Genomic DNA, 144,179 nt, shown 5'->3' with positions numbered 1-144,179 from the left:
AGAGGGATACATATCCTCAGAAAATATGCCACAGGTTGAGGTAGAGGAATTGGATTGGTGCAGGTTTGGAGGGCTGAAGGGCCTGTTCCTGTGCTCGAGATTTCTTTTTTATTTATATTTTGAGTCATGTAGCTTTTCTTCAGATTGAATAGGTGCTAACAGTCCTGGTGAAAAGTGCTTGGATTCGAATCGTGAACTCTGCTTTTTTTCCCAGGATGTGTTGAGACATCCTGATTTTCTGCTGCAATTTCTGGCTTTGTTTGAAATGGTTATTGAGCATGGGATCCGTTAAAACAAAAATTAATGAACCTATCCAAGGCAAGCCAGAGGTATAAATTGCATTGGATAAAAGCTCTCTTTTGTGATTTGGAAATTGACAATAAGTAACAGTTTTCAGCGACTAATGCACTCATGCGTTTAACGTCATCTTGCTTGCAATTGCGACTGAAAGGACCACGTGGTATTGAAAAAAAAATGAAACAGACAAGCATAGAATTGCGTCCTGAGCTGAAATGACATTCGAGAGCTCAAATCTGCCTTTAAGACGCTGACCTCCATCGATAATTATCATCGATAACTTAATTAAATATGACACCAGTATGGAATAAATTCTCAAATGCACTAATTAGTGTTGAAATTTTGGTGTTAGATCTCTGAAAATGTACAACTGAAACTGATAACTGTTTGTAAACTCACCTTTGAACATGCAAAAATACACACACACATACACACACACATACACACTCACACACACACACATACACACACGCACACACACATACACACACTCACACACACATATACACACACGCACACACACTCACACACACATACACACACACGCACACACAGAGGCACACACACGCACACACACTCACACACAGACACAGGCGCACACGCACACACACACACACACACTAAACATTATTTGTCCTTGTGAAATCTTCGGACAAAAACACAAACCAGAGAGAACCTTTTTACTCATTTGTATATTCGGTAAAAACAATCACATAGTTCAGACGGTCTGTGGTTTGTTATGCAACAAGTTTGGAGTCGTGGGCACGATGTGGGCAAAGCACGAAAAATGTTGAAAAGGCTGCTGCAACGAGTCCAGTGTGTTCTTACATACTTCCGTCGCTCATATCCACATGCTACCACCACTCTTTCTCCAAATTCACATTTTTACACATGATTCACATCTGTCGCACATTATATTTCGAAACATCCCATGTATTTTACTTTTTACAATTTTCTGCCTCCTTTTCATCGCAATGTTTTCAAAAACAGTTAATTGCTGAAACGTTATAAACTCAAATTTACTGTGAATCTCACTCAAAAACGTCGTCTGTCAGGATTGCAGGCCCTTGCCCTTCTGCTCTGATGTTCGTTGTCTGCACCACAGTCAGTTCTCTCTCGAACGATCTTCGTTTCTTCGAATCTCTCTCGCAGTCTCCTCTCTCTTCTTTTTCAATCTACTGTTAACTGTATCTCGCTCAATGGTATTTCTCTGTCTCTGCTCCCCCAAAACCCAACTCTCTTTCTCTCTGAAAGGACAGATTGAGATCATTTTTAAGAAAAAGAGAAAGAGGCTGCCAGATGGATTCAGGGGAAATGGTACAATGTCAGTTAGACACAGAAGGTAAGAAATAACAGCAAGGGATGTGTGAGAGAAGGTCAATGCAGGGAAACTGAGACGACGTCAAAAACAAACAAGAAAGCAGATTTTAGACAGGAGATGAGAGACCAATTTCACCAAAGAAAGCAAACCGAAATATAAATGAAAGAAAATGTATTATTCCTGCCATCTCTCCAAGAATTTCTCAATCCGTCTCTCACATCAAGTCTGAAACCATGCTCGTGCGCTCTTGCAAGGGTGGTTGGCGAGTGACACACGCACACACACACATATACACACGCACACACACGCACACACACACACACACACACACACACACACACACACACACACACACACACAACTTGGACGGAAACGTGGCTAATGATTGCATCTTTGTCAGGCATTCCTTTGAATACCTGAGGGCTGTATTTCAACGCAGCATTCCCCACCCTCGAATTTCAGATTCTTCATGAAACTCCAAGATTTTTCCATCTGGACCCCACGTCCCTCAGGTATGCATCAAAGCAGAAGTTTTCTTTGAATCATTCTCATTGGCTAGAGAGTACAGTAGTTAAATAGTTTACCCCTGGGGACCCTCGCATTTTCTCATTCCACTCTACTATCTTTTTCTGAGAGAAAACACAATGAGTGCATTTTCAGTCCGACAGTTAGTTTGAAGTTCACTTTTCAAATTTGCGACTCATTTCAACGGGACTGAACCAGGTTGAAGTTTTCACGGTGGAGATTATAGTTCAACGTCGCCAACAGCCATTTTCAGTGCGAGAGGCAGCGGAGGTAAGACGAACCCAGAAGACTGCAGCTAACGTAAGGCACATTTTTAAAATTATTTGCCGGTAGCGAGCAGCGGTGTTTTCTCTTTCACAGAAGGAGCGGGAGCAGCGGAGGAAGGGACGAGGACCAAAGGGGCAGCCGAGAAGGAAAGCATTAACCATATATATCAGCGAGGCGGCTAGTGTCTCCTACCCGCCCTCCTCCTCTAATTTAGTTGTAAGGTAAAGTTCATTGTCACCTTCTTCTATTCATTTTATAGCAACTTGAACGATGTTTTCTATTTCAGTGCTGAATGGGTGTTCAGATAAGTCGGGTATGGATGCTCGTGCAGTTGCTTGCTCCTCCTGCAGAATGTGGCAGGCGGGAGACATGGCACAGATCTCCACTGGCTACATCTGCGGGAAGTGCACCCAACTCCAGTTCCTTGAAAACCGTGTTAGGGAATTGGAACTGGAGGTGGATGAGCTGCGGATCATCCGGGAGGCTGAGGGTGTAATTGAGTTACCGGGAGTTCGTCACTCCTAAGGCTCAGGACAAGGATAGATGGGTTACAGTTAGGGGGAGGAAAGGGGACAGACAGACAGTGCAGAGATCCCCTGTGGACATTCCCCTCAGCAATAAGTATACCGTTTTGGATACTGCTGGGGGGGATGACCTACCAGAGGAAAGCCATAGCAGTCAGTTCTCTGGGACTGAGCCTGACACTGTGGCAAAGAAGGGAAGGGGGCAGAATAGAAAAGTATTCGTGGTAGGGGACTCGATTGTTCGGGTAATCGACAGGAGATTTTGTGGCCAGGATCGGGATTCCCGGAAGGTATGTTGCCTCCCTGGTGCCAGGGTCCGGGACGTCTCCGATCGGGTGTATACAGCTCTAAAAGGGGTGTGCGAACAGCCATAAATCTTGTTACATATTGGCACTAATGATATAGCCAGAAAAAGGATTGAGGATATAAATGTGATTTCAGGGAATGAGCATGGAAGCTGCAAAGCAGGACGAACAGAGTAGTGTTGTCTCATTTACTACCGGTGCCACGAGATAGCGAGGTGAGGAACAGGGAGCGGGCGCAGCCGGACACGTGGCTGTGCAGCTGGTATAAGAGCGAGAGCTTCAGTCATGTAGATAAATGGGATGCCTTCTGGGGAAGTTGGGACCTGTACAAGAAGGACCGGTTGCATCTGAACTGGAAGGGGACCAATGGCCTGGGTGGAAGAATTGCTCGAGTACTTCGAGAAGGTTCAATCTAGTATGGCAGGGGGGTGGGAACCTGAGCTGTATACCAGTGGTGAGAGTTGATGCAGATGAGGCAATAGCAAGTGGTAGACCAGCTAGTGGGAAGGATTTTCCTGGGAAGGAATCAAGGGATCACTTGAAGTGTGTTGGCTTTAACGCAAGGAGTATCAGAAATAAAAGTGATGAACTTTTGCATGGATCAGTAACTGGTGCTCTGATGTTGTGGCCATAATAGAGACAAGGGTTTCTCAAGGGCAGTAATGGTTGCTGGATATTCCAGGGTTTAGAGCATTTAAAAAGAATAGCGAGGGGGAAAGAGGAGGGGCTGTCGCACTACTATTCAGAGAGGGTAGCACAGAGACAGAAGCTTCCATTGTCGAGGAAAATCTGCCTACCGAGTCAGTATGGGTGGAAGTTAGGGACAGCGAGGGAGCAGTCACTACATTAGGGGTTTACAACAGGCCCCCCAATAGCAGCAGGGAGATTATTGAAAGCATGGGTCGGCAGATTTTGGAAAGGTGTGGACGTAGTAGGGTTGTTGTAGTGGGTGACTTTAACTTTCCCAATCTTGATTGAAACGTCCTTCGAGCAGAAGATTTGAATGGAGCTGTTTTTGTAAGGTATGTTCAGGAGGGTTTTGTAATTCAGTACGTTGACAGGCCGACGAGCGGAGAGGTCATTCTGGACTTGGTGCTTGGAAACGAGTCAGGGCAGGTATCGGATGTTGTGGTGGGAGACCACTTTGGCGATCGTGACCAAAACTGCCTCACATTTTTAATTGGGGAAGAGGAAACTGTGATGGGATTAGAGTTCGGAAGCATGGACTGGGAGCCATTGTGCCATGATAAAGGCACCAGAGACATGTGGAGACTGTTTAAGGAACAGTTGTTGCAAGTGATGATTACATATGTCCCTCTGAGACAAGCAAGAAGTGGTAAGATAAAGGAACCTTGGATGAGGATAGCGGTGGAGCTTCTCGTCAAAAGGAAAATGGACGCTTACATAAGGTGGAGGAAGCTAGGGTCAAGCTCAGCTCTACAGGATTACAGGAAGGCGAGGAAGGAGCTCAGAAATGGTCTGAGGAGAGCCAGGAGGGGGCACGAGAAAGACCTGGCAGAACGGAGTAGGGAGAATACAAAGGTATTTGACACTTATGTAAGGAATAAGGGATTGGTCAAAGAAAGAGTAGGGCCGATCAGGGATAGCATAGGGAACTTGTGTGTGGAGTCTGAGGAGGTAGGGGAAGCCCTAAATGAGTTTTTACTTCTGTCCTTACGAAAGAAAATAACTTTGTAGTGAATGAAACCTTTGAAGAGCAGATGTGCATGCTGGAATGGATAGAGATAGAGGAAGCTAAAGTGTTGAACATTTTGTCAAACATTAAGACTGACAAGTCGCCAGGCCCGAACCAGATTTGTCCTTGTCTGCTTTCAGAAACGATAAATGCGATTGCTTCGCCACTTGCGAAGATCCTTGCATCCTCGCTCTCCATTGGAGTCGTACCTGAGGACTGGAGAGAGGCAAATGTAATTCCTCTCTTCAGGAAAGGGAATAGGGAAATCTCCAGCAATTACAGACCAGTAAGTCTCACGTCTGTCGTCTGCAATGTGTTAGAAAAGATTCTGAGTCATAGGATTTATGACCATCTGGAAGACCATGGCTTGATTAAATGCAGTCAACACGGCTTTGTGAGAGGCAGGTCGTGCCTCACAAACCTTATCGAGTTCTTTGAGGATTTGACTAGAATGGTTGATGAGGGTCGAGCTGTGGATATGGTGTATATGCACTTCAACAAGGCATTTGATAAGGTTCCCCATGGTAGGCTCATTCAGAAGGTGATGAGGAATGGGATACAGGGAAACGTAGCTGACTGGATACTGAATTGGCTGGGCAACAGAAGACATCGAGTTGTAGTAGAAGGAAAATATTCTGCCTGGAGGTCAGTGGTGAGTGGTGTTCCACAGGGCTCTGTCCTTTGTCCTGTACTGTTTGTAATTTTTATTAATGACTTGGATGAGGAGATTGAAGGATGGGTCAGCAAGTTTGCAGATGACACAAAGGTTGGAGGTGTCGTTGACAGTATCGAGGGATGCTGTAGGCTGCAGGCGGACATTGATAGGATGCAGAGATGGCTGAGGGGTGGCAGATGGAGTTCAACCTGGATAAATGCGATGTGATGCATTTTGGAAGATCGAATTTGAAAGCTGAGTACAGCATTAAGGATAGGATTCTTGGCAGTGTGGAGAAAATGAGGGATCTTGGTGTGCAGGTACATAGATACCTGAAAGTGACCACCCAAGTGGACAGGGTTGTTAAGAAAGCATATGGGGTTTTATCTTTCATTAACAGAGGGATTGCGTTTTAGAGTCGTGAGATCTTGTTGCAGCTCTATAAAACTTTGGTTAGTCCAGTTCTAGTCGCCCTATTATAGGAAATATGTGGATGCTTTGGAGAGCGTTCAGAGGAGGTTGACCAGGATGCTACCGGGACTGGAGGACTTATCATATGAAGAGAGGCTGACTGAGCATGGACGTTTTTCATTGGAGAAAAGAAGGAGGAGAGGGGACCTAATTCATGTATGCAAGATATTGAGAGGCAGAGATAGAGTTGATAGCCAAAGACTATTTCCCAGGGCAGAAATGGCTAACATGCGGATCATAGATTTAAGCTGGTTGGAGGAAAGTATAGAGGGGATGTCAGAGGCGGATTCTTTACACAGAGAGTTGTGAGAGCATGGAATGCGTTGCCAGCAGCAGTTGTGGAAGCAAGGTCAATGGGGACATTAAGAGACTGCTGGACATGCATGCGAGCACAGAAATTTGAGGGTGCATACATGAGGATCAATGGTCGGCACAACATCGTGGGCTGAAGGGCCTGTTCTGTGCTGTACTGTTCTATGTCCTAAGGTAAGCATTGCAGACATACTGGTGCGTTTTCAAGGGAAAGATATAAAACAGGAGTTCTGGGTCCTGAGTCCTGTGCCTAGCAGCACAATAAACATTCATTCGCAGCTCCTTCCCAATGCAGGGTGGGAAACGTCTCTCTAAAGGATACTCTGCCTTCTCCAAGCCAATTACAGCATTTTATGCATTTCGCATTGTTAGTATTTACATGCAGCATTGATGTCATTGTCATCCACATTTCCTTAATCTACACATTCAATCCTGTGAACACACAATCAATGCTGGACAACAAGACGGGCACCCCTCGGTGCTCCAATGAACGTTTCAGTTATGATTTGTCTTTTGGGTATTGCAAGGGATCTCATTTACTCCAATTCATTAAATATACAATGCATATAGAATTAGCAGCCAGTAGAAGTGGGTGATTCAGATACATTAACAATATTTAAAATTCATTTGGACCATGACATGAACATGAAATATTTATAATAATATGGGCTAAATGCAGGGACAGGGGGTTAGCGTTGACCGACGTTTCATTCGTGATGGTCCAATTTAAACCTGTCAGCAAGAGGTAGGAATTCATGAATGGGTAATCCTCTGTCTTCTCATATATTTGCCAGTAACCTCGATGTTTACTTACTCCTAAGGACTCCTCTGAACACCGTTTTATAAGTTATATTCCGCATTAACTTTAATTCAGTAGATTTCAATGATTGGTAATCACAAATTAGTTAATAATGATTTTTGTTAAGATTAACTCGGACTAAAAGCGACCTTCGGCTGTGGCAAGGTTGATGAACTAGGGAGAGATTCCCATTCACGTGGCCCTGAGAGGGCAAACACCCACAGTCTGTCTGTCTTGAAGCTACAGTTAACGATTTCTGCCGTTTTGTTTGGTTAATTCAGGGGATAAGGGTATCGCTGGTTAGGCCAGCATTTGTTGCCCATCCCTCATAGCCCAAAGGGCAGTTAATAGTCAAATTCCTTGCTGTGGGTCAGAAATCACCTGCAGGCCATACCCGCTAAGGTTGACTGATTCCTGGTCTGAAGGACATCTGTGAACCGGATGCGATTTTCCAACAGCTGACTCAGAATCCGAGATTGTGTGGAACTCAAGTTCGACCATCTGTCATGACAGAACTCAAAACGGGATCCCTGGAACTTAACCAGGGACTTTGCAGTACCAATCCTCCGATAATCTCATTGGAGTATCGCTGCCTCTGGACGTGCTTTATGTTGCTTTTAAACATAATTTTGTTTCTTGGACAAACTTTTCCACCTCTGAGCTAAACGAAGTCTCTTTACTGATTAAGATAATATCTATTGTAGTTACATTTGTGGGGGCAAAGTTCAATCAGTTTCACTGTTTAACCAAGTCATTAAGACAACGTTATTTGGATTCTGATTGTACAGCAATACATGATTTCACTCCAACTTTTATCTTAGAATTTATCTTTGTCATCTTTCCTTTGATATCTTGGTGCACAGATCTATTTGGCAAATTCACAATACTATTCAGCAAATTTACAGGCATAGAAAGATGTCTGCTGATATGTAACACTACAATTGTTTCTGTCGCTACTGTTATAAAGACTGATTTATGACTTTTCTCTACCCCTTCCCAAGCTGCGGTTCTCTATTAGAGTTTATGCGTTGGGAGCAATTGCTCGTTTTGTCCCAGTTTACACAATATATACACATATGTACAGACAATCGTTATTTCCTTCCATTTCGTGTCTTGATGTTGGCTTATAAGTTTGCATTTCTGACGCATAATTCCCTAATAATTTCAGATCATTGCAGAACAAATCTTTCCTTTCGAATTTTACTAAGCAACAAACTGGGCACTGTGGTTAATGCGCAGGTACATGTTTGACTTTTTTAAGAGTATTCTTTATCAAAATGTCTTTGTGTTGAAAGTTCCTGGATGTAGACATTTGATTAAATTCTTCTCAATTAGACAATTTTATGACTCCCACGGGATTTTTCACTATCTTATTCAATGTGTGGAGACAAAAGACTTCCTACGAAAGTGCTATATCGAGCTGCTAATTCGCTTTACGCCACTTTATGTCCATTAAAAAGTACTGTGCATCCATTTCCTATCAGCCTTAAACATAGGCCGCTCCAACAGACAGAGATGCAACGTTTTGCAACATTTGAAAGGTCTGAAGGGATACCTTTGTTAATGGAATTGTAGAGTGCACAGCATCAACCTTAAAGTCTGACAAAACATGAGGCGTAAACCAATTTGCTCTCCTTACTTGATGGATGCATTTGCTGGGTGACCTGTTTTCCAACTTTAACCAAGGAGGTTAGTTTTGTCTACTAAAAACCGAACACACCTTTCTCCCCCTGCCAAAACTGGAAAATAGTCCAGAACTAAGAGTTCAAGCCAGAGACAGAAAACGTTCAAATATTTGCACATATAACAAAAAGTGGGAGAATGGTGGGTACCAAAACAAAGAACTGCCTGTTATGTAATATAAGCCAGGGCAAATGAAGTCTGGGATACGCTTTCGCTTTCGGCAAAAATCTATTTGAAAATTAATTTTGATTTAGACAGTGACAAAAGCTCCTTTTCGTCTGAGATTTTTGTTTACCAGGGACACATGGATAAATAAGAACAATGGAATCCTCTCTCTCTTTTAATATAGTTTGGAACAATCGAAATGGCTTCAATTTACAGAGAAATTAAATGAATTTACAGTTTTCAGTTCACATGCAGAGATCTGTTTCCCAGCAGTCACGGAGCAGCGAATAATATCTCCTTGACGTTTATGTCATATCTCATCGGAGGAAACATTGCCATCTTAGTGTTCGGAACATTTCACACTTGAATAATCTCGCATCACACAGATAGCTTCGCAATTAGCATTTGTCCGCAGCTCAACAGAAAATGCGTTAATTTTCTTTAAATTCTACTGTGAGGTTGCCCACTATCACTGGAATTCATAGTGGGTGTCTGAAAGTAAGATTCGTGTATAATGCGTAGTGTAAGATAACCTTTAGAGCATTGTGCGTCAGTTCATAATCATTCCATTTCCTGTACTCAGGATTCATCCTCCTTTTCGGTATGTAAGAAATCATATTTCCCCGTTCAGTATTCTATCCAATCTATTACAAGAATTATATTACACCATTTTAATTCTGAATACTTCACGTTTAAGAAAAGTGTCCCAAAGCATTTGCTACATTTGGATCACTTTTAGAATATTCCACAGACAAATGCAGGACAACCACGCGCTGCACACACAAAATAAACCCGGATAGCAAAAAGGACAATTAGTACAGGCAGCAACTTTATTTGCTTCGTCGCCATAATCTTACCAGAATTTAAGGGCTGCTTTCTCAGTAGAGAGAGAAGTGACCGGCGGTGATTGAATCTGATGGCCAACAGAGCTCAGGCGAAGTAAGTGGTTGGAGAAGAAACCTTCATGGTAACCACAAATCGATGATGGGAACTGAACACATGCTGATACCCCCACGCTGTTTTGTAACCGACAATCCACCTAACCTATCTGAATCGATGCCCCAGCGTTTTGATTAATATTTAGGTCAAAGTGATGGAGATTTCGATTTAGTCGATGTCGGTTTCCCTCGATCTCATCCAATAAACACACATCACGTACGCCATCTCTGTTTGGGAATGAGACCGCAATGGAAATCTACTTCAAGATTTACTCGAAATGTCATGGATACATACCTGGAGTGCCTGCGCGTCGGTTTCGTCCCCTAACTTAGGAAAGGATGGCCTGGCACTGGAGGGGTGCAGATATGGTTCACTCGTTGATTTTAATTATGGAATTTGGCTTATGTGGACTGGCTGAATAGATAAGGATTAAATTCATTGGAATTCAGAATAGGAATCGGGGGCTCTGATAGAAAAATATGAAATTATGAAGGGAATCAATAAAATAGAAATAGACAAGATCTTTCCACTGGTGGTTAAAACTAGGTTAAGACGGCATAGCCTCAAGATTCGAGGAAGCATGTTTGGAACTGAACTGAGAAGGAACTTCGTAACCCAGAACTATGTTCACCGAAGGAACTCCTTGCCCATGGAAGGAATTTATGCCACTTCAGTAATCACTTTTAAAGCTAAGTTAGATCCTTTATTGAAAAATAACGGAATTAAGGGATAATGTGAAAACGAGGGTAAGTGCAGTTGAGTCCTCGAAAAGATTAACCATTATCTTATTGGGTGGTGGAGCAGACTCTTAGGGCTGGATGGCCGATTACTGCACCTGGTTCTTGTGTCCTTATGTTCCGTACGTCCCAATATTCAGAATTGCAACACTTACAATGAGAAATGGATAAGCAAAGGAAATTGATTAAATGGATTCCTGTATCAAGAATGTAACTGATCGTTTTTTTTTCTCCTCTATTTCGACAATCAGTTTCTCGCAAAGTTGGGGTTATGGAGAGAAGACAAAGTTGTGAAGATAAGAAATGTCAGGTCACCTCATTGAATGGTGGAGCAGAATTGATGGTCTGGTTGGCAAATTCTGCTGCTGTGGCTTTTGCTGTCATGGTGAAAGACAAAGCAGGTTGGAGAAGTTAGAATTCAACAAATAAAGACAATAATAACTGCTAAAAAACAAAATAGTTGTGAGCAAAATACTCCATGTATTTTTTTACATACCACAACAAAGCAAGAAATGCTACGTTTCAAGAAATTGAAATTGAAATTTATTTGCCAGCAATTTTATTTGACTTTTAGACTCTATTTCCCAACTAGCCTCAGTATTATTGGCCAGAAAGAGCTTATCATACTTTTCAGAGCTTTTCTATATTTCCTTTGGGTTATTACATAAATGAACGGGTTCTGTAAACAACTCAAAAACTTCAGCAAAGTCCCCGCTTCCACAGCGATATATCCTGGATCACTGTATTCGCCTCTGTAATAAGTGGTGTTTGATATTCTCGTTGACACAAAGCTCACTGAAGCTGTCAGTCAAACCAATATGAAACAGCCTGAAACAAAGAACAATAAAATGATGGATTTCATGCGGTTCTCAATCTCTGGATCACTGCAATTTTTATTTCTGTTAACTCTGAGGGCTTGGCGGATTCTATTGGCCAGTAGAATAGAGCGTATGGTCAAACAATTAAACAGAAGGATCAGAGAAAAAGGAAACCAGACGACCCAGGTGGTGTGAAACCAGACGAAAGCTATACCTGGTGGTGAGAAGAAAAATTCTTCACTTGACTGACATCCCCACTGCACTCCGTTAATTAGTAGTTGGGTTTTAAATGCAAATAAAGTTGGAATATTCTTGAGAAAACTGACAAAAGTGAACGTTGTTATTACCACGACAGCATTTCTTGGGCTGCAGAACCTTCGTTTAAATTTCTGGTCACAGAGAAATACAAAACGGTCAAATGTGAAGGAAACTGTGAACCAAACAGATAAATCGACGCTGGAAATCATCGTGTATAAAATCATCCTGCACACCTGAGTACGTGACAAGAACGAAAATGGAAAACGAAAACTGAAAATGCGATATAAGGTTACGTCGATGAAAATAACCATTAAATCCGCTGAGGCCATGGCTATCATGTAGACTGACGTACACTTCGTAACACCACAGTTCCGTCGAAGCAGAATTATAAGTGTCATCACATTTGCTGCAAGGAGAAGAGAAGAGATTAGCTACGTTTTAACAACGCATTGCCATTTATTAAGAAGCACTTGCCGTGAATGATTGATTGCATGACCTAAGCATCAGTATGAAAACAAAGCTAAACAAACCTTATTATTGGGATATTGCATGGGAAGTGATACATTTTATATATCTCGTTACTATTTTATAAATACCATAGGTATCTGAAATACCATTATAACCGCAATGTGAACTGCAAAGGATCATACGGAAATCTACTAAAACATTTGTGCAGTAATTTCAATAAAAAATATTTCAACAGGAGTAATAGTATTTGATGGAACATGATGGAATACTATCTTTTCTCACCTGACAAGGGAATTTAGAACGCTTATTCTGAGGAGAACATGACTTTTCTGCATTGTAATAGGGAAAATGAAATAATCAATATTAATTACTAATACATAGTTCACACGACACCATTTTAGAGTCCAACCGGTTTATTTGAAATCACAAGCTTTTACAAGCACTGCTCTTTAGACAGGTGAAGTCACCTGAAAATAACCTGGTGCCGTTTGACCTCTGAGTTTGTCAATCCCAGTCCAACACCAATACCCCCACATCATCACAATTGTCAAGAAACAGACAATTAGAACTTACCAGTTATACCGATAGTTGCAATAATCGGGTAGTAAATCTCTTTTACCAGTATTATCGCAGGTTTTTCCATTTTTTTCTGTGAATTCTGTATGAACAGGAAGGCGCGAACTGGTGGATATCATAGCTAATAGACGACTGGCTTATTTATGCACGAATCAATCCTCCAAGGAGATAATTCGTTTATTCATAATTAGCATTTGTTACACTGTTTTACCGAGTACAGACTGACGGGTTATGTTTACGTACATAACAAACCAGATAGCAAAGGAAAATTCGCATTGATATTCTTATTCTTTTTTTTCTGTAAAACATGTACGTTCATAAAGTTTGGGTTGGTCAGGATGTCCAATTTAAGCAGCCTCGTTTGCTTAAACTTTCTGAACATGACTGAGATACAATGATTCAATTCCTGCAGAGCGGGTGAGGAAATGAATCCTGCCACATGCATGATGAAAATAGTATTGTAGACACGTTGTTAACAGATCATTTTTGGGATGAATACAGCTATTACTCACACACAAATGAAGGGCACTACTGTCCTTACTATTGGAGTACCATTTTCACTTTATTAGAAACATAGCAACACAGACAGTGAATCGAGGAATAGAGCATTCGGCCTTTCGAGCATGCGCCACCACACAACAAGACTCACGAATTTATTCCAATCCTCTTCCCATATGCCCTTGAATATATCTGATGAACTGGCCTGAAAAAGAATCTTGTGTGAGAGAATTCCATCGGTTCACAACTCTGTGAATGAAGAAATTCTTCTTTATCTCAAACCTGTCTAGTTGATGCCTTATTAGGCTCTTACCCCTCGTTCTGCACTTCGCCAACAAGAGGAACATTCTCCCGTCATCTAGCGTGTCTAGCCCCATGAGCATGTCAAATGTTCCTGTGGCCACGGCCCGCCATCCTTTTAAGATCCATTGAATACAAGCTCAATCCAACCAAGCTTTCCTCACCTTCATTCTCTGACAAATCAAAGCCAACTGGAAGAACAACAAATCATCCTCCGCCCTAGGCCTGGCAAACACATGGAAGCAATGTCTATTTCACCAGTTTCCTCATTTCCCCTTCCCTCCACTTCATTCCAGATCGAACCTTCCAAGTCAGCAAAGCCTTTTTCATCTTACCAAGCTGCCCATTCTCCTTCTCAGACATCAAGACCATTCTTACCATCAACGTTTCGAATCACTTCACACCTGCATCCATCTACCGCCATGCCACCAAACGTCCACCCAGCCGCACGCCACGCCTCCATTTATGTCTCAGACACGACCTCCGAAACATTCCTGAAGAAGGGATTATGAAACGTCGACTCTCCCGCTCATCGGATGTTGTTTGCTTTGTTGTACGTATTTCTAGCGGCGCACATTTTGACTTGTTTCACATGTCAGTCTTGCCATCTTCAGAATCAGTCTGGTGAACCATTGGTGGACGCCCTCAATAGCAAGTACGTTTTTCCTCAGACAACGAGATTAAAACTGAACGTTGGCCTCGCCAAGGCCCTTTATAAGTGCAGTAAGACATCCTTACTCTCATACTCACCAGGCTTGCGATAAGGGGAAAGGGAGGACTGAAGATGCTGGAGATCAGAGCTGAAAATGTGTTGCTGAAGAAGGGCTCATGCCCGAAACGTCGATTCTCCTGCTCCTTGGATGCTGCCTGACATGCTGCACTTTTCCAGCAATACATTTTCAGGCTTGCGATAAGGCCAGCATTCCATGAGGTTTCATGAAAGCCTGCTTACCTCCATACTAACCTTCAGCGACCATTCCACCATGATACTCAGGTCTCGTTGCACGTCACCCTTTCCCTAAACAGTTACCATTCTGATAATATTCTGCCTTCCAATATCCAATGTGGATAACCTCACATTTATCAACATTATGGTACATTTGCCAATTATTTTCCCATTCAGCCAGTTTGGCCACGTTACTGTGCAGCCTCTGACCATCATCTTAACAATGCACACATCCAAATATCTTAGTATCTGCTCTGGTGCTTTCCGAAATGTTCTCATCTGATAAAATAAGGTTTTATTGATTTTAATTTGTAATGCATGATCAGGCAATTAGTAATCTTCAAAGAACACATAAAATGATGTTTCCTGTTAATAGTTTCAAATATTAAGTGCAATTTTTGCAATCCGATATCGAATGCATCGCAAACAAACAAAGGGATCAATAAATTAACATGAAGGGAAATGAGCACAATAATCTGAAAATATATTTGCAAAATTCCTTCAGGAGAACAGAATTTAATTAATGGCAACAATAGAATCATTCAGGTAGCATTCAATATATGACTATTTCAGCAACATTCTAACTTTGAAATCATTTCCCAAATTGTGGATTGTTGAGCTTCGATCATAATGTTCTCAGAAGATATTTACTTCTACCTGAACAGAATCGCTATCATTATTGAGAATATGAGTCACGCGTAAAGAATTAATCCTGGGCTATCCGAGATGTGCAAAAACAGACATAATAAAGAGTAAGTATGCATCACTGTGTTAAAACCAGAAACACTGTGTTTGATCAGGAAAACAATATTTTATGGAATTAAAGAATGGGGATATAAACATCCCCTGATGTGTGTAATATTCAAAGTGTTGAAGATAAAATAAATCATGCTGTAACAAATTTTGGATTAATGGAAGATAGCCCCAGTAAGGTGTTATGGGCCAAAAACCCAATCCAACCAGAGTAAGGCTGGGCTGGGAGAACAGACCACTTATCTTCAATTTTACATGTCTTTTTTTAAACTTGAAAGCCTTTTTTCTTAGGCAGTAGCTGTTAGCTATAATCCAACTCGTCATAAAAACTGTCGAAACGCATACCTTTCGCAACCTGTACCTTGCACAACCTCTCTAAAAAAAAAACAAGGACAACATCACCTTGTTAAAGGAGAAGCATGATCCCAAAGGGAAGTGCTGTTCTGTCACTGTAAGTCATCCTACAGTAGGGTTCTAAATTACAGAAAATTTGATCATACACTGTGCATTTGGGACACAGAAGTATTACTCTCAAATGTATGATGCAGGATTGGGAATTTGACAGAAGACACGAAAATTATTAGTCATTTTTATAATAATATAGCATATTGTGAATAAAAAACGAAACAGAAGGAAAAGATCAGTAGGTTTGGGAACATCAATGAAGACAATTCAGAGCTAATGTTTCTGGCCCGCTGACACTTCCTCAGAACCGAGAAAATTGCGCACACAAGCCAAAAGCAAAGAAATGGTCAGCTTGCAGAAATCTCGATGTGCTTTCACTTTAGGGAATCATGAGAAAGTATATTTGGGCATAATTATCTGCATGAGATTAGGTTAAATTCATGGCAGGAAATCGAAAAAGGGAAAGCAGAGCAGGGATTTTCAACAGCCGACATTCGTAAGTCTTTGATAACGTCAGGATAGGACAATAAAGTGATCAAGTATGATACTATCCTATTGACGAAAGCCTTTAGCACACACGTTTTCAAAGTGAATTACGAGCAAACTGATTTACCTTATAACGAGCAAGACCAAAAAGTAAATTATGTTATGAACATTTGGGTGTACTGTACCTTTAAGAGAGTTGAAAGAAGCAATGCCAGCACAAAGCGTTCTGAATAATGTACAATGTAACATGTGATCCAGACATTCGGTTAGACAGGGTAGCTGGTTGGCTGGAGACAAAGAAGCAGATTTGAATTAGTCCAATCAGTTTATGTTATACCCCAAAATACCAAGCTCCAAACAAATTTGAATTTAGTCCTTTGACAATCTTAAAATTTAATGTACCAACGAGTGGCTTTGTGAGGATAAGAGCAGGGAAAATTGAACAGTTGAGAGGATAACTGCCATACCACCAGCAGGTAAAGACAGTATCCAGTGAATAGCTCTCTTAGACGTACCTTTACCCATCATCACCCTGTAAAAGAGAAGCCTCAAGAAGAAGAAAAGAAGGCAGGAGTACACTGCAGAACTGAAGTCTGCTTTGTTTTGAGATAAGAGGGTTTGCTTTGTAAATTTTCCAACAGGTATTTTATCGGAGTAGTTTAGTAGAATAGGAAAATGAAAGATAGCTCATAGGAAGGAGTTGTAAATAGTTGTAGGTGAATTATTATCTGTTATATTTTACGAAATAAAGTTATTGACCTTTCCTTTAAATATTTCTCGACCCCTCGAATTTTCACTGATCACTGCATGGGAAAAATCTTCTCTGGGTTGTGTTTCAAATTAAGGAGGAGAGATTAAATCGTTTCCTAACAATGTGGGGGTTCGTCCGACATTTAAGCTGGTTTAGACAGATCTGTATATATTTTGGGGGTGCAAAAATCCCAGAAGATTTAAACATTCGTAGATTCGTGCACTACATCTTTAAATAATTCAAAGGCGAGAAAATCTGTTTAATTTGGGTGACTTGTGCTTGATTAAATTAGAAGTTATAGAAATGGCTCTTAGAATTGATAAAGCATTTCGCGGATTTGAAGATGATTTTCAAATTTGACAAGAAAATTTAGAAGGAAAGAAAAATGCCAGGCTTTTAAAATTAAAAAATAATTTATAGTTGGTTAAACCAAGGACAAAAGTGAAGCTCAAATTGTTTGGGAGTTTCTCAAACACTTAAGTGCGTCAGAGAAACAGACAGAGCAGTAAATATAGAAAAGCTGAAATTACAATTAAGGAAAATGGAGTTAGAAGATAACCAAAGAGAGAGAGAGGAAAAAGAAATCAAAAGAGAGAGGGAAGAAAGGGTGAAATAACGAGAAAGAGACAGAGAAGAAAAGGAGAGAGAAAGAGGAAGAGAAATGGAGAAGAGAGAAATACGAAGAGACTGAAGGTTCTCAGCTCAGCGAAGAGAGAGAGAAGAAAGGGAGGGACAGAAAGAAAGAAATTGAACTTGACAAGTTGCGTGTTAGTCAACAAAGCTTACTGGATGGAGATTAAAAGAGAAGTTAGCGATATATATATGACAAAACCCTGCCACAATTTGGTGAGAAAGATGCTGAAGTCTTTTTAATTTCACTTGAAGTATTGACAATGCAGATGGAATGGTGCGAGGATTTATTGGAATCACTCATTCAGTATAAACTGGTGGGCAGAGCCAGGGAGGTATTTGCTGCATGCAACACGAGATGTCATGAGATTATGAAGAGCTTAAGCAGGCTATTTCAAGTGCTTATGATTTGTTTTGAGAAGCATAAAGATAGCGGTTTGTAAACACAAAGACACAACATCAGGCCAGACTTACGTTGAGTCCAAAAGAATTAAACACAGTGATTTTGATAAATGAGTACGTGCTTTGAAAATAGATAAGTCGTTTGAGGCACCAAGGGAGAGTATTCTGATGAACGAGCTTAAAAACTCACTTCCAGAGATGGTAAGAATTTACTTGGAGTAACATAAATTTCAGGAAGTGAAAAGGGCAATAGAATTAGCAGCTGAGCACATGCCTGTACATCAGATAAACCTCTACCCAGAAGGATTTCGTCCTGTGAAGGATAAAAGTTGGGAGAAGGTGAGATCCTACAGGACGAAGCCATGAGTAAAGAGCACTTAGAAGATTTTACAACGCTATATAAAACAGAAGCCCAAGAGGATGAAAAGGAGGTGAAAGGCCTCAGCTGTTTTCACTGCAATTAAGTGAGACACAGAAAATGGATTGCTGGTGGTTTCAGAAGGGTACTGGGAACAGGGGTTTTCACTGCCAGAAAGGTGGTCATGTACAGTCACAGTGCTGGTCGTTGAAAAAAGGTGCTATGGGAAATGATGTTGGAAAAGAAGCGAAGCCAGTGGCATTAATGAAGGTAATAAAGGAAAACGCAAAAAGACCTGAGGAGGTGTAGAAGAGTGCAGAGCACAGCCAAGGTAGGAAGTTAGTACCTGATCTCTCCAAAGAATTGAACTCTGGGTAAGATTACTCTGAAAGAACAGGGGGAGGAAGTTTACAAGTAATAATTTTGAGCGACACAGGATCTAACCAGTTGCTGATCATAAGGGATGAGCAAATATGCACCCGTTCTGGTATGTTACCTGGAGGTGTGGTAATTTGTGGGATAGACGGAAAGAAATTTGGTGTTTTGCTGTGTAAGATCAGGTTGGATTGACAACTCAAGACTGGGAAATTTGCAGTGCGAATGATTGAAAGAATACCAGATATAGGAATTCAGTTTGTTCTTCGGAATGATTTGGCAGGGTCCAAACTGGGAGTGATACTCAATGTTCTGGAGAAGCCTAAGGAAGACCAAGAAACTGATGAGTTAAAACGGAAATACTCTTTTATTTTCCCACCTGTGTGGTAAGCAGAGCCCAGTACTATAAGTTAGAGCACGCTGCAAACAGTAAAGAGTAAGACGAAGGAGTTGAGGTTCAGTTAGCGAAGACCCTGTTTGACATAATAGTGTAGGGAAACCTTGAACAGACAGAGGGACAGACAGAAGTGTTTGCTCCTGAAAGACTAAGAGATTTGCAACAGCAAGACAAGACAATTAAAAAAAAACATGTGGGTGTGTACTCTGGAAAGGAGGCAGAGAATATTCCGGAGCATTATTATCTGAAAGACAGAATCCTAAGGTGGAGGTGGAGTCCATGATAGGTTTGTGCAGAGGAGAAATGGGCTGAAGGCCACTAGGTCGTGTCGCTTTTAGCATGCCGACCGGAGATGCATGGTCTGTCTGCAAATAGGAGGTCAAGGAGGAGCACGAAAGATTCTGAATAAGGTCCAAAACATTTTCAATTGGCCTGGAATGCACACGGAAGGGGATTATTTTTGCCGAACGTGTCATGCATGCCAAATAGTCGGGAAGTCACAGGCTATAAAAACAGCAGCAGCCTTGTTGTCAGTTTCCGAATTTGAAGAACCTTTCATGCGGGTTATAATTGATGGTGTTGGTCCATTACCCGGAGCCAAAAGTGGGAATCGACCAGATTTCCGGCAGCAATTCTATTACGGACTAACAATTCCAAAAGAGTAGTAGAGGAGTTAGTAGCTTTCTTCACAGGATATCGGCCACCTAGAGAGATTCAGTTGGACCAAAGACAAAATTTCTGCTCGGTCAATTAAGGACGTTAATAATAGCTTAAGTATACATCACTTCCAATCTAATGCGTTTCATCCTGACTCCCATGGGGCTTGAGAAAGGTTGAAGAACATGTTGACAGCATACTGTCAGGATAACCCAAATGATTGGGATAAAAGTATCCCATTCTTATTCTTTGACATTAGAGGTACCCAAACGAATCTACTCAGTTCACTCCCATTGAGTTAATATTCGGTCATGAAATGAGAGACCATTTTAAATGAACCAAAGTCGGAGACTTCAGATTTCGATTATGTTTCCGAGGTAAGCGAGAGATTAAATGGAGTAGGTGAGTTAGCTGAACAGCACCTAAAGATAGCACAGTATAGAATGAAGCAGATGGTAGATAAGGTCTTTGACATTCGGATGATTTCCTGATAGATACCTTGCTAGTAATGTTATCTGTGATAGGCAATCCCTTCCCAGCCAGATTTAGTTGACAATATCAAAATGAGAAGAAGTTCAATAAGATAAATTATCCATTAAAGATGCCATATCGAAAAACAAAGGTAGCGGGTATGTCATGTGAACATGGTGAAAAAAATAGTTATGCCAGAGAGAAAGAACTGGAAATAAAAAAAACAAGTGTTCAGTACTGCACCACAAAGTTAGGAATCAAGTCCAGATGATATGCCTCAGAATGGATTTTATAAATGAAGAAGAGCTACCTATCTTAGGAGGATAGAATAAATTCAAAAGATTTGTCATTGCAGTATTAGGACATATGTAACTATCAGATGAGGGGATTTATGATTTTGTACACGAAGTAGATGTAGGGAATACTTCTCCATTAAATCAACATCGCTATTAGCTTAATCCTTTCAAAGCCAGAGAGGGCCAGATGGAGGAGGGTGTCATGTTCAACGAGGAGGTCATTGAACCACAGCCACAGCCAGTGGAATGCATCGATCGTCTCAGTTTACAATGATCACGGGATTCACTGATTCTGCGTGGATTATCAGAAGATCAATGCCGCTACAAAATCGGACTCATATCCAATTCCTAGATTGAATGACTGTATCAAGAGTTTCAGGCAATTCAGGTACATCACGAAGGTGGACGCAAAGCGTGGTTACTGGAAGGTACCTCTATCAGAGAGGGCGAATGGAATTTCTGCGTTTATAATTATAATTGAGCTATATCAGTTTACATTGATGCCCTTTGAAAGGAAGTACGCACTTACCACATTAAAAAGACTCATGAACAGAGTTGTGGCTGGGTTAACAAACTGTGCATTCTATTTGGACGATGTATTGATCTTTCATATTACCTTAATTGAGTGTCTGCTTACAGAACATGACGTGGGCAGTTTAAGACCGCAGCTGATAATGTGTTGCTGGAAAGGTGCAGCAGGTCAGGCAGCATCCAAGGAGCAGGAGAATCGATGTTTCAAGCATGATTCCTTCTTCAGGAATGAGTAAACTGTGTCCAGCAAGCTAAGATAAAAGGTAGGGAGGAGGGAACTGGGGGAGGGGCGTTGGAAATGCGATAGGTGGAAGGAGGTCAAGGTGAGTGTGATAGGCCGGAGTGGGGGTGGGGGCGGAGAGGTCAGGAGGAATATTGCAGGGTAGGAAGGCGGTGCTGAGTTTGAGGGATTTGACTGAGACAAGCTGGGGGGAGGGGAAATGAGGAAACTAGAGAAATCTGAGTTCATCCCTTGTGGTTGAAAGGTTCCTAGGTGGAAGATGAGGCGCTCTTCCTCCAACCGTCGTGTTGCTATGGTCGGGCTATGGAGGAGTCCAAGGACCTGCATATCCTTGGTGGAGTGAGAGGGGGTGTTGTTGTGTTGATCCACGGGGTGGTTGGGTTGGTTGGTCCGGGTGTCCCAGAGGTCTTCTCTGAAGACGGCAGTTCATCACCACCCTATCACGAGAAACTATGAATGGGCAACAATTGCCGCCAAGCCAGAGATACGACGTTTCAAATGTGCTACATCTGTCAATTTGATTTCTTTAAGAATATCGTTGCTGTGAATCCAAATAATTGGAAAGTTGCGTGCTATTTTACTCTCTTTCCTATCGGCAAGATGTTGTGAAATTTGAAATGGCACAGAAAAGATTTACAAGGATGTTTCAAACATTGGAGAATTTGAACCGTAGCGAAAGGCTAAATAGGCAGGGGCTGTTTTTCCTGGCACGTTGGTGGCTGAAAGCTGAACCCATAGAAGTTTAAAAAACAAGAAGTGCTTGGATAGGATAAATAGACAAGATTTTTCCCTGGGGTGGGGGAGTTGGGAATGAGAGGGCATTGGTTTCGGGGAGAGAGGAAGTATTCAGAAAAACCTCAGGGCAGCCTTTCCATGCAGAGGTTGTTGTGTGCATGGAATGAGCTGTCAGAGGAAGTGGTAGAAGCGGGTACAATTAGAACATTTAAAATGTATCTGCACGGGTGAATGAATAGGAAAGGTTCAGAGGGCTATGGGCCAAGTGCAGGCAAAATGGGATGTGATTAGGTTCTGATATCTGGTCGGCATGGACAAGGTGACTGAAGGATCTGTTTCTGTGCTGCTTTACACCTCCAAGAATCTTTGACACTTTGACTGGAATATGAAAGAATGCTTAATGTCCAATGGTTGGAGGATATCTTCAACTACTGGTTTTAGTATTTCATGATTTTCTCTCCCAAATTCGTCATGTCGTTTTGGCTGAATAAAAAAAAATTAGGTTTAGGTTTAGGTTTTATTATCACGTGTAGCCAAGCACAATGATAGAGGAGGACAGCGAAATGTGTGCAACTTCTATCGTAGGTAGAAAAGTACCTCAGTGCAAAATCTACCGCAAAACAAGTAGAAAAGTTAAAACGTGCAAAATCCTTGCCCTCTTCCGTGATAAAACTTGTTTTTCCATCGACGCCAATAGAAGCAGGATGCAGATGGAATACGTGGATTGTCTGACTAGAGTGGAGGCTATATACTGGATTTGGTGCTTGGCAATGAACCAACCAGGTGTCAGATCTCTCGGCGGGTGATCATTTCGCTGATAGTGATTGGAATTCCATGACGTTTCCTGTATTCCTGGCGAGCGTTCGGAGCAGGATGTATGGGGGGATTATTTAACTGAGGTTAGCGAATCATAATGCTATTTTAAAGAAACTGGGACGCTAAAAGTGGGAAGAGATGTTCTCTGATCAATGCAGGACAGAAGTATAAAGGTTGTTTAGGAAGCAGGTGCTCATAGTGCTGGGCAGTTTTGGCCCACTTAAGGAAGGACGGGATGGTAGGTTGAAAGAACTCTGGGTGATCAGGCAAGTGGAACATATTGTCAAGAGTGAAGTAGAAGCATATTTTATCTTGAGGAGTCAAGGATTAGACAGAGCCGTGGAGGGTTATAATTTGGACAGAAAGGAACTGAAGAATCGAATGAAGACAGCTGGGGATGGGTGGCATGAAAAAAAGCTTTAACAGGAAGGATTAAGGAAAATGTTAAAGTATTCTACGCTTATGTAAGGAAAAAGAGGATGGCCGGAATGGGGTAGCCATGGGCACACGTATGGGCCCCAGCCATGCCTGTCTCTTTGTTGGCTACGAAGAGCAGTTGATCTTCTGTAATTACACCCACACCACACCACACCTCTTCCTCCGATACATTGGCGTCACCTCATGCTTCAGCAATTCAGCAACTTCACCAACCCATTCCACCCTGACCTCACATTTACCTGGACCATCTCTGACACCTCCCTCCCCTTCCTGGACCTTTCAATCTCCATTAATGACGACCGACCTGACACTGACATTTTTTGCAAACCCACTAACTCCCACAGCGACCTGGATTACACCTCTTCCCACCCTATCTCTTGCAAAAATGCCATCCCGTATTCGCAATTCCTCCACCTCCGCCGGACCTGCTCCCAAGAGGACCAGTTCCACCACAGAACACACCAGATGGCCTCCTTCTTTAGTGACCGCAATTTCCCTTCCCACGTGGTTAAAGATGCCCTCCAACGAATCTTTTCTACATCCCGCACCTCCGCCCTCAGACCCCACTCCTCCAACTGTAACAAGGACAGAACGCCCCTGGTGCTCACCTTCCACCTACCAACCTTCGCATAAACCAAATCATCCGCCGACATTTCCGCCACCACCAAACGGACACCACCACCAGGGATATATTTCCCTCCCCACCCCTTTCCGCCTTCCGTAAAGACCGTTCCCTCCATAACTACCTTGTCAGGTCCACGCCCCAAAACAACCCACCCTCCAATCCTGGCACTTTCCCCTGCCACCGCAGGAACTGTAAAACCTGCGAACACACCTCCTCCCTCAACTCTATGCAAGGTCCTAAAGGAGTCTTCCACATCCATCAAAGTTTTACTTGCACATCCACTAATATCATTTATTGCATCCGTTGCTACCGATGCGGTCTCCTCTACATTGGGGAGACTGGGCGCCTCCTAGCAGAGCACTTTAGGGAACATCTCCAGGATACTCGCATCAATCAACCACACCGCCCCGTGGCCCAACATTTCCACATCCCTTCCTACTCTGCCGAGGACATGGAGGTCCTCGGCCTCCTTCACCGCCGCTCCCTCACAACCAGACACCTGGAGGAAAAACGCCTCATCTTCCGCCTCAGAACACTTCAACCCCAGGGCATCAATGTGGACTTCAACAGTTTCCTCATTTCCCCTTACCCAACTCATCCTAGTTCCAAACTTCCAGCTCAGCACTGTCCCCACGACTTGTCCGGACTTGTCCTATCTTCATATCTCCTTTTCCACCTATCCACTCCACCCTCTCCTCCCTGACCTATCACCTTCATCCCCTCCCCCACTCACCCATTGTACTCTATGCTACTCTATCCCCACCCCCACCCTCCTCTTGCTTATCTCTCCACGCTTCAGGCTCAGAGCCTTTATTCCTGATGAAGGGATTTTGCCCCAAACGTCGATTTCGAAGCTCCTTGGATGCTGCCTGAACTGTTGTGCTCTTCCAGCGCTACTAATCCAGAATCTGGTTTCCAGCATCTGCAGTCATTGTTTTTACCACCGGAATGATGGTATGGCTGATCAAGGATGGTGGAGAAAACTTGTGCCTGTAGTCGGATCAAGTAGGGGTCGTCCAGACTGAATATTTTGATTCAGTGTTGAGTCCTGAGAGTGATCTTGTCTTTTATGAGGATATCGTGACAAGGATGGATATGCCAGAACAGCTTTATGTTAGGATGGATGGTGTAATGAAAATTTTGAAAAAATGTCAGCCCAGTTGACAGAGCGGATATATCCAAAGTTATGCCAGGAAGTGAGGAAAGAAATTGCTGCACCTTTGAACACGACCTTTGCGGCTGCACTACCTACTGATTGAAGGGTAACGAATATTATTCCTTTGTTCAAATAAAGGAATAGGGATAATCCTGGGTAATAACGATCCATCAGTGTTATGTCAGTTTGGGCGAATTATTGGAGAGGATTCTGAGAGACAGGACTAATGATGACTTAGAAAACCATATTCAACACGGACTTGTAAATGACAGCTCATGCCTCTGAAACCGAATTGAATTGTTTGTGGATGTGAAAAAAATGTTCATGAAGGTAGAGCAGTGGAAATGGTGTACAAGGGTTCCAGCAATGCATTTGTAGTCTCATTCAGGAAGTCAGGAGGCATGAGGTATGGGGAAATCTGGCAGTCTGGATAATTAATTGTTTAGCCAATAGAGGACAGCGTGAGCTATCAGTTATAAAATATTTAGTCCGGTGACTGGTGGTCTTCCACAGGGATAGGTTATGGGACCTTTACTCTCTTTAATTTTTATCAATGATTTGGATGAGCAATTGGAAGTTTGGATCAGTAAGATTGCTAATGACACGAAGGTTGGTGGAGTTATGGATAGTGTGTAGGGCTGTTTCTGGTTGCATTGGGACTTGAGAGGATGACGCCTACCACCAGGGCAACAAGGTGGCTCAGGGATTACAACTGGGTTCGATTCCAGTCTCGCTAACTGTCTGTGTGGAGTTTTCACATTCTCCCCGTGTCTGCGTGGGTTTCCGGTGGGTGCTCCGGTTTCCTTCCACAATGAAAAGATTTGCAGTTGAAGTTAATTCGCCGTGCTAACTTCTTCAGTGTTCAAGGATGTGTAACTTGTGAGCATTAGTCAGAGGTTAAATGTAGTGAAATGAGTCTGCGGGTTACTCTTCAGAGGGAAGGTGTCGACTTGTTGGGCCAAATGGTCTGATCTGCACTGTAGGGATTCGATGATTTTGGGATGCAGAACAGATGGAATTCAAACCGGAAGCGTGTGAAGTAATTCATTTGGAAGGACGAATTTGAATGCAGATTATAACATTTAAAACAGGATCCTTGGCAGTGTGGAGGAACCGAGCAATCTCGGAGTCCATGTCCATAGAGTCCTCAAAGATGTCACCCAAGTTGATAGTATAGTTAAGAAGGCTCAAGTAATGTTGGCTTTCATTCACAAACGAATTGAGTTTGTAAGCCACGAGGTTATGCTGCAGTTCTATAGAGGTCTCTTTAGAACACAATTGGAATATCGTTTCCAGTTCTGGTTGTGTCATTATGGGGAATATATGGATCTTTAGAGAGGGTGCAGAGGAGATTTACCAGGACGCTGCCAGGACAGCAGGGCATGTGATGAGAAGAAAGGTTAAGGGAGCGAGGGCTTTTCTCATTGCAGTAAGGAAGGATGTGAGGTGACTTGAAAGAGGAGTGCAAGATGTTGAGAGGCAGAGATAGAATGTATACCCAGATGCATTTTCCCACGGTGGCAATGTCTACCACGTGGGCCATGCTGAATGGTAATTGGAGGAAGAATGAGGGGAGATGTCAGAGGTAGTTTCTTTATACAGAGATTGGTGGATGCGTCAAATTCATTGCCAGAATTGGAAGTAGAGTCAGGTACCTTAAGCACATTCAACTGTCTCTTGGACAGACACACAGACAATAATACAATCAAGGTTCTGCTGGTTAATGTGATGTTTGAATGCGATATGGCAAATAGAACACAGTGGACACAGAAATTTAAAAAAATACCTGTGCCAGTTAAACTAGCTTCTTTTCGAGTCAACATATTTAAGATGTTACAATGTGATACTTCAGTTCAAATTAATCATTCGTAGTCGAAATGGTTTGCCAAAGGAAATTCATGCGTCTTTTACTGACTGGTTAGTAACTTTTTTGTGTGTAAAGGAGAACGATTAGTTTTATTGAAGTTAGTTTTCCAGAAGATATTTTATACTATACCGCTTCGAAGGACACTGCTGAAAAAAAAAGACTCGGGTGTGACACGTACCATATTGACATGGGTATAGATTGGCGGGAAAACAAAATGTAGACAGACTGAAAAGTTAGATCTTTTACAGGTTGGATAATTGGTGGCAAACAGATCAGACCTGACAGTTCAACTTAGATGCATTGAGGAATGATATGATTGCGAATTTACTTCAATAAAATGATATATCAAACAGCATAACCAGCAACTGATAGAAATAGCTAACCAATCTGACAATCAACGGATCACATCTGAGATCTGATCCCCTGATACATCCAGTTGATTATATTGGTGGAGAATTAAATAACTCACCAGAGAAGCGGACTCCACAACTATTTCTGTTCCCAATGATTGAAGAACACAATGAAACAATGCAAAATATATGTCGAAAGCAATCGTTATACTTTCATACCTAGTGACATTGGCAGATGTTTGGCGGCACTGAACAATTCAGAAGCGATGGGAGTTTTCAACATTCCCGCAATAGAACAGAACTATGCTGCAGAAAACTGCTGCTCTTTACAGGGCAGGCATCTATCAAATAATGAGGAATATTGCACGGATACCTCCTGTATAGAAACAAAATCAGAACAAATACATTCTGGTCGGCCACCGCCCCTTAAGCCCTCTCTCAATCATCGGTAAAGTAATGAAAGTTGTCATCAGCAGTGTTATCAAGCGGAATCTGCTCAGACATAAGCTGTGTAAAGATGCCCACCATGCATCCCGCCAGAACCATTGAGCAGCTGACCTAATTTCAGCGTCGCTTCAAACATGCACAAAGCAGCTGAATTCCACAGGTAACGGGAGAGTGATAGAACTTGACACCAACACAGCATTCGGTGGGGTCTGGCATCAAGCTCTTCCAGGGATTAAAAAAACTGTGATGAATGTGCACAGGGGGCAAACCCTCTGCTAGTTAGTGATAAACCGGTCCATAGGAAAATGAATATCACTGTTGGGTGTCAATGCATTTAGCTCCAGGCCATCGCTGCAGAATTTCATCAGGGTAATGCCCAGGATCCAACAATCTTCAGCTCCTTCATCAACTATTTTCCCTCCATCATAATGTCAGAAGTGGTGTGTTCAGCCATGATTGCACAACGTTCAGCGTATTCACAACTTCTGAGATACTGAAGCAGTTGAATTTCAAATGCAACAAGATCTGGTTAATGAGCAGCCTGAGCCTGACAGCTAGCCAATAATATTCGTGCCTCTCAAATGCCAGGCATTTCCATAATTCTATCATGTTATTGCTTTTCATGCCCATCCTGTGTTTTTATTGTCAAGCTGGAAGCGATTCACGTGTTCTTTAATGTCTGATCAAATTGAGTACATGAAGACACAGACATATTTCTGAAAGGAAAATACATTTACTGTGTCCGCTTCATATATATGCGAAATAAGATGTGAATGCATCATCTAACTTAATGTATATATCCAACAAGTGGGTTACAGTAACTTTAACACATTGAGTAATCTAGACAGACGGCTGGCAGACAGAGCTCTGTTTTATTTTCTACAGCACCGGTCCACGAATCCCGTCTTATTAGATAGTGAACAGTCCCATTGGCGGGGCCCGGCCCTTGATATTGATATTATTCTGAATTTGTGGTTATGGGCAGAATTTTCATTTCAGTACTTTTCAGTTTTCGGTGTCTCCATGCTCACTACTTTAAAATGTTTCTGGCAGACCATCAGGATGTTATGCAGTTACCTCACAGCCAAAACAAAATTATTTTGCACCAGATGGATTGTCATGTATTTTCCCACGATGTGTTAATTGTGCATTAATATGTAGAATAACCCTTAACAATTAACCAGTATGTTCTAATTTGAGGGTGTTATTCTTGAGCCGAACGTTCCATCTCTCACAATTCAATACTAATTATTCGTTTGCCCTTGATTAATACACTGACTAAGATAGCATGCCTTCGGCTCGAAAATGAACCTAATATAAAAGCCAAGTAATGGACCATCGAGGCCATCTTTCCGTCCTAGACATAATGATCATATTCGCTCTGGCTCATCTCGTTGATGTATCAGCAGATTATATGAATGGGCGAGTTCCTTCCCATACCTTCAGCATGGGAATGGTCCCTCGCCACCTGACATAACTGTTGTTCGGTGAGTAGAAGACAGGAGACATTCACTAAGCTGAATCTCTTCTGAGACCCCAATAGCTTCTGAGGCCACTAAGAAACCTTGATCTGTGAGAACTGGTCTGACTCATTCTGGCCGCATTAAAAAACACTCCAACGCCTCTACAGTCTTTTGTTCAATTGTTCTTCAGTAACCAGATCTGAGCGTCTACATTACAACGTCTCTTTTTAAATAAAAGCCAGGACAAGAGATCTCCTTAAATTGACAGCACCGTCACACGTTACCCTTGAATAAAAAGGAGGCTTCATTTTTGAAACCCTTAGACCAACTCTGCCAGTACACAAAGTGTACTTTACACAGATTTCAACCTTGCAAACATTCTTTCTGACTGTATATTTCTGCCCCATTACTCTTTCCACTGAACAGCTTCATCTTTCATCACCAGAGATGTGACAACACATCGGTAATTATGCTTTATCTTCCTGGATTTGCATGGCTGCAAAAATATCTCCATCGAAACAGTCTGGAACTTTGGCCCTTAAATTGATCGAGACGTTTTAAGGAGTGATGCTCAGACATATTGCTGATATTATAATTTATTAAATGTTGTCAAGCCAGCACTAAACACAAGATTTCAGGCTGAACTGTGGACTGTTTTTTTTTGCTGAGCACCCAAATTTCTGGACGAAAATCCACTAGGTCTTTTTCGACGTCTTCTTGAAAGAGTACAGCACTGGTACGGACAACACATGCATCCATAGTCACCGAGGGCAACATTCTGTAATTAGTTGTGCTTTACAGTGTGCCCAACTTGAATAAAACATTTAGAGAGTCCTTTGACTCTTGAAATATTCTGAACTTGTTCAATAGGTTAGTCAGTGGAGCAACTGCACTGCTATAATGCAGTCCAAACATGCAATAAAGCCCAGTCAATCATGGAATCATTGTACTTCCCTCTCCGTCGATGGTATCAGAAAAATCCCAACAGTCTTTGTCTTTACATCGCGTGGAGCCATCTATGAATGATCAATGACACGTCACAGGAGTGTGATTCGGACTGTTTCAAACTCATTCTCAGGCAGGTAGATAACTAGGTCTGGAAGAAAGCGATGCTGGAGAACAGAGTTAAATAATGTTGTGCTGGAAAAACACAACTGGACAGACAGCATTAGAAGAGCAGGAGAGTCGATGTTTCGAGCATAAGCTCCTCTGCAGCATCTTTTCGAGAACTGGCCCTTCACCAAGACTGCCTCCTGACGTTGGTCGAACAATTTTGATAGATGCTGCAAATGTTCATTCCAAGCGTGACTAAATATCGCCAGGTCGCCCATGTACACCAGACATTTGGCTAATCCAGAAATGACATTAATAGTTAGACTTTGAAATGCGTTTGGAGATTGTTCATACCGAATAGCATGAGTTTAATTCGGATAGTCCATTCGGTGTTACAAAAGCCAAAATGTTTTTTGCTCTTTGAAATAATGATGCCAGTCATTAACATTTGAGTATGCCAGATTTAGAAATATGAATTGCTTGTCCCACCTTATCAATGCAGTCTTCCAAACGTGAAATCGGATGCAAATCAAAATTTGTAACTGCGATAGTTCACACATAATCGTTGAGTATAACCTGGCTCTGGCATTACTAACATGGGTGACGTCCAGTCGCTGCAAATGACTGCTATTATGTTGTCTTTGAGCATACATGCACTCTCGTTTTGAATCTTTACCAACTTTAGAAGGTTACGTTGATAAGGGTATTACTTAATTGGAGCATTTCCTATATCACGTGACATTCGGTTCTATTTGCCAGAATATTCCCACATTACTAACCATGTTATTGTAATAACTCTTTAAGATCATTTCAGATTTCTTCTGGAAGAGAACTCCATAATTTATTCCAATTATTTTGAGAACTTCCTCATTGCCCAACTTAATTTGTTGCATGTCCAATTCAGAATGCGCTGAACCTGGTTATTCACTCTGTGTTATGTCCAGTAATATATTCCCATTCCCAATCGAAAATACTGTTTGCGCATACCCAAATGATGTCCACTCAACATTTTTGTCTTTCTTGAGTTCTTATAAAATAGCTCACCCCACCCAATCTTCTTTTGATTTGGTCGGTTCCATTAAATATTGTTGTTAAGGATTCACTGATCACTGGAAATTGCGCTCTGTCTTTATCTCCTCTACCAAAATGGATATTTTTGATATATTTCTGTTACCTATTTCATCACGTGCTGTGCTAGTTTAAAATGATGTAAAGTCAAAATAACCCGCTCTGTTTAAACTTTGCGTAGTACTGCTTTTTTGTTGACTGTGTGTGAAATTTCCCAACTACTTCCGTTTATGCATCTTGTGGGACTATTCATTCATGTCCAATAACATGGCCCAGGAAGGTGACTTGGGCTTTAGCAAATTCACTTTTCGTTACGTTTTACCACCAAGCCTGCCTTCCAAAGTTGATCAAACAAGTCCGATAAATGCCATAAATGTTCCTTCCATGATTGACTAAAAACCACCAGGTAATCATATACATCACACAGTTGGGCAACCCAACAATGATCTTATTAGTCAATCTCAAAAACGTGGCTGGAGCGTTTTTCCGACCAAATAGCATAACTTTGATCTGATATTGTCCATTTCACGTTACCAATTCCGAAATTATCTTTTTTGTCTCTGCCAGAGGCCCTTGCCACTAGCTTCTGAACAAGTCTAACTTAGAAATATCTGTTGCATGTCCCACTTCTTCGACACAGTCCTCCAACCGTGGAATTGGACATGCGCCAGCCTTTCTATCAGAGTTGCATTTGTGGTAGTCCACACATAACCATTGGGTACCTTATGGCTTTAGCACCATGACTACGAGTGAATTCCAGTCACTGTAACTCACTTCACTTTTGCAATCTTGGCGGATGCACTGTATTTCCTTCTGGAAATCTGCCAACTTTCGATGATTATTCCAAAAAGAATATTGCTTAATCATAACATCATAGCGATAACACTTTCAGGTCATTTAGATTTTTTTGTGGACACTAACTCAATAATTTATCCCAATTTTTGACAACTTGCTCATTGTTCAATTTTATTTGAGGACTGTTCAATTCAGAATCCTCTGAACATTTTTCTCCTTCTGTGATGTAATCATTAACACCTTCTTCACTTGCTTACCTTCCAGATCAAAATACCTTTTAAGCATATTCACATGACACAGATTTCTTCCTGTCTGGAGTACTTATCAAGTAGTTCATTTCACTCAATTTCTTCTCGATTTGATACGATCCACATAACATTCTTTTTAGAGGATCACCTGAAACTGGAAATAACACCAGTATATTACTGGTGTTACTTCCTGCAGCTTGCTCTTATTCACGTTTTGTAAAATTTCGGCAGTCCTCGTATCCACATCCAGAAAGTTTTTGATGGTGGAATCAAACAGAACTATTCCAAGCTTTGGCTACCCAAACAAACGAAAACCTGAAATTAAGATACGAGCATCTACTACTGTCTGTTAAAAATCCCGTCAATAACCCCTAATCGATCATGGCCGAGGTCAGACCACCCAAAATAATCTTAAACAGGCAGTTCATAACATCGTTTTTCAATGTGTTTCGGTAAGTGTACAGTGAAAAGTACCTGGATGAAGTTAGCGAGGTGGACTAACTGGTTTAAAACAGGCAAAAACATTCAGTCATAATGACACAAGAGGAACAGAATAAAGAACCCCTACGGAACACATTCTGTCCAAACTGTCACAACAGACCCAATAAGCAAATCCCCTTTGAAACACAGTACAAAAACGATCAGATGCTTACAGGTTGAAGTTAGCAGTGCAGAATAGAGACTTTCCATACAACTTATTGTTTAACGCCCAATCAGTTCTGGATTGAACGAAATTGCTCAACTACAGATCTGACCACTCCCCGATCATTGTACCGGTTTCTTCTAAATCCTGCCACTTTGGTCTGAAGTCTCACCTGTGTATATAGATGAAAAAAGCCTCGAAAAATCATTGTAATTTCCGTACCAAACCAATTTGACTGGAGCCCGGACTGAGCTATTACCCGTCTGAAAAAACTCAAGGGCAGAGTAAAGTTGAGACAAGGAACAGCTTCTTTTGAAATAAAAAGGACTATCTTTATCATACGACCTATTATGGCAATCGTAATTCTGAATGCTATATCCCTTGAATCGCAAACCAATAAAGCAAGACATGCTCCCATATCTCTTAGAACTACAATTTCTTTCCCTACCCCTCTTTGCACGTGCAGGTTAACAATACACTCGCAAAGTAATCGGGCACAGGAATCTGGCACATTCTTCTCATCCAACCTCTGGCCAGATTGCCACATTCTGGTGCAGCTTTTCAGCTTCCCCTTTGCTTTACGTCACCATTTCAACAGAATTCACTGTATTAATCTACTTCTCCACATCCGTGTTCACAGTACTTTTCTTAAAGCATTAACTGTGCGAAATTATTACAGTGAACATATCTGAGCCTTTTCTCTTCACTTTCCACCTTTTGGGTTTGCTTTTGTTTACTTTGCAGTAGCGTATTTTTATTATCTTCAATTAGATCTCTTTGTTAACCATAACACATGAGGATTTCTATTTTCCTGACTTTCTATCACTAACACGTCGAAATTGATGTTGAAAAACCAAACATTGAATTCTAATAGAATCATCTAAGTTCGTTATCGGAAAAAAATCCCTTCTGCCCAACAATCCACCCCTATGCTCCGTAGAGTTACTTAAAACCTATATTTAACCCTGATTAAGCACCTCACCTGGTCATCCCTGAACACCATGGGAAATTTAGCATTGCCAATTCACTTGGTACGTACATCTTTGGATTTTGAGAGGAAACTGAGACACCAGGAGGGAATCCACATTGAGACACGGACAATGTTCAATCTCCACACAAACAGTTAGTCCCTGGCACAGTAAGGCAGCAGTGCAAACCACTGAGCTGTTTTGTTTTATGAATCAGCAAATAAACATCAACAATTTCAAATGGGTAATCTTGCAGTATAACTGACTGCTCTTCCAAGTGAGTTCTCACTACTTTGGGAAATGAGTTATTCTTCATTAATAATTGTCTCTCAAACAGCGTCTTATTTTCAATCTTGTCTACCTATCCAAATTACTTTCGATCGTCATTTCACACTTAACGTACATTTAGTCAGGGTGCCCCTTAGGTTCCTGAAACGTTGTCTGTAGGCTTCTGGCACCAGCCCATATGCTGTTCAGACAGCATTTTTCTCTTCATTATACTCCGAAGTATCTTCCCTTATAGTGAGGGAAATACCCCACTCCGTCTAGCTCACATCTTTATGTGGAACAACAATACCCACATGGTTAACGCTCACATCATCTGTTTCTCCACTTTCTCAAATGAAACGAAAACGGCTTCTACATCCTTCTCATTGTATATCTGAAGTGTCTGGTCACGTTTGAATAGATATACACCAAGGCTGTTGGGGACAATCTTAGTTTGCATCACTATCCACCTCACTAAGCACAACTTCTACATTCACCTCCGTCTTTTTAAGAGTCGACCTTGCTCTCTATTTCCCACCTTCTGAAGTTCAAACTCTTTCTCCTTCTGTATTTGTTCTCTGTATTTCTCCCTTGCTCCTGCAAAGACATCGTTCTCTGCTTTTAATCACAATTTAAGCTGTATGATTTCCTTTACTCTTTATTTTGACTCGAATTCAAGCTGTTTCGTTTACAGCTGACCTTGAGCCATTTACAAAAACAACGATGATATTGTCGGCAATATTCAATGCTGTGCAGATGCTAGAACCATCTCCCCTTTCCTCGCAGATACAGACAACCTGGGCTCCAGCGTGTTTGCCAGTTCAAAACGCTTTGCTTTGCTTCCGTGTTTGAAACTCCCCAAAGTAACTTGTTCCCTGGCCAGAAAATTCATAACGAATGAATGCACAATTACAACACAACGCACACACTGTTTAAACCAGTTGAGTTCAACATTGGACATTGAACACTCCAACAAACATCACTCACAGCCTTTGCGTCCAACAATCCTGAAAGTAAGTTCGAGTTCAGGACTTTGATCCCGACTAGCCACCCAGTTTGTGATGGACCAACCAGACCTCTCACCATGTTTTAATGCCATAGTCGAGCTTTTTCTTATTTCAAGGTCAGACTTAAAGTGTCTGTTACTGACGAATGTGGCTGGTCAAAGTAGTCGACGTCAGACAAAACGCAATTTGTTTGAACAATATAATTAAAACTCAAACAGCGAAAATATAACTTAGAATATCTTAACTCTGTTAGGCATGAAACAACATAATATATCCAGTAATTACTTCCAATTACCTGTTCTGTGTAATAACAGTCGATAAACTCTCCCCTTGGCTAACGAGGAAACTTCAGAAACAACTTCTCACATATCATTCTCCAATTCACACGGAACAGACATGAATGCAAAATTCAGTGAGAGTGGATGCCAGGTTACATTCACTGAGGATATTAACTCTTTTGTGACCCCAATAGCTTCTGATTACAATCAGAAACCTTAATCTGTAAGAACTGGACATACTCAGGCTGCATTTAAAAATACCGCATGGATTGCATGTGCCCGAAATGATTTGGAGATGTGGTCGTGGACTGGAGTGTACAAAGTTAAACATCACGCACCATCAGGTAAACAATTACCTGATCAATGAGCAGCGCTACGAATGCTGGTGCTTCCAAATAAACCTGTTGAATTATAACCTGGTGTTGTGTGATTTTTGACTTTATGCTCAAAACGTCGTCTGTCCTGCTCGTCGGATGCTGCTGATCTACTGTGCTTTTCCAGCGTCACACCTGTCGACTTTGCATTTCAAGAAAGCCTCCCAAGCCGTTTCCTCAAGTGGCACCCAGCAACTAGATTGAAACCTTTATCTTCCAATCTCGCTTCCAGTAAATGGACAACATCACCTTATTGAAGAGACAGAATCGTCACAGGTAAACACAACGGGCGTGTGGATTCCTGTTGGAGAGGGTATTGCATCACCCTGTTTAGAGTTATACAAAACGTCTGGACTGAATGGAGGTGGAAAATTTGGAACGGAAAAGCGACAGACTGTCGTCATCCTAAACTAAGGAACATAATGTACAGAATCTCTTATACTCACATATCTCAATACTTGGAAATTTCAAGGTAGTTTTGTTGTAGAAAATCATTTAGTCACTCAGTTGAGAAGTAATTTATTTGAAAGAAACTTTTAAACATATATTTTAAGTGATATCCGCTGACAAACTAGAACAAAGTTAAAACCTTCTTACTTTTCCCTTGGCAGCTTATAAATATTAAACATGTCGCTGGCGAGAGGACTCCACTGTACCTAGGCTTGCATCATTTCCTGTTTTTAACAATTGCAGTCCGAACTACATGTTATGTCTCAGTCTCTTAAAAACAGTGTTAAAACTTTCCAAGTTTCTTGAGAAATGGTTGATGTGCTGGCCTCTTTACATCTGGTCTAAAGGTCGATGGCCAACGTGCAGAATACATTGTCTTTTTGCTCTCTTTTCCATATCTTCGGACAATAAGCTTTATTGGAAATTGTTATTCAGCAATCGGATGAGTGACAGAATGAAAGTAACGGTTTTATGGGGAAAATTCGTCACCCATGAATAGGTGTGTGCGTGTGTGTGTGTGTGGGGGGGGGGAAAATTCGTCACCCATGAATAGGTGTGTGTGTGTGTATGTGTGTGTGTGTGAGTGTGTATGTGAGTGTGTGTGTGAGTGAGTGTGTGCATGTGAGTGTGTGTACGAGTGTGTGTGTGCGTGTGTGTGTGAGCGTGTGTTTGTGTGAGATGTGTGTGTGAGTGTGTGTGTGTATGTGTGTTTGTGTGTGAGTGTGTGTGTGAGTGCGTGTGTGAGTGTATGTGTGTGTGAGTGTGTGTTTGTGTGAGTGTGTGTGTGTGAGAGTGTGTGCGTGTGAGTGTGTTTGTGTGAGTGTGTGTGTATGTGTGTCTGTGAGTGTGTGTGTGTGAGTGTGTGTGTGAGAGTGTGTGTGTGTATGTGTGTGTGTACATGGATGTAAATATGTGTATTTTTCTTTTTACACAATCGTATAAAATGGCATGTCCTGCAAGGACTTAAAACATAGTGTGTCTTCCAAGTGGGCCTTTTTTTATGAAATTCACAAGAATGATATATTCTGGAACGTAATTTACAATTTATGTTACATGTTGCCACGTTTACATTTTAAATGTTTCACCCAATATTTTCAGTGGATATGTTAAGCCAGTCTTTAACTCCTGCCTGAATTTACTTTGTGTCCCAGCATAAATAAACGGGTTCATACAGGAACTTAATAAAAGAAGCATAAATCCAGCCTCTTGGAGAATAAATGTGGAATCACTGACATTGGAACCTGTCAAATAAGTAGCATGCGCAATTTGGACATTCAGGATCGTCACAAAGTAAAGCATATTTAACAGTATGAAATTGCCCGAGATGGCAAACAGTAAAATAATGGACTTCCTCCGTTTCTCTATCTCTGGGTCAATCTGATTCTGTACATTTTTCTCGATGCAGAATCTTCTACGTGCCCTATTTGCTGTCAGAATGTGCCTCACCATCAATACATTAAGTAGTAAAATGAGAATAAATGGGAGAAAAGGAGTTAAAATGGATCGTATCCAGTCATATGCAGTCCAGGCTGGTGATGTATAGTATATTGCTTTTATGACACAGAACCACGGTACCCCATTAATTATGTACTGTGGTTCAAATTGAAAATATTTGAAGATATTTTTCAGAATGGCCAATGCAGAAACGATTCCTGTTACCCGCGCTGTCACGTTTATTGTACAGAACTTCATTTTCAACTTCTGACAGGAGATAGCTACAAAACGATCAAAGGTGAAGGCAACAGTTAACCAGACGGAGCTATCAATTGCGATAAAAATTAAGACAGTACGCACAGCGCACACTGGCGTTACAGACAATTAACTGAATGGGAAGTAGACAGAAGCAATCCTGTTTAATATTACAGCATTGATCATGACGAGGATATCTGTCACCGCCATGGATAGCAGATAATACGTAACACATTCGGAGAGACCACATCTTCTTCGATACAGAACCATTACCACTGCTACATTAGCTGGAATAGAGGGGAGAGGAACATATGGATGGAAGGAAAGAGTCAAATATTTACTGAATCGGCTGTATTTTCTATTATACATCGTGAATTAAATGCTTATAACTGTCAAAGAACATTGAAAGCTTTTTTTTATCCAGTGGAAAAGTATTGCCAGATTGTAGCACAGTAATCAAGGTTAGGTTTATAACGTATCAGTATGAGTACATTGAAAAATATTCAATTGAAACCTAACAGACGCAAGGAATAAAAAACGCGACTGAATCTCCACTCCAACACAGGAAAACTAAATCCACCAGAAAAAATAACACAGCAGTAAGAAAAGAAAATTTCTAAAAAGTACGTTTGTAGATCAATGCTGAAACATCAAGGTTGTGCAGAGAAAAATGTATTCAGCAAGGATTTTAACACGCTTAGGATGCAAGTGTGACATTTCCAGAATTAACTCAAAATGTTCATTCATTTAAAGTTGACTTTCGACATTCATAAAGAACCCCCTATGCTTTGCAAATGACCAAAACTTCTGCTCTTCAGTCACCTGAATAAGCACTGAGGGAAACAAGCATAAAAAGGGAACATTAAGTACTGCGTGTTGATAAACACATGGTCTTGGTGGACCCAAGGAGGTGCAAAAGAAAATGCTCAACGTCAATCTTGTTTTATGAGCTAAACTGAGGTGATTTTTTGGCAACAGCGTTTGACTTTGGGAATGCTGCATAAATAATTATTATTCATAACATTTATTCTGTGAAAAAAGTTGCAAACACTGAAAGCATTTCTTTGCCTGTGCACGACTCCAACCTCTTCAGCTAATATTAGTATCAGATAATCCGTTTCAATCTGCACCAATGCAACTCTCAGGTGATGAGATCATACTAGCAGAATAATCACTTGATCTTTCCATGTTACCTCCCCACTATTACCATAAGTAGATCTTGCTCATTGCTGATGTAGGTCAGTGGTGTTGAATGTGAGCTACATTCTGCAATGGATATTTGTAATTAAACATTATGAATTGCATATTAGAGATTCCACCAGCTCTGATGTTTCACATAATATGAGGAGAATGGTGATGATGTGAAAAGACTTGCCCTGTGGTAGTGACAGAGTAAATCAAACAATCAATTGTCATATACTTAGACACATCAGCAACTGCGAACACTGAAGTGTAACAGTGTCCTGTGAATTGGGAGAAACATTGAACTGTTCAGTCATTTTCAACTGTAGTACACTTCTTGTGTCAATAGCTCAGTGATTGAGACAATTCACTTTGGGAAATCCGTTCATTTATTTTGCTGGAATTATTGGCGAAAGCCAATCGATTTTGAATCAGTTGCTGGCATTATTTCCCACTGTGAAGATCAATCGCACTATAGTCCTAAAAAATACTATCATCACAATTTGACAATTCAACCAGAGCACAATAAAACTTCAGCGAGATTACTCAACAGAATACATATTCACACATATGATATTTCCACACCAAAATAGTTATTTGTTTGACCATAACATAATTCTGTTGATCATGTATAACCAGCAGCTTAACACAACACAATTGGATTTATACCATGGTGATTATGGGCAACAACACTTATCAAGTCATGACCAAGGCCACTAAAGAGCTTGTTGTTGTGGTTCTAAGTTTGTGAGACGATTTGTAGCTAGGGTGCTCGATGTCACTTTACACTGCAGCACGCGAAGAGTAAATGGCAGAATGGATACAACTTAAAAAGTTTAGATTGTTACCTGATGCATAAGTATATTTTAACTTTGAAATACCAATTTATGTTGTTAGACGTGAACAACGGATCTCCTTTGGGGAGAAATTATGTTTGGTGTGCGATATTGTCACATTTATGTTATGTGGATTGAACAGTAATGCAACAAAAATGTTGCACAACACTGTCAAAACAGAACATCACATTGTTCAATGTTCAGACGTAGCAACGATGAATGGAAAATAAAATATCAAATATGATGAAGAAAACATCCAACATGGAGAAGCGTTACCTTTAAATTTAAAATAAAACTGATGGAGCTAAGAACTGAATGAAAGAACTGCTAACGCTCGACAGTGCCTTACCTGGAACCCCAATGGCAGCAATAACCGGGTAATAGATGGCAAACACAAGATCTGTCAATAGTGCATGCATTTCGGACAGACACTCTGAAAGGACTTTGCAATTTATTCAAAATTATACTTTATATATCACATGTCATTCGCCAGGGAGGTAATTAGCGTTTTGACATTATGAAGTAATCAAAGTTAAAGCAAAAAAAAAGGAATTATTGTAGTTGTTGATCATACAGATTTTATGTTTTGCACGATGTGCATTTCTTTCATGAGATCGACAAGTTTCTGAAGTACAATACACAGAAATAACACACGCATCTCGGTTACATTACTTAAGTTGAAGAAGCAGTGAATTGATGTGATTATTCGACTAAACTGGAGCTTTTGACGACGGACTGTCTTGAGAAGGAGGGTGTTGAATATATGGGTGGTCAGGTTTGCTCGTAACCTAGAAAATAAAATTCTGAACTGGGGGAATTGGCTACTCGCATGCCATTTGTTTTAAAAAAAATACTAGGCTCTTCCTCGAGGCCTTGACACCTCTGCCTTCATGATCGCTGTTTAAAAGAAGAACCAAGGACAATATGACATTGTTAGAGTGATAGCATCGTCACTCATTTTGGCGGACAGGTTTCCTAATTCCGCAAGGGACAGTTTCAGCTCGATTGGCCGGGGGAGGGGTTGAATCTGCAACAGCAGGGAGACAAGTACGAGGCCTAAAGGAGGTAAAGCAATCACAGTTAGTAAATTGAAGATACATATCAGGCTGGAACGCGAAAGGGAGCAAGGAATGTTCCATTAAATTGCATCTATTTTAATGAAAGATGTATGCCAGATAAGGCTGATTAACTCAGGGCGTAAATCGTTATGTCGGACTGGGATATAATCGCCGTTACACAAACATGGCTAAGGCAGGGGCAGGACTAGCAGCTTGTGGTGCAAAGGGACAGTAGTTTGAGGTGTTATCGAGGTGGTGGTAGTAGTGAGATGGACATTTCAGTTTTGATTAAGGCGACGATCACGGCAGTAATCGGACATGAAATCACTGAAGGTTCATCCAGTAAGTCTTTGTGGGTAGAGCTAAGCTATAAGCATGATACGCTGACGGTATACGTAAAGATTTATGACCCCTCAAGAGAGGCCTCTTGGTTCGAGATCGGTCAAAGGAATCAATGGAATGCGGTCTGTACAAAAGCACGTGTCATTCGTTTATTGAATTAAGGTACCTTGACGCAATTCTATCCAGCAGCACAGAGATTAAAGCTTCTGTGTTCCATGGTGAAGTTCCGCAATTACATTTGAAAATTACACATTATTTATATGTATTTTATAAGAGATAGTACAGCCTTAATTGCAAGAAAGACTAATCACATATAATAAGGTGACATGAATTGCAGCACATTAAACCAATGATATTTCCTGGGAAAGGGTTCTTATTTACGTCAATCATCATGCCATTATAGCTGTTCAAGATTGGTTTGAATGGTCAATTAATGTGTCAGTATTCATTTTATGAAAACTCTATTGTCCTCTTATCTTTTGTTTTCAGCTTAATTCTGCAAATCAGCAGTACAAGTTCACAGAGTTCAATCACAATTCTTAGCCATTTTGTTATATTCCTTTAAATTTAAAAGCCATTTTGTGATTAATAAAAATTTACGTTTATTTGTTGCTTGTAATAATAACCTAAATTCAAATTTTAAATCCTCATAGGGATTGTACGAGTCGCCACCAAATGTCAAAGGGAATTAGAAAAATGAATATGCAGAGAGTTAGGGAAACTTGCAGGAGCATCTTGGTTTTCATAGTACTGCATTTTATTTTTCGTCACAGAGAATGGGACCAGGAAGCTGTACTCAGAATGTAATTTGTGCAGATAGGTTCTTGGAGCTTTTGACCAGTCGGTTTGGAAATTTCTTTGTTCTGTATCTTATTTGTGTTCGACATAAATCGAGTATTTTGTTGCAGTTGTTATTGCAGTAGTTGTCAGCATGGATACCCACACACCCAGATACTTAAATCCAGGATTTAAAAATCGTCCGAACTTTCAACCGAGAAGATGGCGAATACTTATATACGAATGCAAGCAGTCATGTTTTGAAAATCATTGATAGAAGTCAGGAGCGTTTGTCCTTTCAGAGGGAAAATGTGATTTCCACAAATGACCTGAGGGACATTTGGCCACCGCGGGAGTTGGAGTGCTTTTCTTCCACCTCAAATTCTATTTTGTACTGTCACCTTCACATTCCCTTCACCTAAGTATTGCCCCAACCGAGCTCTGCCTGACACACGTTCCATGGCCACATGGCTCAATAACAGTCGTGAGTGAGTAATTTTAAAAAATACATTACCCAGAGATTAGAACTTCAAGTGAACCGTGCGTGATCCAGTTCACTGGATTTGCAGAAAGGTCGATGTAGTCCCATTTCCGTGTGAAAACACTTATGCAGCTTGTCACTGGAATTTGAAGAACTGGGAGTTACTTCTCAGGGGATTGTTTTCGACTGCAATCCCTGATTCAAACGAAAACTCACCATGTCTGTTTCCGATGTAAAATCTTGATGGGCATGATACATTCCAATAACCAGAATGATTTTCAACTTGAAAATCTAATTCCAGTGTCATGTATTCATTATTTCAATGAACTCGTTCGACTTGCCTGCCCAGTGAATTGAATCCTAAACGCCCATGAAACAGACCGGGTTCCTAACAACTGTGAGAACGAGGACCAGACGTTGACGCTTTGAAATTTTGGCGTTTCGATCAGATATTGAGTCCTCCATTTTCTAATGAAGGGTTGGCCCAGTCCATTCAGATATTTAACAGCACTTATGGGATTTCAGTTCATTTGGATTGAGAGTACGAAGATGACAGGGAACTGTTCCTTGTGTGCACTGATTTCGCTTCGATTCGTGAATGCTATTTGTCAAATTTATTAATACAAGATTGTGAAGTTCGTAGAATTGCCGAAATTCTCTGGAACGTCAATTCACCCCGATTTGCATGCCGCCATATTCGATTATCTGCTTGCATTTGGGAGCATGTGCAGGTCTGAATAACTCTAGGGTGATTAAATGCCTTCCTTTGTGGCCTCCAGAAACCATGCACAGTCAGTAGTAGATTTAATCGAAAACCGTTCGTGATTCAGTCAGAGGGGCAGAGAAGGAGGACAGTAGTTCACTGAATAATACGAAGTGACGGCTCCGATGACACACACACATACATACACAAAAACATAGCAAACACAAACATACACTCACGCACACACATACACACACGCGCATACACTCTCAAACATGCAATAACAAATACTCAGACATACATACATACACAGACACACAGACTTTCAAACAGGCACAAAGAAACAGACACAGGCACACAAACACACACACACACACACACACACACACACACACACACAAAAACACACCAGATTTAAGAAGCATTGTGATTGGAATGACAACCCTCAGAGTCGAGCGTGCCCATGAGGAGAAATGTTTCTGCTCCTTCTGTAACGAGGAAGTAACTTAATTTTCGGCATCATTCGTGACACCGAGTATTTACCTGGAACTATATGCAGGTACCTCTGCGTGAAGACTTTTTTCAAAAGTTAAGATGACTTTTATTGCACATTACCTCTTTTTTAATCTCTATCATTGATTCGGGTGAAACTGTACAAGGCATATGCAGTAAGTTCGCTCATGCTAATAAAAAATGGATGAACGTGGACCGTGAGGAAGTTTATCACAACTTGCAGCAGGACCTTTATCAGCGCGGAAAGTTGGCCGAGAAATGGCAAACAGAGGTTAATACAGATAAAAGTGAGTATTTTGAATGAAGCAACGTTCAGAGTTTCATGGTGAATTGTCGGACATTAAGCAGTGTATTGCAACAGAGGGAACTTGGAGTTCAGACAAAAGTTGATTCGAAGTGAAGTTAGAAGTGTACAGGGCAGTGAAGAAGGCTTTGAGCACACTGGTCTTCATCAGTCAAGATATTGAGTATTGAATTTGGGAAACTATGTTGCAGTTTTACAGGAAGTTGGCTGGGCTACAGTTGGAGTATTCTGTTCCGTTTTGGCCGGTTTGCTGTAGGAAGGATAGCATTAAGCTGGAAAGAATGCAGAATACATTTAGAAAATTGTTGCCCGAACCCAATCGACTGAGTTTTCGTGACGGTTTGGTCAAGCTAGGGCTTTTTTCATGACAGTGTAGGACACTGAGGAGTGATCTTGAAGACCACGAGAAGCTTGGATAGCGGGAATGCATTCAATATTTTTCTCAGGCTTTGCGAATGGAGGAATGCAGGGAACTAGTTTAAAGTTCGAGTGGAAAACGTAAAAAGGGAAACTGAGGAGTCTTTTTAGACAGAGGATTGTACGCATATGAAGTGAGCTGCCAGTGGAACTGGTTGAGGTGGATACGTTAACAACAGGTATACGTCATTTGGACAATTACCGGGATAGGAAGTTGTTGTGTATGGACCAGTTGCAAGGTACTGGGCTCCATGTGGTTGGATGTTTTCATTGGCAAGGGCCAATTTCGATCAAAAGCCCTGTCTCCGTTCTGTAAAACTCTCTGCCTCTCTGACTCTATTGCAGAGACTCCATTGAACAGAGGTGCACAATACAACACAATCATTGTTACATGCATGAATGCGCAAACAGACACAAGATAGACACACACATATAGAAGCATATAGCAACACAGATAAAGACATATGCGTGGAATCATAGCCGTGGATAAGTAGATATTTAAAGAGGCTGATCCACGCACACATAAACACACCCCGATCCACAGACATACACACACACAAACGCACACACACGTCAAACAACACGTTCCCAGAAACATCTACATAAACAAACATACACAGCACAGACACATATACGTAAACAGAGGCATACATATTATCATATAGACTAACATATATGGAGAATCACCAAAACTCACAAGAATATGGTGTATCTGTTTTCAATATGAGGTCTTTAATTTCTGTGTGGGGTCTGTGTGTTCAGTGTGTGGTCCGGGAGTTCTGTGTCAGGGCCGCATATTAAATGTGAGCTCCTATGTTCAGTGTGGGCAACTGAGAGAGAGTCCTTCCAAAACTGTACATATTTCCCTTCATTAGGCCCTGTTCTTCCCGAACCTCTTCACCCAAAATAGATAGAATGCCCATTCCCAGGTGTATCGCGAGACCTGTACCATGAAACGTGTGTGAATTTAGACGCAGGTGATCAAGCAATGCAGTTTTGTTTGTATCCTGAAACCTGGGGGAGTGGCATTGGAGGGGGGTATTGACATATGTCAGTGGTAACGACACCTGAACCTTCTCAGGAATGCCTGAATTGGGATAAGTCTCTCTTAGAGGATTGGAGACTGTCATACTTGCTAACATCTCTCTGAGAACGAGATTGCACTTTAGAGAAGCATGTAAGACACTGGATGCATTCTGTGTGTCCCAGGTTTTGTCCTGGATGAGAAGAAGTATGGGGCAGTTCTAATCAGGTTGACATCTGTTATGGAGACGGCCAGACTCCCTCAGAATATTTTAAGGTGACGCACCAGAGCCGAACATTCTTCCTTAGGCGGGTGGACAGTGGGAATTCCAGGAGTGGTGTAGCTGGTCAAACAGTACGGTTTAATGGAAAGCAAAATTTGTTTGAACACTACGTATGAAACAGGAACAGAATGTAAACAGAATTTTGAATAACTTCACGTAGTTGAAAACCCAAACGCCTGTATTGCAAGTTAGCGAGGGAGCTGTTCCAATTTCTGCAACATCCCAAAACGCATCACTTACCAAAAGGCAAATCCAACCTCAGGTTCATACGTACAGGAGACTGTTCAGAGAGAAAGCTGGTGATAAACATCTGTTGAAACATGGACCATCTTTTTGTTGGAGCTGCTTCTCTGTTACCAGGGGATTTCTAACAACCTGCTGAAAAATGAACAAACCAGAAGATCTCATGAACAGGGAGAACTGGCCAATTCCCTCCTTCTATTGAAAGTAGCCCGCTACAGACATATCAGAAACTATTTCTTCACGATCCCTCTTCAATATAACCAAGGACAACGTAACTTTGTTAAAGGGCCAGAATCGACACACACGGTAGCATCATTGGTGAAAACTGCATAGGGAAAAGGGATTGCTGACGCAGCCCATCAGCCCAATGACCCACCCTCGGCCTGTTTGACAGACACTTTCATAAACCCAATGATCTTTCAGGTTATCTATTCATGCCTTCACCGCTTATCCCCCTCATAGCCTTCTGAGTCGGCCCCATTCTCAGTCCTTCAGTAATTGTGGCCACTTAAACTTCAATTGTGTTATACTGTCTGATTTGTAACCTGCCAACATTTAATGTCCTGAAGCTTACCATGAAGAGAAAATTAAACTATTCCAACTTGACGTTCAATGGTATCTACATTATATTATACACTGACAACCACCCATTCCCCACCCTGCCACCAGCAGCTTACAATTACCAACATCCTGGGTCTTAAAATTGAGCCAGAAACTAACCTGGACCAGCCATATCAAGACAGTGGCTAAAGAGCGACTCAGAGGTGAGAAGTCCTGCAGCGGCTAATTCAGCTCCTTTCTCTCCCCTCCACTCACCTCCAATCCTCGCAACTCGCAAAATCTATCCACCATTGAGAAGGCACAACTGAGTTATGTGAAACCCACTTGCCTGGATTTTTGCAGCTGCAAGTAAACTCAAGAGACTCGATTCAGGGCAAAAAAGTTCAATTGATTGAGACAGCATCCACACATATAATACTCGCTCGACCACCAAATCTCAGTGGCAGTGTGTACCTTCCACAAGATGCACATCAGAAATTCATCAGAACTCCTGATTTAGCACATTTGTACCCCGTGATCATTTCCTACTAGCTGGACAAGGAATGCAGACGCATGGGAACACAGCCTCTCCAAGCCAATCACCACTGTGACTTGGATATATATCGCATTTCTTCACTGTCACAGGTTAAAATTCTGGAAGTCCCTCCCATATGGAATTATGGGTCTACACAGAGCACACAGACTGCTTTGTTTCATGAACGCAGCCCACCACCACCTTCTCAAGGGGAACTATTGAGAGCAAAAATGTTGACTGAAAAATTGGCTCTCATTTTAAGTGAATGAAGAGGAATGCAAGGTAAGTGAAATATTTCGAGAATTCCTTCAATGTCACTGGGTCAAAATTGTCTAACTGCTTCACTGACTTATTGTTAGTCTGCGTGCAGCACACTGACCACTGCAGTTCAAGAAGGAGTTCAGCCACATTCTCTTCTCAAGGGGACCAAATAGGGATGGACAACAAATAGCGGACATACCAAGGTGCACCATGTCTTGTGAATAAAATATAATGAAGGGTGAATGAAGACAATGATGATGTGATTTCAGAGGGTACTGATCTGTGAGATGTCCTTCTTCTCTCCCCCAACATCTGAGATCCTGACGCCATCTTATTGCATCCCTATCGCCGAAGGATTTTCTATCACTCTGTCTAGATCCAAATTCAGACCGCACTGAGAAAATATTATTCCACACAAGCGTTTAGACATAAATGTAAGGAACCAGGATCATCACGACATTAGATTAATGTGCAGTCCTAGAGCTGCCATTTGCTGAACTACATCCGAGGATATCAGTAACAAAATAGATCACACTGAGCTTCTCTCTTTCTATCTGTGCTGGTGATTGTCTTTTCACACTTTATTAATTTCTCTCTCCTCCATCATTAATGTCTCTGTCGCTGTTTCTACCTTGCACGCTGTTATTTTACTCCCTCACCTCTGTCACACAATGTATGATTCACTCTATCTGTAAAGTCTTCATTCAAACACTCTTTCACTCTCATTGCCCAATCTCACTTTCTCCAATCTTTTTCCATATATCTCTCTTTCATTACTTTGTTCCTGCTTTTTCCTCTTGAACCCATTCATCTTCTTTCATTGTCCCTCATTAATCATTCTCTCATGTACACTTCTCTCGTCACTCTCTGCTCTGCGTTACACTTCAATACATTTATCACGTTTCTCTCTGCCAATCGTTATTGTCTATACCTGTATTTCAATAGACAATAGACAATAGGTGCAGAGGCAGGCCATTCTGCCCTTCGAGCCTGCACCACCGTTAATATGATCATGGCTGATCATCCTTAATCTGTATCCCGTTCCTGCCTTATCTTCATACCCCTTGATTCCACTATCCTTGAGAGGTCTTTCCAACTCTTTCTTAAATGAATCCAGAGACTGGCCCTCCACTGCCCTCTTGGGCAGAGCATTCCACACAGCCACCACTCACTGGGTGAAGACGTTTCTCCTCATCTCTGACCTAAATGGTGTACCCGTATTTTTAAGCTGTGTTCTTTGGTTCGGCACTCACCCATCAGCAGAAACGTATTTCCTGCCTCCAGAGTGTCTAATCCTTTAATAATCTTATATGTCTCAATCAGACCCCCTCTCAGTCTTCTAACCTCAATGGTATACAAGCCCAGTCGATCCAGTCTTTCAGCATAAGTTAGTCCCGCAATTCCAGGAATTGAACTCGTGAACCTACGCTGCACAACCTAAATAGCCAGAATGTCTTTCCTCAAATTTGGAGACCAGAACTGCATACAATACTCCAGGTGTGGTCTCATCAGGGCCCTGTACAGCTGCAGAAAAAACATCTTTGCTTCTTTCCTCAATCCCTTTTGTTATTAAGGCCAGCGTGCTATTAGCCTTCTTCTGTACCTGTTGTACCTGCATGCTTACCTTCATTGACTGGTGCACAAGAACACCCAGATCTCTTTGTACTGCCCCTTTACCTAAATTGATTCCATTTGCCTTCCTGTTCTTGCCACCAAAGTGGCTAACCATACATTCATCCACATTAATCTTATCTGCCATTAATCTGACCTCTCACCTAACCTGTCCAGATCATCCTGTAATCTCCTAACATCCTCCTCACATTTCACCCTGCCACCCAGTTTCTTATCAACAGCAAATTTGCTAATGTTATTAGTAATACCATCTTCTATATCATTAATATATATTGTAATAAGCTGCGGTGCCAGCACTGATCCCTGCGGTTTCCCACTGGTCACTGCCTGCCATTCCGAAATGGAGCCATTTATCACTACTCTTTGTTTCCTGACAGCCAACCAAATTTCAATCCAAGTTAGTACTTTGCCCCCAAGACCATGCACCCTAATTTTGCTCACTGACCTCCTATGTGGGACTTTATCAAAAGCTTTCTGAAAGTCCAGGAACACTACATCTACCTGAGCTCCCTCGTCCATCTTCAGAATTACTTCCTCAAATAATTCCAGAAAATTAATCAAGCATAATTTCCCCTTCATAATCCATGCTCGCTCTGACCTATCCTGTTACTACGATCCAGATGTGTCATAATTTCATCCTTTATAATAGACTCCAGCATCTTCCCCATCACTGAGTTCAGACTAACTGGTCTATAATCTCCAGCTTTCTCTCTCCCACCTTTCTTAAAACGTGGTACAACATTAGCCACACTCCAATCCACAGGAACTGATCCTGCTTTCTAACCCGTTTACTTTTCTTCTGCAAAATAATAGTATTCACTATAACACATTAATCTTCTGTCTCTGTGTCCCTCATTACGGATTGCACCTCAATTTCTCTGTAATACCTGTATTTCAAATATTTTGTCTCCTCCACCTCTCCTGTTAATTTTGCAATCTCCGTTATGCTTCTCTCTTGCTCCCTCATCACTCCCTCGACCTTTCTCTAATGCTCTCTCTTTGTCATTTAAGCCTTAAAATTTATCTTGGCTGCACTTCGTGCCACAGTGTCAATCTCCAAACTCGGCAGGATCTAACTCAGTGGCAGGCCTGTCCGGAAATGGTAAACATAGAACATAGAACATAGAACATAGAACAATACAGCACAGAACAGGCCCTTCGGCCCACGATGTTGTGCCGAACTTCTATCCTAGATTAAGCACCCATCCATGTACCTATCCAAATGCCGCTTAAAGGTCGCCAATGAATCTGACTCTACCACTCCCACGGGCAGCGCATTCCATGCCCCCACCACTCTCTGGGTGAAGAACCCACCCCTGACATCTCCCCTATACCTTCCACCCTTCACCTTAAATTTATGTCCCCTTGTAACACTCTGTTGTACCCGGGGAAAAAGTTTCTGACTGTCTACTCTATCTATTCCTCTGATCATCTTATAAACCTCTATCAAGTCACCCCTCATCCTTCGCCGTTCCAACGAGAAAAGGCCGAGAACTCTCAACCTATCCTCGTACGACCTACTCTCCATTCCAGGCAACATCCTGGTAAATCTTCTCTGCACCCTCTCCAAAGCTTCCACATCTTTCCTAAAGTGAGGCGACCAGAACTGCACACAGTACTCCAAATGTGGCCTAACCAAAGTCCTGTACAGCTGCAACATCACCTCACGACTCTTGAATTCAATCCCTCTGCTAATGAACGATAATACTCCATAGGCCTTCTTACAAACTCTATCCACCTGAGTGGCAACCTTCAAAGATCTATGTACATAGACCCCAAGATCCCTCTGTTCCTCCACCTGACCAAGAACCCTACCATTAACCCTGTATTCCGCATTCTTATTTGTTCTTCCAAAATGGACAACTTCACACTTGGCAGGGTTGAACTCCATCTGCCACTCCTCAGCCCAGCTCTGCATCATATCTAAGTCCCTCTGCAGCCGACAACAGCCCTCCTCACTGTCCACAACTCCACCTATCTTTGTATCATCTGCAAATTTACTGACCCACCCTTCGACTCCCTCATCTAAGTCATTAATAAAAATTACAAACAGCAGAGGACCCAGAACTGATCCCTGCGGAACTCCACTTGTAACTGGACTCCATGCTGAATATTTACCATCTACTACCACTCTCTGACTTCGACCGGTTAGCCAGTTTTCTATCCAATTGGCCAAATTTCCCTCTATCCCATGCCTCCTGACTTTCCGCATAAGCCTACCATGGGGAACCTTATCAAATGCCTTACTAAAATCCATGTACACTACATCCACTGCTCTACCCTCATCCACATGCTTGGTCACCTCCTCGAAGAATTCAATAAGACTTGTAAGGCAAGACCTACCCTTCACAAATCCGTGCTGGCTGTCCCTAATCAAGCAGTGCCGTTCCAGATACTCGTAAATCCTATCCCTCAGTACCCTTTCCATTACTTTGCCTACCACAGAAGTAAGACTAACTGGCCTGTAATTCCCGGGGTTATCCCTATTCCCTTTTTTGAACAGGGGCACAACATTCGCTACTCTCCAGTCCCCTGGTACCACCCCCGTTGCCAGTGAAGACGAGAAGATCATTGCCAACGGTACTGCAATTTCCTCTCTTGCTTCCCACATAATCCTAGGATATATCCCGTCAGGCCCGGGGGACTTGTCTATCCTCAAGTTGTTCAAAATGTCCAACACATCTTCCTTCCTAACAGATATCTCTTCTAGCTTATCAGTCCGTTTCACACTCTCCTCTTCAACAATACAGTCCCTCTCGTTCGTAAATACTGAAGAGAAGTATTTGTTCAAGACCTCTCCTATCTCTTCCGACTCAATACACAGTCTCCCACCACTGTCCTTGATCGGACCTACCCTCGTTCTCGTCATTCTCAGGTTTCTCACATACGCATAGAATGCCTTGGGGTTATCCTTGATCCTATCCGCCAGGGATTTTTCATGCCCTCTCTTAGCTCTCCTAATCCCTTTCTTCAGGTCCCTTCTGGCTATCCTGTATCCCTCCACTGCTCTGTCTGAACCTTGTTTCCTCAACCTTATGTAAGCCTCCTTCTTCCTCTTTACTAGACATTCAACCTCCCTCGTCAACCAAGGCTCCCTCACACGACCATTTCTTTCCTGCCTGATCGGTACATACATATCAAGGACACGTTGTATCTGCTCCTTGAAAAAGTCCCACATTTCCACCACATCCTTCCCTGACAGCCTATGCTCCCAACGTATGCTCCTCAAATCCTGTCTTACAGCATCGTAATTTCCCTTCCCCCAATTGTAGAAACTTCCTTGTTGTGCGCACCTATCTCTCTCCATAACCAAGGCTGTCCTCAATCTGTGAAGGGTCGTTCACATCAATTCCTGTTTTATGAAACCACCTGTGGAAACTTACTTAATATTAAACCTCCCATTATCAGTGTTGACCTCTTCAAAATCACGCGTTGTGAGGAGCAGCGGCAGAGCTTATATTATCGCCCAACAAGTTCTGCAGAGTCACAGTGAGATCAATGAAACAAAGGAGTCATTTTCAGCGGGCTAGCAGATTCTCACTAGTTAATAATCTCTCAATTTCTGAGTTCTCGACTTGTTAAAGTGACAGTCCACAGCGAGCAATCAATGTTGCATCACTATCGAAAGTATACCATGGTGGGGTGAGATCAACTACCATGATAAGAAATGTTCAGCTGCCACCCACCCACCGTACTGCGCACATGCCCCCTCAACCCAACCTCCACCCCCATTCCCACCCCACCCTTCGTCAAGCCAGCCATTCCGGATTGACGTAACCCCTGTGGCATTTGAATTCCAGTATCAGTGTCAAGAATTAACTCATGGCTGAGTGTAATACATACATTTGTCGGCATCAGTGGTGCTAAGATGAAGATGGTCAGGAGCGTTACCAGACAGAACGATCACCAACAACCTGTCCAGAGCTTCCCCTTCGATGTTACGGTGAAGAATGCACAAGATTGTCTCTACGTTCTCAGAGGGCTGTGGAAATTCCTTATGTACATCAAGAACCTTAGTTTTTATTTCTCGCTGCACTCTACAATGTGTCCTGTCTGTGTATCACAACTTGGTACTGTAACTGCTGTGCCCAATACCACAAGAAATACTATAGAGTCATGAACATGCCCAGTGTATTAACAGATTTGCCCACAGTCCATTGAATCCAGCTATGCTTCCCGCTGTCTCGGGAAAGCAGCTGACAGAATCAAAGATCCCACACCTCATCAGGATTATATTATCTTTCATCCTCTTCTGATTGTCAGAAGATTTAAATGTTTTAATTCACATATCAACAGATTCAAGAAAATCTTTCCTCACACTGATCACAGCCTTTGAAACAAACCTGCGAAATTCTAATCTTTGTTTTCTGTCTGCTGCGTTTCTGAAGCTGAAACAATGTATTCTGCATTTTGTTCTTTTACGATAATGTACTTGCCGAGATAGCAAGTCTTTTTCATTTTATATCAGCACATGTGACAATACCGCTAAATCTATCGTTAATACGTGCTCAGTGTGTTCCATGATACCCTGAAATTCTAATTGATTTACTGATATCTCCTTTATAATAGATTCTTAGATACTTCCAATGGTAGACGTTATACTTGTCTCCAAATCTTTTTGCATAAGGTTGCTTGCAGTTAGCCAATTTTAAGGACAAACTGATTAGATTAGATTACTTACAGTGTGGAAACAGGCCCTTCCGCTCAACAAGTCCACACCGCCCCGCCAAATCGTAACCCACCCATACCCCAACATCTACATCTACCCCTTACCTAACACTACGGGCAATTTAGCATGGCCAATTCACCTGGTCTGCACATCTTTGGAGTGTGGGAGGAAACCGGAGCACCCGGAGGAAACCCACACAGACACGGGGAGAACGTGCAAACTCCACACAGTCAGTCGCCTGAGGCGGGAATTGAACCCAGGTCTCTGGCGCTGTGAAGCAGCAGTGCTAACCACTGCGCCACCGTGCCGCCCGTTCCAGATAAAGCGCATGAGACCATACGACATAGGAGCACAAATTCAGGCCATCGAGTATTCTCTGGCATTCAATCCTGGCTGGTACATTTCTCAAAAAACAAATCCCTCGCCATCTCATGGTGACCTTAGGTTCCCTTCTTAATGAGGAACCTATCACTCTCAGTCCAAACTGAATGCAGTTACTTCCTCTACATAACCTTCTGTTGCAATGAATTTCATCGATTGCCCACTCTCTTCCTGAAGATCGTTTTTACTTATCTCTGTTCTTAAAGTACGGAAAGAGGCTTGAGGGGCTGAATTGCCTGAATCTGTAGCATTCTAGCAAGAGTATATAGGTTAAACGCAGGAAAGCATGTTCTCGAAGACCAGAGGAGTTGAAAAGAAAGGAGGTCTCAGTCTAAGGCATTCAGGATAGGCAATTTTCGACGGAGGTAGGGGATTTTCCTGACACAGACAGCGCGGAGACTCTGGAAGTATCTGCCAGTTAAAGGAGTCAAGGCGAAAAATATTGAATATTGTTATTCGAATTAATTAGGTATGGCTCCTGGAACGAAATGGATCAAAGGGTATGGTGAGAAAACAGTAACAGGGGAAAGTGTTGAATGATCATCAAAGGTCACATTGAAAGTTATAGCAGGCTCGAATGCTTGAATGATCTATCCCTGCTCATAGTTTCTGTTTTTCACTATGAAACAAATGGTGCTGTGATTCATTCCAGAATAGCTGCATAACTTCGTTTGAAGTCGACAGAATGGCAACCGGCAGTTAATCTGTTCCATGAAGGAGGTAAATATTTGACTTCATGAAAGCATGAAACAATCTGTTGGCAACTCAGGTGAAACGTATAGAAATTTATAAATAAAATCTTTCACAGTATGTGGGCATCGCTGACTGAGTGCATCATTTTATGTTTGCTACCGGAGTAAAGAAAAATATTTTGTTCCCTCTCGTTTGTATATCAGTAATGAGGGAGTGCAAACTTGCACGTTTGTTAACAAGACAGGTAGGAGCGAGACTAAAACTAAAGGGATACACTTCTGAGGCTTTATAAGGCTCTGGTCTGACCAGACCCAATTTTGATCATTGTGAGCAAGCTTGGGCCTATATCTCAGGAAGGATGAGCTGGTCCGCGAGCACGTCTGGAGGAAGCTCACGACAATACTCCCAGGAATGAAAGGCTTAACGTATGAGGAAAGTTTTAGGAATGTGGGTCGCAAGAATCTCGAAGGATGAAGGATGAGCAAATTGAAACATACAGAATACTGAAAGGCCTCGATGGAGTGGATGAGGAAGATGTTCCATTCAGCATGACAGACCAGGATCAGAGGGCACAGGCTTAGGTGAAGATTGCGGTGGTTGACGGACTTCCAGCCCAACTGCTTTTTCTGTGGTGCTGGGCCTTTCAGAACCGATGATATGTGGGGTGTTTCATTTTGAGTTGCTTGAAATTTTTCTCCTCTGCTTTTGGTTGCACTTTAGCCCCACGCTCCTGATCTTTGGGCAGCCTGTGCCAATAGAGAAAGATAGGTCAGAGGAACTCCTCGTGGGTCTGCTACTGGGCCTGTGCAAACTGGTCATAAACAGGTCTAGGCTGCATGAAATGTTGAGGGGGTCGTTATGACCGATTGCCCACCGGTCTTATGTGGTTACATTTGAGTCCGGATGTTCCTGAAGAAGGAGCACATGGTGCCTACCAACATCCTCGAGATTTTTATGGATCGTCGGGTACAGCAGGGAGTGGAGTGTTTTATTTATCCCCTCCTACTCTAATTTGATTTTATCCCTGCTGTCCCCTTCATCTTTTTTGCTCGTGAAACATTGCTCTTTGGCGCGAAGGGCACTTTTGTCACTAGCCCCTGTGGTGCTTCCTTCCTTCCTGCTGGTTTAAAATGAAGAAGGGTTTATACACCTGCTGTTTTTCGTTGTGTCTCGCAACTGCACACGCACAACTTAGGTACTGGGGAAGAACACAAAGAAAAAATAAATTCACACCGATCATTCCTCACTTCATGCACCAGTCACTCCAGCCCAGGAATCAGTTTCCAATCCCTTTGTTGCACTTTCTCACTTAAGGAGGTCAAAACTGGAGTACTATATGAACTAACATTGCTTTATGTTATATTATATCATGCTATATCATAAAATATTGTGTTGTACGATAAGAAGGAATGATTGCCACATTTCGATTTCCTTCATTGAACAGCACAATGGATCATTGGTGAACATTAACGTCTCACAGCACCAGGCTGTGAGGCTCCATTGCACAATTGTACACTGGCTGTGCAGAGTTTGTACTTTGACCTCATCTCTGTTGGGTTTCCTCTGACTTCTCTGATTGTCCCCCAGATTCCAAATATGTCGCAGCTTAGTTAAATTTGACTTGGTGAATCAAGACTAAAAGGTGGAAGATGAGAATTTCATCTGGTTTTCATGCTCTTCATGAGGTCGGAAAGAACTCGATGGTTCAATATCATAATATATATTCACTGTCTGTTACTAGTCATACATTAACGACATAAATCAGGACACTGCTTCAACTTCACAATTCCAGAAAATACAGATCACCTCAAAACATAACCCACGAAGTACATGCATCATTCATATAAACCCATATTTTACTTGATCCAATGCAAATTAAACATGTCTGAGATCTGTTTTTCAGATCTGCTCACAATAGAGAAGTGGGATGTAAAGAGGGTGTTGTGAAATCTTAGCACAGTTTCTATGCCGTCATATGCCAGTCCCTAAAATTGAACACAATATTCTTTCAACAGCCTTGAATATTTTCTGCAAAATGTCGCCTTCCCATTATGTTTACTTTCATTAAGTCCTTTCCACAATCTGTCGTATCGATCTCCTACTTGTGCTGAGCAAGCGAGTGACTGCTCCATTTGTAAAATATCAGATGGATTATTTGATGTTGGGAACAAACAAAACGTGCCAAGCTTTCTCAAGAGGCCAGGCTTAAGTTCTTGAGGGATATAGATTGGAATGGCATTGAGGTAGATGGAGTAGTTTGAACTGAGTAACATTGTTGAAAGAGTTGTTGGCGCATGGAGATCAACTGACGATCATTGTGGAAATCTTCAATGATTCCCCGAATACTCGTGAATACATATATCTGTTACCATGTGACTCCAAACGACAACATTGTGGTAACTACCCACCTACACTGTCTCCACAAGTGTGCCTGACCCACGGCACTGTGGGTACTGCTGACCTGCTATGGACTTATTTGCGAATGCACACCCAGTTTACAATGGACTGCTCGGTCTTTGATTGTGACTCCAGACACAAGCACTGACTGTAACACTGCTGTGCATCTCCATGTGAGTACAAGTTTGCAACCCTATGCATACCATTGACCTACTGTATCTCAGGGTGTGACACAAAGCTATACTTCCAAAAGATCTGTTCTGTCTCTGTATGTGACCTGAGATGCACAGCACCCTGGTTACCACCGATGTGCTCTGTCTCCCTGTCTGCCTCAAGGTAGACTGCATTATGATTACCAATGATGTGGTCTGTCTCTACTTTTGAATCCAGCTTCACAGCACCTTGATTAACACTCCTTAGTCGCTGCACGTGACTGCAATCCACTTCACTGTTGTTATGACTGGTTTGCACTGTGTCTTACGCCAGACCCACAACACCATAGATTCATGTAATCCCTACACTGAGAAAATAGTTTCCTTGCGTTAACAAGTCCAGACCAAGCATCTGAAGAGTAACCCACCAAGATGCATTCCCCTTCCCTATTAATCCACATTTCCATGAATTAATGAGCTTAACCAACATATCCCTGAACACTACGGATATCTTAGCATGGCCAATTCACCTAATCTGCTCATCTTCGGATTGTATGAGGAAACGGGAGCAGCTGCAGGAAACTTAGGCAGAGGCGAGGAGAATGTGCAAACTCACACGGAAATTCGTCCAAGGGTATAATGGAACACTGGTCCTTGGCATTGTGATACGGCAATGAGAGCTACTGAGTCACAGTGATCTTTGGATACCAGAAAACATTGATAAGAATGTAGCCAAGTGTGGTGTTATTAGGCTTTATGGATAGGCTCTGTTGTGCTTTTCTCTGCAACATCAGAGGCTTAGGGGGAACCTCATTGAAGATTATACAATTATGACGGGTATGGACAGAGTGAAAAGTCCATAACATTGCCCCAGGGGCGGTGAGTCCAAAACTAGACGACATGGTTTGAAATGTAAGAGGGAAAAGTTTAAAAGTTTAAAATGGCATCATTTTCCACTCATAGCGTGGTTTGAGCATGGAATGAATTGCTGAAGGAAATGGTAGATATTGCTACAATTGCAACATTTAAAAGGTGTCTGGATGAGTGTGAAAATAGGAAATCTTCAGAGAGATATGGCTGAAAATTTAGCAAATGGACTTAGATTAATTCAGCATGTCTGGTCGGAATAGTTGAGTTGGACCAAAGGTTCTGTTTCTGTGCGGTACATTTTTATGATCTATGAGTCAAGACGCAAGGCACTATGGCTACCACTGATTTCCCCCGTCTCTGCATCTCTTTGCTGAACAGCACAATACTTTTACCTGATCTGCTCTCTCTCTGCATTTGACTTCAGACCAAAAACACTGTGGTTATTACTAATCTGCTCAGACTACGTATGTGAATCCAGATTCACAGCACTCTGTTTCACACTAATCTACTCTACCTCTAGCTGTGACTCCAGAACAGCAGCACTGGAAATATTGTCATCCACACTGTCTCTTCATTCGACTCCAGACCCACAGAACAGTAACTACCACTGAACTGCTCTATGTAACTCCAGGCCAACTGCATTGTGGTTACAACAATCTGCTTTGTCTCTACTTATAACTCCAAACCCACAGCGCTGTAGGCAACACTGATCGTCCGGTCTCTACATGAGACTACAGAAGCACAAAAGTGTATACATTATTAACTTGCTGTCTCTACATGTGACTCCAGACCCATGGGCTTGTGGTTTCCACTGTCCTGCTCCCTCTCTACATCCGCATCCTGACACACAGCACTGTGGTTACCGGTTACCTGCTCTGCACCTTCATTCGAATCAGACCCACAGCAATGTGTTTACTCCAACCTGCGTTTATCTACAAGCGACTACAGACTCACAGTACTGTTATAAATGACCTGCACTGTAACGACAGGCACAAAGCACTGGGTGTTCTATTAATATATTCTGTCTGAATATGTGCCGCATGGCCGACGTAATTTTGCTTTGAAATAACCTACTCTCTAACAGCATGTGACTCGAGGCACAAAACACGGTGATTACCAATGACTTGCTTTGTCTCCACATGTAACTCCAGCGTCAAAGCACCATGGTTGCCATTGATCTGTCCTGTCTCTACATTTGAGAGCAAGCCCAAAGCACAGTGGTTCCCACTGACTTGATATCAATCTACAGCTGACACCAGTCCACAGCACTGCAGTTGCCACTGGTCCACGCTGTTTCTGCACTTAATTCCAGACTTACAACACTGCCCGTAACACAAAGGATTTGTAAGAACGTTGTCAAGGTTTGAGGGATTAATCTTCAGGGAGAGCCTCAGCAAGCTGTTGTTTCTATTCCCTGGAGCCGATGGGTGACCTTATAAATTATTACAAAATTATGAGGGGCATGGATAAGTTGCAAAGTTCATACATTTACCCGACATTAGGGGAGTCCAAAACTGGAGAGCATTTGTTTAAGGGTGAGTGGGAAAATTGTTAAAAGGGGCATGAGGGGCGACTTTTTTCACACAGTAGTGGTGCATGCATGAAATGTCCTGTCAGCGGATGTGATAAACACTGCGACTGTTACAACATTTTAAAAGTGTCTGGATGGGCATATGAGCAGGAAAATTTGAGAAAGATAACGGCCAAATGGTAAATAATGGGGTAAGACCATAAGACATAGGAGCGGAAGAAAGGCCATTTGGCCCATCGAGTCCACTCCAGCATTCAATCATGGCTGATGGGTATTTCAACTCCACTTACCCGCATTCTCCCCGTAGCCCTTAATTCCATGTGACATCAAGAATTTATCAATTTCTGCCTTGAAGACATTTAGCATCCCAGCCTCCACGGCACTCTGTGGCAATAAATTCCACAGGCCCAACACTCTCTGCTGAAGAAATGTCTCCGCATTTCGGTTCTGAATTTACTCCCTCTAATTCTAAGGCAGTGTCCACGGGTCCTAGTCTCCTCGCCTAACAGAAACAATTTCCTAGCGTCCACCCTCGGTCGGGCGAGGTGGCCGAGTGGTTAAGGCGATGGTATGCTAATCCATTGTGCGCTACGCACGTGGGTTCGGATTCCAACCTCAACGTTGTCTTTGTGTTTGGATTGGCAAGGACTGATTAGGCGTATTTAGGCTAAAAGGCCTGTTTCCCTGCTGCACATGTCTGTGATTCTATGAATCTGGACCCGCAGCGTTGTGAATACCAGTCATATAATATGGCTCTATATCTGCATTTCAAACTAAATCATTTAGATATATCAGAATTCGTGGAGGTCCCAAGAAGAACATTTGTGGACAACTGTTAGTCACAGACCTCCAGAAAACAAATACCCTTCTACAGTCATCCTCTTCCTTATGTAGATTACCCAGAAGTGTGTCCACGCGGCCCCCTCACCATGGATCCCATGCATCTTAAGATTCTGAATGAGTCCACCAGGTGGTATCTTTTCAAAACACTTACTAAAATCCATGTAAGCAAAATACTCTGCTCTACCCTTATCGATCATCTATGTGACCTGCTCAAAAAGTCAATTAGGTCAGAAAAACATGACCTGTACTGCACGAACGCATGTTGACTGCCCCTAATTGGGCCATTCTTCTTCAAATGTATGTAAATCCTATTCCAAAGAGTTCGCTACAAAATCTTCTTAAACACCCATGTGAGACTGACTGGCCTATAATTTCCTGTATTACCCCTATTTCCCTTCTTGAATGCAGTTAAAACAATAGCTAATCGCCAGTCGTCTGGGATCTCTTACGTGGTTAGCGATGAATCAAAGCTCTTGTTCCAAGCCCCAACAAACATTTCTCTTCCCTCTCTCAAATAACTGTGGTTGATACATTCAAGCCCTGGCAATTTATTGGTCTTAATGCGTCTCAAGAGATTCAAAATCACATCTTTTTTGCACTCGCTGTGCCCTGGCATATCTGTAAACTCCGCACGAATTTTATTCTCCTCAATATCCTTTTACTGGGTGAATGTGGATTCAAAGTATTCAGCAGTATCTCATCCACAACCTCTGCATCCAAGCACAGGCTCCCCCCATTATCCCTGTGTGGTTCATTTTCTTCCTCATTATGCTCCTTGTTTTAATGTTCGCATGTAATATTTCGGAACTTCCCTTTACTCTGCTTGCCTAGGGGAATTCATGGCTATTTCTTCATCCCCTAAGCCCCTGCTTTAGTACCTTCTTGCCTTCCTTAAATTCTTCATCGGCCTTTTCCAATTTATGCTTCCTAAAACCTAAGTATGCTTCTTTTTTCCCCTTTAACCCAATACAGAATCCCCCTCGTTATCATTGTGTCCCTTTCATTGTTTTCCTTGCTTTCCATTCATCCACTACACTATTGTTGTCAATGTCTCGGCAAGTAACTTCAGACAGAAGCACTGTATTTCCCCTGACCATGTCTGTCTCCCGCTATAACTCCAGACGTACGGCTCTGTGGTTTACCCGACATGCTCTGTCTGTCCTGATGAATAAAGACCTCCAGCACTGTGGTTAGCACTCATCTGTTCTACAACTGCACGTGACTCTTGGCCAACAGCACTGTAGTATTGCCTGATCTGCTTTTCCTCGACATGTGCTTATCAGTGTCCTAACTGGCTGTGCCCGTAACTTCAGTCAAAAACAAAATTGTGTTGAGCACTGGCCTTGTCTCTCTCTACATATGACACCAGAACCTCTGTATTGTAAATGCCACTGACATGCTGTGTCTTTTCATATGACTTCTAAAAATGTATCGTGATTTTTATTTACTTGTGCTATCTCTGTATTAAACTCCAAGGCCACAGTACCTTGGTTTCACGTCTCTGCTCTGCCTCCAAAGGTGACTCTCGATACTCATCAATCTGTTTATTATTGACCTGCTGTGAGTATACATGTCACTGAAATCTCACAGCACTATTATTATAACTGGCGTGCTCTGGCTCTGCATGCGACCTCAGACCCACAGCACGATGATTGCTGTTGATCTGCTATGCCTATACTTGTGATGACAGCATTACTTTTACCAACACTCTGGTTTGGGTCTATTTATGAATCCAGAACCATAGTTCCATTAACTTACTCTGACTATACATGGTGGCTTAATGATAACAGCAATGCGATAAATAAAGACCTGCTCATCACTTCAATCGAATCCATAGGCACAGCGCTGTGCGTATTACTGACCTATCCTGTCCCTATATTTAACTCCAGACTCACAACGTAATTATGATCTTGACCTCGTCTGCTGCTGCACGTGAAGACAGACCCACTTCAACAGCGTTGTCACTGACCTGCGAATGGAATATTGGCCTTTCTTTCAAAAGGAATGCAGCAAATGCGTTCACCAAGACCTCAGGCACCACATTCTATTTTGGACCAATTATGATACCTATGAAACTGATGCACTCTGGTCTTAGAAACGGCACTCATTGGAAAGAGATTTTCATAATCTATTGCTCTCAAAATCTCCCATTCCTCCGCAGCATTCTGGGCTCCAAGGAGAGCAAATCCAGCCTTCCCAGTCACACATCATAGCTGAGAACTTCCATCCCAGGTAAGATCATGCTGCATCTCGTCTATTATGTCTAAGGTGGAAGCAGGACTTTCCAATAGTGTGGAGTGCAGAGCTACACTCAGTATTCTCAATTTGGTTGACGCAATGATTTATAATTTTGCAAGCAGACATTTTTGCTTCCAATGTGTAATGACAAAAAAAGTGAAAACAACACGTATGTCCTCCGTATAACACTGTCTACAGGTCTTCACATCTTCAGAGATCTACTAACTTGCACACAAACTTTCCATCGTTCCTCAATACGTCCTGGGGGCCTAACATACATTGTGCTGCTCCGTACCCTATGAGACTTCAAAAATTCTTCAGCTCACACTTTTTGGGATTAAATTCTATCTGCCGTAGATCTGCGAATTGAACAAATGAGCATTATCAAACTCAAAATTGAGACTATATTCCTCACGATCAACAGCACTACCGAATTCGAGTCATTTGCAAACTTACCAATTGTCGCTTTTACTTTCTCATCCAAATTGTGAATGCATAGTCCATATTCAAGAAATAGACGTTCATTACTTTAGAGGAAGGAGGTGCCATTTTAAGACATTGTGAGTGCTTGGAATTCCCTTTCTCAAAAGGTATGAATGCAAATAGTTTATAATTTTGTTTTTATGCTGATGTCGACATATTGTCGATCATTGACATGTGAAAGTTGCTCAACGAACACGTAAGAAAGCACAGGTGACGACTGAAAAAACATCAGCCACGACCTTTTGGCATAGAAAACTAAAGAACTGGGAATGTTGCAAATCAGAAAGAAAATCAGCAATTGCCAGAAATGTTCAGCAGGTCTGGCAGCATTTGTGGATACAAATCAGATTTAAACTCTCCGGGCGATCAACCGTTCCTCAGAACTGTGGTGCCTTTCCCAGTTCTGAGGAAGGATCATTTCAATCGAAAAGGTGACAGTGATTTCCCCTCACAATTGCTTCTAAATCTGCCGAACTTTGCTAGCTCTTTCAGTTGGTCATGATCTCATTGATTTGAATTCTATTAAACTGGAATTGTTGAGTGGCCTGCTCCTGTTCCTATTTGGTGTGTTCGGGTGACCACACATAATACCCCTGGCAGCCTCCCAGACCGATAAGTCGCGATTGTAGATTGGCAGTTTTAATTTGTTTTCTGCCTACTCAGTGGTTCGTTCACCTCATGATGTCAGCCAAGCTTGGTAGATATTTCCCTTTGTGTTTGATCAATGTGGTTCAGAAGTGATGCAACTGGTGTTCTTCTGTTTGTAGACCAAAATGACGTGTGCATTATGTCTCCTTCCCAGTGCAACTCGCAATTTTCTTTCCAGTCTTTGTGGTCGGAGAGTGATGCATTTGAGATGTACAAGCATCCCTCTGTGTGCAAAAGCACGGTCCCCTTCTCCCAAGTGAAGAGTGGACAATGAGCCTGCAACATTCTATTTGTGTCTGTTGGAGCAGAGAATCATGAACCAAAGAGATCATCTTCATGTCCTTTCAATACCTTGTGCATTTCAAGTTCTATTTGTGTCCCCTTATTGGACTGAGGGGAGCAGCTGTTTTCTGCTCGCTCTGCCCGTGCTCTCCAAAAACATGTTCACATGAAACATGCCTGCCCAATACTGCCTTAGCTCCAAAGAAAAAAAGTTCCGTTTAAATCTAGCCTCTCTCCGAAGCTAAAATTCTCCTTTGAACAGAGAGAATTACAACACAGGAACAGACCCTTCCGCCAGCATGTCTGTGACGATCAGTGCATTAACATCTGCCTTCACATGGTCAAGATCGATTACGTCGCTTACATATGTTTACATGCTCATCTGTCTATCTAATTGCCTGTTAAACTTTGCTATCATATCCAATTTTACCACTTCCCTGGCAGTGTATTCCGGACATCTACCACCCTCTCTGTAAAAACAAACGGTCTCATGCATATTCTTTCAAACATTTTCCCCTGTGCCCGGGAGGAATCGACATTACAAACTTGGTTGTTTTGTATACTTCTTTCAGATCGCCTCTCACCACCTAAACACGAGCAGAAATCATCCGAATTTGTCAAAAGGTTATTGGTGACTCATCATCTCCGATCCAGGCAACATTCTGGTAAAACTCTTTCTGAGGCGCTGCAAAACGTGGCAGCTTTGCTGCTGGAGTGTGACGACAATCAATGCATCTTACCCATTTCCTGACCACTCTCTTTCTCCCTGTCACTTGGACATTGATATGAAATTTTCTGATTTCCACCCATACTGACTCTGTAAACAAACCATCATCGACGATATTCCTTTGTGCAGCTGTGATATTATCGCCGATTAGCAATGCCAATCCTCCGTTTCTTTTCAGCCCCATACAGCCAATTCTTTTTGAAACATCTAAACGCTGGGGCATCCAACAACAATTCCTGCCTCTTTGGTATTCAATTATCCGTAATGGCCACAAAATGACAGTTCCAAGTATTCATCCAGATTTGGAGTTCTGAACGCTCATTCTTGATGCTTCTTGTATTAAAGTAGACACATTGCAACCCATCACACTGACTGCACCTTCGCACAATCTAGAGCCAGTCCCTTCTCACAGATCCTCTGCAATCTGTAGGTAGTGCATCACTGTCTACTGCAAAATTTGCTCCATGGTGCTGTTTTCAACACTCCTGCTTATCTAGATTTAACTCACCCAAAGATCTCTAGCAAAACTCCTGTGTTGCCCCTCCAGTTCAGGTGTAATACATACTTCTTCTAAAGATCAACATCTTTTCCAGAATGTATCCAATACGATACATAAATTACATATTTCTGGTAATCGTGTCTACTCTGGCATTGAATCATGGCTGATAGGTTTATCATTCCCATTCTTCCGCTTTCCCCCCTAACCTTTCATCCCCCCGATAATCAGGAAACCACCTGTCTCTGAATTGAATATACTCAACTACCTGACCTGCAAAAACGTCTGTGGCAATAAATTCCATAGATTCACCAATCTCTGGCTAAATACATTACTCCTTATGTCGGTTTTTAAAGTGCTTCCTTTCACACCCAGGCTTTGCTGTTGGGTCCTATTCTCTCCTATCAGTGGAAACACCGACGCAATTTCCACTCTTATCTGCCCATTCAGTATTTGCATCTACACTGTCGCGAAGGTAAATGCAAATCTTCAAATGACCATCTCTCTGTCACCCGAGTAGGTTGGGGAAAATGATCAGGATATTGACCCAGTGAAGAAGGTGGTGGAATTTGGACAGAGTCTCTGAAAAGCCAAGGCAGTGAGATGGGGGTAATCCTGGGATATTTCAGAGCATGAGTATAGATGTTAATTATTTAAAGAAGTCAAGAACTCATACTTTTGAATTCCTTACTCATAGCAATCAGGGTCGCCCTCGTTGTCTTTTTGTTTGTCTATTAGGCTTGCAACAACTCAGCTCCAGGGAATTCGGACGTACCTTGTCCAGAAACGCTCCTCACAACAGCTGGCCTGTGAGTCAGGCAGATAATTCATAGACAAAACCGATGGAAAATGTGCAGTGGAAGCAGAATACGGAATCAAGAACTTCAAATCGATGTGAAGCGTGTCGACAATCAAACTCTGTGTGTGTCTGTGTGTGTGTGTGTGAGAGAGAGAGATTGAGAGCAATTGAGACTGTCTTTGAGCGGCAGAGATACAAATGTAGAGAGAGTGACCGAGGTGGAGTAGCAAGGACAACGAAATAGAGAGCACGACAGAAAGAGAAGGAAAAGCAGAAAGCTAGACAGAGTGAGGAATGAGAGGGAGAGAATGTGAGATGCACATAAAGTCATACAAGAGATACAAGGGAGACAGAGAGAGTGAGAGGCAGTAAGTGAAAGAGATTGATTCAGCTTATTACACAGAGTAAAACTGAAACGAGAGAAAGTGAGTAGGCCAATGTGAGCAAGGGTGACAAGCGACAGTGAGAGACATGAGAGAAAATTATATATAGAAACAGTCAGAATGAGAGTGACAGAAAAACAAATGAAAAATAGATAGAGTGAAGACCAAAGACAGATTGAGCAACATATTGATGAAAGGAAAATGTATGAGAGAAAGGAGGAAGTGAAGGGCAGAGAGGCAGTGATATAGAAACAGAGTAAGATAGAGCAGAATAGGTTCCCCACTCACTGGCTGAAGACGTTTCTCTTTTTCACTATTCGAAAATGTCCATGTACCCTCAAGCTGTGCTTTAATAACCTATACTCCCGTGCTAATGAACACATCTTCTCGATATCCACTCTGACCAGACCATTCACTATTCTGCTTCTACACCATAGGGATTCTAAATGTAAAGCTTCGAATAGACATACCCCTGTCGCCCAGTGAGATTGGGAAAACGAACAGCAGTTTAACCCAGTGAAGAAGGTGATAAACATTTGACAGATCCTCTGAAATACTGATGCAGTGTGCTGGTGAAATCCCAGGATATATCAGAGAGTGGGTGCGCAATTTACTGATTTCAAGCGGTCATGGATTCAGCCGGTAGTGATCCATCATACCAGGAATGAGGGTGTTCTAATCGTCTTGTTGTGGGTTTGTTCGGTCCAGAACTACTCATCTCCAAGGAGTTAGGACGGACCTGGCCCAGAATCGTTCCTCACAATATTCTGGCGTCTAACAGCATCAACCAAGACAAATCGGCAGACATCTCCCTGTCACTTTAGAGTAAAGAAATTGAAGCAGCGGATTTCATTCACCATGTGAGTGAGGAATGTCTTTCATCGGAAAAACTGCTGGAAAAATACAATGGGAGCATAATCCGGAATCAAAAATAAAAAATAGTTGTGAGGACAGTAGACAAAGAAACCGGAAAAATACCATGAGAGTGTGAGATAGAGACAGAGATGGAAATTGGGAACAAATGAGCGGCAGAGGCAGAGAGGAATGGAGAGAGCGTCAGAGAGGCAGAGGGGGACGGATAGTGAAACAGAGAGCGCTACATACATAGGAAGAGTGACAGAATATTGGAGAGAACAACCAAGGAGCGGGGAAGAGTGACTGGCAGAGAACGTCACAGATACAAGTGAGGCAGTGGGACTGAGAGGCGGCAAATGACAGACAGTATGACATATTGTTACAAGGCAAGTGAGACTGAGACGACACAAATGAGAGTCAATGTATGTAAGGATGACAAGAGTCTGAGAGAGACGAGAGAATGAGATGTAAATAGAAATCATCCGAGATGTATACAAAGTGAGAATGACAGAAATAGTGACAGAGAGACAGAGTGAAACACAAATACAGATTGAACAATATATAAATGAAAATAGAAGGAATGTGAGGATGTGTGAGAAAAATGAGGGATTGCAATGCAGACAGACAAGGACATTGAAACGGAGTAAGACATAAAGGGGCAGCGAGAGAGCGGGTAGGACAATAAAATGACAGGCAGAGTAAGAATGATGAGAAATTCTGAGATAGAGAAACAGAAGTACAGGCAAAAATAAAGGAGACAAAGAGAGCGACAGAGTGAGTGTGCAAGAAAATAGGAAGACAGGAAGTGAGAGTAAGACAGAGTGTGGGAGAGACGACAGTGGTAGAGTGAGAGAGAAGTAGAAAAAAGACTGAGAGTCTGAGAACAAGACAAAAACAAAGTGAGAGGCAGAGAGTCGTTGGGACTCTTTGCCAATAGTGACAGACTGCTTTTTGCTGGTCTCGAACAGTTACCAGTCTGGAGGTCTCCGCTTTTTACTTGCATCTTAATGTTGGGTTTTTGGATATCATTCGTTTGGAACTAGGAATGTAAACGGTGCAACATTACCTCTGTCATCTACTCCCCCGGCTTGGAGGAGCAGACATTAAGAGGAAAAGTATATTCATCCTCATCCTTGGATTCATGGCCATGTCTCTGTACACAACTGTCCCATTGCCATGGTGGCATGTCATCCACACAGGCCAGTCGCCACAACATATGGGCGCGTTGGTGGGGCTTGTCGATTAACTGGCTAGCACAGTGAAAGTATAGTGCCCGCTTTCCCAGGAGATGATATCTGAGCCGGGCTTCACTCCACTCAAGCCTAGTCTTCCCAGTAATCCTCCAGTTCCTATGAGTCCATCATTAGGGGCGGCACGGCGGCACGATGGCACAGTGGTTAGCACTGCTGCCTCACAGCGCCAGAGACCCAGGTTCGATTCCCGCCTCGGGCGACTGACTGTGTGGAGTTTGCACGTTCTCCCCGTGTCTGCGTGGGTTTCCTCCGGGTGCTCCGGTTTCCTCCCACAGCCCAAGGATGGGCAGGTCAGGTGAATTGGCCATGCTAAATTGGCCGTAGTGTTAGGTAAGGGGTAGGTGTAGGGGTATGGGTGGGTTGTGCTTCGGCGGGGCGGTGTGGACTTGTTGGGCCGAAGGGCCTGTTTCCACACTGTACGCAATCTAATCTAATCTAATCTGACAGTGCCTCCATGTGATATTTGCATGCAAAGATTGAAAGTGGGGATAGAAACTGGTTCGTCTGCCAATCAAGCCTGCTCTACCATTTGGTCTGACCATGGTTGATCCTCTTATGATAGAGTCATAGAGTAACACAGAATGGAAACACATCCTTGGGCTGAAAATGAACCATGCCGACCATGGTGCCCACTCAGATAGTACCAATTGCCTGCATTTGGTACATATCATTCCACTCCTTCCCATCCATGTACATATCCCAATGCTTTTCAAAATATTGATGCTGCACCTGCATCGAGTTTTTTTTTCTGGCATCCCATTCCAGATATGCAGCACTTTCTAGGTGAAGAGGTTGCTCACCGGGTCTTTTATAAATCTTTCCCTTCTCACCTGACTCCGATGACCACGATTTTACCCACCCCTCGGTAAAAATACAAAATGGACTCATCTCTGCCACTGTTGAATGAACAATACGATCACCCCTCATTCACCTACTTTCCAAGGAATAAAGTCCGATCTTGGCAATACTTTTTAAAAAACTCTTTCCCACTGGTATTGGCAACATCCTCTTTATAGAACGAGAGAAACCAGCAGGGAGACCAAACACAGAAATTCGTAAACGAGTGTTGGATTTGGGCCAGTCGGCCCATTCAATATGACGTTTGCTGATGATTTTCCCTTACAAAGAAAGACAGAGAGAAAATGACAGAGAGATACGCCCACACAAACATAGAGAGAGAGAATACAAAACACATAAAATAGGAACATGCATAAACCATTCATCCCCTGACACCTGCTCCACCCTTTCACATGACCAGGTCTGGTCCTCTTCTGGAGGGTCAGGCAACCAAATAGATAGACTGACGAACAGAAAGAAATTCACAAAGGCAGAGAGGGAAAGACCAAGAACCATGGATATTCGTGGAAGGAGTCATCCAGTTGACCCATTATATGCTGATAACTGATCCGCTACAATAACGTCATATTATTTGGAGAATGCCATTTCAATATGATGCGAATTTCAAGTCTGGAGGTACAACTTTAAAATGAGACATAGTGCATTCAGAAAATAAACGGAGTCATTTTTTAACACACAGAGTGGTTGGTTTGTGGAATAGACATCTTGAGAACGTAATGGATGTGGATTCCATTACAACACTTAAAAGTCATTTTGTCAAGTCCACGAACAGTATATGTTTGGACGGATAGGGCCTGCAGCATGTGTGTGGGTGGGATTTAGATTGGGAATATGCTTGTTGTTGAGACTTGCAAATGTAACTTCTATTTTTCTCTAATCTATTGCCGAATCTGGAGTGAAAGTTGGATTTGATCTTTGAGCAGCAGCTTATATTTGGAAGGAAGAAGGAAATATATTTGTTTTCAGGAACTGGCCTGGATAGATGTTTGCAGGTTAATTGCTGTTTCTCGAACACTATTCACATTTTGGCATTAGAATGCGTTGCTCAGAGAATAACAGTTGTTTGGACTTGGACTGGTCCATCAAGAATACACTGGAATAGCCATTCGTTCTCAGAGAATCATGAAATATGCAGTTTGAAAGGGTTTAATCTTCAGATTGGGGAGAAGGCTGTGTGCGTGGAAGCTGCTGGACGGGAAGCTGTTTTGAGTTCTGCTCTCTTCAGTCTTATCCTGAGTTGAAGGATTATTGAGATCTTGAGGAAGGAACGGCAATCTGGAAAACATCAGGAAATGTTTGAGATGTCAACTCTTTGAAAATCATTGAATGATTTACTTTTCATGTGAAGTGATTCGGGGATACGGATGCTGATTTAGTTCGCATGGCAGTCACTATGCTGTCACAACAAGGTGAACAACAGAGGAATGCGTAAACATAAGTGAAGAATTGAACAGGGAGACACAGCGCAAAAATCTGGTTGGGAGAAGATGGGGCAGAGAAACGGAGCGGAAACAAGTTAGAAGGAGAAACATGAAGGAATGAAGAGAATACGGAACAGAACAGAAGAAGACGGGGCAGAACAGTGGTTAGTAATTTTGCCACACATTGGCAGGATCCGAGATTGAGTTCAAACTTGGGTGACTGCCTGTATGCAGTTTCCCTCCTGGTCTGTGTGCGCTTCCTCTGGATGCTACAGTGCCCTCCCACAGTCCAAAGATGTACAGGCTGGGTCATTGGACCATGATCACTCGCACAGACTGTCGACTGATGCGGGAACAAGAGGGATTAGCCATGTGAAGTTTCGGCATGTATTTGTTAGGTGTTTGTGAGCATCAGAAGGTCAGTGTGGGCTCCATGGGCTGAATAGAATCCCAATAGGAATGCTTTGAAAGAGCGAAGGAGAAGCAGATAGAAATACCTGGGGAGAAACAGGAGGCAAAGTACAAAATGTGAGAAATAGAGAAGGAGCAAATGAGGAAAGGAAACGGTGAGAAACAGCTAAACAAAAACCGAAGGAAACAATAAGAGAGGGAGAGAAGCAGGTTAAGGAACGGAGATGAGGTGAAACAAATATGGATAAATATCTGAGAAATGAAAATGTACAAAATACAAAGGAAGAAACAGGTGTGGTGAAACAAAGGTGAGATGAAAGGAGAGGCGAACAGATGGGAATTCACAAAGGGAGAATTAAAAGTGGTAAACAGAGACAGAGGGGGGATGTAAGGAACAGAGACTTATGACGATATAAACAGAGCTGGAGACGCAATGCTGCGGCAAACTTAACAAGAAACCTGGAAGAGGGAGTTGGGAAGCAAGAGTCGAGAAAAACAGGAGGTGAAGCAGAGATAAAGAGACAGACAACGTCAGGGACAGCAATGGCGAATCGGTGACATTGTCTGTGTAGATAATACTGGAGTTCCATGATGGCATTGTGCCCCTCCCGGTTTCTGACCTGTCAATTTCTCCTGACAGTGTGCGTGTACACTAATCCCAGTGAAGAACTGAATGATGGGCAAGAAGTGGTTAATGCAGTAAGCTTTCTTCTCATTTTTTAGAAACCAAGGGACAGTTGATGGTTGTATATCGAGAGGCAAGCAGAGACTGAACTATAAAAACGGCAGCTAGCATTAGTCGGAACTCAGATGCGTCTCACAGTTGGGAATATTGCATTTTTTTATCATATATTAAAGCAGCAGATGGCATTGAAGGAACATCTCCTGCTGTGGACAATCACATTTGTATGACAGCCTTCTTATTTGGGCGATCTCATGCGCATAGCAGCCTTATTCTCTGCAGATCCTTTCATCACCCTCACGTTCCAAAGGATGAACTGAGAAAGGAAAGGAAGTCTCAATTAATAAAACGGTCATTAGACTCCGGCATAAAAACAGAATCAGACTGTGCACGGTGCTCCTCGTATGGCCGAACAGGGGTAATTGATTTATAGAACAGTGTACATTATTCCCAGAGTGGTCTACCTTAGAGACATGGAGATTAAAACTATGCACAGGGTTCCAAGTGTGGTATAACTTCGAAGTAGTTGAGGCAGGTACATTAGCAACATTTAAAGTCATCTGACCAACCACATGAATTCGAAATGTTTCAAAGGATCTAAGTCTAGTGACGGCACATGTGGTTAATTTAAGTGGACATTTTGGCCAGCATGGACCAGCTTGAGCCAAAGGGCATATCGTCATGCTGAAGGACTCAATCACTCCTGACGTGAGTGACATAGAGCGAATAAATGCATGAAGTGTTCCACATATAGTCGAAGTGAGGGTTAATGGGTCCCAAAATACAGTCCAGTGTGCCCAGTTAGATCTGACCGAGGGATATAATCAACAGAAGAGTGCACGGTACTCCAGGTATAGAGTTAGAGACGCATTTTATGATCAGAACAATGTGCATAGATTCCAGTTTCACCTTTACCATGACATCTTGCTACTCACCCTCCCCGACACCAAAATGCAACCAAAATCGCCGATGTCAATCGCAATTTTATTCAACGAACAGCGAATTCCACCAGAATAGGTCTTTTATTCACTGATGTTAGTGGAGAATCAGTGCATGGGTACGTCGTGTGTGTGAATGTGTCCATGTAGTTATGAAGATAAATTTGTAAATACGTGTGTGTGTGCGTGTGTGTGTGTGTGTGTGTGTGTGTCTGTGTGTGTGTGTGTGTGCATGTATGATTGTGTGTACATGTTTGTATATGTCTGCATCGTTATGCACGTGTGCGTTTGTGTCTGGGGGTGCGTTTGTGAACCAGCATTTATGAGTGTGTGTGTTATTAATTATGTGCGTGTGTGCATCAATATGTATTTGAGTCTGTATAAGTGTGTGTGAATGAGATTGTGTGAATGTCTATGAGAGTCACTGCCTGTGTGTGCAGCGCATGTGCATATTTGTATGTATAACGTGATTGTGTGTGAAAGTTATTCCTTAGTTTTTGACATTATTAATAAATGGACACACTCGGATATCGTATCCATTAAATTCGTTCTCCAGTCACCACAGTGAAGAGGTTGGCAAAGAATGTGGAAAACACATTCAATTTTTGGGTTTCTGCTGCAGGCTCGGCTGTTCAGTACATATCAGGCATTTTGTGCCTTGTGGCTAGTTTTATCATTAAACAATCCATGACAGCTTCTGAACGTGAGCAGAAAGGGATTCTGCACTATTTATCCATCCTGCACCTTAATCAGATCATGGCCAATTCGAATATAAGCAAGATCAATGTATTTTGCTGCTGTCACCTTCAGTCAATTTGCAAATTGTGACATATCAATCTCAGTTTTGGAACTTTTATAATCATTGTGCGTAATTTTTTTCATTAAATATCCTCAGCTGATATCCTCAAAAAATTTCATCCATTCCACACACATACCACCTCCAATTAATATCCTGTCATAAATCTCTTCCAGGTTGGCAAATCCTCCTCAAATTCCACATCTGCAATCTTATCTAGCATTAAGATTCCACATAGTAGGGTGCTCGTAAAAGTGAGATTGCATGAAATCCAGAAGGATCTGGCAAATTGGATACACAATTGGCTTGATCATATGAAGCAAAGGTAATAGTGGAATTGTACTTGTCGGTCTGGTGTCCTTCGATGAATGGAGTGCACCACGACTCAATGCTTGGGCCAATGGCGTTTGCTAATATACCAATAATGCGAATGAGAATGTACAAGCGATGCTAACTAGGTTTGCAGAAGACTCAAAAATATGTGATATCGTGGACAGCAAGGAAGATTCTCAGAAATTGCAGTAGACCGTTAACCAGCTGAGGAAGTGGGCTAATGAAGAGTAAATAAAGTTTATCACACAGATGTCTTGCATTTTGGAAAGTCAAGGTCAGGAATAGTTTCACCGTGAGTTTTAGGGCCTTACAGAATACAGTGGAACAGGAGGGCTTTGGAGTTCATGTGCATGGTTCTGTGAAATTGGAATCAGACATACACAGAGCAGTGAAGACAGCTTTTGGCATGCTGGCCTTCAGCAGTCAGTGCTTGGAGAATTAAAGTTAGGAAGTTATGTTGCAGTTGTTCAGGCCGTTGGTGAGACTGCACTTGAAGTATTAAGCTCAGCTCCGATTACCTTGCTGTAGAAAGTATGTTTTTGAATTGGATTTGGACAAGAGAAGACATATTCTTTAGAGTGTAGGACACTAAGATAGGATCTCATCGAATTGTATTAGAGAATAAGAAGCGTACACGTTCTGAATACACTCTTGTTTCCCAGGGTTGGGGAATCAAGGTAAAGATGGCATCAGTTGACGTTTCGACTGGAAAGAATAAAAGGGAACATGAGGAGTAACTTTTTTACACAAATGCTGGGACGCATGTGGAATAAGATGTCTATGGAAGTGGTTAGGCCAGGTGCATTAACGCCATTTAAAAGGAATTTGGGTATATGCATGAGCAGAAAATGTTTGGAAGGATATGGGCCAAGTGCTGGGAAAAGGGTTCAGCATGGAGAGACGATTTGGTTGCGAAGGGCCGGTCTGCGCCAACGGCCCTGTCTCTGTGCTGTGGGTGTCTAAGCTTCTATGACGGCATTTAAATGATTTTTTAAATTCTAGCTGCTTTCTTCCTATTTCCAGCTTTTGTTCGGTATGTGATTGTAACCACAGAGATGACGGGTTAATCTTTGAATGAGTGATCGAGCAGTTATGGCGTCAGCGAATCATGGAGATATAGATCACGGAAACTGAACCTTCAGTCCTAATCGGCCATTCCAACGAGACATTCTGAATTAATCTGGTCCTATTTACCAGCACTTTGCTCATATTCCGCTAAACACCACCTATTCATATACTCCTTCTGATGTACTTTAAATATTGCCGTTTACCAGCCTCTAACAGTTACTTAGTTAGGTACATCCTGACACACACCACTTCCTTCGCCAAAACGTTTCCCTGAGGTACCTTTTAAAGGTTCCCCTATCACTCTAATCCTATGCCCACTCGTTCTGAAATTCCCCCCAAACCACGAACAAAGACCCTGTCTATTTACTCAAGCCATGTCTCTCATAATTTTATAAACCAACGGTAATTCATAAATGACCGTCTGACGCTCCAGGGGATAAAGGAACTGTCCCAGCTTATTCAGTCTCTCCCTGAAGGTCAAACCCGTGAAACCGGACAAGATCATCGTATATCTTAACTGAACCCTTTCAAGTTTCACAACATCCTTCCTTCAGTGGCCAGAATTGCACAAAGTATTCCGAAAATAAAAGAAACAATGTTGTGTGCAGCCATGCCATGAGCTCGCAATCAATGTACTGCCAAATAAAGGCAAGCATACCAAATGCCTTCTTCACTTTACTTAGAATACTGTAATCAGTTCTGGTCACCTCATTCTCGAAGGGATTTATAAGCGTTAGAGAGGGCGCAGGTACGATATACCAGGATGTTTCCTGGAGCGGAAGTCATGTCTTCTGAGGAAAGTTTGAGGGAGTGAGAGTATTTCTCATTGAACTGCAGAAGAATGAGTCGTCTCATAATAAAGTTGGACGAGCTGATGAGAGGCATACATAGAGTTGGTAGCCAAAGACATTTCCTAGTTCAGAAAAGCCTATCCAGAGGGATAATAATTTTAAGTTGATTATAGGAAGGTTTAGTGGAGATGTCAGACATAAGTTCTTTACTCACAGAGTGGTGGGTGCGTGGGATGCACTACCAGCAGTGATGCTACAGTCAGACACATTATGGACACTAAAACGACTTTTGGATAGGAATATGGATGACTGTAAAATTAAGATGATGTAAGTTAGTTTTATCACAGCAGGATAAATGTTCGGCACAACGTCATCGGGTAAAGCACCTGCACTGCGTTGTATGGTTCTTTGTTCTGTGTTCTACGAGTTATGTTCTATCCAGCCTATCAACGATCCCCCATTCAAGGAGCTATGTATCTTGCTCCCCAAGGTACCTTGCTCTCTTTGTTCAAGAGTATTCCCAAGAACCTTACCCATTAACCGAATAAGTCCAGTTCTGATTTGCTTTTCCAAACATTGCCACTACTTCTGTGTTCTGAACTGCGTTGATACGTGACCGAGCATTCCTCAAATGTTAATATTCCTTTCAAATAAATGTCCGAATGTCTGGATGCACCTAAACGTCTTTCGGACAGGATTTTCGCCCGGACTCAATTTCCCCAGAAACGGAAACCTAGCGTGGCGTTGAGAGATCTGAGCACTACCCCATAGGAAGGATACGTTGATGATGGAGGGAGTACAACATTGTATTACAAAAAATAATACCTGTCCTTCAACGTTATGTTATGATGATTAAACAAATTAAGTATTTTGCCTCTAGAATTTAGAAGATCAGAGATCTGATGGAAAACTTTAAGCTGTCAAGTTGGTGGAATGGGGGAGGGGTAAAGGTGGCTTAAATATCCATTTATTCTGCTGATTGGATATTTTTGAACTAGTGAACAGAGTCTGACTGTTAGGGTCAGAGTGCTCAGGAGACATGTTAAGAAGAGTTTCTGCACACATTGGATCATGGAAGTTTGAAACGGTCTTCCAGAAGCCACAGTGAAATCTGCATCAGTTGTCTGATTCTTTTCTTTATATAGTTGAATTTGCAAATTTTCTTTAATCATATTTTAACAGACTACGTGACGAAGTGGGCTTTTCTGGGTGTTTGGTTTAATTACAGAAGGGTTCACCACCGTGTCGCAATATTATATTTAAAACTGTGTTACATCGGTAATTGAGTATTGAGGGGATCAAAGAAAGTGGGAGCATGGAGGTCGAAACTTATCAGCCCTGATTGACAGGTGGAACAGACTCCATGGGGCAAATGATCTAATTTTTGCTTTGACATGATGATATTGCATTTGCACAGGCGTGAGGACCTGAATGGTCTCTTCTCCTTCCCAGGATGTTCCTCCCGAGAGTGCACGGTATGATATATTCATGCCCAGCAAGATCAACCAAAGGCACAACTGCAATACCGATCATAAGCTGCACCAGCATAGGGACAGGCATCCATTGAGAAAATGCAACACCTTTTTCATTCATTCCTCTCCTTCTCATAGAAACAATGATCTGCCGGAGAGCAGTTGTAAATTGTAAATGTGCTGAGCACACAATAGTTGATAATTATCCCAGATTCAATGCAGTTGGCCCCGCATTGGAACTGTTAAAAGGGACAGTTCCCTCACCAAGAGCAGCAGCAACTTGGAACAGGTACTAAATCTGAACTTTCAGACTGTTCTTTAATAATCACAAACTCGTCGCTGATGTGCACAAAATATCAATCATATGTTATATTAACGTTGATAATTGTATTCAAGTTGTGCTCATTGTAAAGACGTTTCATTAAGACCAAATATAACTTGAATGAGCGATTAAGTTTTTATGTCAATCAGTTATTTCTCAGTGATTCACGTCGGTTAGGCTGTTTTCAAAGTAATATGACATTTTTCACGACAGCATTAGCACGCAGTGTTGCTTCATCGGATTTAGGAGTAAGGTTCACAGGTATGAAACGAATAAAATATAAAAGCAAAGAAAAGGGAAAGCCATTCAGTACAATGTGTCACTGTGAGCACTTTGTGGGAGAACTGAAAAGAGCCAGCACAAGACCGATGGTTTACTTCGCTTGTCCAGTTTGAGCATTTCCTGTGAATCTTCTTGACGTCAACAACCACACAGTTAGTTGTTCACTGATAAATGACTGATTGACAGAAACGCCTAATCTTTAATTTCAGTTACATTTTACCTTAGGTTGTGAAATGACGTTATAATGAACACAACGTGGACCCAATCATCAAGGTTGATCTCCAGTTATTAACTACAGAACAGCGTCTAATTTGGTACAAAGTGCCTCCCTGTTCTGGTCAGCTCATCGTGACTGAAAGACTCTATAGAGAAAGATGAAATCACTGGTTCTGCTGCAAATCGTCCTGGTGCTTGTCGACCCAATCATTGCGGATGGACAACGAAGACCTAGGTTTTTCTTTACTGGTTAGTACATTGATTTGAAAACGGACCAGAGCACCACCAGCCCCTCAAGCGTGTGCTGTTTTGCAATTGAATTTCGACTGATTGTTTGCCTTCTTACAATCAGGCTGAATTCCCATCCCCATCGGCTCTGAATGAAAAGTTATCATCCCATTTTCAAAAATTTTCGAGGAAATTTTAAATTTAATTTGGTGATTATCGACCCTCAAAAACTATTCAGGAATAAGCTGTTCTCAGCAGCTTCGTTTCCACGTTGAAAAGGGAAACGTTTAAAAATCTCTCTTTGACCCGCCGCTCCTGAACTCTGCAATATTCTCCAGTCCCGATAACGCTTCTGGATGCCCATACCATTCTAATTCTGATGAATTCTCGCAGATTAGGCAGTGACTCATTGTATGCATTTTGTTCAGCTGCATTAGCCCCGGGTTTTGGAATGTACTTCGTACAAACACAATGTATTCTCGAAAACAGTACTTCAAACAAAATAATTGGCAAACGGGCGGCACCGTGGTTCAGTGGCAAGCACTGAGGCCTCAAAACATCAGAGTCTCTGTTCGGTTCCAGCTTCTGGCGGCTGTCTGTGTGGTTTTTGAATATTCTCCCCGTGTCTGCGTGGGTTTCCTCTGGGTGGTCCGATTTTTCTCCCACAGTCCTGTGAAGCTTCATATTCTTCCTATCTCTCTGTTTTACCTTACTTAGTCCACATTGGGGTTGTACTTTGTCTCCATATCCCTTAGTTATTCTCCACCTTTTCCACTGTACATAGAGATGGTGCAATCTGCCTTTGTATGACCATCCTGTCCATGGTTCTGGACTCCACAGCTCTCAGTTCGGTAACAGTTGCAGTGCAGTTACAACATTCGTAGCACTGGACAGTTCTAGTCTCCATATCCCTTCATAACACAGCACTGAGAGCATTGGTTGTGGTATCATCCGTACACCTCTTTGTAAGGCTACACTGAGAATACGATGCAAAGCGCAGGTGTCCGCCTCCTCGATTGAATCACTTTAGTTCTGGATGTCATAATACTTGATTTAGCGACATACTGAATGTTAATTGTTTTGCTGTGGACATAACTGTACTATCCCTTCCTCTTTAACAGGTTTCTTCAAAGCTTGTGAATTTCAAAAAGGAGTCTGCAAAGCATCCCCTTGTCTTTCGCATGAAATCCCGATAATAGGCATGTGCGTCATCGGAGAATATTGCTGCGAGAGAAAATTGATTTGAAGCAAAACTAATCTAAATAGAAAAACGTGAGATGGACCAACTGATTTCTGTAAATTGTCTGTGTTCTATTGCGTGGATCTAATGACACTTAACCTGCTGCTTTCTGAATTGTGTCAATAAAATTCGTTGCATTGTCTGCTGTCCATGCCCAAGTTTTTTTTTTCCCATTTGATTGCAAGGAGGGAAGGTCATAGAAAAAAGCAGACAGAATCATTCAAACATTGTCGTTCCAGCAACGCTAGGCTCACAGAGTCACATCGTCCAGCCACATGCATCTATCACCACCCGCGGGGTAACGCTGTGATATTGGAAGATATGGTGAAGGAATGGGCGGCATGGTGGCACAGTGGTTAGCACTGCTGCCTCACAGCGCCAGAGACCTGGGTTCAATTCCTGCCTCAGGCGACTGACTGTGTGGAGTTTGCACGTTCTCCCTGTGTCTGCGTGGGTTTTCTCCGGGTGCTCCGGTTTCCTCCCACAGTCCAAAGATGTGCAGGTCAGGTGAATTGGCCAGGTTAAATTGCCTGTAGTGTTAGGTAAGGGGTAGATGTAGGGGTACGGGTGGGTTGCGCTTCGGCGGGTCGGTGTGGACTTGCTTGGGCCGAAGGGCCTGTTTCCACACTGTAAGTAATCTAATCTAATCTAAGCTTCCTGCTGTTTCCTACCTACCTCTCTTCTTCAGCTGATGGTCTTGTCCCCTACAATGTTAAACAATAACAATAACCATTAGTGAGAAGCCAGCCCTCCTAATCCATTCTGACTTTCGAACTTGAATCGCCTCCACCTTGGAAATCTCAGATTCTCCGATGATTATTCGAATTATCCGAGGTTTGAACGTCAAAACCTTCCTGGTGAGGGAAACTGCAAAATGGGGAATATCGTCCTTGCCATCCTTCTTACGAATTTCCTTCCTCAAAATTATATATCCACATCATCATTAGCAGGAATACAGACCACTGAAGATAAAATGTTGCCTTCACTGAGAACACAGTGCTTTTGTTGGATATAGTCATTGTGCCAAATAGAGCAGAAACTGGACAGATCGTGAAGCGAAATTTGGGCATCCATTTTGCTTCAATTGAGCTTAATACATTAAAAATCTCTTAAATTATGACAGGGCATATGCCTCATGCATAATTATCTCAGAGAATCCCCTGACAGACCTCTGACAATTCAACTTACCTTGGCTTGAGAGGAGATCTCCAGGGAGGTTTGGAGAATCTCAGCAGCTCATCATGCACATGGGACACTGTTGTTTCTGAGCTTCCGTGGTGCTGGGAGCAGATTTTGGTTTTGAATGTGGCTCCGAAACATACACTCTGTTTTCATAGATTTCCGAAACTGAGAAAACAGGTTTTCGACCCAATGGGCCCATTCCGACCTTCAGAAGAGTATCACACCTAGATGCAGTCCGCTGTTCTACAAACTTACATTTCTCCTGGCTAGTGCATCTACCCTACAAATCGCTGAAAACTATGGATAATTTAGCAAGGCCAATTCACCTAATCTGCACAGTTTGGTCTGGGGAGGAAACCGCAAAACCCAGAGGAAACCCACGCAGACACTGATAATTGAGTGTATGCAGGTGCTGCCAACGCTGCTGAGTTGCTCCGGATATTTCCCATTTTATTGATCTCTGAGCCAGAAGGTTCTGTTTCAAATTCCACACATTACAGAGGCGTGTCCCAACATGTCCAGCTGATGAATGACCCTGTGCAATGGATAGAGCAATGGCAGTTTCCCCTCCCATAATCCAACGCGACTGTGAAAGGCGTTTGTCTCTCAGCTCGTTTTGTGGTTCACAAGGAAGTGCGAAATTCCCTCGGGGGCTGAGGTCGATCCAGCTTTTATTCCAAACGCAGAGCTTAATGGGCATAGGATTCTGGATTCCCCTTCCTCCTTCCATGCAAGCCAGGAGGGAGAGGTTTGATTTAGGCTGCAGAAGAAATGGGAACATGTTTTCAACTCTCAGCGCTGAAGTTATGTCCCCAGTGTTTTACATAGCACCACATATTTCTCTTTATGCCTTTCGGTCCCCTTTCCTTCAGCCCTCATGACAAAGATGTAAATCCCCAAATAGAGCCAACATTCACCCACTGACCAATGTCTATACCCTGAAAACGCTGACCCCAGTTCAAAAAGACAATTTCCTTCGACATCCATTCAGTGAATGTGGCTAAGCCAAAACTCTACGTGTTCGGATGCATCTCCCTGTATTTACACGTTTTAAAATGAGCTTGAAGCAGTCACTTTTAGTTGCACTGTTCGATGTTGGGATGAATTACGGCAATGGGTTGTTCCATCAGATACCACTTGCAGAGCCAGCCTGTGAAAACTCTGCAAATGTTGTCAGAACAAACCAACCAAGGCAGCGCTCACTATGGATTTCAAGTTTCATCCAGTTCCCTTTGTTATGAACGAGGCCAGACCATTTACAATATTCTTAAGCATGCAGCCACAGACCCGAAGTTTGCAATCGGTTTTGATAAGTGTGCAGTGAAATTTACCCGGATTAAGAAAACTAGGTTGAGTACTACATTTTATTCAGACAAGCATTTATTCACAAAATTACACAACGAACCAAAAAGAACAGATTAAAGACTTCCTACACAACTCACTCTATCCAACTCAACTAAATTATGCTGTTGCGAAAATATGCAACAGTCCCAATAAGCAAACTCAATTTCAAAATCGGTATAAATTGAACACATGCTTACATTGAAGTTGAATGGCAGAAAAGAGAGAGAGTTTCCACACAGCTTCTTGTTGAACTTCCAGCCAAATCAAGAATGAACTAAAACTGCTTAGCTCAGCTCAGGTACCTAGAGATCTAACCACTTCCCTTCCATTAATCAGGTCACTTCCAAAACATGACCACTTTGGCCTCAAGTCAGATCTGTTTACATATAAACTGAAAGCTTCTCAAAATTATTTTCATCTCTGCACCAAATCAGACTGATGGAAAACCGGTCTGGTTCATTGCTCTCTGTTCACAAAAATAAGGCCAGAGTCTTCTTGAGCCACGGAACAGTCCTGATGAGTAAAGAAGGGTGGCTTCTGACACCTACCCACTTAAAAAATGAACCATCAACTTCAAAAGATTGCTTCATTTTTAACCTTCCACAACACGGCCAGTCAGAACAGATAAAAATACACTTTACTAAGTATAAACATGCATAATTGCACAACCGTATGCAAATTCAGGCCGTGGTGCAATTCCTTATCTCATTCGAGTCTTCATAACGCATCAGAAATCATGTTTTCGCGAGTTGTCACATACACAATTCTGACCTTGAATCGCTTGTAACAACACACTCCATTAAAAAGGTCTGAAATTTTGACCTTACATTTTTCCAAAAGTGTTAATTTGTTGTGATTTGTGTTTACAATTGTCTCAGATAACTTGCTGGTAATATAAATACTGAAATATTATAATGCCAAAACAATGTTGGACGTCTCTTTCCACACCGTTAACTTCCTCCCAATTGGTGAATCAGCCAAATCACTTGTAAGGATAAATTGTGTTCTTGGATCTGAGCCTGTCCAATATTTCTACCACAAATTCTCCACAATTCTCTGGTCTCTCAAGACGCACTTCACGTAACTGAGCACATTTTTTCTCAAATTCCTATTGTAAAATTCCTGTTACCAGCACCTTTTCTGGCAATAATCTCTCAGGAGTGCATATCTCCTCATTCATCAGCATTGCAGACAGAGAGGATCCTGTGTCCCTTAATATTATATGCCCGCTACATGTTACCTTTGGCCTACGCGAATACTCTCTAACCTTGCAAGTATATTTTTAAGCAGATCTAGCACTTCCTCCTTAATCAACCTCTGATCATCTTGTACACTCTGAGAGAGTTGTGTACCTTCACTTTTGTTTATTGTTATTTGAGCAACGAACCTTCCATTCTTATCTGATTTTCCTACATCTGGCTTTCTCCGGTACAACCAGCACTGTGATTTCGTGTGGCCAACTTTATTACAATGAAAATACATAAGCCTCTTAAGTTATTTGTCGCCCTCAAGGATTTTTTTTTTGTGGTAAATTATCCTTCTGATGTTCAATGAGATGTGTTTTTCCCTTTCCACATGAGGATTTCTCTTTTCCCCAGTTGCTATCCCAAATGAATTGAAATTGATTATAAAAGACAAACCGTGCTTTATACACCAGCTCATAGTCATCAGGCACTTCAGATGCTAAACTTACTGTTTTAACTCTCTTGTCTTCCACAGGAGTTCGCTACATATCAGGCAGTAGATTTTTGATTTCCTCCAAAATAGTTACCTCTCGAAGGCCATCATAGGTTTGTTCAAATCTGAACGGTCCTATCCACCTGTCAAAATTACTCTGTTTGAACCTTTCATATTCAATGTAGGTTTACCCATTCTCCCTCCTTCGATTCCTGAGACGTTGGCCACAGGCTTCTGTTAGAAACTCTTATGCACTTAAAATGGCTTTTTCTCCCCCTGATAATCCACAGATACCTCCACTGATCGGGATGCGCACAGCTCAGTAGCCCTACCTGCAAGTTTTGTCTGGACCAACAAAACCCACATTGCCACTGGACAATGCATTTTTATAGCCCCCTTTTCAAATGAGATGAAAAAAGCTTCCACATTCTTCTCATTGAGTTTAGGCAATCCATGTACATGCGTAAACAGTTTCTCATTCGGGTTCTTTCTACCAGGGGCTTGTTCATCCTCACTCTCTTCCTCACTCAGCCTACAATCAACATTTATATCCAACCTTGAACTCTTACTTTCCTTTTCTAGTGTCAATTTTTGAATTTCAAAAGCTTTCTGTGTTTCTCTCTCTTTTACTGCTCGCTTTTTCGTTGTCTTCTGCTTTTAATCGGAACTAAAACTGACTCATTTCTGTTCACCGTTCCTTATCTCTTAAGTCTATCGCAAGCTGCCTCATTTGCAATTGAATTTCTGCAATCTCTGCAGATAGTGTTTGTTTCTCCAGCAAGTTGGAATGCTGAACTATTGCTGGAATTATCTCTCCTTTCCGCACAGAAGCAGGCAGTTCCAATTCCAAACTCTCTGTTAATTCTTAAAAATCGGTCTTATTCACTTTTTGCAAAACTGCCAGTCACTGCATCGACATTTTGAAAACTTCTAGCGAATGAAAGAACCAATACTATCATAAGCGTTGTCTACTCAACCAAACCAACAACCAAAATTAAGCCACTAGCAGCTACCACTCGCTGTTTAACATCCTGCAAAGAGTCCACAGCCTGGTACAGAATAGGCCAGACGACTCAAAACATTCTTAAGCAGGCAGCCTCAGACCAAAAGATTGCAAATTACAGTGAAAATGACCAGGAGTAAGACAGCCAGGTCGATTGCTAGATTTTAAAACAGATAAGCATGTATTCACACAATTACACGATAAAGCACAACGAACAGAAGAAAGAATCCCTACAGAACTCAACCTATCCAACTAGAATTAATTGTGCTGTTCCAAATATTAACAACAGTCCCAATCAGCAAACCCTCTTTTCAAAAACAGAGTAAACAGAACACGTTCTTACAATTTTAAGTTGAAGCCAGAAAAGAGAGTTTCCACACAGCTCCCAGTTGATCTTCCAACCAGTTCAAAACTGAACTAAAATAGCTCAGCTCATCTCGTCAGCTGGAGAGCTGAACACTCCCCTTTCACTATACAGTCCACTTCTAAAACATGACCACTTTAGCCTGAAGTGTCATCAGTTAACATGTAAACAAAAGACCACTCTAAAACCTTTTCATTTCTGCACCAAACCAGAGTGATCAGAGTCTGGCCCTGTCTATTGCCTCTCTGAAGATAATGAAAGACAGTGTCTTCTTGAGCCGAGGCACAGCTTTTTGGGAAAAAAAGGACGATAGTTCCGACACTTTGCTGATTTTCGGTTTTTCTTTCAGTTGACACTTAATATTTACACAAAGAAAGGCATTAGTAGAACAGAGTATGCCGTCATGAACGTATGTTTATTTTGGGACCTTACTGTGCATCCAGCTCTTCCACATCTCCAACAGTTTCACACCTCACTGGCAATTCATTTCTCTCCCAAGTCACAGTAGGAAAGTTTCACCTTTTTTCCCTTTTCTCTGTTTTCACATTTCTACTTACCTCCACCGTTCACTCCTTTTTCATGTGATAGAATGTCTCTTTCTCTTCATAATTTTGTCAGTTTCTTCCCATACGTGTCTCTACTTATAGTCGGCCTCTCTCTCAGTTTCTCTCCCTATCTCCTTCGTCCTGCTTCCATACCATTTTCCTGGATGATTTTGATTGTAAATCACTTTCTGTATCGTAACGTTTCATGAGTTAATTCTTTCTCTGCTTCCCTAACTTTCCCTCATGCTGTCTTTCGACATCTCTATCCCTCTCTCTTTCCCTGATACATTCAACTCCCTCGGATATTGAAGTCGTCATTTTATTTTATTCACGCGTGGATCTCGAATTTACCATGATTAATAAATGCCCCATGAGAAGGGAGGGCCTTCTGGAACTTATATGTTGCATGTTTTGAACGTCAGTTCCATAGTGCCATTACAAAAGAATATCCAAGATTCTAACCAAGCAAACATGAAGCAACAGTGAAATATGTTCAAGTCAGGACAGGTAGTGGCTTGGAATGGGACGTACAGGAGGTGGTTTTCTACTTGTCCTTCCACATTCAAGTGTTCATAGTTTTGGAAGATGCTGTCTGAGGACCTTTGGAGAATGTATGCAATGCGTTTTGTAGTTGGTATATTTGCCCCTACGGGGCCTTGAAGGTGAAGGGAGGGCATACCTGTGGATGGCGAAGTAAAACATTAACTCTGTTTTGTTTTCACAGATGATGCCAGACCTGCAGAGTTCTCCAGCAATATCACATTTTGTTTGTCCCTCAGCCTTCATAAGCATTCTTATTCATATACTCATTCAAATGCCTTTTCAGTGTTATCTTCTTACAAGCTTCCATGCCTTCCTCTGGCTGGACATTCCAATAGTTTTCAATAAAGTAGCCAAAAACGCCTGTCAGCCACAGTTAGATTCTTACTTCACTTGTGTTTCCCTCTAAAATGTTGCATTTGGGGGATAATTTCCATCAATTTTACACCATAGTTAGAACTCAGGTCAATTGATCTCACGTTACTCCTCTTTGGTAATGATCTCCAGTCATTCGCTCCTGCACGTCACCTGCATTCCTCCAAATGTCAATTCTGGAAAAGTACGTGATTGTCTTTCTTCTGTCTTGGTCATTGCTCCCTCATGATACAGAGCCCCAATATGCCTAAAAGCGTCCAAACCTCACCACATTCCCACACTGATTTTAACAATCTCCTTGCACCCAATCACTTCCAACGAAGGAAATGATGGTGTGACATGTTTGCTGCTCATATCATCCAAATGGTTATTCAGTCATCTCCAGGTGATTCAGGCGTGTCAGAAATTTAAATTCTGACAGAAGGCGAGATATCAGCGGCTTTTCTGTAAAGCTATACAGTTTTCGACACGTCCCTCTGTTAGAACTTAATTAGAGCACTGTGCACTTTCCTGGTAATCATGTCCCTAAGTTCAAACATATCTGTCGACTATGCAAAATTCTGATGATCATATTCCTCAGTCTGATCATACGTGGAGCATTATTCACTGTTCTGCTCTCGACGTCCCTCAATAACTAGGCGTAGAGCACTTTGCACATTTCCAATCCGAATGTATCGAGGTGAGATCACACTGCAATCTATGCACACTGTTCTGATCATAAAATGCGTCTCTTAAACTATACCTGGAGTACCGTGCACACTTCTGGTCATTATATCCCTCGGTCAGATGTAACTGGGCACACTGGACTCTATTTTGGGAACCAATAACCCTCACTTCGACCATACGTGGAACACTGCATGAATTTCTTCGCTATATGTCACTCACGTCAGGAGTCATTGAGTCCTTCAACATGAAGACATGCCCTTTGGCTCAAGCTGGTCCATGCTGGCCAAAATGTCAACTTAAAATAATCCCTTTTGCCGTCACTAGACTTACATCCTTTGAAACATTTCTTATTCATGCAGTTGGTCAGATGCCTTTCAATGTTGCTAATGTACCTGCCTCAACAACTTCGAATTTATACCACACTTGGAACCCTGTGCATAGTTTTAATCTCCATGTCTCGAAGGTAGACCACTCAGGGAATAATGTACACTGTTCTATTAATCAAATACCCCTGTTCGGCCATAGTAGGAGCACCGTGCACAGTCTGATTCTCTTTTCATGCCGTAGTCTAATGACCGTTTTATTAATTGAGACTTCCTTTCCTTTCTCAGTTAATCCTTTGGAACGTGAGGTTGATGAAAGGATCTGCAGAGAAGAAGGCTGCCATGCGCATGAGATCGCCCAAATAAGAAGGCTGTCATGCAAATGTGATTGTCCACAGCAGGAGATGTTCCTTCAATGCCATCTGCGGCTTTAATATATGATACGAAAATGCAATATTCCCAACTGTGAGACTCATCTGAGTTCCGACTAATGCTAGCTTCCGCTTTTATAGTTCAGTCTCTGCTTGCCTCTCGAAATATAACCATCCACTTTCCCCCCGGTTTCTAAAAGATGAGAAGAAAGCTTACTGCATTCACCACATCTTGCCCATCATTCAGTTCTTCACTGGGATTAGTGTATACGCACACTGTCAGGAGAAATGGACAGGTCAGAAAACGGGAGAGGCACAATTCCATCATGGAACTCCATTATTATCTGCACAGACAATGTCACCGATTGCTCCATTGCTGTCCCTGACGTTGTCTGTCTCTTTATCTCTGCTTCACCTCCTGTTTTTCTCGACTTTTGCTTCCCACCTCCCTCTTCCAGTTTTCTTGTTACGTTTGCCTCACCATTGCGTCTCCACCTCTGTTTATATCGTCATAAGTCTCTGTTCCTTACATTCCCCCTCTGTCTCTTTTTATCACTTTTAATTCTCTCTTTGTGAATTGCCATCTATTCGCCTCTCCTTTCATCTCACCTTTGTTTCACCAGATCTGTTTCTTCCTTTGTATTTTGTACTTATTCTTTTCTCAGATATTTATCGCTATTTGTTTCACCTCATCCCCTTTCCTTAACCTGCTTCTCTCCCTCTCTTATTGTTTCCTTCGGTTTTTGTTTCGCTGTTTCTTACCGTTTCCTTTCCTCTTTTGCTCCTTCTCTATTTCTCAATCTTTGTACTTTGCCTCCTGTTTCTCCCCAGGTATTTCTATCTGCTTCTCCTTCGCTCTTTCAAAGCATTCGTATTGGGATTCTATTCAGCCCATCGAGCCCACACTGACCCTCTGATGCTTACAAACACCTAACCAGTACATGCCTAAACTTCACATGGCTAATCCATCTTGTTTCCGCATCAGTTGACAGTCTGTGCGAGTGATCATGGTCCAATGACCCAGCCTGCACATCTTTGGACTGTGGGAGGACACTGGAACACCCAGAGTGAACCCACACAAAGTTGGAAACTGCATACAGGCAGTCACCCAAGGTTGAAGTCAATCTCTGGTCGCTGCCAGTGTGTGGCAAAATTACTAACCACTGTTCTGCCCCATCTTCTTCTGTTCTGTTCCATATTCTCTTTATCCCTTCTTGTTTCTCCTTCTAACTTGTTTCCTCTCTGATTCTCTGCCCCATCTTCTCCCATCCAGATTTCTGCGCTGTGTCCCCCTTTTCCAATTCTTCACTTATGTTTACCCCTTCCTCTGCTGTTCACCTTGTTGTGACATCATAGTGACTGCCATGCGAACTAAATCAGCATCCGTATCCCTGAATCACTTCACATGAAAAGTAAAACATTCAATGATTTTCAAAGAGCTGATATCTCAAACATTTCCAAATGTTTTCCAGATTGTCGTTCCTTCTTCAAAATATCAGTAATCCTTCAACTGAGGATAAGACTAAAGAGAAAAGAACTCAGAACAGCTTCCAGTCCAGCAGCTTCCACGCACACAGCCTTCTCCCCAAACTCAAGATTAAACCCTTTCAAACTGCATATTTCGTGATTCTCAGTGAATGAATGGCTATTCCAGTCTATCATTGATTGAGCCGTCCAAGTCCAAACAACTGTTATTCTCTGAGCAACGCATCCGAATGCCAAAATTTGAATAGTGTTCTAGAAACAGCAATTCACCTGCAAATATCTATCCAGGCCAGTTTCTGCAAACAAATATATTTCCTTCTTCCTTCCAAATATAAGCTGCTCCTCAAAGATCAGATCCAACTTTCACCCCACATTCTACCATAGATAAGCTAAAAATAGAAGTTACAAGTGCATGTCTCAACAACAAGCATATTCCCAATCTAAATCTCACCCACATATATGCTCCAGGCCCATATCCCCCCGAACCTATCCTATTCGTGGACTTTACCAAATGACGTTTAAATGTTGTAATGGTACCCACATCCATTACGTTCTCAGGAAGTCCATTCCACAAACTAACTGCTCTCTGTGTTTTAAAAGACTCCGTTTATTTTCGGAATGCCCCATGTCTCATTTTAAAGTTGTACCTCCAGACTTGAAATTCCCATCATAATGAAATGGCATTAAGCAAATAATATGATATATGGTAGGGGATCATTTATCAGCATATTATGGGTCAATTGGATGACTCCTTCTTCGAAAATACATGGTTCTGGGTCTTTGTCTCTCTGCCTGTGTGAATTTCTTTCTGTTTGTCAGTCTATCTGTTTGGTTGCCTGACCCTCCAGGAGAGGACTAGACCTAGTCATGGGAAAGGGTGGAGCAGGTGTCAGGGGATGAATGGTTTATGCATGTTACTATTTTATGTGTTTTGGATTCTCTGTCTCTCTGTGTTTATGTGGGTGTATCTGTCTTTCTTCCTAAGGGAAAATCATCAGCAAGCGTCATATTGAATGGGCCAAGTGGCCGAGGTCCAACACTAGTTTACGAATTTCTTTGTTTGGTCTCCCTGATGGTTTCTCTCGTTCTATAAAGAGGATGTTGCCAAGACCAGTAAGCAAGAGTTATAAAAAAATGTTGCCAAGATCGGACTTTATTCCTTGGAAAGTAGGTGAATGAGGGGTTATCATATGTAGAAGTGTTAATTCAAAAGTGGCAGAGATGAGCGCATGTTGTATTTTTACCTAGGGTTGGGTAAAATCGTGGGCATCGGATTCAGGTGTGAAGGGAAAGATTTATAAAAGACCCGGTGGGCAACCTCTTCACCGAGAAAGTGATGTATATCTGGAATGGGAAGCCAGAAAAAAAATACTCGATGCAGGTGCAGCATCAATATTTTGAAAAGCATTGGGATATGTATATGGATGGGAAGGACTGGAATGATATGGACAAAATGCAGGCAATTGGATCTATCTGAGTGGGCACCATGGTCGGCATGGATCATTTTCAGCCCAAGGATGTGTTTCCATTCTGTGTTACTCTATGACTCTATCATATGAGGATCAACCATGATCAGACCAAATTGTTGAGCAGGCTTGATTGGCTGATGAACCAGTTTCTATCCCCCCTTTCAATCTTTGCATACAAATATCACAGGAGGCACTGTCAAATGGGGGACTCATGGGAACTGGAGTATTACTGGGAAGAATAAGCTTGAGTGGAGTGAAGCCTGGAATCCGGCGCAGATATCATCTCCTGGGAAAGCGGGCACTATACTTTCACTGTGCCAGCCAGTTACTCGACAAGCCCCACCAACGCGCCCACATGTTGTGGCGACTGGCCTGTGTGCATGACATGCCACCATGGCAATGGGACAGTTCTGTACAGAGACATGGCCATGAATCCAAGGATGAGGATGAATATACTTTTTGTCTTTCTGTCAGCTCCTCCAAGCCGGGGGAGTAGAGGGCAGTGGTAATCTTGCAGCGTTTACAATCCTCGTTCCACAGGAATGATCTCCAAAAACCCAACATTAAGAGGCAAGTAAAAAGGGGAGAGCTCCAAACTGGTAACTGTTCTAGACCAGCAAAAAGCAGTCTGTCACTATCGGCAAAGAGTCCCAACTCCTCTCTGTCTCTTACTTTGTTTTTGTCCTGTCCTCAGACTCTCAGTCTTTTTTCTACTTCCCTCTCACTCTACCTCTGTCGTCTCTCACACACTCTCCCTTACTATCACTTCCTGTCTTACTATTTTCTTGCACACTCACTCTGTCGCTCTCTTTGTCTCCTTTATTTTTGCCTGTGCTTCTGTCTCTCTCTCTCACAATTTCTCATCATTCTCACTCTGCTTGTCATTTTATTGTCCTACTCCCTCTCTCGCTGCCCCTTTATGTCTTACTCCGTTTCTATGTCCTTGTCTGTCTGCATTGCAATCCCTCATTTCTCTCACACATCCTCTCATTCCTTCTATTTTCATTTATATATATGTTCAATCTGTATTTGTGTATCACTCTGTCGCTCTGTCACTCTTTATGTCATTCTCACTTTGTATATATCTAGGATGATATCGACTTACATCTCATTCTCTCGTCTCTCTCATGCATTGTCTCTCATTTTGTGTCATCTCATTCTCACTTACCGTGTAACAATATATCGTATTGTCTGTCACTTGCCGCCTCTCAGTCCCATTGCCTCACTTGTATCTGTGACGTTCTCTGCCAGTCGCTCTTCCCTTCTCTTTTCTTGTTCTCTCCAATTTTCTGTCACTCTTTCTATGTCTGTTGCGCTCTCTGTTTCACTATCCGCGCCCCTCTGCCTCTCTGACTCTCTGTCCATTCCTCTCAGCCACTGACACACAAATACTCACTTGCTCCCAATTTCCATCTCTGTCTCTGTCTCACTCTCTCATGGTAGTTTTCCGGTTTCTTTGTTTACTGTCCTCACAACCATTTTTAGTTTTTGATTCCGGATTCTGCTCGCATTGTATTTTTCCAGCAGTTTTTCCGATGAAAGACATTCCTCACTCACACGGTGAATGAAATCCGCTGCTTCAATTTCTTTACTGGAAAGTGACCGGGAGATGTCTGCCTATTTGTCTTGGGTGATGCTGTTCGACGCCAGAATATTGTGAGGAACGATTCTGGGCCAGGTCCGTCCTAACTCCTTGGAGATGAGGAGTTCTGGACGAACAAACCCACAACAAGACGATTAGAACACCCTCGTTCCTGGTATGATGGATCACTACCGGCTGAATCCGTGGCGACTTGAAATCAGTAAACTGCGCACCCACTCTCTGATATATTCCGGGATTTCACCGGCACACTGCATCAGCATTTCAGAGGTTCTGTCCAAAGTTTATCACCTCCTTCACAGGGATAAACTGCTGTTCGTTTTCCCAATCTCACTGGGCGACAGGGGGATGGCTATTCAAAGCTTTATATTTAGATTCCCTATGGTCTATAAGCAGAATAGTGAATGGTCTGGTCAGAGTGGATATTGAGAAGATGTGTTCATTGGCACGGGAGTATAGGTTATTAAAGCACAGCTTGCGGGTAAATGGACGATATTTTAGAATAGTGAAAAAGAGAAACATCTTCAGCCAGTGAGTGGGGAACCTATGCTGCTCTATCTTGATCTGTTTCTATATCATTGCCTCTCTGCCCTTCACTTCCTCCTTTCTCACATACATTTTCGTTTCATCAATATGTTGCTCAATCTGTCTTTGATTTTCACTCTATCTCTTAATTATTTTTTTTCTGTCACTCATTTCTGACTGTTTCTATATATAATTTTCTCTCATGACTCTCACTGTCGCTTGTCACCCTTGCTCACATTGTCCCACTCACATTCTCTCGTTTCAGTTTTACTCATTGTAATGAGCTGAATCAATCTCTTTCACTTACTGCCTCTCACTCTCTCTGTCTCCCTTGTATCTGTGACTTTATGTGCGTCTCACATTCTCTCCCTCTCATTCCTCACTCTGTCTACCTTTATGCTTTTCCTTCTCTTTCTGTCGTGCACTCCATTTCGTTGTCCTTGCTACTCCACCTCGGTCACTCTCTCTACATTCGTATCTCTTCCGCTCAAAGACAGTCTCAATTGCTCTCATTCTCTCTCTCTCTCTCTCACACACACACACATTCACACACAGAGTTTGATTGTCGACACGCTTCACATCGATTTGAAGTTCTTGATTCCGTATTCTGCTTCGACTGCACATTGTCCGTTGGTTTTGCCTATGAAATATCTGCCTGACTCACAGGCCAGATATTGTGAGGAGCGTTTATGGACAAGTTCCATCCGAACTCCCTGGAGCTGAGTTGTTGCAAGCCTAATAGAAAAGCAAAAAGACAACGAGAGCGGCCCTGATTGCTATGAGTACGGAATTCAAAATGCTGAGTTCTTGACTTCTTTAAATAATTAACCTCTATACTCATGCTCTGAAATATGCCAGGATTACCCCCATCTCACTGCCTCGGCATTTCAGATACTCTTTCCAAATTTCACCACCTTCTTCACTGGGTCAAAATCTTGATCATTTTCCCTAAACCACGAGGGTGACAGAGACATGTTCATTTGAAGATTTGCATTTACATTCGCTACAGTGCAGATGCAAATACTGAATGGGCAGATAAGAGTGGAAATTGCTTTGGAGTTTCCATTGATAGGAGAGAATAGGACCCGACAGCAAAGCCTGGGTGTGAAAGGAAGCAATTTAAAAACCGAGATAAGGAGAAATGTATTTAGCCAAAGATTGGTGAATCTATGGAATTTATTGCCACAGACGTTTTTGCAGGTCAGGTCGTTGAGTGTATTTAATTCTGAGACGGATGGTTTCCTGATGATAAAGGCAATGAAAGGTAATGGGGGAAAGCGGGAGAATGGGCATGATAAACCTATCAGCCACGATTCAATGCCAGAGTATACACGATTACCAGAGATGTGTAATTTCCACATCGTATTGGATACATTCTGGAATAGATGTTGATCTTTAGAAGAAGTATGTATTACACCTGAACTGGAGGGGCACCACAGGAGGTTTGCTAGAGATCTTTGGGAGAGTTAAATCTAGATAAGCAGGAGTGTTGAAAACAGCACCATGGAGCAAATTTTGCAGTAGGCAGTGATGCACTAGATACAAATTGCAGAGGATCTGCGAGAAGGGATAGGCGCTAGATTGTGCAAAGGTGCAGTCAGTGTGATGGTTTGAAATGTGTGCACATTAATACAAGAAGCATCCAAAATTAGCCTTCAGTACTCCAAATCTGGATCAATACTTGGAACTGTCATTTTGTGGCCATTACGGATAATTAAATACCAAAGAGGCAGGAATGGTTGTTGGATGTTCCAGCGTTTAGATGTTTCCAAAAAGTTGGGTGTGTGGGGCGGAAAAGAAATGGAGGATTGGCATTGCTAATCAGCGATAATATCACAGCTGCACAAAGGAAGATTGTTGATGAAGGTTTGTTTACAGAGTCAGTATGGGTGGAAGTCATCAACTTTTATATCAATATCCCAGTGACAGGGAGGAAGGGAGTGATCAGAAAATGGGTAAGATGCATTGATTATCGTCACACTGCAGCAGATTAGCTGCTGTGTGGCCACAACTGTAAGATCGTTTGCAGTTCAGGTTGCTACACTGTAGGGCGGACCTGGACGGTTTGCAGCACCTCGGAAAGAGTTATACCAGAATGTTTCTTGGATTGGAGATGATGAGTCACCAAAAGCCTTTTGAGAAATTTGGATGATTTTTGCTCGAGGATTGATGCTGAGAGGCGATCTGAAAGAAGTATATAAAACACCCAAGTTTGCAATGCCGCTTCATACCGGGCACAGGGGAAAATGCTTGAAAGAATATGCATGAGACCTTTTGTTTTTACAGAGAGGATGGTAGATGTACGGAATACACTGCCAGGGAAGTGGTAAAATTGGATATAATAACAAAGGTTAACAGGCAATTAGAAGGATGAACATGTCAACTATATAGCGATCTTGACCATTTGAAGGCAGATGGTATTATATGAGAGTAGTACACTGATCGTCACAGACATGCTGGCGGAAGGGTCTGTTCCTGTGTTGTAATTTTCCCTGGAGAATTTTAGCTTTGGAGAGAGGCTGGACTTAAACGGAACTTTTTTCTCTCAGGCAAAGGCCGTATTCGGCAGGTATGTTTCATATGAACAAGTTTTTGGGGAGCACGGGCAGAGAGAGCAGAAAACAGCTGTTCCCTTGAGTCCAATGGAGGATACAAATAGAAAGTGAAAGGACTTGAACACAGTCTCCTAGGTTCTCTGATTCTCTGCTCCAACAGACACAAATAGAAACTCGCAGGCAATGTCATTGGCTCATTGTCCACTCTACACTTCGGGGAAGGGGAGTGTGCTTTTGCACATAGAGGGATGCTTGTATGTCCCCAATGCATCACTCTCCGACCACAAAGACTGGAAGGAAAATTGGGTGTTGCACTGGGAAGGAGACAAAATGCACACGTCATGTTGACAGGAAAACATCACTTGTTGCATCACTTCTGAACCACACTAATCAAACACAAAATCAAATAATACCAAGATTGGCTTATGTCATGAGGTGAACGAACCACTGAGTAGTCAGAAAACAAATAAACCTTCCAATGTACAATCGCGACTTATCGGTCTGGGAGACTGCCAGGGGTACTATGTGTGGTCACCCGAACACACCAAATAGGAGCAGGTCACTCAGCAATTCCAGTTTAATAGAATTCAAAACAATGAGATCATGACCAACTGAAAGAGCTGACAAAGTTCAGCAGATTTGGCAGCATTTGTGAGGGGAAATCTCTGTCACCTTTTCGATTCAAATGATCCTTCCTCAAAACTGGGAACGGCACCACAATTCTGAGGAACGGTCATTCACCCCGAAAGTTCAAATCTGATTTGTATCCACAAATGCTGCCAGATCTGCTGAACATTTTCGGCAATTGCTCTTCTTTTTTCTGATTTGCAGCATTCCCAGTTCTTTGGTTTTCTATGCAAAAAGGTGGTGGCTGTTTTTTTTTAGATGTTAACTTTGCTTTCTTACGTATTCATTGAGCAATTTTCATATGTCAATGATCGACAATATGTCGACATCAGCAGGAAAACAAAATTTAAACTATTTGCATTCATACCTTTTGAGAAAGGGAATTCCAAGCACTCACAACGTTTCAAATGGGCACCTCCTTCCTCTAAAGTAATGGATATCTATTTCTTGAATATGGACTATGCATTCTCAACTTGCATAAGAAAGTAAAAGGGACAATTAGTAAGTTTGCAAATGACTCGAATTCGGTAGTGTTGATGATCGTGAGGAATATAGTCTCAGTTATTTGTTTGATAATGCTCATTTGTTCAATTCGCAGATCTACGGCAGATAGAATTTAATCCCAAAAAGTGTGAGCTGATGCATTTATGAAGTCTAATAGGGTACGGATGTGAACAATTTATGTTAGGCCCCCAGGACATATTAAGGAACAATGGAAACTTGGTGTGCAAGTTAGTAGGTCTCCAAAGATGTGAACGCCTGTAGACAGGGTTATACGGATGGCATACGTGTTGTTTCCACTTTTCAGTCATTACAAATTGGAAGCAAAGAAGTCTGCTTCCACAATTATAAATCATTGCATTAACCATAGTGGGAATACTTAGTGTCGCTCTCCTCACCACACTGTTGGAAAGTCCTGCTTCCACCTCAGACATAATAGACGAGATTCAGCATGATGTTACCTTGGAAGGAAGATCTCAGTTAGGACGAGTGACTGGGAGGGCTGAAATTGTTCTCCTTGGAGCCCCGAATGCTGAGGAGGAATGGGAAATTATGAGAGGAATAGATTATGAAAATCTCTTTCCCATGAGTGCCGTGTCTAATCTCTTTCCCATGAGTGCCGTGTCTAAGACCAGAGTGCATCAGTTTCATAGGTGCAGTAGCTGGTCCAAAATATAATGTGCTGCCTGAGGGCTTGGTGAAGGCATTTGCTATATTCATTTTGAAAGAAAAACCAACATTCCATTCGCAGGTCAGTGACAACGCTGCTGCAGTGGGTCTGCCTTCATGTGCAGCAGCAGACGAGGTCAAGATCATAATTACATTGTGAGTCTGCAGTTAAATATAGGGACAGGGAAGGTCAGTAATACCCACCGCGCTGTGCCTATGGATTCGATTGAAGGGATGAGCAGGTCTGTATTTATCGCATAGCAGTTATCATTAAGTCAAGAAGTATAGACAGAGTACGTTCATGTAACTGTGGTTCTGGATTCATAAATAGACCCAAACCAGATTGTTGGTAAAAGCAGTGCTGTTATCACAAGTATACGCATAGCAGATCAACAGCAACCATAGTGCTGTGGGTCTGAGGTCGCATGAAGAACCAGAGCACGTCAGTTATAACAATAGTGCTGTGGGATTGCAGTGACATGTATATTCACAGCAGGTCAATAATAAGCAGATTGCTGTGTATCTAGAGTCACCTTTGGAGGCAGAGCAGAGAATAGAAACCAAGGTACTGTGGGGCTGGAGTTTAATGCAGAGATTGCACAAGTAAATGAGAACCAAAGTACATTTAACCAGGAGTCATATGAAGAGACACAGCATGTCAGTAGCAAGGACATTACGGAGGTTCTGGTTTCACACGTAGAGAGAGACAAGGCCAGTGCTTAACACAATGTTTTGTGTCTGAAGTTACGTGCAGAGCCAGATAGAACACTGATAAGCACACGTCGAGTAAAAGAAGATCAGGCACTACGACAGTGCTGTTGGCCAAGAGTCACATGTAGTTGTAGAACAGATGAGTGCTAACCGCAGTGCTGGAGGTCTTCAGTCATCAGAACAGACAGAGTATGTCAGGTTAACCACAGAGCTGTGCGTCTGGAGACAGAGTAGGTCAGGGGAAACACAGTGCTTCTGTCTGAAGTTACTTGCCGAGACATTGACAACAATAGTGTAATCGATGAATGGAAAGCAAGGAAAGCAATGTAAGGGACACATGGATAACGAGGGAGGTTCTGAATTGAGTGAAAGGGAAAAAAGAAGCATACGTAGGTTTTAGGAAGCATACATTGGAAAAGGCCGATGAAGAATATAAGGAAGGCAGGAAGATACTGAAGCAGGGGTTTAGTGGAGCAAGAAAGAGCCATGACATGCCCTAGGCAAGCAGAGTAAAGGGAAGTTCCAATATATTCGATGCTAACATTGAAACCAGGAGCATAACCAGGAAGAAAATGGACAAACAAGGATAATGGAGGGAACTTGTGCTTGGGTGCAGAAGATGTTGATGAGATACTGATGAATACTTTGTATTGGCATTCACCCAGTAAAAGGACATGGCGGAGAATGAAATATGTGCGGAGTATACAGATATGCCAGGGCACAGTGAGAGCAAGAAAGATGTGGTTTTGAATCTGTTGAGAAGCATTCAGATGGCTAAGTTGCCAGGGCTTGAAAGTATCTACCAAAGTTATTTGAGAGAGGGAAGAGAAATGTTTGTTGTGGCTTGGAACAAGAGCTTTGTGTCACCGCTAACCACGGAAGAGATCCCGGACGACTGGCGAATACCCATTGTTTTTCCTTTATTCAAGAAGGGAAATAGGGGAAATACAGGAAACTATAGGCCATTCAGTCTTATATCAGTGTTTGAGAAGATTTTGGAGAAAATTCTTTGGAATAGGATTTACATACATTTGGAAAAGAATGGCCTGATTAGGGGCAGCTAACATGCTTTCGTGCAGTACAGGTCATGTTTTTCTGACCTAATTGACTTTTTGAGCAGGTCACAAAGATGATCGATAAGGGTAGAACAGAGTATTTTGCTTACATGGATTTTAGTAAGTGTTTTGAAAAGATACCACCTTGTGGACTCATGCAGAATCTTAAGATGCATGGGATCCAACGTGACGGGGCTGCGTTAATACACTTTTGGGTTATCCAAATAAGGAAGAGGATGACTGTAGAAGGGTATTTGATTTCTGTAGGTCCGTGACTAATGGTTGTCCACAAAGCTTCTTATTGGGACCTCTACAAATTCTGATATATTGAAATAATTTAGTTTGACATGCAGATGTAGAGCCATAGTATATCACTGGTACTCACAATTCTGTGGGTCCAGTGTCATAGAATCACAGACATGTGCAGCAGAAAACAGGACCTTTAGTCCAACTACCCCATTATTTCCCATTTGGCACTTATCTCTCTCAATGTTTCCTGCTCATATGCCTATCCAGATACTTTTAAAATGTTGTAACTGTCGCAGTGTTTATCACATCCGCTGCCAGGACATTTCATGCATGCACCATCTACTGTGTGAAAAAAGTCGCCCCTCATGCCCCTTTTAACAATTTTCCCTCTCACCCTTAAGCAAATGCTCTCCAGGTTTGGACTCCCCTAATGTCGGGGAAAGGTATGAACTTTGCAACTTTTCCATGCCCCTCATGATTTTGTAAACTTTTATAACGCCACCCATCGGCTCCAGGGAACAGAAACAACTGCTTGCTGAGGTTCTCCCTGAAGCTCAACCCCTCAAACCTGGGCAAATTTCTTACAAATCCTTTGTGTTACGGGGAGTGTTGTAAGTCTGGAATCAAGTGCAAAAACAGCATGGACCAGTGTCAACTGCAGTGCTGTGGACTGGTGTCAGCTGTAGATAAATATCAGGTCAGTGAGAACTGCTGTGCTTTGGGCTCGATCTCAAATGTAGAGAAAGGACTGATCAATGGCAACCACGGTGCTTTGAGTATGGATCTGCATGTTGAGACAAAGCAAGTCATTGGTAATCACCATGTTTTGTGCCTCGAGTCACATGCAGATAGAGAGCAGGTTATTTAAACGCAAAATTACGTCGGCCATGCGGCATATACTGAGACAGAATAGATTAATAGAACACCCAGTGATTTGTGCCTTCGTTACAGAGCAGGTAATTCATAACAGTACTGTGAGTCTGTAGTCACTTATAGTTAAGCACAGGTTGAAGTAAACATATTGCTGTGGGTCTGATTCGAATGCAGATGCAGAGCAGGTAAGCAGTAACCACAGTGCTGTGTGTCAGGACGCGGATGTAGGGGGGAGCAGGTCAGTGGAAACCACAGGCCCGTGGGTCTGAAGTCACATGTAGAGACCGAGACGATCAGTGTTGCCCACAGTGATGTGAGTTTGTAGTTATAAGCAGAGGTAAAGCAGATTGTGGTAACGACAATGCTGTTGGCCTGCAGTTATATAGAGCAGTTCAGTGGTAGATATTGTTCTGTGGTTCTGGAGTCGAATGAAGAGACAGTGTAGATGAGAATATTTACAGTGCTGGTGTTCTGGAGTCACAGGGAGAGGTAGAGTAGATGAGTGTGAAACAGAGTGCTGTGAATCTAGATTCACATACGTAGCCTGAGCAGATCAGTAATAACCACAGTGTTTTTGGTCTGAAGGCAAATGCAGAGAGAGAGCAGATCATGGGAAAATATTGTGTTGTTTTTTCTGATGCTGCAGAGAAAAACACACAGAGCCTATCCATAAAGCTCAATAACGCCATTCTTAACAACATTCTTCTCAATGTTTTCTGGTATCCAAAGATCACGGTGTCGCAGTGGTTAGCATTGCCCTATCCCAGTTCCAGGGACCAGTGTTTGATTATAAACTTGGGCGACTTTCCGTGTGGAGTTTGCACATTCTCCTCGCCGATGCCTGGGCTTCATCCAGCTGCTCCCAGTTCCTCACACAATCTGAAGAGGCGCATAATAGGTGAATTGGCCATGCCAAGATGTCCGTAGTGTTCAGGGATATGTTGGTTAGGTTCATTAGTTCATGGAAATGTGGATTAATAGGGGAGGGGAATGCTTCTTGTTGGGTTACACTTCAGATGCTCAGTCTAGACTTGTTGATGCAAGGAACCTATTTACTCACTGTAGGGATTACGTGAATCTATGATGTTGTGGGTCTGGCGTAAGACACAGTGCAGACCAGTAGTATCAAGAGTGCAGTGGATTGCAGTCACTTGTAGAGAATAAGGAGGTAAGTGGTAACCAAGGTGCTGTGAATCTGGGTTCAAAAGTAGAGATAGACCAAGTCATTGGTATCATAATGCAGTCTACCTTGAGGCAGACATGGAGCCAGAGCACATCGGTGCTAACCAAAGTGCTGTGCATCTCAGGTCACATACAGAGACAGAACAGATCTTTTGGAAGCACAGCTTTGTGTCACATACTGAGATACAGTTGGTCAATGGTATGCAGAGTGTTGCAAACGTGCACTCACATGGAGATGCAGAGCAGATCTGTGGTACAGTCAGTGCTTGTTTGTGGAGTCACACGCAAAGACAGAGCAGTCCATTGTAAAATGGGTGTGGGTTCGCAAATAAGTCCACAGCAGGTCAGTAGTACTCACAGTGCCGTGGGTCAGGCAGCACTTGTGGAGACAGTGTAGGTGAGTAGTTACAACAACGTTGTCGGTTGGTGTCACATGGTAACAGATATATGTATTCACGGGTATTCGGGGAATCATTGATGATTTCCACAATGATCGTCAGTTGATCTCCATGCGCCAACAACTCCTTCGAGAATGTTTCTCCTTTCCCTTTCCCACCTCTCTCACACTGCAACGAACAATCATGATCCTGTCCTGCCAATGCGATAGGAAATAATTAATGAAACTGATTGTGGTCCCTGAGATATTTCCAATCAGGCCTGTTCTTGATCAGTGAAATTGGCAAAATACAGTTGCAATCGGAAAGGGATTAATAGCTGACAAGCTGAATGAATGTCATTTTTAACGACGTGCATTGTATCTTCAAAAACTAACCTACACCCCTCCCCCGCATTGCTCACATATGCATGTAACGCCTGCTGCGTGGGGAAGCACACATGCAGGACCTCTATTTCCCCAAAACCAGGAGTGAAGGCCATGACACCAGACGACGGCAGCCGATCTAGCTTTAAGCAGTCTCGGATGTCTGGAGGAAAGCATAGCATTGTCCTTTCCACTCCTTCACGGTGAGGGGTAACCTGATGACAATCTCACCATTCCCATTGAGAAGAACGAACAAGAGGCAGCAAGATGATCTCAAAATCGGAATTGGCCTCACTGAACATCCAGCTAGAATCTGCCACTAAGATCGCCTCAGCCCAGATTCCACATAATCAGTTTGAGTGAAGTTCAGAAACAGCAAGGGGAAACAAATATTGGGGAGAGTTGCATATCGATTTCAAAACCGCAGTACAAGTTTTGTGCAAGTATGAACAGGCAGTTTGACTTGTGGGGATTGAAATTGTTCATGAAACTTAACAAGTCTCATTGAATCTGCGGGAAGAAAGTTATTAATATCTCAATTCTGACGAGTTTTCATCAAAAGAGTTTGGTTTCAGATCTTCAGCACACGCAGTTATTAGTTTTATTTTAAATGTGCAAGTGGTAATGAATGTCTTAGGAAAAATGTTAATTAACAGCAGCATAAGATGACACTCATCCCCCACTCCGTTACGATGCACCTGGCAAATTTCTTTAGAAGGTCACATCGAACAAAGGAGATGTGGCAATCGCTGATACCAATGTTGCATGCTATCATTTTAACGAGGAATGTGTGAACATATTGTATTATATTCGGAGAAAGGGAGTGTGCAGAATGCATTGGACTCTCTCCCCAATGACCTCCCCAGGCTGAAGTGATAAGGAGCTCCGAACAAAGATCAATGTCTATACACATGACACGGGAGGCCTCTTGAAAACCTCTACAAAACAGTAGAAAATAACAGCAACATGAGGAACTGGGAATGCTGCATTTAATGACAGAGAACGTGTGGAAGTGTGGACGCTGCATGAACAAGGAGACATTATGTGGAAGTGGCAACTCCAGTCAAAATAACAGAGAAATGTGGAAGCGGGAATATTGTCTGAAAAGAGAGGGACAGGTGGACGTGCAAATTGTGCTGATCGTACCAGTGAACACTTGGAAGTGAGAATCGTGTCTAATAAAAACAGGGAACATTTGGAAGCTGGAATATCTCAAAAATAACAAAGAAATGTGCAAGTAGGAATGTTGTCCAAAATAATTGGAATATGTCGAAGTGGTGATGCTGTTTAAACCAACAGCACAATGTGGCTTTTGGAATGTTATCTCAAATGAAATGATCGTGAGGAAGTGGGAATTGTTTTGAAAATAACAGGAGGATTTTTGAGGTGGGAATGCTCTGTGAATTATTCATTGATATATTTATTGTCACTCGTATCTTGTCCCTAAACATCGTGAAAAGTATTTTATACTGTGGCCACTCTCTAGTGCCATTTTGAAGCAAAAGAAACATATGTCGAAACATAGAATATAATGTTCGGAAATGAATAAATGACATCAGAGAATTCATAGAATCTTTTCCATGTAGAAACAGGCCAGTAGGCCCGAAAAGTCCACACAGACATTCTGAAGAGTATACCATCCAGAATCATTCTCCTATTACACGACATTTCCCCTAACATATGCACTTCTCTCCACATCCCTGAAAAATATGGGCAATTCAGCATGGTCAATTCACCTAACCTGCATATCTTTCGATTACAAAAACTGTCCAACTTTACTGCTCTTTCTTGGGTAATACACCTAGGGGCCAGGCACGAGGGTTGCCCTGGCACTGCAACTGGAACAAATATCACTGCTCTTCAGCGCCATCTTTCCATTGCCACTATGAGTCTTCGCTGGACCTGACCAACACAGACACCACTGGTGCTGACGGGTGCAGAATCTGGCAACCTGCCATCACTATGAGCATTTAGAAACCAGCGGCTGGATCAGTCAAATTGAACATGGATTTATGTAGGGGAAATTATGCTTCACAAATCTGTTGATTTTGGGGAGAAATTAGGATGAGGCTATTGATTTGGGCAATCAGCCATGGTCATGATGAATTATGCAGCAGGTTCAAAAGGCCAAATACCTTCCTCCTGCTCTTCTCGTAGGTGCTTCTCCAAAACGGTTTCGGACTTCCGTCGGTCATGTAGCCCTGGGTGAGGCCGCCAGGTGTCGTACGAAGCACAAACACGCCTCGACCACAGCCTCAAGGAATCTGCGTTCAGACTGTTTCGACAATGCAGAAGCCACGGTCACCAGTCCGCGCTGCTGCGCCCATTTGTCGCCACAGAGCTCTTCACTGAAAGTCAAATAAAAGGAAATAGAAGATGACAAAAAGATTACGGGAGAAGAGAAAAGTAATGAAACGAAAATAAAAGCGGATTTAGCAGACGACCTGGTGCTCAGCAGCCCAAACCCAACTCCATTTTAGAGGAAACCAGGGACAATGACAGGAAATATGTGGAAGTAGGAATACTCTATAACATTGCACGACCATATGAAATGATACTTGAACACTCAGCTGTCTGCACTTGCATGCCATCGACAGCAATATAATGTCTACTACGTAGGAAAACTGATAACTGGACTCTCATAATTGTGCAGACTCTGTCTGATCTACGTGATGCAATGTCTGCAGTACTGCAATGTACACAGCGTGAGAAGTAGTGTCAACTGTTTTTCGTCAACTTCTTATGGTCAAGCAAAATAAATCTTTGACACGAATTTATAAATCACCCAGTACCAATTCATTTATCTAACTCTAACAGTAAATAAACTAACTGAACTATTAACAAACTGAATAAACCCCTTCTAATTACAAAATAAAACCTAATAAAAGATTCCTAAAGAAACCTGACAAGATTTGTTTGGCGTGCTGTTCCAATTGATACAGGTCCCACCTCTTTAAGAAATCCTAGAATTTAGTCGGCCAAATTATAACCAAGTTACATGTCTTCGACGGTGGTGTTTTGCCTTCTGTGTTGATTCTACATCATCATTATTCTCTAGTTGTGTCGCTGTTCTCGTTGGTATTTCGATGGTCTTTCACCTCAGTCATAGAGAACCGTAAGGGCTAGACATTTTCTTTCGGGAGCTGACGACCGTTAGTTCTGGAAGATGGCAGCCAGCTCTGAGGCCTTTCTCCAACTGCCCCGTTCTTTTTATACAATTGGTGAGATATCAATATTTTTTAACATCGGATTGGTCCTGTATTGTCATAACCATCAGGCTTAAATTTATCGGATTCAGGAAACTAAGTGCCTGGTTCAAATTTATTGCCTAAATTCAAAAGCCTGTCGTCTTGGTTTAAAAAAAAGCCTGCTGATTGTCCTGCTGCCGGTACGGCCTTTTGATACACATTTCAATTCGGGTACTTTCTGTGTACGTGCAAACTTTCAGGCTACTACTCACCGATATACATTCGAAATCTCTAACAACAGAAAATGCACATAATCTACAAAAGCGGACATGCAATGCTTTCATGCCAGCATTGTGCAAACATGAAATTCTAACTTTTTGCCTCACAATCCACAAGTTATCTTTTCAGTTTCACAACATTTGGGCCGCATTTAATTGCAGCAGAGTACAGTCCGAACATTGAACACACAAGCTTACAAAGAGATGCTGGATCATTTCTAGTCTTTACTGTGTGACAATGCAAACTTTGTTAAACTCTCAGACTGAATGGAGACTTGTGGCCAGTGAAGTCCGTGTTAGTGGCGAATATTTAACAGAGAGATGAACTATTCAAAATGGTCAGTGACTGCTTCCCGTCACATCACTGAAATGTAAGTATTTCTGTCAATTGTGCCATCCACCAGGCGTTTGGACAGCTTTTCTGTTCGTGTTCTGATATTAGTCTGCAGCTGATTCTCACACATTGATTCTCCACAATAAAAGTCGAGATATGGAGGACTCATGTGGTGCAATGCAAGTGTTCTCTCTTTGTTTCAGGAGATCCAGATTCATCTTCGAAATTTATTCTTCATACCTAGGAAGCAAGAAACCAACCTTAAAATAAGGGCAGTGTTTCCATCAAAATTAAGATTGACTGCTCTTTCATAATTATAGGTTCATAGAGTCCTGCTGGCAAGAGATAGGCCCTTTCACCCAAAATGAACAATGCCGACGAAAAGGTCATCATAACTAACCCCATTTCCCTGCACTTGGCCCATATCCTTGTAAACCTTTCCGATCCAATGTATTTGTCCAAATGCATTTGAATGTTGCTATTGTACTCGCCTGAACCAATTTTGCTTGCTGATAATTCCATATGCCGACCAGCCTCTGCATAAAAAATTGCTCTTCGTGTTCCCTTTTATTCGTTCCGATCTAATCTTCAACTGATGCCCTCTTGTCCTTGATTCCCCAACACCGGGAAAAACTGTCCTTGTCTCTCATGATCTAATCCAATCCGATGAGATCCCCCTCAGTCTCTTATGCCATAAAGAAAATATTCTATCTTGTCCAACCTCTCCCGATAACTTTGAAAGCCGAGTCTATGCAACATGCATGTAAACACATTCTGAACTCTTCCTAGTTTAATAACAATTGTTCTCTAGCACGCTGAGCACAACTGAGCACAGTACTCCAAGATACGACCTCGCCAACGTCCTGTACGACTGCAAAGCAACTTCTCAATTTCAGTGCTCTACGTCCTGTCTGATGAAGGCCAGTGCGTAATAAGACTTTTCACTGGTCTGTCTACCTGTGACTCTACTTTCAGGGAACTATGATACTGAACTCCAAGGGCACTGCGCTCCAGCACCTTCCTTAAGACCTTAACTCTCACCACGAAAAGCAAATCTTCATTTGAATTTACAAAATGCAAGGACTCAATCTTATCTATACTAACCGCTCTTTGTTATTTCTCAGCCTGATTAATGTCCTTCTGCAATTTATGATCATCTTTGTAACTACCCATGATTCCGTCTAGTTCACGTACTACATGTTTCAGTTAATAATGTTAAGTTACACAAAATGCGTTCTAAAATCAAATTTCCAATGTGTCTTTCTAAAATCAATTTTATGTACCTCAACTGTTATCTTCAAGGATCCGTGCATATGTAAACCATTTGTTCGAGGTAGGGCTAGGATTCTAGTTACATTTGGCCTTAGTTAGTGAAATGTCATTATGATGAGCACAACGTGGATCCAATCCTCAACGTTGATCTGTGATTATTAACAACAGAATAGTTTCTCATTTACTATGAATAGTCTCCTTCTTCTGGTCATCGCATCGTGCAGCTGACAGCCTCTACAGAGAAATATTAAATCACTGATTTTCCTGCTCATTGTCTTGGTGCTTGTCGAGCCCATTACTGTGGGTGGAAATCGAGACTCTTTTTTTTGTTTGTATGTACAATTATGTCAAAACGGATTTCATCACCATCAGCTCCACAATCGTGTGCTGTTTTGGAACTGAATTTCGACATCTAGTTTGCTTTCTTTCAAACAGCCAGAATCCCATTCCTGCCAGTTCTGCATGAAAAGTTAACATCTCATTTTGGAGAATTTTCGAAGAACTGTTCAATTCAATTTGCTAATTATCTGCCCTCAAAACTATGCATCAAGAACTGTTCTAAGCAGACTGGTTTCCACGTTGAACAGGACATACTTTGAAATCGCTTTTTGACCTGCTACTCCTGATCTCGGCAATATCCTTTAGTCACGACAGAACTTCAGGATCCCCATGCTATTCTAATTATGATGAACTTAGAGATCATTGTTTGGATTGTATTCAACCGCCTGAGCCCCGAGCTGTGGAATGCACTCCGTAGGAACACAGTTTATTCTCTAAAAAATAACTTAAAATGAAACACGATACAAAACTGTCTGGGAATCTGCTTGCGTATATCCTTGTGTTTTTTTTTATCCTTATGTATGATAAGAAAACACTGTACACAGAGTTGGGATACATATCCATCGATAAAGTCACACGGGAATCATTATGCTCAGTTTTGGTCCACATGTCTCCTGACAGGACACACTTGAAACACTGTGCTTAGGGAGGCCTCGATCCTCTTTGGTAAGACGACATGAGAAATCTGTGAATCCGACTTTCCTTATCCCTCGGTTAGAATAAACTGAGAGAACTATGCACAGCACTGGATTGCATGTGGTCGACAAAGTCGCAGTAGGAGAACTGTGCTCGCTTCTGGTCTCTGTATACCTTTCTTAATCCCCCAGGGAGCTCTGTACAAAGTCCTTGTCCCCATAAACTTTTGTTAAACTTCACATTTTCCACTGTATATACCGACAATTTCAACGCCGTCTGTAAGACCACACTGTATGTAGTGGTCGTCTCCACATCTCTCAGTTCGACGACATTTGTAGGACAGAACACACCCTTCTCACAGTGACCACAATTGGAGTATATTGATAATTTTAGTCTTTATCTTCCTTAATGAGACACTTATGAGGACACTGGGCACTGTTCTCCTCTTTACATCCCTTTGTAAGTTTCCACTCGGAAGATTGTGCAGTGTTTTGGTGTCGACCTGCTTCGATTGGACCACACCAGCAGCAATGGATACAGTTCTGCTCGCTTGACTACTTGGTTAAATGACAGACGGGGCGTTAATTCCCCTGGCGACGTCCTCACTGAACAGTTCATTTTTGTCTTACAGACCCCATATCACCTTGTGGACTCAAAAAAGGAATTTGTAGGGAATCCCGTTGTCTTCCGCATGAAATTCGACAAAGTGACGCTTGTCTCGCAGAGAACTACTGCTGCAAGTCAAACCGGATGTGAAGCAAAAAAACAATCGAATGTGAGGACCGTGTGAGGCGCCAGCTGATTTCTGTTGATCGACTGTGTGCCAGTTTGTGGATCCAATGACACTTGACTTACTGTTTTCTGAATTGTATAAATAAAATTAGTTGCCTTGCCTATTGTCTATGCTGTAGTTTTTTACCATCATTTCATGGGGCCGTTGGGGGAGGTCATAAAAACAAGCCGATCTATTCCAACAGCACCATCCTCACAGAGTCATATCGTTCGGCAACAACCATTTGTCACCATTCCGAGAGAGGCCCTGTCATGTTGGAAGACTCGGTAAAGGAATTGCCATGGTGGTTTGCACCTACCACCCTGTTTCAGCTGACCGTCTTGTCTTCTACAACATTAAACAACAGTAATAAACTGTTGGAAAGCAGCCAGAAATCCTAAATCATTCTGGCTTTCGGACTTTAATCAACGTCACCTTAAAAGCCTTGGCTTCTCCGATGCCTATTCTAATTGATTTAGGTTTGAGTGCCAACGTCTTTCCTGCAGTTCCTGGTGAGGGAAACTACAGAAAGGGAAATAATGTCCTTGCCTTCCAACTTTCATATCTTCCTTCCTCGAATACATTTATCCACATAATCATTGGTAGGAATAAAGGCAACTCAGTCCTTAGTAAAGATGCAATGTTGCCTTCACACTGGGGACACATTTCTGTTGTTGGGTACAGTCATTGAGACAAATCGAGCAGAGCTTGCACCGATCAGTAAGTTCCAATCCGGGCATTCATGTGGTGACAATGGGGTTTAACACAATCACGATATCTTAAGTACCGTTGTACCATGTTCCTCATGCATAATACTCTCAGTCCACTCCTGACAGACCTGTGCAAATTCATCTTACCTGGAATTTTTAAAGGGATCGCCATGGAGATGTGATGAATCTGTGCAGTTCATTATTAACATGGTACGCACTGTTTTGTCAGAGCTTCCGTGGTGTTGTGAACAGATGTTTTTGTATGTGGCTCCGAAACATTCAGTCTGATTTCATAGAATCCTGACAGTGTGGAAACAGGCCATTAGACCCAACGGACTCAATCAGACCCTCCGGAAACCATCCCATCTCGAACCATTCCCCTCCCCTGCAGCACTACTCTTTCCCTGTCCAATACACCTAAACTACACGCTCCTGAAAACTATGGGCAATTTAGCATGGCCATTTCTCCTTGCCTGCATACCTTTAGACTGTGCGAGGAAACCAGAGAACTCGAAGAAAACGCACGCAGACACTGGGAGTTGTCTGTTTTCAGGTGCTGAAAGGCCTGCCGAGTTCAACTGGAGACTTTCCATTTTGTTAATCTCTGAGACAGAAGGCCCGGTTTCAAATTCTACTGATTGTAGCGGTATGCCCTAATATATTCAGCCGACGGACGGTCATTGTTCAATGCATAGATCAACGGCAGTCCCTCCTACCACAATTCCGCGCATCTGTGAACGGATTCTTTCTTTTAGCATGTGTGTCAGTCCATAAGAGCAATGCGAAATTCCCTGGGGGGCAGGCGACGAGCCAGTCTCTATTCCAAACGCTGAGAATAATGGGAATGGTACTCTGGATTCCTGTTCCTCCTTCCATCAAAGCCAGAAGGGAGAGACTTCATTGAGGCTGCAGTAGAGAATGGCAAATGTTGTCACTCTCAACTGTGAAGCTATGTCCCCAAAGATATATGCAGGTCTGCGTGTTTCATTTTGTGCTTTTCTGACCCCATTCACAATGCTCAGTCAAAGATGTTGGTCCCCAAAGAGAGCCATCAGTCACCCACTGACCAATTCCTAGACTCTGAGGGCAAGGAACTATGTCCGTTGCCCATCGAGATCAGAAACACACATTCCATCCTAATCTATTGGTCAATGTGGCTGAGCCCAAACTCTGTGTGTTCAACCAGATCTCCCTGAATTTATGCATTTCAAAATTAGCCTCTGACACTCAATTTGGGTTGGGCTGTTAGAAGAAGGAAGGAGTTACGGGAAGAGGTTGTTCCATCAGATGTCACTTGCAGAGTCTGGATGTCGGAGCTCGACCACGTTTCACAAAAGCAAACCACACGAGGCAGTCTTCACCTTGGATTCAAATTGCAATCAGATCCTTTTCTGATATTCCGTGTTTCTTTCGGTAGACATCTAATATTTACACACAGAATGGCATCAGTGGAACAGATTATGCCATCATGACCGTATTTTCATGCATTTTTGATTATATTTCCCTATGTCTATCCTGAGGTTTCATGAGGTAATTCTCTCTCTGCTTGCCCATCTTTCAAGGTCTCGCAACATCTCTCCCTCTTTCTCCCTGATAGCTTCAACTGCCCCAGGCGATTAAATGTTTCTTTTATTTTATTCACTCCAGAATTTGGTATTTATCACCAAACACAACTGCAACTTCAGAAAGTAGCACCTTTTTGAAATATTATGTTTCATGTGTTGTAGGCAAATTCCATAGTGCCGTTACAAAAGGAATTTCAAGATCTTGACCATGCAGGAACGGTCAAAATATTTCAAAGTCAGGATTGTCAGTGGCTTGGATTGGGGACATGCAGGGTGTAATGTTCACATATATCTACAGCCCTTGTCACCCAGGGGGAAGTGGTCATTGTTTTAGAAATTGCTGTCTGCGGATCTTTGGAGAAGTTAAGCAGTGCGTTTTGTAGTTGGTAAATATTGGTGCTGATGTGCATTGAATGTGAGGGGACGTCATGCCTGTGTACCACAACATGACATGTAAACTCTGTTTTCTCTTCACAGATGGTGCCAGACCTGCAGAGGTCTCCAGCAAATTCACTTTTTGTTTGTCTGTCACTCTTATGAACATTTCTAATTCACATACTCATCCAGAAGTGTTTTAAATATTACATGATTATAAACCTGCACCACTGCCTCGGGCAGCTCGTTCTAATCATTCACAACCTATGTCTGAAAGAGTTGCCCCGTTGGTCCTTTTTGCATATTTCCCATCTCATGTTAAGCCTATGTCTTTTTGCTTGGACTCTGTATTCCAAAGAAAAAGATTTGTCTATTTACTCTCTTCTTGTCCCTCATGATTTTATAGACCTCTTTACGTTCATCACACATCTCCTGATTCTGCAGGAAAAAATAGCCCCAGCCTAATCACCTCTTCCTCTATCTCAACCACAAAACCTTCAACTCTGGCAACATCCTTGTAATACTTTTCTGAACCCTTTCAAATTTAACAAGATCCTTCGTATAGCTCAGAGAACAGAATTGCACACAATATCCCAAAAGTGGTCTAATTAATGTCCTGCACAGGCATGACATGATCTCCAACTCCTCTCTTGAAAGCAATGACCAATAAAGACAGGAAAACCAAAAACATCCTTCACTGAATTATCTATCTCCAACGCCAATTAACTGCAAAACTGTTTACAAAGTGCGACCGCTCACGGCAACCAGTTTGAACACGAAAAGCTGCCACATGCTTCAAAATGTTCGTAAGTGGAAGAGCTGTGCTCGCTTTGCTGCTGACGGGTCCAAGACAGCAGTAAGAACGCTGTTACTGCATCAATAGGCGTGGGCCAACCCGTAAGAAATAAGATATTGTGTGGGCATCTGTAAGTATTTATCACATCGTCAACTGAGTGTTTCACAGTAATGCAGACTGCTTCTCAGTTCAAGCAGTGAAGAGTAGTCAATTCACATGACTGTTCGAATCACATGACCACGGTTTGAACCCAATCCACATGAGCCTATGGGACTATTCACTGGAGAATCATTTGAAATCTCGTAGAAAGAGTGTGTGTGCTCGACTCATTTGATAGCTCCTCCGAGGAACTCAGTGAAAACTAGGGAAACGATCGCTCGTGATCCTTGGAGCCTTCATCTAGATGTCGTATTTATTTTTTCCTGGTACATCTGTAAGTGCTCAAACTTCTGAAATATTAATTAGCACAGATGGTGTCCAATTAGCCTGTTAGACCTGTACTGACATGAAGTAGGATCATGATTGATCTGTGCCTTAATACCATCAGAAAATTGTGATACCTGAATTGGAAAATAAAACATTTTCAGAGGAAAAGCTATCAAAATAATGGCATTATCATTTTCAATACAGTAGCCAAAACGATTGCCCGCCACTGATCTATCCTTACTTCCCTCCAACATGCCACGCAGCATAAAAACAGACCTTTCGCTCAAGCTGGTCCATTTTGGTAAACATGTCCACCTTATGCTAACCTGAATTTCCAGCACATCGCTCATATCCTCCTTGAAGTTTCGTATTCAAGTATTTTCCCAAATGCCTTTTAAATGTAAATAATATAGTTGCCTCAACCACCCATAAGTTACACCTAATTTCCATCACTGTGCATGGTTCTATTCTCAATGTCGCTAAATTGGACCACACTGGAAGTAATGTACACTGCTCCATTAATAACAAACCTCTGTTAGAGCATACTAGGAGCACCGTAGGATGGTGCACAGTTCTGATTTCCATTATGCTCCGTGTGATGCTGTTTTGGTGCCACAATGTATTGAACATTTCATTAATTGAGACCTCATTTGCTTTTCGCAGTTAATGAGCTGGAACGTGAGTGTGAAGTAGGGATCTGCAGAGAAGAAGACTGTCATGCAAATGAGATTGCCTGTAGTAGGAGATGTTCCTTCAATGTCATCTGCTGATTTATTATAATACATAAAAACGGGGTGTTTCCGATTGTAAGTTTCATCTGACTTCCGACTAATGCTCACTGTTTTTTTTATCAATCAGGTTCTGCTTTATTCTCAAAAGTTAACAATTCAATGACCAACTGCTTTCGAAAAGATGGGAGTACTGATCACTGCATTAATTACCACATCTTGGACGTCTGTGAGTTTTTAACTGGGTTTAGTTTGTGCACACTATGACAGGAGAAATAGAGTGGTCCAAAATGGGAGGGGAACATTGACATCCCAGAGCTGTATTATTATCTACACAACCAATGTCACTGCCCCCTGCATTACTGTCCCAAGCGGTGTCTATCTCTTCATTTCTGCACTCTTGCTACCCACCTCCCACTTCCGGTTTCCTTGTCTATGTTTCCCCAACATTCCAGCTGTCTTTCCATTTCTGTATTTCTCTGTTGTTAACATTCCCCCTCGGTCTTTCTTTATCACTTCTGCTTCTTCCTTTGTGATTCTCCATTCTTTCAGCTCTCCTTGATCCTCACGCCTCATTTAACCTGGTCTACTTCTCCCTTTGTATTTTGCACTCTTTCTTTTCTCAGCGATGTATTTTCCTTCGTTTCACCCCAGTCCCGATCAATCACCTGTTTCTCTCCCTCCACTATTAATTCCTTCAGTGTCTGTTTCGCTGTTTCTCCCCATTTCCATTCCCCTTTTTCCTCCTGCTGTATTTCTCACTCTTTGTATTTGCCTTCTGTTTGTCCCCATAAATATTCTGTCTGTTCCTCCCCCTTTTTACGTGTTTCTATGATTCTCCCCAGCTTTCTCACAACATCCCCACTGGGATTCCTACTCGGCCCATAAAGCCCACATCGACCCTCTAATGCTCACAATCCGCTACCATAACCCTTGGTATATTTCTCATCGCTAAGCCACCATGTTTGCACATCTGTAGACAGTTCGGGCAATTGAACATGACCAACCCACCCTGCTTGCATATGTTTGGACTACGGGAAGTCATTGGATCACCTTTATTTAACCGACACAGACACAGTTACCCTTGGATGATCACTTTGGGCTTCTCGGACCAAAAAGGCCAACTTCCACACTGTGGGGAATCAAATCTAATGTCACTCGCACACCATCTCACGACAACAGATAGTAAAGCGAAGGACATGTCTCACCTGATAGCCACGAGTGTCAGCGAACGGGATTTGGAGGGGCGGGCACTTGCAACATTAATCTTCCCAAACAAATGTCCGTGAAATGTTTTTGTCTCTGAAATTGTTTATTTTTGGAGTAGAACAGAGTGAGGATGCGTGCATTTGGGAATCGACAACAACATCCAGAAAATAATCCTCTAAGCTGCTCCACAGATCTTCTGACAAACCTCTCGCTCTCACTTGCTCTGTTCCCCAGCCTACATTCGTATATCTAATTTAATTTTTCCTACCTATTCAGAAGGAGGCTGCCTAAACTCCAGGGTCTGACAACACATACTAGTGAGACTCGAATGTCACAGAGATCATTGCTGGCGCCACAATATTACAAGGAAAATAAAGTTTTTGTCTTAACTTAAAGGCATCAAGTGGTATGGAGTGTAAGTGGGAATATGACATTGTGGTCGAAGATCATTTACCAGCAGATTGAGGCGGCAATAAGATATCACCAGGTCCCAGTTTTCGTAGTTGTGGGTCTGTCTCTCTCTGTCAGTGTGTGTTCCTCTCTGACTGCCTCTCAGTCTGTCTGTTTGTTTGCCTGACCTTTAAGGGGAGGTGCATTCCTACTCATATTGAGGCGCGGAAAAGGTGTGAGTGGCCGATTGGTCTATTTGTGCTCCTATTGAATGTGTTTCCGGGTCTCTCTCTCTATCTGGGTGTATGCGTTTTTGTAGATGTATCTCTTTCCCTGCCATTGTCTTGCCCTTCCTTCCTCTCGAAGGGAAAACGAACAGCAAGCTGCATATTGAAAATAACAGAGAAGGCAATGTCATTCGTCGGACTGATGGGGAGTGGAGAATTACTGGGACCAGTTGCGCTGCATGGAGTGACGGTTGGGATCAGGCTCAGCCATCATTGCCTTGGACAGCGTTTAGTGTTTTTCACTGTGAGGTCCAGCCTTTCGAAGAGACCCAATGTGGTGGCGGCAAAACTTTGAGGATTAAATAAATCCATGGCAAGGTGATGACCCGATTGCAGACACAGCCAGGGACCCAAGAAGGAGGATTAATACTCCTTTCTTCTTCAAGTCAGCTCCTCCTACCCCGGAAAGGAGAGTGGGCAGAATGAATCTGACACCGTTTACAATCCAAATTTCATGGAAATTTGTCCAACAGCCCACGTTAAGAGGCGAGTGAGAAGCTGAATCCTGCAACATGATAACTGGAAAAGAGCAGGAAAACTCGGATTGTGAATATTGGCCAAGATTCCCGAAGTCTCTTTCTGTTTCTAAGTTTATTTCTGTCTTGTTGTCATGTTCTCACTCTACTTCGATTTCTCTCTCACTCTATCACTCTCATTTCTCCCACACTCTGACTTTCCCTCATCTTTTGTCTCCAATTTTTTATTGCTCACTCTGTCGCTCTGCTTATCTCTTTTATTGTTAAACTGCACCTGTGTTTCTGTGTCAACACATTCTCATAATTATCACCGTTTCTGTAATCATATCGTCCCACTCACTCTCATCACTGCAGCCATTTATATCTTACTCTGTTTCTACGTCCCTCGCTGTCTGTCTTTCACTCCCTCGTTTCTCTCACACTTTATTTCATACATTCTCTTTCCGTTGATATATTGCTCAATCTCTATTTGTCGTCCAATCTGTCTCGTTGTCATTATTTCGGTCACTCTCACTATGGCTAGTTCTATATTGATTTCAGTTTATCTCTCTCATTGTCTCATCTCTTTTTGTCATTGTCACTCTTACGCTGTCTCACTTGTTTTGTTTCGTCTTAGTTTCACTCACTATGTAACAATCTGATTCAGTGTCTTTCATTTTCCGTATCTCACTCGCACTGCCTCACTTGTATCTGTGATATTGTTTGTCTCTCACTCTTCCCTTCTCCTTTCTTACTCTCAAACATTCTGCCTTTGTGTCACTAGCTGTCGAGCTGCCTGTTTCACTGTCCGTCCCTCTCCCCTCACTCACTCTCTCTCCATTCCTCTCCCTGCCGTTCAAACACAAACACTATTGCTTTCAATCTCTGATTTGCTTCTCTCTGTCTCGCTCACACTCTCACTGTAGATTTTTGGTTTCTGTGTCGATTCTCTTCACAACGATTTTCAGCTTCAGATTCCGAATCTTGCTCCCATTTCATCTTCTCCAACTTTTGTTTACAATGGAATACTTTCCTGACGCGCTCCAGGTGAAATCCACTGCCTCCCCTTCGTTACTCCAAAGTGAACGGGCTGTGTTTGAGGTTTTGTCTAGAGTCATACTGTTAAGCCAGCAGATGTTTTGAGGACCGATTCTGTACAAGGTCCGTCCTAACTCCTCAGAGCTGAGTTGCTCTGAACCCAACAGATCCATAACAATACGTTCCTGGTTGTATGGTACTCGACAGGCTGAATCCGTGACCACTTGAAATCATTAAAATCCGTACTCGCCTTCCGATAAATCCCGGGCTTGCACCATCTCACTGCATCTGCATTGAGAGAATCTGTCCAAATTTCATTACCTCTTTCACTGAGTAAAATTGCTATTCATTTTCGGTAATCCCACAAGCTGTCTGAGAGATGGCTATTCCAAGATTTATAGTTAGAATCCCTCCGGTCTATAAGCTGAAACTGAATTATCTGGTCCAAGTGAGTTTGGGACGATGTTTCCGTTGACGGGGAGAATAGGAACCGACGGCACAGCCTGAGACGAAAGGGTAGACCTTTTAAAACGTGGAATCTATGCTGCTCTATCGTCCTCCGTTGCTATTTCACTGCCTGTCACTTCCTCGTTTCTCTCACTTTTTTTTGCATCTCACCCATATATCATTCATTCTCTCTTTGCCTTTCACTCTGTCTCTTTGTAATTCTTTCTGTCAATCTCACTCTGTCTGCTTCTATGTTTATTTTGATATGTGCATACATCGTTCTTTCATCTCTCTCACTGTTGTTTGCCAGTGTGACGTACATTGTCTCACTCACTCTCTCTGGTCCCACTCTCACTTGTTGTGGAACAATCTGATTCACTCCCTTTCACATTACCCTCTCGCTTGTTTCTCTGCCAAACATCCTACCTTTATTTCTGTCTGTCGTGCTTCCTGTTTCACTGTCCGTGCATCTCTGCCTCGATCACACTTCTCCTCATCCGTCTCTTTGCCGCTCAAACGAAGTCCCTATTGCACTCAATCTGTGTGCACGTGTGTCTGTGTGTGTGTGTGTGTGTGTGTGTGTGTGTGTGTGTGTGTGTGTGTTTGTGTGTGTCTGTGTGAGTGTGTGTCTGCGTGTGTGTGTGTCTGTGTGTGTGTGTCTGTGTGTGTGTCTTTCATTCTCTAACTGCAGCTGCCTGGTTGGATTGTCGACTCCCTGAACATCGGTTTGAACTTTTTGTTTCCGGATGCTGCTCCACACAATACTTTCTCTGACGTTTTTTTTCCTATGACACATCATCCTGGCTGACATGCGAGGTATTGCAAGGAGCGATTCAGGACAAGGTCCGTCCTAACTCCCTGGAGCTGCTTATGAATATGGAACGGGATAGGTCACATTGGTGAGTGTTTTAAATCATTCGCATCCATACTCACATTCTGCTCTTTCCCGGGCTTGCTCCATCAAAATACCTTGGCATCTCAGCGCCTCTGTCCAAATTTCAGTTTACATTTCACTGGATTAAGCTGCTGATCATTTTTCCCAATCGCACAGGATGCCAAAGAGATGGCTATTTGAAGAATTGCATTCAGATTCCCGAACATGCGACTTGGAATGTTGAATGGCCAGGTCAGATTGCATACTTTAAAGATGTTTTCATTTGTACGAGCCAATAAAATCAGAAAAGACACCCGGAGAGTAAAAAGAAGCCATTTAGGAACCGAGACAAGGAGAAATTTCTTCAGTCAGAGATTGATGAATCTGTGGAATTCACTGCCACAGACGGTTCTTGAAGTCAGGTCGTTGAGAACTTTTAAGACTGAGATAGATAGATTTTGGTTATCATAGGATCAAACATTACGGGGTGTAAGCGGAAAAATCAAAATGAGAAAGGTATTATCCAGTATTAAATGGCGGAGTAGAATCCATGCATTAATTTCCGAATCCTATTGGATACATTCTGGAGAGATGGGACCTGTAAAAGAAGTGCGGGTGCACCTAAACTGGATGGACATAATAACCTCTGCGGGAGGTTTGCTGGACTTCTTTGGTAGGGTTCAAACTAAATAGGTAGGGAGCTTGGAACAGATGGTGCGGTAGGTCGTGCACCACTAGCCACATCCTGCAGAGAAGGGGCTAGCACTTGATGGAGCAAAGGTGCAGTCATTGTGATGGGTTTAATTGTGGCTATTTTAATACAAGTATCAAGAATAAATGTGAGAAACTCAGAATGATGATCAATACTTCGACCTGTCGTGTTGTGGTCATTACAGAGACTTGGATATCAAAAGGCAGGAGTGGTATTGGATGTTCCTTGGTTTAGACCTTTCAAACCAGAATGGACGTTTTCTGTAAAAGACGTGGGGGAGTCGCGTTGCTAATCAGCGATAATATCGCAGCTGCAGAAAGGAAGATCGTGGAGGAGGGTTTGTCTCCAGAGTCAGTCTTGTTGGGAGTCAGAAACAGCAAAAGAGCATTCATTTTATTGGCAGTTTTCTGCAGACACCCCAATAGCAACAGAGGCACGGAGGAAGACACTGGGAGTCAGATTTTGGAAAGGTGCAGAAGTAGCAGGATTGTTATCGTGGGTGACTTTAACAACCATAATATTGATTGGAATCTATTATTTCAAACAGCTTGGATGGAGCAGTATTTGTGGGGTGTGTTCAGAAAGCATTCCTGACTCAAATTGTGGATAGGTCGGCAAGAGGGGAGGCCACATTGGACTTGGTGTCTGGCAATGAGGCATACCAGTTTTTCAGGTCGAAGGTGGGAGTGCTTACCAGCGACAGTGATCACAACTCCCAGACGTTTAGGTTTCTCGCGGAGAATGTAGGAACAAACGGTTTGAGAAGGTATGTAATTGGGGGAGGGGGTGGGATCACAATTCTATCAGTATGCAATGGAGGCTCCTAAATGGGAATAGATGTTCACAGGAAAATGCATGACAGAAACGTGAAGGTTGCTTCGGAAGCTCCAGCTAATATTGCTGGATACGTTTGTGCAATGGCGACAGGAAGGGACGTTAGGTCGAAAGAACCCTGTGTGACAAGGATGATGGAACGTCTTGTCAAGAGGGATAAGGAGATTTACTTAAGGTTGAGCCAGCAATGATCAAATAGCGTTTCAGAAATTTACAAAGACCTGAAGAGTGGACTTAGGAGAGCTGGATGGGCCCTAAAAAGCAATGGAGCCTAGTTCAAGGGGAACTCGAAAGCACTCTACTCTTATTTAAGGGACAAGAGGATGGCCACTGTGAGTTCGAGCCGATCACGGCTTGTGGAGGGAACGTCGGCCTGGACTCAGAGGAAGTCATTTATAAATACCTTGATTCAGTATTCACAACAGATGGCGCCCTTGACGTTTCTGGTGACAGCATGAAGTAGATTGATATAATCGAGCCATTGATGTTCGGAAGGAGGTTGTGCTGAATATTTTGAAAAATGCAAGAATACATAAATCCCTTTGGATAACAGAATGTACTCTAGGATATTACAGGAAGCTATGCAAGAGTTTCCCTCTGGCCATGATCTTTGCGTCATTACTGTGTACTGGTTTAGTACCACATCGTTGGAGTGTGGCAAATGTTATTCCCTTTTTCAGAAAAGGATATTCAGATGTTTCTGAGAATTACAGACTAGCTAATCTTACGTCGGGGATGGGCAACATTTTGTAGAATTTTCAGAGAGACGGGATTTATCATTACTTGAAAATCGCACATTTATTAAATATAGTCAATGTAACTTTGTGAGCGGCAGGTCATACCTCACAAATGTTATTGAATTCTTTGAGGATTTGAAGACACATGTTAATAAAGGTCGAGCAATAGGTGTGGTGGATATGGGATTTCACAAGGCGTTTGATAAAGTTATCCATTTTCGGCTTATTCAGAAAATAAGGAGGACAGGGATAAAGAGAACCTGGATGCCCAGATATAGAATTGTATAGCACATAGAAAATGGAGAATGATAGTAAATGTAAAGTTTACAGCCGGGATTTCGGTGACGAGTGGGGTTCCGCGGGGAAAGTTCTAGGACCTCTGCTCCTCTTGATTTTTATCAATGACTTTAGTGAGGAATCGAAGGTGGGTTCATAAGTTTACCAATGATGTGAAGTTTGGTGGTGTTGTGGATAGTATGGAGGGCCGTTGTAGATTTCAACGGGACATTGCAAGGATGGAGACATTGGCTGATAAGTAGGAGGTGAAGTTCAACCTGCAAAAGTGTGAAGTGATTCACTGTGGAAGGTCGAATGTTAACGCAACGTACAGAATTCCTTGCAATGCAGAGTTACAGAGGGAACCATGTCCATAGATCCACAAAAGTTGCCATCCAAGTTGATAGTTTCGTTTTGGAGTTGTACGATGTGTTCACGTTCATTAACATGGAGATTGAGTTTAACAGCTGCGCGGTTATACTGCAGCTCTATAGATCCCTGGTAAGACCACTCTTGGGACATTGCATTCAGTTTGATTACCTCATTAAAAGAAAGACTGACGGAAAGTGTGGAGAGATCTTCCCAGGATATTGCCTGGACTGGAGGGCATATCTTATGAAGGAAGGTGGAGGCAAGTCATGACTTTCCTCATTTGAGGGATGGCGTATGAGAAGTGACTTGATTTTCTTGCACGATATGTTGAGAATCATAGATAGAATCGATAAACAAATTTTTGTCCACAGTATTAATGTCTATCACGAGGGGGAATATTTAAGCTCATTGGAGGAATGGTCAGAGAAGATGCGAGAGCTGGTTTGTTGACACAGGCATTGCTGGGTGTGTGGAATATACTGTCAGTAGTCGTAATAAAATCAGATATGTTTTTAACCAACTCGTCCATCGGCACGTTCTATCAGTGGTTAGCGCTTCTGCTATAGAGCACCATTGACCCGGGTTCGATACCATCCTCACTGGAATGTCTATGTGGAGTTTGCACGTTTTCCCCTTTTCTGCGTGCTTGCCCTCCTGGTGCTCTGGTTTCCTTTTAGACCCACAAATATGTGCAGGTTAGGTGAATTGGCCATGTTAAATTACCATTAGTGGTCAGGGATGTGTAGGCCAGGTATATTAGGCAGTGGAAATGTAGATTCATAGGTGTGGGGCCATGGGTTTGTGTGAGATATTCTTTAGAGAACCAATGTGGACCTGTTGGCCAAATGGGTTGTTTCCACACAGTGGGGATTTTAATTCTATTAGTGCAATGAAAGGTATGTCAGTTTGCCTGAGCTGAGAGTAGGATAAAAGGCTGGCACAACACCGAGGGCCAAATGCCTTAACTCTTTTGTACTGTTCTATGTTCTTTATTTAGGCTTGAAATTACACAGAATCTGGAAGGGTAGTGGGACATGTAATCGAAGGTTTGGATTACTAACAGGGAAAGATAAGATATATAAGAACAAACAATGTGCACAAATTGACGTTGAAGTCAATTATGTGCTGGTACAAAATCACGGAATTCGCGCCCTCGGGTCATTGTGGGTAAACTGCAACGTATGGATTACTGTGAATCAAGAAGGCAGTTCACCACCACATCCTCACAGAGACAACTCGGGTTGGGCATTCAGTGTTAGCCCCCAACCAGACAGGTCCACATTACAGTCTGAGAACGAGGGTCAGGCAATGCAGGAAAGATCACAGAACCCACTTCTACACTAAAACAGTTCTGGATCTTTGGAACTCACACCCTCAAATTGTTAGCGTTGCTAATTCAATTGTTACATTTAAATGTGAGATTGATCTTTTTCTGAGGCAGAGGAGCAAGGGATATGGTCCCAAGCCGTGCCTATGGAGTTGCCTTACAAATTAGACATGATCTTCCTGAGGAGCTGACCAGACACAATGTGCCAAATCGCCTATTCCTGTACCTACATACTTGTGAAAAATTGACTTCAATCCTCGACAGTTCACTTATTACTCAGGCCCTTAATTCGGCTCGCTTTATGATGTAAGCGTTAAGGAGATATTTCCAATTTTTCATTCCTGTTACTGTCAGTCTGGATTAGTGATCTACACCTTATTAGAACGTAAAGTGCAGCCAGTCGCCATTGTATCAATAATTGATACCACCAGTGTGAGCTGTGAACCTATAAAGAGAAGATGATCGTTTCTTCTCTCATAACAACAACGATGATGTGGGCGACACTGTTATTCCTACTTGGAACCCTGGTACTTATGGAAGCCACCACAATTGGTAAGTTTTACTTTTTGTGTTAATTGCAGAGGTTTTTAATCTACGCTTTGGCAAACATGGGAAGCATGGCTTGGAAAATTAACTGATGTGTTCTTTCGATGTGTGCTGCCATCTGTGTGTCTCATGTGTGTCCATTCCGTCAGCACATACTGTTTTTTTCATCTTGGAAGAGAAAGAAATCCATTCAGTAAAAAACTGAGTGGAATTCCCACTGGGTGCAGAAATTGTACGCCTGATTTTTTCTTATTATACGTATTGATGACCAAGTAGCTATTCCCTGCTATCTCAGGAGTCACATCACATGCAGCACCTCAAAGACAGCCAGCTGTAGTATTGCAATGGAAAAGTCGCAGCTGCAAGCTGGAAGGCCTGGTTTCAGTCAGTACCTACCCCAGATGCGTGTAACCACATCGCTGAATAGTGTGATTCAAAAATAGCTCCCCCAGGTTGTTCAAAAATACATTCCTAGCTGTTCCATGAGATTCATATGTAAAGGTCAGGACGTTTTGCTAAGAGTGAACTAGACACTCGTTAAAGTATTGGTGAAATACTATAAGTAACGGTGGGCATCTTATCTGAGGAAAGATCATAAGATCAGAAGACCACAGGAGCAGAAACTGGGCCATTTCGCCCAGCGAGTGTGCTCTGCCATTCAAACACGGCTGGTTGAGTTTTCAACCCCATTTTCACACTTTCTTCATGTAAACTTTGATCACCTTCGCAACCGAGAATCTAACTATGTCTGTTTTATATGTACTCATTGACCTGGTTCCATGAACTTCTGTGGCAATGAATCCCATATATCCAACACTCCTTATCTCTAAATGTTCCTGTTTATCTCCATGCTAAGAGTTCTTCCCTTGACTCAAAGGCTGACTCCCCATTTTGAAAATAGTCCATAGATCATCCCGCTCTCCTAATCTCTAAACCTGTTTGAAACCCCCATGTCTCCTCAATTTTACCAGCCCCTCTACTTACCATTGTCTCATGTGCAAACTTAGCCAGAATGCTCTTAGTTGTTTCAGCTAGATCGTTAATATATGATGGGAAAAGCTGTAGTCCCAACACTGACCTTTGTGGAAAGGCACTGGCCACGGGTTTCTTTTCTGTTTTTATCCCACTCTCTGCGTTCTGCCAGACAGTAAATTTTCGATACGTGCTCGTACCTTGCGTTTGACAACATCCGGCAGTTTCCTACTATGTTGCTTCCTTCGGCATCTCATCAAAAACCTTCTGGAAGTCGAGATAGACAACATCGATTGGCTCTTCTTGGTGTAACCTTCTCTATGCCTCCTCAAAAAATTTAAAAACCCCTTGATAAAACAATACTGAGTTTGCCCTATTTTGTGATGCATTTCTAAGGATTCAGAATTCCCACCCTTCACAATGGATTCCAAAATCTGACCATTGACTGAAGTCAGGCTTCTCATTCTGTAATTTCCTGTCTTTCTCCCTATTCCATTCTGAAACAGGGATTTCACATTAGAAAGCTTCCAGTATTCTCGGAGTCTCCCTGAATTTGTTGACACCACAAAGATCACTATTGAAGTCTCCGATATCTCTTCACTTATGTGCTTCAGAATCGTGGCACGTAGCCCATCTATATTAGGTAATTTCCACGCTTACAGATTTTTCATTTTTTCAGCACCTTTTCCTTGTTGCTGTGCACCGTATGATTTCTGCTGTACACCACCCCCCTCCCAAAGATGTTACCCCTTTTCACAGCAAAGACTGATGCAAATTACTCATTCAGCTCCTCAGTCATTTCTTTGTTTCCAGTCGGAGCACAATTTGAGGAATCCAGACAACATAACGGAACTGACATCAGCTATGGAGAGATTGAGTAGGACAGGATAATATTGGTGGGAGTTGAGAAGAATGAGATCTCAGCTTGCTGAAACATGAAAGACTCTTAGAAAAAAATATTCAGTGGAGAACAGGAGATGTTGTTTACCGTTGTGCAAGAATTGTGGACCAGAGTGCATCGGCTCTGAACAAAGTGTAGCCCATTTATGTCGGCATCAAAGAAGATTCTGTTCTTTTGAAGGGCATTAAAACGGTGAAATTCTTCAGCATAGAGTGCATTTTCATTCGGTACATTTATGGGTGAGGTTGACAGATTTTCAGTCAGGATGGGAATCGAGCAATTATCCGGGAGGTGTAGGAAAGGGAAGTGGAGATGATCAGCTCAGTCATGACACCAGATGCACACACCATTTAACATTCGAACATACTTACGCAGACCTTCGTGCAGAAATACACTCTCTTTCAGACACACATGTGCAGATACACAGATACACACACACACTTCCCCTCTCTCCCACCCACACATACATGCACACACACACTCTCTCTCGACCTCTCTCCCTCACATGCACACAGAAACACACAAAAGTCGATGGTATGACTTCTTTTTAACTACAACCTTTAATTATCTCGGGAATACAACTTGAAAGAAGTTCTGGGATTTACATATTAAGGAATCTTAACCTGCAGCCCATTCTAAAAGACAAAAGATTGAACAGCAATCTCTGTTTGTTTAATATATTGCATATGTGTATGATATATTGATATTTTGCTCTAAATGCTTCTGGGTCCTATAATCCTACTCCACGAGATACGCAAGAAAGGAGCAGCGCTCTACGGTTGCACTTTCAAATAAACCTGTTGGACTATAAACTGATTTCGTGCGATTTTATAAAAATAAATGTCCACCCCAGTCAAACATCAGCACTGACATATCATCAAATCGAAGAGCAAGTTTGACTGGCTAAACGGCCGCCTTCTGCACATCCAATTTCTTGTCCAGTGTCTGCTAATGGATGCAGGTTGAAAAACGTCGTAGATTCTGAATTTGTCCAAGTGGGAATTCTGTTCTCGAGGCTTTATTAGTGAGCTAGCATTATTGATTATGACTCAAGACGTCTGTTCTCTGAGGTCGTGTACCTACTCACAGACACCAATCTCATTTAATCCCGGTCTTGAAGCATCCTTCCTTACCGAGACCTGTTGAGTTCTCTGTCACATAATCATCATAAAATTGTACAGTTCAAGTAGGACATTCTTACAATCGTGTATGTCCTGATGCTGGAAATTGCTATCCATCTAGCTCCATTTGCCAGTATTATTTTGATTCCCCATCTAAATTCATTCCATTGAACTACACCTGCAGCTCTCTTTTGAAACCTGCCGTGGAATCAGCCTCTGCCACTTTCCAAGGTAATGCATTCCAAATCCCAGCACCTCTCTGGATAAAAAAGTTACAGATTTATTGACTTTGGGATCGTTCCATTCTTATGCTCGCCAAAATTTTCGATGCATTTTTACTCCCTGAAGGCAAGCTGCTTGAGTACCTCACAATTCCTCACCCCAATGCCTCACAGTGAGATCGCACTTCTCAGTTCTCAGTAAACAGTACCAATAGGAGGCTGGACATGGAGAACTGCATACAGTTCTGGTCTGCACGAACAATTATTGGAACACAGTTCAAGTAATATGTACCCTTACAGATCCAATAATGTCTGGTTAGAACAACAAGGGTGAAATCTGCATTGTTCTGGCATCGTGTATCTGAGTCAGGTGCCAGGTGGATGTCCTATCGCATCTGACTGTTAACATCTACGAATCTTAATTTTTCTTTTTATTCTTTCTCCTAGCGCCAATATTTTCATGTATTTTGGAAGGGAGTTACTGTAGCAGCGTACCATGTGAGAAGGGCATTTCAACGAGTGTTAAAGGAGTGTGCCCCATCTTACAAGTGTGTTGCGTACGTTTGTGAAATCGAAGAAGGAAAGAGCAACATGTAACACTGGAAAACATCCGTGTTTCTGATTGGAGAGTTCTGTCATCTCATCAATTCAGGCTTCATGTTATTGTTTAAACTGAACGATTCCTGGCCCACTGTTTTCTAAACTACGTGAATAAAACTGGGTGATATTGCAAACATTGATTGTCCATGTCTCACTTCACTTTCATATCAATGTCTTAACACAACGTCAGGAAGGAAAGGAGAGCTCAGAAAATGGGTATTATGCATTGATGATCTTTACACTGTCGTAGGTTAGCTGACATGTGGGTCTTTCGTGTGGCCACAACTGGAGGATCGTTTGCAGTTCAGGTCGACACACCATAGGAAGGATGTAAACGCTTTGAAGAGGCAGGGAAAGAGGTTTACAAAGATGTTGCTTGGATCAGAGACGACTGGTTACCAACAGCCTTTTGACAAAATGTGGATTGTTCGTGCTCGGGTTTTGGAGATGAGAGGCGATTTGAAGGAAGTATATAAAAAGATGAGGGGTTTGGACAGGTTACCTAGCCAGATTCTTTTGCCCAGTTTGGAAATTTATTGGGCAATGGTTTCAGGTAGGGTCCAAGTTAAAATGATAAACATGAGACAGTTTTTGTTAACAGAGAGAGTTGTAAATGTCTGGGAAGGATTGCCAAAAAAGGTGGTGGAATTGGATAGAATAGCAAAATTGTCAGGCAATAAGATAGATGGAAGAACAGGCAATGTGTACAGCGTTATTGACCATGTGAAGGCAGATAGGATTAGTTTGGAATAATACACTTGTCTTCACAGACATATTGCAGAAGGGTGTGTTCCTATGCTGTACGCCTCTCTCTTCAATTAAGCATTTTAGCTTCGGTCAGAGGCTGGATTTAAACGGATTGTTTTCATTGGATCAGAGACAATACTGGGCAGGCCTGTTTCATGTGAAGACGTTTATGAGAGTAAGAAAGAGTCAACAGAAAACAACTGCTCTCCTCAGTCCAATGAGGGGACACAATTGGGAATTGAAAAGCATAAGATCTGGAACGGTGTTGAAAGTAATCTCCTAGCCGTTCTGAATCTCTGATCGAACAGACACCAACAACAGCCCGCAGACAATGAAATTGGCTCGTTTTCCACTATTGTCTTTGGGAAAGGAGAGCGTGATTTTCCATTCAGTGGGCTGTTTTGCCATCTCCAATACATCCCTGTCCCATCTCCAGGACTGGAGGGGAGTTTGGAGGCGCACTGGGAAGCAGCAGGAGAGAAAATGTGCGCTACTTGCTAGTGTACTACCAAGAGAACACCAGTCGCGTCACTTCTTCAATCATCACAAAAGTAGATTTACAGTCTCATGTAGTGGCAGCGTAGGTAGGTGATAATGATAGGGCTGTGGGTGTGGATGTACTTGTGAAGACAGAACAAGTCAGTGTTAGTCACAATACCATATGTCTGGCCGCAGATGTATAGACACAGAAGAACAGCAGTAATAACAGTGTTATGCAAGTGCAGTTACTGTTGGAAATGAAACAGGTCAGTAATAACCACGACAATGTGAGTCTGGAGTTACCTGTAGAAACAGAGCAGGTCACTGGGAACCATAGTATTGAGGGTCTGTAGTCAATTGCAGGGAAAGTCCATGTCAGTGGTAACAACAGCGCCGTGACTCTGGTTAATATTAATTTAAATGCTGTGTGAATGGATCCACATGCAGGTACAAAGCAGGTCAATGACAACCAGAGTGTTATGAGGATCGAATCACATGTACAGATGACCAGATTAGGGTTGACCATAATGCTGTTGTTCAGTACCATGTAGTAACAGAGCAGTTCAGCGGTGTGGGCCTGGAGTTATACAAGGAGACACTACAGATCTGGCAGAATGAGGAGAGGGAGTTAGAAAGAGGCTGAAGAGCAGGACCTCAACAATATTAATCTCTGAATAGCTGCCAGGGTCACGTATAGGTGCTGAAAGGAATAGAAAGATAGGGGAGATGAATACATGGAGAAGAAACTGATGCAAGGGGCATGGCTTATTTGGATCTTGGATCAGTGGAAGCTATTCTGCTGCCAGGGTGAACTGTAAAAGAGGCACTGATTGCTCCAAAGTGGAGAACAACCAATACCCTCGCTGCAGCTTTCGCTCGTACTACATGGGAGGGCTTAAGCTCGAGTGGCAGGGGATGCAATTACAGCAGCAGTACAACAAGTCGAGAGATTGACGGGAAGGCAGGTGCTAAGACCAGCGAATCAGAAAGAAAGGAAAGCAGAGACTGCTGAATGAACACAACAGCACTCATGGTCTAATGTGTGTTGACATCAATAGAACGAGTATTACCGGTAAGACAAATGAGCGTAGAGCCTGATCAGTACATAAGACTAAGCTGTGGTGCCCACTGCAGAGACTTGATTGTGAGAGGGACTGGAAAGGCTCCAGGATTTAGTTGGTTTAGAGGAGATAGAGAAGAAATCAAAGTTGTATTATTAATCAGACAGAATGTTACATCATCAGTCTGAGAGGAAATGCAGAATGGCACATCCATTGAGGCAAGAGGTCTAGAGCTAAAAAGTTAGGTGGGTGCAAACAATCTGCCAGAATTCTAACGTAGGAACTCCAACCGCCAAAGGGAACAAATATGTGGCCGATTATAGAAAGGTTCGATAACAAAAGAGTTTGCATAATGGTTGACTTTAACTTCCCCAATATTCATTGGGACTCCCTTACAGCAAGAGAGTGAAACAGAGTGGACATCCTTAAATGCATGTAAGTGTATTTCTTGAAACAGTATGTGGATAGCCCAATTGGCAGAGGGGCCATAGTGTAACTTGTATTGGCAAATGAGCCTGGTCAACTGACTGACCTTTCAGTAGGAGAGCATTTTGAAAACAGTCATCGCAGCTCGTTTAGTTTGAAGACAGCTATGAACAGGGAGAAGTCAGGAGCTTCGGTTAGGTAAAAAAAATGTTGGAAGGCAATTTACATCAGCATGAGACAAGAGCTAAGGAGCTTTAATTGGGAGACGCAGTTATCGGGCAAGGCAACATTTAAACGTGGGAATTTGTGAAGATATGGTGTGGAGAGTTCTGGACGGACATGTTCCAGTGAGGTGTACGGACAAATGTAGCAACATAAGCGACATATGAAAACGAAGGTGGCTGTGAATTTCTTCAAAAGAGAAAAAGATGTATGTTTAAGTTTTAGGAAGATAAAATAGTACGGGCCAGTGAATAATTTTTGCAAAGCAAGTAAGTACTCAAGCGGGGAACAAGAGAACAAGAAGGGGCCATGACATGTCCTTGACAATTCAAGTTAAAGAGAATCTGAAAGCGTTCTATACATATATTAACAACAGAAGTATAACTCGGGAGAGAGTAGAACCACTCACGACTACAGGATGGCACTTATGCTTGGAGGCAGAGGATGTTTGAGTTCCAAAGTGAATAATTTGCATCACCATTGTATCCGTAAAACGACATGGAGGATAGGGAGATATGTGTGAAGCATGCCTATAGGCTAGAACATTAAAGAACATGAAAGTAGTGGAATTGGATCCCTTGAATAGTATTAATGCAGATAGCTTCCCAAGGTCTGAAGATAGCAACTTCAGCTTATTGAGGGAGGCAAGTGAGGAGATTGCTCAGGCTTTGACCAAGAAAGTGGTCCTCTCAAACCACTGAAGAGATCCCAGAGGATTGGTGAGTAGGCTATGTTTTCCCCGATTCAAGAAGAGAAGTAGGGATAATCCAGGTAACTATCAGCCAATAAATCTCACATCAGTGGTGGGAAACTATTGGAGTCAAATCTTACGAATAGGATTTACGCATGTATGGAAAAGCATGACATAATTTGGCGCAGTCAACATAATTTTGTGCATTGCTGGTCATGTATCACTAACTTAATTGATCTATATGACGAGGGCTCAAAGTTGATTGATAAGGGTAAACCAGATGATTTGCTTACATGAATTTTAGTAAGGCTTTTGACAAGGATCCACATGGAAGTCTCATTCTGAAAATTAAAATGAATGCAATCCACGGGGATTTGGCCGCTTGGATTGACAATTGTGTTGTCCGTAGAAGGCAATGAGTAACGATGGAATGCTGCCTTTCTGGCTGGAGGGCCGTGACTAATGGTTTTCTCAAATGATCCGTACTAGAACCTCTACTATTTTCTGTTGTATGTAAATGAATTCGATTCAAATGTACATGAGTAGGTGAGTACGTTTGCAGACGATACAAAGATCGGTAGAGTTGTGGATAGCACAGAAGTTTGTCAAAGGATACTGGGGATATATACCAGTTGCAGATATTGGCAGAGTAATGGCAGATATAGTTTAATCTGGATGAGTATGAGGTGCGGCAATTTGGAAGATCAAACCTTATGGAAAAGCATGCAGTTAATAGGAGCACACAGAACAGCATTGATGTATTGAAGGAACTTGGGATTCAAGATCTTTGCTCCCTGAAAATGGCCATAAAGTAGATAGGTGGTAAATTAGTCATATGGTGTGCTTGCCTTGATTGGTCAGGGAAATGAGTTCAAATTTCAATATGCCATGTTGCAGTTTTCTAGGACTTTGGTGAGACCACACTAAGAGTGCCACATTCAATTGTTGTCGCCACATTACACGAAGGATGTGGTTGCTTTTGCGAGGGTGCAGATGAGATTTACTAAGATGCTGCTTGGATTACAGCGTTTGATCGATAAGCAGAGGTGAGCAAACTCCCAGATTGATTTCCCTTGAAGAGAAGATACTGAGAAGTGACGAGATAGATGTCTGTAAAAATATGATATGACGAGGTAGGGTTAACACACAGAATCTTTTCCCCAGAATAGAAAAGCTCTATTCTAAGAAGCAGAAGGTGAGGGTGAACGTTCACAGGAAACGTGGTGAGCATGTTTGTATCACAGAATGTGGTAAGAATGACGTCTGCACTTCATGTGTTATGTTATAGGAGACCCGCATTGTCTTGAATTTAGTAGTTCAAGGGGTGACCTAATTGATGTGTTCAATGTGTGATCAGTAAACGGCAGTGTATACAAAAATATTGTGATGTAGGTCCATCGAGTCGATGCCGACCCTCTGAAGGACATCCCGACCAGACGATATCTTCATCCTCCCCCTTTACACTTTGTTTCCCCATGACTAATCCAACGATGCTGCACAACTTCAAAATGTGGGAGGGAACCAGACAAATCAGAGGAAAGCAAACAATTATGAGGTGAATGTGAAAACTCCACACAGCCAGTTCTGCATTCGTGAAATCAAGTCTGTGTCCTGGTGCTGTGAGACAGTAATGCTAACGACTGAGCTATTGTGCTGCTTAATGAACGAATTTGAGGTGACGTCAATATTCTTGCGGCTGACATGCTATAATATAATATAATACAATAATGATATAATATGGATGTCGGTTTGCTCGATGAGCTGATTCTTCATTCAGAGGCTCTCTGAAGATGTTACCTCGTATGGTGATGAAACGTCTGAAAAGAACCTTCCAGCTCAGCGAGCAAACCTACATCCAGAATGTCAACCTGAGCTACAAACGTTCTAAAGACTGGCCCTAATATAATTTAATGATATAATATAGTATAATGTAATATGACATGACATAATGTAAGACAAGGTAATATAATATAACATAATGTTACCTTCTTTATTTCTCCAGTTTTGACCTCCTCATCTGAGAGAGAATGTTCATGGAGTCAGTTCATTAAAAGTGTACCAAAGTGATTCCTGAGTTGGTTGGACTGTTCTATGAAGAACGATGTGATCAGTTTGGATCATCTTCATTGTGGCTCGGGCATATGCGGCATGGAGTGTGAATTCTCAAAACATCAGGTCATGACCTCATTGGATCGCAGAACGAGGCTCGAGGGGGCTCAATGTCCTGAATCTAATAAATTCTAGTGAGACTATGTTGGTTGAAAGCAGAAAAGAATGTTCCCGACAACCAAAGGATTCGGAACCAAATGGGGTCTCAGTCTAAGGCAAACAAGTGAGGCCATTTTCGACTGAGTCACGGGAACTTTCCTGGCCAAGTGAGTGGGGAGACTGTGGAATTATCTACTACTGAAAGCAGTGAAGGAGAAAACATTGTTTTTTTTTGGTTTAAAATAATTCGATATGGTTCTTAGAGCTCCATTGATCAAAGTGTACGGGGATAAAGCAGTAACAGGGATTGTGTTTAACGATCAGCCAAGGTCACATTGAATGGTGTAGCTGTCTCGAATGGTTGAATGGTTGAATAGTTTATTCCTGTTCATAGCTTCTATGTTTCTTTGTGAAACGAATAATGCTCTGATTCATTCGTGAAAAGCTGAATAACTTAGTTCCGAGCATACAGAATGGCAACTGACAACCAATCTGTTCCATGAATCTGGTAAATATTTGACAAGATGAAATAACATACGGGCAACATAAGTTGAAAGTTTCAGAAGATAAAAAAAGTGACATAGGATGTGGACAGCTTTGACAGGATACATAATTTAATGTTTGTTAACGGAGGAAGGAGCAATATTCTGTTTCCTCTCGTTAGTATGTCAGCAATAAGGGATTGACGCGTTTAAGATTGTCAGCAAGAGAGGTGGGAGAGAGAAGAAAAAAGCAGGGATTCACTTCTGAGGCTTTATAAGGTCCTCTCAGATTGGACCACATTTTCACTATTGTGAGTAATTTTGGTCCTGTTGAAAAGAACAATTATCTCAGGAATGAAAGGATTAACATGTGGGGAACGTGTTCGGACTGTAGATCTGTATAGTGCAGAGTGATGCGGGGGGGGGGGGGGGGGGGTGGGGGCGGTGGGGGCGATCTCATTGAAACGTATAGAAGACTGAATGGCCGAAATTGAGTGTATTTTGGGAGATGTTTTCATTTGCAGGAGAGACCAGAGTCGAGTGCACAGGCTTAGAGTGAAGTGAAGACCCCTTTACCGCGAAGATAATAAAAAGATTTCATTAGCCACATCATTGTGAATCTGTGGAATGCATTGCAACAGGAGCCTGCGAAGTTCAGGTCAATGAATATATTTAAGAAGGAGATTGATAGGTTCGCCATTGTTAATGGCATCAAGACTTACAGGGAGAAGGCGAGAGTTATTTTTGAGAACCTTACCAGCCATGATTGAATGGCAGAGCAGACCCGATGGTCTCAATTTCTGCTTATTTGTCTTCTGGTCTTATGACTTGAAATCATGACGAGAGATCAGTTCCTTATCATCCATTTCTTCCAGAAAATTGGAAAAATTACAAACATCATTATATGACAAGATACGGAGACAAAATTAACACAACTCTTGTTAGCTTACATTCTGTCATTTTTAACATGTTAGATTCTATTACAAAGGAAGTAACAGCAAATCTTTCAACATTGACCATATCATCCAGTACACTCAGCACAAATTTAAAGTAGATTTAGTGGTAATGTCATATGTATTGTTATACAGTGAAAAGTGTTGTTTTCCGAAACATACAAAAAGTACATACCATCAAAGCAGATTATAGTAACATAACAGAGTGCAGATTTCAAAGTTACAGCTTCAGACAAGCAGCAGAGGAAAATTATCATGAGAATTTCAGCGGCCTGCTTAGAGGTCTGTTAGTAAAGTGTAAAACGTTGTTCTTGAATATGTTGGCACGTGAATTAAACATTTAATTCCGTCGGGATTCTCTGCCCGTCGGGAGAGAATGGAACGTCAGATAACCTGGATAATAGAGGCGAAATATTTGGGTATTTAGATTGCTAAAATATTACAGAATAATCGACTTAACAAGAAAACAGACTATCGCTCAGATTGGGCAGTTCAAAGTCGATCCCTGCTGTGGTACTGGAGTCTAGTGTGGCCCAGACTGCGTGATGACTGCAGACGTCTTTCCATGACGTGAACCAGATGGACAGTATTTGAAAGAGACCCACTGTGAACAGGTTTGAGCAGCTATTATTCCCATATTGCTTAAAATTCAAATGTGACGCTAATCAATCGAATGGTGGAGAATACCCAATGGGCTAATGACCTTATTCTGTACCTACTTTTTCTGCTCTGACTTCGTGCCTGCCTGAGATTTGATCCGATTTTTGTACCTAAAGTGTCTGTCTGGACAGCTGGGAGAGGTAACGTTAACACTGCCAGAACCTCCTGAAGGGAGTACGTATCAATGAATACTGGACACACACAAAACCGTGGCAGGAGTCGAGTACTGCTGCCGTTGTCCGAAATTTCCTCTGTGCCATAAAGAAACTGGAAGAGCTCCAATGGTAATCGTTGCTCTATGCAATGATAGCATATTGAGAGGGTTAAAGAGCAATCAATAATATTACAGCAGAGGCCCTTTGGCACATTGTCCTTCCAAAACAAAATACGAACACCAGTAGACCCCCCTTTCCCAATTGATCTAGAGCCATTAATGTTCAGACGTTTCAAGTGGCTCATCCAAGTGCACTTTCCGGTAGAGATGCTTCCCTTCTCAATTATCAACCCAGGCAGGGCATTGCAGACTCACCACCAGCCTGTGTTTGAAAACAGTTTTTTGAACTCCCCTCTGAACCCCTGAATTTCACTTTAAAATTGTGGCCTATTGCTATTAAACGTTCGTATAAGGAGACCATCTTTTTTCTCGTTTTGTCCATGGCGTTCATTCATCTTGCTCTTGCCTTCACTCGACCTTCTCTGCTTCTCATAAAACAAACCGAGCTTCTCCAGCACTCTGCATTGCAGAACCTGATCACGCTGGAGAATTTTCTCTACTGAGCCCACTCGGGAGCAAGGGATACAATAAATGATATTGGTGGATGTGCAGGTGAAACTTTGATGGTTGTGGAAGGCTCCTTTAGCGCCTTGGATAGAGGTGAGGGAGGAGGTGTGGGCACAGGTTTTACAGTTCCTGCGGTGGCAGGGGAAAGTGCCAGAATGGGAGGGTGGGTCGTAGGGGGGTGTGGACCTGACCAGGTAGTCACGGAGGGAACGGTCTTTGCGGAAGTCGGAAAGGGGTGGGGAGGGAAATATATCCCTGGTGGTGGGGTCTTTTAGGAGGTGGCGGAAATGTCGTTGGATGATTTGGTTGATGCGAAGGTTTGTAGGGTGGAAGGTGAGCACCAGGGTCGTTCTGTCCTTGTTACGGTTGGAGGGGTGGGGTCTGAGGGCGGAGGTGCGGGATGTGGACGAGATGCGTTGGAGGGCATCTTTAACCACGTGGGAAGGCAAATTGCGGTCTCTAAAGAAGGAGGCCATCTGGTGTGTCCTATGGTCCTCCTGGGAGCAGATACGGCGGAGGCGGAGAAATTGGGAATACGGGATGGCATTTTTGCAAGAGATAGGGTGGGAAGAGGTGTAATCCAGGTAGCTATGGGAGTCGGTGGGTTTTTTAAAAATGTCAGTGTCAAGTCGGTCGTCAGTAATGGAGATGGAGAGGTCCAGCAAGGGGAGAGAGGTGTCAGAGATAGTCCAGTTAAATTTAAGGTCAGGGTAGAATGTGTTGGTGAAGTTGATGAATTGCTCAACCTCCTCGCGTGAGCACGAGGTGGCGCCAATGCAGTCATCAATGTAACAGAGGAAGAGGTGGGGAGTGGTGCCGGTGTAATTACGGAAGATCAACTGTTCTACATAACCAACAAAGAGACAGGCATAGCTGGGGCGCATACGTGTGCCCATGGCTACGCCTTTGGTCTGGAGGAAGTGGGAGGATTCAAAGGAGAATTTGTTAAGGGTGAGGACCAGTTCGGCCAAACGAATGAGAGTGTCAGTGGAAGGGTACTGTTGGGGACGTCTGGAGAGGAAAAAACGGAGGGCTTGGAGGCCCTGGTCATGGCGAATGGAGGTGTAGAGTGATTGGATATCCATGGTGAAGATAAGGCGTTGTGGGCCGGGGAAACGGAAGTCTTGGAGGAGCTGGAGGGCGTGGGTGGTGTCTCGAACGTATGTGGGGATTTCCTGGACCAGGGGGGATATGTGTAGATGTATTGCGAATCAAGTGGGCTTTATTGTCATGGATCCAGTCAAGATTCTTGAGTGTAATTGCAGCTTCAAAAATCCAGACAGGTGGGATTGACACTATTCACTTGTGCCTTGTCGATGATGAAACAATTTTGTGGGGAGTGGAGGTGGAGATGAGGAGCTGGAGGGTTAGGAGCTAAGAAAGGCGCAGCAGAATTCATCGACTCTGAATCGCTATTTAGCCAGTATATTGAGCTAGCTGCTCTAATTTAGTTTTTGATTCAATTTGAAGGAGCTCAATGTAAATAGATGACGGCTGGGGTCGGGGGGATGGGGCGTGCGAGGTGTACAATAATGATGACTCGTTTGAACATCAAGGGGCAATGTTTAGATTCTCTCGTATTGTTAACCTTTAGAACGTTGAATGTTGGCAGGGAGTAATTCAATTATGGTAAGACCATTGAAGTTCAAGTGGCGACAATTGCTGAAGGAGTGAGAAGGAGGTCAACTCGGACGATTATTAGTGGGCATAAGTGGTGAAGGCATGAAAGGATAACCTGAAAGGTAATTGCGTTGATGAAAACCACTGTATGAATGAGTGAGGGTGGGGGAGCTGAGCTGATGGGCATCGTCAGCCATGCGTCAGCATCACCTCCTACTTTTGATACCAAGGAAAGACAATAAAGCTGCATGTTTCCACTTTATTCTGAATCTACAAAGCATTTGTGCACGACCTGGCTGTGTCCCTGACTGTCTGTGTGTGTGAACGTCCATGTGTGTCCGAGTGTGTCCGAGTGTGTGTGTGTGTGTGTGTGTGTGTTTGGAATTCCTTAGGTGTTATTTGTTATTGTAAATGTTGATATGTATGCCTATCTTTCCCTATGTGCTTGTGTTGTGTAAGTTTGCAAATGTGGCTGTTTCCGTGAACCTTCCATTTCACGTGCGTGTCTGTGGCATATCGTGTGTTTATTTTGTGTGTGTGTGTTTCAGCCTCTGTGTTTATCTTTCTGTATGCATTTATGATTCTATGCACCTGTCTTTGTCTGTGTTTCTGTGTGCATCTATGTCTGTGATTCAGTCTCTGTGTCTTAGTGAATTCCAGTGTGCATCGATGATTTTGTTTTATTGTGCACCTCTGTTCAATGGGTTTTCTGTAATCGAGTCATAGAGTCCGAAAGCATGCAGCCATGCCCTTTGATCCAAACGGATCCATGCCAAACAAAATGCCCATCCACGCTAACCCCATTTCCTTTAAAACTGGCCCATTTACTCCTAATCCATTTCCATCCATGTATTTGTACAAATGACTTTTAAACGTTGTTAATGTACCCAATCATGTCCACTGGCAGCTCATTCCATATGCAACCAATTCTATGTCTAAGAACGGTTTACCATTTTATTATTTACCTTCTAACATTAAATTTGAGTCTTCCTTTCCTCGATTCTCAAACACTGAGAAAAGAATTGTTTGCATTCACGCTATCTATGCCTCACTCAGTCTCCTAAGCACGAATGTAAAAAAGACCTAGCTTGTCCAACCTCTCCCTATAACACAGAACACTGAGACCTGGCAGCATCTTTGTAAAATTTTGATGCAGTCTTTCCAGATTAATACCATCCTTCCTGCAGCAAGGTGACCAAAACCGAACACAATACTCCAAATGCATCTTCACCAATGTCCTGTAAATCATAACTTCTCAACTTCAATAATCAATGTCCTGGATTAGTGTTGCTGGAAGAGCACAGCAATTCCTGATGAACGGTTTTTGCCCTAAATTTCGATTTTACTGCTCCTCGGATGTTGCCTGAACTGCTGTGCTCTTCCAGCACCACTAATCCAGAATCTGGTTTCCAAAATCTGCAGTCATTGTTTTTACCTAGTTCAATAATCAATGCCCTGACTACTGAAGGCGAGTGTGCCAAAATCCCTCTGCACTGCACTGGCTACCTGCGACTCCACTTTCAGAGAGCTGTGCACCTGAAATCCAAAGTCCCTCTGTTGCAATCCGCTCCTTAAAGCCCGACTATTCACCATGAAGCACAGACCGTTCCAAAATGCAAGACCACACACTTACCTATATTAAATATCACTTGCCATTTCTCGGCCCACTTCCCAAGATATCAAGGTTCTGCTTCCATTTCTTACAATCTTCCTCACCTTCCACCATACATTTTTTTTTTATTTTAGTGCCATAGAACTTTGAACATGAAACAGTGCTGTCCTTCCGGCCGTCAATGTTATGCCGACCTGTGAAACCCATCTGAAGACCAATCAAACTCCACCATTCCAGTTTCGTCCATATGAAAACGCAATGACAATTTAAATGCCCTTAAATTTGGCGAGTCCGCTGCTGTTTCAGGCAGTGCATTCCACACCCTTACGACTATCGGAGTAATTAAACTAACTCGGGCATCTGTCCTATATCTGTCAACCTTCAATTTAAAGCAATGCCACCTCGTGCTCGCCAAAACCATCTGAGGGGAAACAAAATACTCGCTGTGCACCCTATCCAACCCTCAGATCGTCTTAGAAGGCTCTACCAAGTCCCCCTCAATTCTGCTCACAAACGAAAACAGCCTCAACTCCCTCAGACCTTTCTCGTAAGACCTTCCCTCCATACCAGGCAGCATCCTCGGAAATCTCCTCTGAAACCGTTCCCAAGCTTCTACATCTTTCCAATAATGCAGTGACCAGAACTATCCATAATAATCCAAGTTCAGCTGCAAAAGGGTTTTGTACTGCTGCAGCGCGACCTCGTGGTTCTGAAACTCAATCCCTCTACTAATAAAAGCGAACAATCCATATATCTTCTAAACAACTGCATCAACGTGTGTGTCGACTTTCACGGATCTATATACATGGACACCGAGATGTCTCTGCTCAACTACACTACCATAAGCTGAGAACTCTACATTGATGTTGCTCCTTCCAAACTTAAACACCCGACACTTTTCCGCATTCAAATCCATTTGCAATTCTCATCCCAGCTCCGCAGCGGACCTGAGAGCCTCTAAAAGCAACAACATTATTTTCCACTATCCACAACTCTACGGAAGGTAGAGTCATTAGAGGTTTTAACACCCCATTCTTCTGGACCGTAATGCAGGTCGTTTATAAAATGACAAGCAGCAGTGGACATAAAACTGATCCTTCACGTAGAGTGCGAGTAAGTGAACTCCAGGATGAACAATTCCCATCAAACTCCACCTTCTGTCTTCTTTCAGTCAACCAATTTCACATCCAGATCGCTAAATCACTCCCAATCACATGCCACTGTATTTTACACAATATCCTACGGTGGGGCACCTGATTAAACGACTTATTTAAATTCATATGCACCACACTAACCGCTTACCCCTCATGCACCTATATTGTTGCCTTCTCAAAGAACTCAATCAATTTTGTGAGGCACGACCTATCTTTCACAAAGCCGTGTTGACAATCCCTATTCAGCTTATTCATTTCCAGATGATTATGGATCCTCTCTCTTATAACCTTTTCCAACACATTAACCGAGGTCAGGTTCACTGGTCTCTCATTCCCAAAATAGTCTCTACTCCCCTTCTTGAACAGGGGAGAAACATATTCTATCCTCAAATCTTCTGGCACTGTTCCTGTGGAAAATGATGACATAAAGATTAAAGCCAATCTCCTTCCTGCCTTCCCAATGATTCCTATGATAAATCCCATCCTGCCCAGGGAGCCGAAATATTTTACATGTGCAAGAATTGCTAACACCTCCTACTTGTGAAACTTAATTTATCCAGACTCGTAGACTCTGTAGCAGTATTCTCCTCAATATCATCACCTCTGTCTGGTGTGAATACTGACAAAAAAAATATTCATTTAGCGCTTCCCCATCTCCTTGGAATTCACGCTGAACTTCCCAGTACTATTCTTGTTTGGCCCTAGTCTGACGCTCGTCATTCTTTTATTCCATGGATAATGAGAGAAAGCTTTAGGTTTATCCTTGATAATATCCGCCAACGACATCTCGTGTCTCCTCCTGGCTCTTCTAAACTATTCCTTTAGTTCTTTATTTGCTAATTTGGAAATCACAAGTGCCCTAACTGAGCATTCACATCACATTGCAACGTAAGTCTTTTTCTTCCTCTTGATAAGACAGTCATGATTGAACCTATCAATCATGTCGTATACATTCGCATTCAAATAATTGATATTGATAACAAAGAATAATGGGCCCACCATCGATCTCTGAGGCACCTCACTGTTGTTTTGAGGATTAATCCATTGACGTGTGGGTCCAAGTCTCTCTCTCTCCAGCTCTCTCCCTCTCTCTTTCTGTTTGTCACTGTTGTATTGGAAGCCATGCAATGATGCCCTCTGCTGAGCCCACATGACATTGCACGATAAGAAGAATTCAACAAAGAGTGGGACTTTCTCCGTTTTCACGGTTGCCTCATTCATCCAATGAAAAGTTTTTGTTGACAGAAATCAATTCCATCTGTCCTTCACAACATAATCCAAGAGAGTATTAACAGATTAAGATGGACATGGGCAATGATGACCGTTCCACACCATTCTGTCCCCTCCAGTAGTTTTCAATGATATCTCGCTTAAAACCTGTGCGAGTCCAACAAAACATTGCAACTTACTGAAATGGTAAGAAAATTCATCTTCACTTCTCCAAAACGGGCGTCACTCATAAATGCTTGCATGTAGTTGCAGGATAAATACATGGTGTTAACAAACGATGCCCAAAGACAAATTATTTACTTAATGCAGAAGGAGTATAAGCACTTCAGCTCAAGGGCATGTTTCAGATTGTGGTGTCTCCGTCCTTGCACCTTACTTCTCATGTGTGCGTGTGTGTGTGCCTGTGTGTACGTGCGTGTATATGTGTGTGTGTGTGTGTGTGTGTGTGTAGGTGAATGTATGTACATATCTGTGTAAGCCTCATAAATTGCAGACAGGAATTGAAGCGAAATCACTTAACACAGAGAACTGTTCCCTGTCAGCCTTCCAGACTCATTCCGAGAGAACTGAAGTGTGTCCGCAGCCCCTCAGTCCTACAGGTCATGTCATATTCCTGAAGGGACTGAACACACCTTCATTTCCAAGTAGGCAATTCGATATGTGACCTAAACGCCAGGATTGAAAAGAATGCTTTTCGTTCTTATAGTGGTTAGTAACCCGAACTGTAAGGTGGTAATCTAAGATTCAATTCACTGAACAGACAAGTGGAATGATTTCACTTAATCAATGAAACCAGCGACATTGGAATTAAATTATGATCTGGAAATCTTACCCACAGCGATTGCCCACTGGCGACAAACACGTGAAGTTTATGTTTTATTCAGCTATCGCAACCCAAAACAATAGCCTGAGAGGAAGGGCACGCCACTTCAAACTCCAGAGGACAACTCCATGAGCGTTTTCACACTTGCCTGAATCGGAATTTCTGGAAATCCAATGAACTGATCATTTGAATTCACGACCATTTGCTGGACAACGATCGTATTGAACAGAGAGTCACCGCCATTTCGAGTTAATATTGAGCAATTGGGAAGAATTCACGCTTAATCTGACAGTTATGGAGTATCTAATTATCCGTGACAGGGACATGACAGAGTAAATCAATTGTAACGTCTGCTGCCAAGTTTTTCCTTTTTATTTACTTTTAGATGGTAACCGTTCATTATCCTGTCACTTACAGACCCAAATTCTCTTTCTTCACTTCTTTCATTTGCATTAAATTATTGTAGAAAGCATTCCAAGTTCCATCCTGAAAAAGAGTTAAATACGTGTACATAATCCGTCAGGAGTGCAAAGAATAACAAGGGCCTGAGCGGTGAATGAATCTCAATCTCGTGTACAATACCAGAGACTTTGAAATAAACTCTATCATACTCACTGACAGCCGGTAAGATTCAGACACAGAACGAATCCCGCAATAAGTGCATGTCCAGAAACAGAATCCCACACTCCTAGGCATTCACGAATCTGACAGTGAGAGGCGGGGAGAAATCCTTAGTCAAGTACAGAAGCAGGCACTGGATAATGCAGGAGGAATTCTATATTCGCTTGTACTACCTGGGATTGAAAGGAATGGGCACAACCTGCTGCACTTGTCAACGCACAAGACATTTGCACGAATGCCAAACAAAATCCCTTGAATTCATGTCTGAATCTCTACTTTTCGATTATAATAGAGTTCAGACATCGAAAGAAAAGCATTATTTCACTATATTACAACTTGTCCTTGACTGTACAAAGTGTCCCAGAGAGCTTTGGCGATCCCTGTCTTTGACAAAAGGGCCAGATTTACGTCATCAATTAATATGTGCATGCGCTTCTCTAATTTGCAATCTGCATTGTTAAGGACTGCGAGCACATTTATTGCCCGGAATTTAGGACTCTGACAGAATTGTTCAAGTTTACATTTGATTTCAGTATTACAGAAACAAGGCAGTTTGACTTTAGTCTGTATGGATATATCTATTCTATTGCTGAAAGTATCAGAGTGAAGCATAAGAAATTTTTAGAAACTGTAAAGGACTGTTTCCCTTGTTAAACGGTTGCAAATTTAGTCCACCAGGTTTTTTTCAGAGATGTAACAGCATTTCTGACTGATTTCTTAGAACGTGGCTGATACTACATGAGACAATGTAATTCACAATCAGAACTGAGGGCTAGTCCAGTCAGTTCACAGTGACAAAAATTTGTAGAGAGCGACAGAATACAATAACATAAGAAACTTGAACGTTTATAGGAGACGTGATGGGCAGGTTTGTTAAACAGAATGGGATAGGATTTTGCAATGCACAGGCAGGGATGGTGGTGGAGGCAGTAACGATTTGGGTACTTAGGGCCCATTAGTGTGCTGTGCAGTTCTGTGTCCTGTATCAGTGGTAACAACAGTGCAGCTGATAGAATCAAATTTACAGACAGAGCAGCTCAGTGCAACACTCAGTCGTGCTGGTCTGGAGTCACATGTAAG

This window comes from Chiloscyllium punctatum, chromosome 51, assembly GCF_047496795.1.
Source record: "Chiloscyllium punctatum isolate Juve2018m chromosome 51, sChiPun1.3, whole genome shotgun sequence".
Taxonomy (NCBI): Eukaryota; Metazoa; Chordata; class Chondrichthyes; order Orectolobiformes; family Hemiscylliidae; genus Chiloscyllium; species Chiloscyllium punctatum.
This window is presented reverse-complemented; position numbering follows the sequence as displayed.